General features: G+C 41.5%; 9 protein-coding genes across 10 annotated transcripts in view; 8 read left to right on the top strand and 1 right to left on the bottom strand.

The window, feature by feature from the left end:
* Positions 1–6,944, top strand: part of hsd17b12a (hydroxysteroid (17-beta) dehydrogenase 12a) — a 24,679-nt gene extending 17,735 nt beyond the window's left edge. Inside the window, exons 4-11 of the mRNA XM_020636448.3 lie at positions 646–753; positions 2,081–2,145; positions 2,264–2,308; positions 2,781–2,815; positions 3,615–3,696; positions 3,852–3,917; positions 4,969–5,118; positions 5,664–6,944. Coding sequence (XP_020492104.1) covers positions 646–753; positions 2,081–2,145; positions 2,264–2,308; positions 2,781–2,815; positions 3,615–3,696; positions 3,852–3,917; positions 4,969–5,118; positions 5,664–5,804 — 692 coding nt within the window. The 3' untranslated portion in view covers positions 5,805–6,944. The remainder of the gene's footprint in view (positions 1–645; positions 754–2,080; positions 2,146–2,263; positions 2,309–2,780; positions 2,816–3,614; positions 3,697–3,851; positions 3,918–4,968; positions 5,119–5,663) is intronic.
* A 1,007-nt stretch (positions 6,945–7,951) lies between these two features.
* alkbh3 (alkB homolog 3, alpha-ketoglutarate dependent dioxygenase) lies at positions 7,952–18,669 on the top strand. The gene is made up of 10 exons (XM_020636439.3): positions 7,952–8,062; positions 9,284–9,352; positions 9,526–9,635; positions 9,747–9,781; positions 9,943–9,990; positions 10,385–10,488; positions 13,606–13,694; positions 13,844–14,053; positions 14,638–14,736; positions 17,523–18,669. The coding sequence occupies exons 2-10, from the start codon at positions 9,289–9,291 to the stop codon at positions 17,646–17,648; spliced, it is 885 nt and encodes a 294-aa protein (XP_020492095.1). The 5' UTR covers positions 7,952–8,062; positions 9,284–9,288; the 3' UTR covers positions 17,649–18,669.
* A 15,838-nt stretch (positions 18,670–34,507) lies between these two features.
* c7h11orf96 (chromosome 7 C11orf96 homolog) lies at positions 34,508–36,004 on the top strand. The gene has a single exon (XM_020636486.3). It carries the CDS (start codon positions 34,844–34,846, stop codon positions 35,225–35,227), a length of 384 nt encoding a protein of 127 aa, XP_020492142.2. The 5' UTR covers positions 34,508–34,843; the 3' UTR covers positions 35,228–36,004.
* A 10,199-nt stretch (positions 36,005–46,203) lies between these two features.
* On the top strand, positions 46,204–59,276 carry ticrr (TopBP1-interacting, checkpoint, and replication regulator). Its single transcript, XM_029277832.2, has 21 exons — positions 46,204–47,268; positions 47,596–47,833; positions 48,260–48,492; positions 49,173–49,407; positions 49,576–49,714; positions 49,795–49,919; positions 50,111–50,314; positions 50,437–50,582; positions 50,819–50,919; positions 51,134–51,227; positions 51,603–51,685; positions 52,253–52,477; positions 52,625–52,712; positions 52,972–53,047; positions 53,408–53,539; positions 53,768–53,858; positions 54,002–54,060; positions 54,421–54,698; positions 55,303–57,508; positions 58,146–58,274; positions 58,628–59,276. The coding sequence occupies exons 1-21, from the start codon at positions 46,588–46,590 to the stop codon at positions 58,738–58,740; spliced, it is 5,676 nt and encodes a 1,891-aa protein (XP_029133665.2). The 5' UTR covers positions 46,204–46,587; the 3' UTR covers positions 58,741–59,276.
* A 4,417-nt stretch (positions 59,277–63,693) lies between these two features.
* LOC109986003 (creatine kinase U-type, mitochondrial) lies at positions 63,694–77,280 on the top strand. The gene is made up of 9 exons (XM_020636483.3): positions 63,694–63,957; positions 66,983–67,181; positions 69,402–69,497; positions 69,693–69,914; positions 70,445–70,530; positions 72,968–73,091; positions 73,967–74,101; positions 74,340–74,465; positions 76,379–77,280. Exons 1-9 carry the CDS (start codon positions 63,815–63,817, stop codon positions 76,490–76,492), a joined length of 1,245 nt encoding a protein of 414 aa, XP_020492139.2. The 5' UTR covers positions 63,694–63,814; the 3' UTR covers positions 76,493–77,280.
* A 7,156-nt stretch (positions 77,281–84,436) lies between these two features.
* On the top strand, positions 84,437–96,961 carry pdia3 (protein disulfide isomerase family A, member 3). The gene is made up of 13 exons (XM_020636472.3): positions 84,437–84,702; positions 87,670–87,748; positions 87,837–87,954; positions 88,134–88,241; positions 88,951–89,080; positions 89,207–89,323; positions 90,859–90,984; positions 92,265–92,447; positions 92,776–92,884; positions 93,252–93,380; positions 95,064–95,143; positions 95,404–95,461; positions 95,547–96,961. Exons 1-13 carry the CDS (start codon positions 84,569–84,571, stop codon positions 95,658–95,660), a joined length of 1,485 nt encoding a protein of 494 aa, XP_020492128.1. The 5' UTR covers positions 84,437–84,568; the 3' UTR covers positions 95,661–96,961.
* Positions 96,962–100,152: 3,191 nt separating this feature from the next.
* Positions 100,153–104,484, top strand: isg20 (interferon stimulated exonuclease gene). Its single transcript, XM_020636478.3, has 4 exons — positions 100,153–100,236; positions 101,555–102,235; positions 102,788–102,988; positions 103,317–104,484. The coding sequence occupies exons 2-4, from the start codon at positions 101,588–101,590 to the stop codon at positions 103,509–103,511; spliced, it is 1,044 nt and encodes a 347-aa protein (XP_020492134.2). The 5' UTR covers positions 100,153–100,236; positions 101,555–101,587; the 3' UTR covers positions 103,512–104,484.
* A 5,484-nt stretch (positions 104,485–109,968) lies between these two features.
* Positions 109,969–117,013, top strand: rlbp1b (retinaldehyde binding protein 1b). The gene is made up of 8 exons (XM_029277841.2): positions 109,969–110,076; positions 111,459–111,498; positions 112,795–112,923; positions 113,622–113,826; positions 114,327–114,505; positions 114,635–114,793; positions 115,021–115,131; positions 116,073–117,013. The coding sequence occupies exons 2-8, from the start codon at positions 111,487–111,489 to the stop codon at positions 116,199–116,201; spliced, it is 924 nt and encodes a 307-aa protein (XP_029133674.1). The 5' UTR covers positions 109,969–110,076; positions 111,459–111,486; the 3' UTR covers positions 116,202–117,013.
* Positions 117,014–118,998: 1,985 nt separating this feature from the next.
* abhd2b (abhydrolase domain containing 2, acylglycerol lipase b) lies at positions 118,999–135,718 on the bottom strand. Of its 2 annotated transcripts, XM_020636477.3 has the most exons (12): positions 135,561–135,718; positions 135,158–135,287; positions 134,172–134,261; positions 133,597–133,827; positions 131,805–131,980; positions 129,253–129,420; positions 126,338–126,521; positions 126,081–126,173; positions 125,107–125,208; positions 124,945–125,014; positions 123,997–124,081; positions 118,999–121,002 (listed from the first exon to the last, which is right to left on the bottom strand). In XM_020636477.3, the coding sequence occupies exons 4-12, from the start codon at positions 133,806–133,808 to the stop codon at positions 120,776–120,778; spliced, it is 1,317 nt and encodes a 438-aa protein (XP_020492133.1). In that variant the 5' UTR covers positions 133,809–133,827; positions 134,172–134,261; positions 135,158–135,287; positions 135,561–135,718; the 3' UTR covers positions 118,999–120,775. The 2 variants fall into 2 exon arrangements, with proteins under 2 accessions (XP_020492133.1, XP_020492132.1); XM_020636476.3 differs by lacking the exon at positions 135,158–135,287 and having other exon boundaries at positions 135,561–135,717.
* Between the last annotated feature and the right edge of the window lie 6,643 nt (positions 135,719–142,361).

Raw genomic sequence — 142,361 nt, 5'->3', positions numbered from 1 at the left:
AAGTCGGAAACTGACTGTTTTTTGTTCTGTGTTCATGTGACTGGATCCAGGCGTTTAAAACGGGGGATCACTCTGATTTTTAAGCCCTGAAAGCTGTCTGACTTTTGACACATGGAAACATACTCCCGCTGCATTCATGTGTTCCTGGGATACTTTATATTCCTATGTTTGAAAGTCCCTCTTCCAGCTTTGGCTTGTTCATACCTTAAGTTTTAATACAGAAACAAAATGCGATATCTTCTTTTATGGCTTGAAATTTACTGATGCAATCTAATCACAAAGTTCGCAACGCATGCATGCACATGTTTCTTAACATCAACATAAAGTATGGTTTTGTTCGCAAATTATGACGTCTACGTTTTTAACTCTGCAAGTCTGCAAACAATTTTTTCTAACTTTCCGAGGTTGTATTTGAGACTTGAGTGGGTGTTTAGGGGAGACTTAACCAAGCTTGATTTTCCTTCCCAGATTATCAAGAGCCACTTAGATGCATGTTCAAAGTGTTGATTCACGGTCCCAACATGTATCCTTCTGACTTTCTGTCTTGTTTTTACAACAATTTAGAAACACACCTTTCTCTGATTGCCCTGCTTGTGTATCCTTGAAACCGTTCCTCTTATTAAATGACATTTCTTCCTTTCACAGAGGAGCAGTACGCCGTGGAGACCAAAACCATTGCAGTCGACTTTGGAAAATCCGACATCTATCAAAAGATCGAGGCAGGGCTGACTGGTCTGGAGATCGGTGTTCTTGGTAAGAGCTTTTACACATTGTTCTTTTATCTCAGTCCACTCTGCAGACTTGGCGCTACAGTTTGCCCTCAGTGCAGCTTTCCTGCTTTAAGAACGTGTTGAGGTGACGTTTTGACACGCTCAAATGGAAGTACTAAAACTTGCAAATAGTAGAAGTAATGATCAAACTTCCCACCTCAAGTAAAAGTGAAAAAGATCAGGTTCTAAAATGTTCTCAAAGTATAAAAGAATGATGCATGAATGATGTTATTGTCCCAACTATTTAAGGCTGAATCTTCATGATGGAGAGGCTTTACTTGGTGAATATAATCCACGAGACTGTTCGGATTCAAAAATCTAAAGTTACCTAACTTGTCTGTAAACATGTCGAGAGTAGAAAGTGGAGATTTATGTCAAAATGCAGGAGATAAAAGTTTAAAAAAAGAAAGGAAAGGAAATACTTCAAATGTCCTTAAAATCAACTCAATCAGAGAATCGAAAAAGACCAAGTACTTTGAGTTTTCTGTTGTATCACTACACTGATTTACACAAGTCTTGATCAAGTATTTCTACTTCCTCCACTGTGTGCTTAAGACAATAAACCAGACACGTTATCCAGGAGTGCCCAAGCAGCATAATAGACACATTTTTGCAGCATGAGGCAAGCTGCTTTTCAAGTTATTAGAAATCAGAGTAAATAATAAAATCGGACAATAGTTTGTGCTTTACTCCCATCGTCTAGTGTTAACTGTGCACATCTGTTTAATGTGTAATATTGAACATTAAGGATACTTTGAGTGATTCTGAAAAGGTAGAGGGATTTGATCCCCTTGATTTTCACACTTGGAGTGACTTTATTTGTCGACCACTGTCGCACAAAGTTGGCATGAGAGTCAAATTTAAGATCTTGTTGAATTCTGACGATACATGACCGGAGCATTTTATAGTATCCTCTACGTTTCTAATTCATGCATTTGTTCTTAAAGTCGACCTCTTTAGTCGACGCTTGAAATACTTACTTTATTATACTTTATTTTCCCGCTGATATCAAGACTCGTGCTACGTGTTTAAAACTGCTCTAAAGTTTGAGCTGTTGGACGTTTCAGCTCCACAGTTCGTGTTGTTCTCTCTAGTTGAACGTTTTAGGAACTCTGTGTCCTTTTTTTTTATCATACCAATTGTACTCTGGTTGTGAGGTGGGGCTGAGTCTACTGTGGAGTGAAGGCCTGTGGTACTTGTTTGCTTTTGCTGCCCCTTTGTGGTAGAAACTGAAGCTAGTTTTTAAATCTCCAGCTCTAAGTTATTTTGCAGAAACAGTTGAATAATTCTTTGTTTCTTGTCTTCAACAGTCAACAATGTTGGTGTTTCCTACCCTTACCCCGAGTACTTCCTTCACATCCCTGATCTGGACAATGTGAGTTTTGTTTCATCTTATCTTCACTCTGATATCTAAAGTTACATTTCAGTTCTTGCTGCTTTGAGAATTTGTTTACCTTGATGTCAAAGCTGACTGCTGCTTTCTATGTTTTCAGTTCGTCACAAATATGATCAACGTCAACGTGACCTCAGTGGTGCAGGTGAGTTTTGCTGCTTTGTGAGGACGTTTTCCCAATAACCTTCAGCCCTGTGATCGCAGAGCTACAAGTTCATACTAGACCCCAAGTTTCTGTTGAAGCTGGATCCTTGGGTTCACTTTCCTCCTCACTTTCCGCCCCTTTTTGTCCTTCTCCTCCTCCTCTTCTTTTTCTCTCTCCTTCTTCTGTTTCTACCACGCTACCTGCAGTGTCTCAGTTGTTCCCAAAGCAACAGTGGACTACACCAACGCTGTCTGTACTCGCCACCCACGCATCTCTCTCTCTCTCTCTCTCTCTCTCTCTCTCTCTCTCTCTCTCTCTCTCTCTCTCTATCTCTATCTCTATCTATATCTATAAGTTTGTCTATTTTCTAGCATAAAACTCTTTCACCTTCTTTCCCCGGTCCCCTTGTTTGCCCTCTGAGTTTGTACTTTTGTGTGATTTTTGATGTTAATCGAGCTTGTGTTATTTTTAGATGACCCGTCTGGTGCTGCCCAGGATGGCTGAGAGGTGAGTTAAATGATTGGCTTCCATGTTTTGCGACATGACTGCAGTGAAACACCAGCGAGTCTGTGAATGAGGGATTGTGGCACAGAGCTGCGTAGACATTTTTTTTTTTAAAACAACACAAAACAAAGTTTTCATCTCCTGACGGATAACCCTTCATAAAGGTGACTCTTATTGAAAAAAGGGGGACAAGAAGCCCTCACAGAGCCCTCTCCATCACTGCATCTCTTTTCCTCGCCTCCTTTGTTCGCATTGCTGACAAGCTTTCAATTCACACAAAGTGCTCTTCCCACCCCATTGGCTGTTCCGTTCCCATGTGACTCGAGTCGACCAATAGCGGCGCAGGCACATTTGGTGCCGTGTGAGGCTGGAGCGACGCTCCACTACATCACTGCAGCAACAGGCTGCCATGGCAACACACACGGCCACTATACCACACTGTTTCAGTGGCATCACTTTGTGTGTATTTGCCTGTGTGCCTATGGTGTATAGACACTGGGTCCCCACAAAAAAATAAATCGGTGGAAAAGACGATCCTTGCACAGTTCTTTTATGGGATCAGAGCTCTACATGGTGAGGAAAGCCCTGCGATGTTGATATGACAGTAACATTCAAACTGAGCATTTCTGCAGGCTTTCTGCTTGAGACAAAATTATGAATGAACAATGTGAAGTGATGTGAACAAACTACTGAAACAAGATAGTTTTGATTTCTGATATTTAGTTAATTCATTGAAACTCTTAAGTCTTCCTGATGCAGTTCTACATATTCTTGTCCTGAATCTTCCTCATGTCTCCCTCAGGTCTAAAGGAATTGTCCTAAACATCTCCTCTGCCAGCGGCATGTACCCCGTCCCTCTGCTTACAGTCTACTCTGCCACTAAGGTATGTGCACTTGAGAGAATTATCTATGGGAATTAAATAATATTGGTCAGCATCTGCTTGTTTCACCTTTTTGTTTGAGATCACAAAGCAACACTTTTCAGGCTGCTGTGTTAAAACTGACAGTCTTTCCAACATCTTTTTTTCTCTGTGTGCAGGCTTTTATGGATTTCTTCTCCCGTGGCCTTCATGAGGAGTACAGGCGTCAGGGCATCATCATTCAGGTGAGTTTAAGGCTTCTCTGATAGGATTAATCTCTCTCGTCCATCCTGCAAGAGCTTTTTTTTTTTTTTTTTTTTTTTGTGGTTTTGAGGGAGCTGTCACTGTAGGCTCCCCTCTCTCTTCTGATGCCTTGTTTCCTTTTTGTTTTGTTTAGTAATTAATAGTACACTGAGTGATGTCTTAGGAGTCTTTTACTCCACACCCTCCATGCATGTTTAACAGAACGTTTTGTCGGGGGAAAATGTTACCTTAAAGTCTTCAATGTTTCATAATTACTTAAATGGAATATGCAAGAAGTATTACCTGTTTACTATATTACATTAGAGTCTCTCACAAAGTATGTGAGATCTGTCCAACCCAAAGCTAGAGTCTAGATGAAACTCAAACTCGTTACCCTCCCCTTTCCTCCCTATAGAGAAAATGGAGTTATACACATTCAACAGTGATTCCTCTTGCATGCAGTTTTTCGACAGAGAGCATTTTCAAACTGTTATTCCAAACATGGCTTGTTTGTTGTTTTTAGCATCCTTTTAAAGTCACTCATGCGCCACCTTGTGGTCGCAACGAGTAACACAGTTTCTCCTCAGCAGACCTTGAGAGTAATTTCACCTGATGACAAGGGTTGACAGAAAATATTCAAATGTGTTTTACAAGATTGAATGTGTACTGAAGTGTGACTGGTCATCACCATGAGAGGACAGATGCTCTTATTTATTTTAGATTAGATTTTTGCCTTTTTGATCAGACAGTAAATAAGAGTTGGAAATCTGAGAGAGTGAGGATTGACATATGGGAGAGGAGTCACAAGTCAGACTTGAACCTGGGCCGAATTTGTGGAGGACTGTGGCCTCTGTACGTAGAGTGCAACCGCAAGGCCAAACGTGCCCCGAGGACACATCATTTGCCACCATTTTAAAACTTTACAAACTGAGAAATAAACATTTTCTGAGCTGCAGATGTCATGTAATGAAGCTGCAGTTGTGATCTGTTAAATCTAGCTTTATTTGGAGTTGATGATATTATCTAATCTGTTTTCCTTCTGTCTCCCCGCAGAGCGTGCTGCCGTTCTTCGTGGCCACGAAAATGACTCGTATCAGGAAGCCCACCCTGGACAAACCCACACCTGAGCGCTACGTTGCAGCTGAGCTCAGCACTGTGGGTCTGCAGAGCCAGACCAACGGCTACTTCCCCCACGCTGTCATGGTAAGAAAGTAGAAACCTCGAAACATGAAAACTCTCCTGGAATTCATTCAGTAGAGTTTGAATTTGGTCGGATTTATATCAGACTATAAAAGATGGAACTATCAGTCTAAGTTTTTGATATATAATTTATTATTTCAAGGTCAAATAATTTAAAACGAGCAGGTCCCTCGGAGAACCGGGCCTGACTTAAGGGCCCTGATGTTCACATGCAATAAATAGCTTTTGTTTGTATTTTTTATGGAGAAGGTTGAAGAAACTGAGACTGGATGCTTTTTTCATCTTTTTTTTTTTTTCTCTCCAAGCAGTCGTTTAGGTGCTGCAAATTTTTAGCTAAATTAAATATTGCTGTAATTTCAGTAATATATGTTCTCATGTATGTGGCACTTGTCCAAACCAAGGATAAAGTGTTTTATAAAAGAATATTAAACTCTCAAATGGAGAACAAAATGAATGAGCAATAAGATCATTTAAATAAACGTACAGCTGTTGTTTGAATACATTTTAAACTCGTGCATTTGTTTTTTTACTTCTTTCTTGTCTTGCAGGGTTGGTTGACCACCAAGCTCGTGCCGAACAACCTCGTCATCTTCTTCGGCGCCAGAATGAACCGTCTGCAGCGCACCGGGTACCTGCAGCGCAGGAAGCTGCGGGAGCAGAAGAACGGCGTTGGTTTCAAAAGTGAATAAGAAGACTGCTTCGATGAATCTGTAGACGGTTGCTTTGTTTTCAGCTGCTGTCGCATTTAAGAAAAAAAGAGATTGTGTGTGTGTGTTTTTGTATCTGTGCGATTGATCCTCAAGCGTTACCTGAGATTTCACCTTTGTGCCTTCAGTAAATGTGCGAAAAAGATTGTGCATGACTGTGTTTAAAAAGGAAAACTCTGCCCTGATGTGATTTGTCCAGACCAAAATAATCAAAGATGGCAGGAGCTGAAACCATAATAAAGTGCTGCTCTTTGCAAAGGACATTTTTATATGTGTATATATATATTTGGTCACTGTTGGTGGAAACAATAAAACCATGAAGTGATTTGTTAACCCTGCTGTTGTAAGCAGTGGAAAGATGGTGACGGGTATCTTTTCTTTTTTTTTCTTTTTTTTTTTTTGTACGTATAGTTATTTATTTTGTAAGAGCACACGAGCCAAAAACAGACCTTCAGTTTTCAACCTGTTTTCTAATCAGTGAGTCATTTAAAGAAGACAATTCTCCTTCCTGTCATGTCTGTGTAATTCTCTAATTGAGCTCCTCGTCTATTGGCTCTTACTGCCTTTTTTTTTTTTTTCTATGATATTGTGTGTGAACATATTTAAAATGATACTCTGTGGTGGGTTGTTGGGGCACCGATGTGTCACTTCTTCCAAGCCAAAGATTGTCATGTATTTTCCATTGCTGCAGTAAACAGAAGTGCCTTTCTACTGACGTGAATGGTTGATATGGTCGGATTCAATGAGTGGGGCAGTGCTGGTTGAAAATGTATTAAGGATGTAATTCACTTGGTGCTAAGTCTTACTCCCCAAATCCTGCCTTTTAAGTCAAAATGGAAACCTTTCACAGACAAAGGAGAGCTTACTTACCTCTGAACATGAAGTTTATCCGGTGTGTTTCTTAAAGATTTCTCAAGGGTGAATAATAGTTTTACATTAGAAGTTGTAGTTTCATTTACAGTCTTTGTCACATCTCATACTGTCTTAAGTCTGCTCCAAAATAAACAACATTTTCCTCTTTACAGTTGGTGTACAGTTTTAAAAGAATGCACTGTTTACATTAATGAGGCTGGCAACTTTTATTTTATACAGTTTGTTAATAAAAGCTCTGGCATACAGGAAGGTATTGTGTATTCCTTTTTTTTTTTTAATAACTGATTAAAATGAGAATATATACTTTATTCTGCAAGTGGAAATCAATTTTACTCCGTTGTTGAGCATGCTACACACACAAAGGCTGAAATACACACACATGCACAACCAGAATATGGACATGCACTGATAACAGCTATGAGATTGAACACATCTTCAATCAGTCAGTCTTTGGCAAAGGAAAACTTCCTTAAGAGGCAGAAACCTTGAGTAGAACCGGACTCATTTTGAACGGTCATCTGCTGAAAATGTGTTGATTGGAATTATTCAGATCCAAATAACCGACTACACGTGTGAAGTTCAAGCTCATGAAAATGCTAATTTAAATCCAAGTCCAGGTGGCCTTTGGATTAAAGTTATAACTACTAGAATAAATTCCCTCTTTTTAAAACTCTTATTTCAGCAAGAGGAATAATGACCGTAAAACCAACTTAAATAATGCAACATGGAAACATTGTACTTAGTTATATTTCCCCGCTGTGGCACAACAAATGGAGACAAGAAGTTCTCATTTTCATGAAGTGTTTCAGTGTAAATGAAAATAGTTTGGAAGTGAATGTGAATATTTATTTATAAGGAAAATGTACTTAGAGTATCAAAAGCAGAAGTATTATGTATGGTTTATGTCTTTTTCCAAAGTACGAGGTGACAGTTTAACTAGCTTATATAATTATATATTCTGCATACAAATTTATTTCAGGGGTGCTGAGATGATGATTGAGCGATGCTTCAGGCCCCAGATAAAGGGTCAAAAATCATATCCTGATAAATTCTTCTGAAATTCTGAAGACGAATGACACAGATTGAGGGAAATGTTTCTGATTACCTTACTTTCCAACACAGGAAATAGTTAGTGTGTTAAATGTCTTCTTTTTTTTTTTAATCTTTATAATATTATATTGATTTATATTTATATTTGTGCTGTAACGTCATTATTTATCCTACGCGGAACCAATGTTTACATATCAGTTCCGGGTCGGATTTATTTTTCTGTAACACACTTTCCATGGCTGTCAGGTCACAGTGGTCCTAACTTGTGTTGCGGTATCTTCTTCTCGCTGTAGTGTTACGGTTTAGCCACCGTTTATGTAAGTCATTTAAACATCTAATCACACTTTAATCACCTAATGTTTGTTTTGAATCTACAGAATCTGTTTATTGAAGTAATGTTTGGAGGAGAAGCTAACTTAGCATCGCGCTAGTTATCTATGTAGCTTTAGTTAGCCGAGTGTTACCTAAAGAACTACAAATACACTTTGTACACATGGTGTTAACATGAGAAATTATAACCAACTAAAGCAGAGACGAGTTTTCTTAAAAGGTTATTCAACATGTCATATTCAAATGAGGTATCACTCATGTACTTTAATGTTTAATGTTTTTATCTCAGAATAATAAATAGACCAGACACTGAACTCACACTATGGTGCAACAGTTTCACAATGTTTGCCTTGTTCTTTTTAATGGAACTCATCTTATTCTTTTGACACCTCCCCATATTGAAAAATATCCAATACATATTTGATCGCAACAAAAAAAAAAGTGTCCATGAGATGTAACACACCCATTCATACACCTTCATACGACGCTGACGAAGCAGTGGGAGCAACCTGGGGGTTAAGTGTCTTGTAGGGATGTAAGGATGAATCGTAAAATCGTGATAAATGGATTCAAAGGTGTCAAGATTCACATCGGTACTCTGAAAAATGAATCGCAATAATATAGTGAGCAGCTGCAGAGCAAGATTTTGAAATTGAGGACGCACCACCGTCTTTCAAATCGGAGGTGTGGAAGCATTTTGGCTTCCCCAAGACAGAAAATGAAAGAGGTGAGAAGATAACAGACGAGACAAAAACTGTGTGCAAATATTTTAAGAAGACGGGGCACTACAAAAATAACACAACCAACAAGATGCAGCATTTAATCTACAGCCCAATGAGAAGCTCCAATCACCTCCCCTAAAGGAATCTTTAACAGTCATCATTTGTCTACAGTCTCATTTTGTAAAATAAATCGTGAGAGAATCGTATTGTATCATGAGTTGAGTGAATTGTTACATCCCTAGTGTTTTGCCCTAGGACACATACGACATGTGGCTGCAGGAACCGGGGATCGAACCCTCGACCTTCCAGCTGAGCCACAGCAGTATCAAGATCACAATTTGAATCAGGATACCTTACAACCAATCAGGATATGATACATGATCACGCTCATGCTTCTGTCTGATTTTAAAGATTAGGAAGTTTTAATGCAGTGATTAGTCGTCTTTTTGGATGATGAAAGCTGACTTCTTCTGTTTTTCCCCCTAGATGTGATGTCAGATAAGCGCCAGCGTGCCAGAGTCCAGGGCTCCTGGGCCAAACACTCAGGACCAAAAGGTGATTTAAGAGTCGTTATGAGTCAGTGAATTGTTGGTCAAGAATCCCTCTCCCTACTCGCTGCTCCCCAAAGACTTGGCCCATTATTAGTTGTTTTACACAATACATTACAGCACAGTCTGTACCCAAAGCGCCCTGTTTGATACATTTTAAAAAGTGTTTGTTTTTTACAGGTTCAGTCCAAAACAACCAACAACCTAAAAGTGTCCACACTGCTCCTACTTCTTGGGGATGTGGGCCACAGAAAACGCCTCAGACATTTGAGTACCACCAGCCCGCCAAAGTAAACGACACACACACACACACACACACACACACACACACACACACAGTTTTAGAATGAAACGCTTGCCTCCTTTTTCTCTGCTGTGACATTTGTTTTTTTTCTTTTCAGCAACTCAGAGAGGCTCCACCTGAAAAGTTGATAGAGTAAGTTAAACTTTGCATTCTCGCATGATAGACCTCTCTAGAGTTTAATTTAATGTGACATCTGTTTAAAAATGATTATCAGTCCACTATCTCGTGATGTTTTTGGTTCTTATTTGGCCAAATACCAGGTCTACTAATGAACTCAATTTGGCTCTTGACAGAAATGCAGGTGATTATGAGATTAGCTGCGGACCATCAGGAATGTCCAGGTGAGTAGAATCTAAACCCTCCATTTGAAGTATGTGTATATAAAACTAGTAAATTACAAAGGGGACTACAAAACATTTCTGTGACAGTACCAAATATGTATTTATTGACTCATCTGTGATTGCATTTAAAGTCCACTAGATGGCAGTCATTGCATCAGCAATATGTATGTAGCGAAGACTAAATGTCATGCCTCCGAGTCCTACCTCACTTTTGTTTTTCATAAGAAGTATAGAGATAATAAGACAGAGATGTTTAACCATTGTGGTTTTAGATTTTTAGATGTCTGGGGTGCCTACCTCCAGACTCTTTTGAACATCAGCTACATACCCCACACCTTACTTTTTGGGTTACTTAGTCGGTGTAAGTGTGTATTTTGTCTTTCTCTCCGTCCAGGCTGCGGCTGCTTCCCGGGTTTCTCTCCCCAGACGAGGCAGACTGGATGTTCAGTAAGCTGCTAGCAGAGCTTCCTTGGTCCCAGAAGACCAACTTCAGACAGGGTGGGTACCAGCCAGGGCTGTAAGAGTAAGCAGAATATAAGGAGCTAAATGTGATCCAGTGATGCACACTGCAGGTTGAAATGGGTTTCCCCACTGCAGCTGCTTTTTCTAAGGTTTGGATCGAGATCATTTACTGAAAGCAAGTAGCTTGTCTACAAACCCATAATGACATTTCAGATTCTTTCATTTTACATCAGGGAGCTAAACAAGGACGTCCAGTCTCAGGCTGTTTATTCAATCTTATCATTGAACTGTAAGCAGAAAGAAATAAGGTCAGAAAAGAAGGTTAAAGGCATATTGAATACATGAAATATTATTCTGCTGTGATGACATCATTCTGCTGATGGGTCATTTTAGTTTTTGGTACTGTGAAGAGTATTACTTCTTCTTGTCCTCATCTCTGGGACCGGTTCATTGTACATGTAAAGAAAGTTGTTGGAGAGTCAACACCTCGACCACAGCTGCGAAACACTCTGAATTTGTTATTTGGATCAAAGAATGTGTTTGGACATTTTAAGTGCACATCTGGGTTTCATAAACACAGAATCAGTGATACACAACCAATGTGTTCACCTCAAGTAGATAGAAAGCAGAGTAATTCTAGCAAGAAGAGCATGGCTGCAGGTTTTTTGCTAAGACTAAGACAGAGTAAAAAGTTCCTGTGAAAGGAAAGAATAAGTCACATTGTACCCGGACTTCATACAGTGAGCCTGTTGAGCTGCAGTCAGACTCGGCCTCTCAGAAGCCGCCCCTCTGTCAGCTGGCTCTCGTCCATCTCGTGTGTTACTCTGCGATAGCTCCGTGGCAGAAGAATAGCATCATAAAAGACAAGTGAGCAAGATGATTCCAGCCATAGTTCACAGCTGCAGGTTGTGTAATCTCAATCCATCACTGCTCAGACTTTGTCAACAAAGTCCATGTGATGTTTGGGTTATAGAGGAAGGACTGGGAGGGGGGACCTTGTCACCAGTCACCTCTCCTACATCCTTTCTGACTTCTTTTAAACCCTGGTGACTCAGTTTTTCCGACCATTACTCAGGTCTCCCAAATTTAATCCTGTCAAGAATTTGTTTAGATTTTCCTCTGATAGCAGATCTTTACTGACAGAGTGCAATGTTTGATCCATGACCACACATATTTGAAATAATAACTCCCAGAGTCCCTAAAATAATTTAATACCATAAAAAGCCAGGGCTGCTTGAGCAGTTTGTTTTGGCCGGCCAGATGCCAGAGAATCGCTTCTTGAAAGGGAGCTGGTTGTTTCCCAGATAAACACCAAAAACCACAGAGAATAACCAAGCGGCAACCTCTGTGGTTTAAAAAATCAAACCAAGGCTGGAGTGTAAAATCCTGCAGTTCATCGAGGGTCCGCTTGAGGCTGGTAGTCAAATTCACACCACATTCAAAAAAGCCGTTTTTACAGCATAAATAAACATGTTTACAGCCTGGTACAAAAAACTAAATAGGTCTGATTAGTTATTGTCATCACTGGCTCACATTGTAGGGGGATGACTTTTTCTTTTACACATCTGTTTTGATTTTATGAATGTCACGTCTTATCCAGAGTGAGGAGTGTAGCTGACATGATTGACAGGTGAGCGCCATGTAACAGTTTGTCAGGAGGCTTAAAACCCGCCTCAGCTCCAGCTCTCAGCCTGTCGCAGGTTGACTGAAAGTTAGACTGAGACAGGATTTCCGACATGGCGGCTGCTGCTGATGAGCCTCCAGAGCCCCCTGCAGGAACAGATGGGTGACGTTACGCAGGCTTCATCTTTTAATATTTACGGTTTATGGAGAATAACAGACAGAAATTTTTTAATTGAGATGTTTACCTTGCCTTACCACAGCTACAAAAAGATTCATGTGACGTAGCAGATAATCACCGCAATATGTATTGAGAGGAATACGTGAATAATTGTGGGCTTTCATCCTCTACATACACTCGTGATCATTCAACACAAAAGAGGTCATTTAAAAACACACTACATCTTTTCTTCTCTTTTGAAGTTAAAACTGTTGTGACCCAATTACTGCGGCAAAATGCAGATGATCATCCATAATTTTTTTCCCTTTATCTGAAAGAAAAAAAAGAGACTACAGTTCAGTAAGTTTTGAGGTGAAATGAGAACGTCTCGTCAAACCTTAAGCAAAAGCAGTCTGCTCTAAAGGCGCAGAGATGTACATAGATATAGAAAAAACTACTTTTTGTTAAAAAGATCCCTTCCACAAACACATAAAATCAGCCAAACGCAACTCTTGGGAATATTACAATTATAAGTAAGACAACTGAGATGAGGGGTTTTAGCAATTATCAAAGCAGTTTCTGTGTCTGTAGCTTTAAATGTAAATGAGCTGTGTCTGACCACGCCCCCTCTCTGGAAGAGCTTGGGTGTACTCGGGTTTTCTCGCTCCATGCTCCATTGTTTACGGTGAGATGGCAGACTCAGAGGGCAGAAGAAACACCTAGCTGTGGGAGTGTCACCCACCTGGGGGAGGGGCTACTGCTCTTTGTGATGTCATGAAGGGAAAATCTCCAAACGGCCTGTTTGAGCACACATTTTCTGAAAAGTGGAGCAGGCAGAAGACGGAGAGGATGGACTTTTCTCATGATTGGGGGGTTTGTTGACAGACTAGAGACACATATTAGAGTTAGAAAAACATGGTGAAGTTAATTTGCATAATATGTGACCTTTAATGGTTAGGTTCAGCTGCTTTGGGTTATTTCAGGAGTGGAAATGCAAAGAATCTTTCCTTGGCGAGAAAATCCCACTGCCCTTTGCTCTTTCTCCTGAGTCTTGGGGTCAGAGTGGACTTTATGCGCTGAGACAAGGAGCCCTTTGACTAAATAATGTCAACATGCAAAACCACAAAGCTTTTGTTTTTCATCCATAAGAACGTTAATCACCACTTTGTTAATTTTCAAATATCAGCTCTAAAACTGGATATCAAATCTACGTTCTGCCTGAGAACTATTCAATGTGTCTGTACTAGAAAAATATCTAAATGCACTTTGAATGGACCTAGTTGTACAGATAGGCTGAAATATGTTCTAATAATGGTCTAAATTGTTTCTTTTGAGGTAAAGCTGTATTTATTTGTTTGTGTGCGTTGGTGCAGGTGAGGCGTACGACGAGCCCAGAATGACCTGCTGGTACGGAGAGTTGCCTTATACGTATGCTCGCTCCACTATGGCTCCAAACTCAGAGGTTAGATCATCTCTGTAAACATTATGGTCTTTCACTTTCTGTGTTTTTCTTTTTATTCTTAGTTTTTCTTGATTTGTTCTTTTTTGTTTTGTTGACAGTTACTCTCCTTATTTATCACCTTAAGTTACTTTCCCTTTTTTTTTTTTTAGTGGCATCCTTTGCTGTTAACCCTTTGCGGTGTGGTGGAGCAGGCGAGCGGGTGCAGCTTTAACTCCCTGCTGTGTAACCTTTACCGAGACGGACATGACAGCATCGGCTGGCACAGTGACGACGAGGCCTCTTTGGGTGACAAGCCCACCATCGCCTCGCTCAGTCTGGGCGACATCAGAGTGTTCAGCCTCCGCAAGCAGCCTCCACCGGTGAGAAGAGATCCAATAAAGCAAAAATAGTCCCCAAAAACGACTTTTGAGAGATTTTGGTAAAAGTAGAAGCAGTGATTCAAACTTGTTTTTAATCTAATGGTGATAAAGAAAGTTTTATTTTTGTTTTGCTTAACATCGACCATAAATTCCGCTCTCAGTTTTATTAAAGTAGTCTCACAAAGTGTTGGGCTTCTTAAACCTGCAGACACTCTATAATCTATAAGCAACCTTTGCTGTTTCTCACGAGCTCGTTTGACAGTTACACTTTACTCCAGGTTCAACCGTTCATCTCCTACTTCTATTTAATAAAGCAGAACTGAGCTGAAAATCCTGATCAGAAAATCAGAATAGCTACAAGGTGAAGAAGAGGAACACTGGACATAGAGTGAAGGCTTAAGTCAGGTGTTGTGTTTAGACTCAGCAGAACATTTGGACCTCTACATTTAATAGATCATGGGTTTAAATGAGTGGTTCTCTCAAAAAGCGTGTTTATACATGTTGTATACATTGTACCGAATGTGTATGTGAGTGTGTTTCTGGTGTGGGACAGCTGGACATTCTCTTCATTTTGTTTTTGTTAGGAGGAAAATGGTGACTACACGTATGTGGAGCGTATCCGGGTTCCTCTGAGTCACGGGACACTTCTGCTGATGTCAGGAGCGACACAGGACGACTGGCAGGTAAGTTCCTCCAATCGAATGAAATGACCCACTAGGCTGAAAGAATAATAAACATGATACGTGATTGATGAGGATTCAGGTTCAGGTGGATTTAAAGTCTGCTTGTATTTTTGTTTTGTTTATTTTTCATGTTTTTACTGTAGATCGATGTCTTCTTCCTTTTGCTTTTTTTGTGTGATCGTCTTGACTTGCATAAGCTACCTCAGGTTTCCTCTGTTGATACCAAACCAACTCCCTAAAACATGGATGACTAAAACATGGACGCATCTCAGTGTCTGCACCCCTTGGTTTCTTTTATTTCTTGGGCCTTTTAGCCTTTATTGGACAGGACAGCTGAGGAGAGACAGGAAATGTCGGGAGGACAGAGTAGGGGATGACATGCAGCTGAGGTCGGAGTCGAACCCACAGTTGCTGCCTCTGCACATAGGGCACGCAACATATCCGCTAGGCCACTGGTGCTCCCCACCCCTTGGTTTCTGAAGCAGAGATTTTAAGCCCAATGATGGCGGTCTGCATTTTGGAAATGCTGTCTGAAACTAACCAAGAAACAGGCAAAGGGCTGGAGCTGAGGCACACTTCCTAATTGGCTTCATATTTCAACACTGGAGGATGTCGCCTTTGAAGAATCCTTGCTTCTGTCATTTTCAAAAACATCTGCACTTTATCCCTGTAAAAAACAGAGTAATCCAGTTGAAATGCAAAATGAATGTTACTACTTTAAAGCTCATCTCATATGCACCGTAAAATTATTTGTATCTGCCATTGACAAATGTACCACCAAAGAAAAGAAAAAGATGTTCAATAATAACAACTAAATATTAACAGATAATATATTGAAATAGACTTTGAGCTAAACTTTCATGGCAACAGAAACCACAGTCAGGTACCTCATGCCACCTTGAATAATCAGAGTAAATAGGCGTGCTCTGGAAACCTCAACCTGGATAAGGTCACATGAAGACCTCACTCACCTGCCCTGATCTGTGCATGCGTGCGACCGACTGGGCTGGAGAGAGAACAGCAGAGCTTCAGCATAATGAGAGTGATTTGCTTGACAATGGAGACAGAGGACAGGTTTATACGAGTGCATGAAAGAGGATGAGAGGCCTGGAGTGTGAGTGTGTAGCTGCTTTCTGATGGAAGCCGTTTTTGTTGCACTCAGCGGTGAGTTTATGTGCTTTCACAATAGTTTTAATGTCACTGTAAGTAAACCCTTTAAGCCTTTGGAAGAGTTCATGTCTGCAGGCATTTACAATTGGGAGGAAAGCTGGTATGGGATTTTTGCAAAGTTAAACCTCCATGGCTGAGAAAGTTGGCCTGCACTGAAATGACAAAAAAAAACGCATTTCCTTAAGTGGCCACTTGAGGCTGGCTCCAAGAGTGAATCAATCCCTATTAAAGCTCTTAAGTCCGACCGGAAACAAAGGGTGCTGATAGGCAAAGCACAACATTGACAGCTGTTCTTGAGAGCTCTAATCAGCCTCAAAACCATCCTAAATATCGCCATCGTCAATTTCAAACAAAGCCATCGTCATCATTATCATCATTATCGTCATCAATAATATCAAGTACGTAAGTGTTCATGAAAGAGCTGGGTATTTAGCTTTCTCTTAAAGGGACTCTGCAGATTGAATGGAGTTTGGTACTTTCCTTCCACCACCAGGGGGCGACAGAGAGGAAGAGTCTAGTTAGATACTTAGGGCCCTGTTGTGAAGGTTGGATCAGATGCCTTTCATTGGCAGAGCAGAGGGCGGGAGGGAGGGAGTGTAGACCTGGATGATAGTGAAGTGATGGGAGAATTTCAGAGACTGCTGGAGGAGTTCAAGCTTTAAAGGATAAAAAAAAAAAAAGAAGGTCACATGTGTTTTATGGTGACGCCTCCCCGAGTATCTGAACAAAGGTTTCATCTCCCTCTTAAAGATCCTGCCAGAGAAAGATCACAGTGTCCATTAATTTTCTCTCCTCGTCTGCCTAATGAAACCTTTTGGCTCAAATGGAAAACTTTGTAAGCGAGTGCTAGATATTTAACTAAGCCTGTGCACCCTGCTGAAGCACTTCATTTGTTTTGAAAAGGGATAAAGGTGTTTTCTTTCTGCATGTTCCAGTCTTTCTTTTGGCAATGACGTGGAGAAAACAAACCTTTCCCCTCCTCCTGAGATGTAGGGGAAGAAGGAGTGTGTGTTTGTGTGTCTTTTAAGCTGCTCATTTTAAAGGCAGGGTTGATAACTTTCTCCAGATCCACTTTTTCTGACTTTGGTTGAGATTGTCTTTAGGTCCTGACAGAAATGAATAACTCATGTTCTCTGAAAAAGGAACAAAGAAAATCCGTCATCTGTAGCAGTTTGTAAGCCTGTAAAAACTTCCACCAATGTCTGCCACGAGGTACCAATCTGATGAACCAATCAGGCGCCTCCCTGTCTCCCTGCTCGTTCTCTACCTCTTGCGTGCTCTAACTCACACTCAAAGCACGTCACAGAAGACAGAGTTTATACTGTGAGTTTGTCGTTGGCCTTTGTGAGTTGTAAAATATGTATGATGATAAAGTTTAGTGTTTACTCTGCATTCATGTCCTTTGTTGTTGTTGTGATTCTTTCTTTCTTGCTTTTTATTCGTATTATATTTTTTTTCTTTTCTACCCGCTGTTATTTGCGTCCCCGCTTTCATGCTGTGAGCTCGACGTCACTGTAAATGAGGGAAACCTCAGTGTCTGTCGAGTTAAAGTAAAGGGTTTGAATTGAATTGAAAATATAAAAATACAAATGTTTGTGCGTCTCTGTCTCCACCAGCATCAAGTGGCTAAAGAGTACCATGACCGAGGACCTCGCATTAACCTGACCTTCAGAACCATTTACCCGGAGCCGGAGGGCCACAGGGCAGGGACCAAGCTGAGATTCACAGCCAAGCAGTCATAAACTCCCCCCCCTGAGAGGCAGGTACTTTAGACACAACGACGTTTGATTCAGGGGAGTTTGAGTTTAAGTGGGACTGAACCTGATAAGGGCCGACATCAGCTTTTCTGAAAGGAGTTGTGTGACTGTGGAGATCACACAGGGACGGTTTGACTTTCAGCTGCACCTGTATTCACCTGTTGCACAAACAGACGGACATAATACAGAGAGACGACAGATATAAAGAGTCCAAATAAGACCCTGAAGACTTTAAAAGTGTTTACTACATACTTTAAATGTATTTGTTCATTTAAAACAGATAGTTATTTATGTTCATTAAAAAAAAAAAAAAAAAAAAGCATGTTAGTGTTTCAAACTTGTACTTTGACCCAAACAGCTGGTCATGAGAAGTGTGTTTCTGTACACAGGCTCACTGTTGATGTGACCTTAAATGATTCCCCGCCTTGTTTCTCTTTGGGAGCTTTTGGAGAAAAAAACATGTGCTATTAAAAGTTAAGGAGCTGCTAAAAAGGCTAATTAAGCCAATTACAGCTCATGGGTAATGAGCCTCCCCGTGTGTGGGGAGTCTGTGGTCCTCGGGGGCAGGCGGCCCAGGTTTCGGTTACAAATCTGTCCCGTCTTTCCCACTCTCTCCTGCCCTGGTTTCCAGCTCTGTTCACTCTCCTCATTCTCCAGTGGGGGCACGAGGGGCCCAGAGAAAAAAAAAAAGGAAGAAATTCAAGTATTTTCAAACCACAGTTTAAAGATAGATTCTGTGTATACGATCGATAATCAAAAGAAAGGAAGAGTAAAATGCTTCATGAGGCAAATTTCCTGGTACTTGCATGCCTACTGTTTAAAGGACTTTTGTACTTTTCCAATGTCATCTTTGCATCTGAAACTGCATACATTGAGGAGAGCAGGGGGGAGATAAACGTAACCTCAAAGGCCCACATGAAGGGACATTCTGCCCTAAAGAGAAGAAAGTTGTGTTTTTGATCGCTGTGGTTTTGAAATAAAATAAAATAAACGTTTTTGAATTCTCTTCTATTGTGTCCTTTGTTGCTGCGATGCATGATAAGCATTAGGTGATTGATACAGTGTATATTTATTCTTGTCATTTTGAGCTTTGATATCCTTGGGGGTAAACATTCTTTATTGATAGGCAACTTAAACTGTAAACACCGTCGTGTGCAAGGATGTTTGTCATGACAACATGATGCCACAAAGGTACATCGTGTTTACCAAATACCGAGAGCACTGAAAGGTTCTCTGCAGGACCTCTGAGACTGACAGCCCGTCTTGTAGTGAAGTGATGGAAACAGTTTCCTGCTTCATTACTTCTCGTTCATGATGTGGATGTAAACTTCCTCGCGTTATAGCTTGAAGTTCAGTCGTTCGTGATGCCCTAAAGAACCGTCTCAACAGCACATACTTCTGTGATGCCCTCTACTGGTACTACAAACAATCTGTAGGAAGACTTTAACGTACTCAAACTTCAGCAGCCAAAGTCCTGACACGTACTGGAACATTTGAACACAACACTCAGGTCCTCAAAACACTCAACTGGCTCCCGGTACAACACAGAAAAGAATCACTTTTTCAGTCCATAAAGCTCTTAATGGTTCAGCTCCTGAGCACATTTCTGACCTGCTCACATACGACAACCCGACCCGGCCCCTCAGGTCATCAGGAGGAGGTCTCTTAAGCCGTACCAAGCATTAGATCAAAGTCCGGAGAGGGGGCCTTTAGTTACTGTGGCCCTTCTCTCTGGAACAAACTCCCTGCTGATCTGAGGTCCATCACTACGGTCTCTACTTTTAAAGAGTCAATTCTCTCTCAAGCATACGAGTAGTTACTATTTGTATGTGTGTTTGTGAGTGTGTATGATCACTTGTGCAGTAATTGATGTTTGCGGTGTGTAGGACTTTATCGGGCACTCTCAGGATTTGATTTAAATCAACATAATGAACATTCGATCAGTACTAGTGTTAGCGCTAGCCTCGTGGCTAACATTAGCTCCCTCTGCCTCTGCAGCCGACTGAAACAAGTTTGTTAACAAGCTTTTGCAAGCATCCTAACTCAGTGCAGGTCCTGGAACGGCTATACTGACGGTGACATAACTGGCACATGAGTTAAGTTCACTGGGCACGCTTATTTCTGTAACATTACAAATGAAAATAGGCTGACATTTCATATTTGAACAGAATGAAAAAGTCTTTCTGTAGTGTAGTGTGGCTCAGTATTTTAGCTATTCCCACCAGCATTCAGGCTGTTTGTTATTGTTTCCTTTGCTTTTTCACTATGATACTATACTAAATGTGTACCATAATTAACAGTGTTTGTGGTTTGATGGAAGATTAAACATTGAAGTGTTAAACCCTGAGGCGGCGGCAGCGGCGGCTCCTCCGGGTGATTCCTGCTGATATTTTATATGTTGTCATATTTAGCCCTTAGGTCACTGACCGTGTAACATCAACTGGCTGGTTCATGTCCAAGCCATACCTTTCCCAATCAGTGGAGTTTATTAATAGTTGTTTGTGTAGTATGGAGTTTCAGAGTCAAATTATCTGATGTTTAATAAAAGACAGGCCTTATGCAACGGTTTAGACTCAACGGCCGGGAGAACGTCTTTTCTATTTCTCTAGTATCAAACGGATAGAGTCAGAAATCGGATAGAGAAAGTGGAGAATGACATAATGTGAAAAGGAGCCGCAGGTCGGAGTCAAAGCCGGGGCGCTTGTGGTCAAATGGTTAATTTGCTGGACCCATGTATGGAGGCTGTTGTTCTGGAAGTGGCCTGCCCGGGTCCTTTCCCGCATTTCATTCTCCTCTCTCTCTCTCTCTCTCTCCCCCGGATTTCTGACTATCCACTGTCCTATCTTTTTAATGAAGGAATTGAAAAGTCCAGAAATAAATCTTTGAAACTATCCCGAGCCACCTACTTGGAGGACTAGCCTCAGTTCATAGGGTGCACTCCCCATCTTTAAGGGTGGAGGAAACCAAAAACCAAAACAAATTGATATAAGTGATCCAGGTCCAACTCGTATCAGCTTGTGCAGTGTTTCACATCTTCACTGAAACTGACTGACCTGTTGCAAAGTAAACACAACTTTCTGCTGCACTCTTTCTACTTGTATCCATAATTACCACTGACCAGCTACTTATTGTAGTTTGATGAACATTTTATATGTTTTGATTTATCACGCGGCGGGTTAAAGATTCTGTTTTGCGATTCAGAGGTACTAGCGAGATTAATGAGTTAACAACTTACTGTTGTGTGAGTCTTTTTCAAATACATTTAAATACTTGTACATGAGTAAATGCTTGTGCTTTTGCTACCTCTTATTAATCGTATAAAAAAAGTCACAGCATATGATTGGGAAACTCACATACACCATATTTAATAATCGGTAACTCTGTGCTAAGGCTCATCTTCTCTGTTTTTGTGAGTTAAAACTAAACGCCACATGAAACTGATGACAAACTATTAACTCACTGCAGCTTTTACTCAACACAATGTACCTTTCCAACAGTACAGCAGTCACTATCATTACCATGGCAACCGCCTTTGCTGTCCAATCTAACCCTTGCCTCACATGCCAGCCATTAGAATCTCTCCTCAAACTCCTGATTGGCGCACGCTTTTACACCTGGCATCATAAATGCACCAACTTCTTTCTTGACTCTCCCACAGCACAACCAGAAAACAGATGTTTAAGTTACACATGACAGAACTGCAGACTGCACGTCGGCTTTTGTAGACTCACACTGTGTAATAGGATCAGCAGACAGACTTTCTCCTTGCAGGACCCTTTTTTTTAAGGTGTGTGTGTGTGTGTGTGCGTACGTGCGTGCGTTCGTGCGTGCGTGTGCGCGCGTGCACGCTCAAGTTAACGAGGAGGACACACAGTGAGTAAGCAGGTTGTGTAACAGGTCCTCAGCCTTTTGATGGAGCAGTGCAGGTGAGGGACACCCCACATGCTGTGTCTGGTTGTTACCAGCTCCTTGATATGGGGCCTCGTGAGGGGCACAGATCGGGATATTTTGTACCAGAAGAGAACATCTGAAACAGGTCTGAAGCATGCAGAGGCTTTTTAGGTCGGGTACAATCACTTCTATCTGAACCAGTTCTCTCGCCCGCTTCCATCACTGCAACACCTGTTGGTTTGACCTGATAACTGCTCTCATATCTGGCAAACCGAGGGGCGTCCAAAACGGCCATATGGGGGTGCCTTAAAACCGCCTACTATCTCTGGTCGGAGCCAAAACCAACCATTCAGGTCCAGAATCTAAACTTAGAAGGATGACAAAATGCGGTTTCCACAAGTGCTCTAATATTTGACGATGTTTAGCTTTTTTTTTAGTTTCAGTCATATTCTTGCTTTCTCTCTTTGTTTATCTTTTTTTGAACATGTAAAGGAAGTTTTGTAAAAAAAAACAGGTGCTACATTTTAACGGTGTAATGTAACAACAATGCAAAAACTTTGCCGGTTATCAGATTAGAGTTATGTCCCAAATAATTGACAAATGTCCTAATCCTGTTCCACTATATGGGGAATTCAAACCACTCATCAGTTTATCTGCATGGTCTTCCATTGCAGTGGATGGTGTAATATAGATAGTAACCATACGTTCTTTTTTTCCCCACAGTGCATTGCTGCATACTTTGGGTCCACAAACAGTGTTTTAAAGTTCTGTGTAGACATTCGGACAGCACTACAAAACGTCTTACTCGTAGTATAGACGATTATTTATGCTATTTTTGGACAGAAACATTGTCTTCCTGTATCTGCAGCACTTTCCCCGCTCTGTCTTGTTATCGTTGTCGTTTCCCGCTCTGCCCGGAAAGGTGGAAAGGAACTCGGCCTGTGACCTGAAATCAAACCAACGAGCTGCCCGGCATTCCTGGGCCAGCCACTGTTTACTCGATCCAAATCCCGACACCTGTTACGCAGAGCTACAAAGCGTTTGGGCTTACAGGAGCTGCATCAGAGCTGCGGCTGCTGCACACTCCTTTTAGCTCTGCCGTCAGCCACTGGAGCCGATGTTTGGATCACAACCAATACGGTGTCGGCTCAGAAAAGTCCCTGTGCATGCCGTGAAATGACTTCCAGGCACCTTTTTTTGTATTCTCTTATTAGCAGACAATGCACAGTGAGCTACCGGACCTCGTTGGATTACAGAGCTTTGTGATAAGTTTGTTTGGCTTCATGACATTCTGATCCACAGGGATTTAGGAATTAATCCAGCGGGTAATTTAAAACCATGTGTATAAATTCAGATGCAACAGAGTTATGTCATGTTATAATTAGGTATGGAAGTGACCTGTAATAAATCTGAGTTTTTTTAAATAAAGCACCATATGTTGGTGTTAAATTTATCAAAACAAGTTAGTATGTTCTTAACTTGAATGCAAAGCTTTAGATGATATTGAAAGTGAAATATCTTAATAAAGTCTTAATTTTACCTCTAAGAAAAATATGAGCTTGACTTCAGTGTCTTTATAATTGACTCTGCAAATCTGTGGTCGACTTGTTGCAATGGTGCATTTTTATCAGCAACACCAGCGTCATAGCGCTGAAGACAAAAACTGTCTCGACTATGCAGTTGTATTTTACGATGGCAAAACTTTATAGTTCTTTGAACAGTAACAGATTAAGGCTTTTTTTAGTGCTACACACTCGTGACTTTCTTGGAAGAAGTGCTCCCTGAGTGAAACACACCGTAAACAAGTTCAGTGACAGAGTGTGCACTGAGAAGAGAACATGAGCTTCTGTGTGCAGACGAACACGATGTCTGCAGGTCAATCACATCTCAGCACTGAGACTGTCCCTGTCACTGTCACTGTAGTGAACCTCCAGAACCTGCAATCTGTGTGTCAGTGAGATAATTCCTTTAATTGTCTGTTTGCATTCTTAAACCTGTACCCTGTAGGTGCTCTGTATAGGTTGTTGTAAATCTTTGGCTGTACATGTGGTTTAATTTGTTGTAAGTGCAGTCTGGAGTCATGCTGGGATTTGCTGGGAAGCTGCTCTGGGAACGAGCTGACCGATTCCCTTCACCCTCCCCTCTCCTCCCCTCTCCTCCCCTGGGCTTCATGGCTTAAGTTCACTTTCTTTCCCTCTGCCTCCTCCTCCTCCTCTTCCTTCTTCTTCCTCTCTTTCACCTCCTGCACCTTTAAGCCCCTTCATCTTCTCTTGTCCATGCCTGTCCTGTGTCACCTTCTCGTCTGTTTTTAATCCGGTTTTGGTCAGGTTGTGTCGTTGGTTTGGCTGCTGCTACCTCTCTCTAGTCGAGCTGTGAAAGAGGGACTTGTCTCCCTGAAAGTGATTATTTCAGATCACACACACATTGCATTTCTTGTTATGACTTACAAGGAGTCTCTTTAACAATAACTAATAACAATAACAATAACTGGCTATGGTAAGTTGTGGTTTGTATCTGCATGGACACAAATATATGATAGAAATTACATTTTAACACAGTTGTGGAAAGATAAAGCCTCACGTATATCAGCTTCTGTTCAAGAGTTTGAACGTGCTGGTTTGATGTTCCCAGCTGGAGGCTCTTTTTTTAGATTATGGACGTTTTTAAGGAGTATTTTGATTATTTTTTTTCCAGAAGGGACAATGACTTATTGTATTTTATGTTGCTGAAACTGATGCTGATATATGCACATTTGTTCACCTATTTGGAGAAAACCTCTCTTGTGAAAAAGTCTTTCTTGTGGTGGAATACACATAAATTATTAAGGACTACTTTTAGATGGGACCGAAATGTGTAGATGATGGTTGGGGTGAGTCCAGGTGGAAAGAGAGGTGGGATTTTAAGACCTGAGAGCACCAGGTGCTCTGAATCGGCCTAGCTGATTCCTCTAGGAACAAGGGAGACGGAAACTTTAGTACAACCAGACTATAAAAGGTAGGGCAGCGAGCGTCACAGGAACATACAGTATGTTTTCTTTTCATTATTTTATCGAGGTTATAAAGCACACAAACACGAGGGTGTAAATGCATCGCCAAGCATGTGAGAGGAGTCCAGTTTGATTTGATGAGTGTGCCAACATTAGGATTGGACGTGGGGCAGACATGAGAGCAGGTGATAAATGGATTAAATGTATCAAAGCTAATAAGCTTTACAATTCTTCCAAAGTTAGAGCGACTTCCTCGGGTCATGTATCAATCTTTGATGTCTTCATTTGAGTGTTTTTGTTCTAATTCCGGGAGAATCAGAAAACATGACCTCGTTTTCTGATATCCGCCCCTTGTCCTGTAGAGTCACGTCTTTCAAGCTGCTTTCCTGTGTGTGATCAGCTGGCATTAATCCCATGTTAACAGACATGTCATCAGTGGCGTCCTGAGGACATAAAAAACTGAACAGATTGAAATGCATCTCATAAACAAAAATAAAAAACATGATTAATAAATGTTGAGTATTCTCTGATATATCCTGTAGGTCTCAGCTGTGGGTCCTTAAACAGCAGCGTCTTTATTGGCAAATAAACGGCCACAGGAGGAATTTAATCCAACATGATGAGTGAGTCACACCAATGTTTCTCCTTTGAGCACTAATAGGAATGGAAACTGAGCATATGAGGACAGAAACTCTCAGAGGCTTCCCATAAAGGACACACAGTTGTTGTTAGAATACTCGGCAGAGAAGATGGAGGGGCATATACCAGGAAACAAAGCCCGCTAGTGGATGGAAACTTAACCCCTTCATTAACCATGTGCCCCCTGACACTGACCTGGATACAAATCTGGATTGAAGTACCCTGTCTGTTCTGTTATGAATGTTATAGGAGAGATAGTTAAACACTGATTTCCAAACCAGAAACAAAATGACAAAGGGCGTTAACAACCGTACAGGACTGCACATGAACTTATCACATTAAACAAAATCATTAAAATACATAATTAAAGCATCACATGATTACTTTTCATGGCATAGTGAGTGGGATTTTTGTGAAAAACACTGTTGATAAATACAGAAATAATCCCTCTAAATCCAATTTAAAGGTCACATATTATTCAAAATACATATTTTTTTAACACTTATATACTCTATGTCCATAGCCTGTCTACAAAACCCCCAATTATTACTTTGAATTATGTCTTTTGCCTGCTCGACTTTTCAGAAAATGTGTGCTCAAACAGGCCAGTTGGAGATTTTCCCTTCATGACATCACAAAGGGCAGTAACCCCTCCCCCAGGTGGGTGACACTCCCACAGCTAGGTGTTTGTTCTGCCCTCTGAGTCTGCCTTCTCACCGTAAACAATAGGACATTGAGCGAGAAAGCCCGAGCCACCCAAGCCCTTCCAGAGAGGGGGCGTGGTCAGACACAGCTCATTTACATTTAAAGCTACAGACACAGAAACAGCCTGTTCTGAGCAGGGCTGAAATAGAGGGGTTTATAGCTGTCCTATCATTAAAATTAAAAAAAAGGCCTAAAATGTATGAATAATATCTGCAGGGATTTACATTCTGCTTTTTGCTTGATCGTTCTCTCTTTTTTGTGTCGACCTATCACATATGCACGTCTTCTCTGAGCAACTTGGCGTAAACAGATACAGACTTCCTGGAAGGGAATCCTTCTCAGTCTTCATGTCTCAGACTATAAATAACTGTGTTGTCCCTTTGGTGTCTTGACACTGATGCAGTCTCCAGAGAGGGAGGGCAGGAGAAGCAGGCTAGCCCCCCCAGGGATGACATGTTTTATTTACCCAAACATTGCCTCCACTACTGTGATATTATGTAACTCTTATTGCTTTTGCTGGAATTTTTATGAGCATGTGAAGCAGTGCAATGATAAAACTGCAACAAATAAAACATAATTGATAATAAAAACACTTAAACAAATGTCTCCAGCACCTCTCAGACACAACTCCTGCAAAGATCCCTTATTCTAAACTCCATCAAATATCAAGAATAGCTGCAATGCTATTACTTAAGTGTTACCAAAATCAATGTCATTTACATTAAAGGACCAATATGTAAGATATCTACTGAATTACATCGTAAAATTACCTTCTAAGTTTAGATTCTGGTCCTGAATGGTCTATTTTTGTTTTGACCAGAGAAGTATGCGGTTTTAAGGCATCCCCCTCGCCCCTCTGTTTTCCATACAAATGGCCACTCAAACATATGTTTCAGTGATTGAAGCAGGTAAGCAAACTGGTTCAGATATAACTTATTTTACCCGACCTTAAAAGCCAAGTAAGAGGCCTGATAACCTGAAACGTGGTCAAACTAGGATAGATGTTGGAGATGCTTTTTTAAAAATGGAGAGAGGTTAGAACGCAGAAAGGTTTACAGACCGATGCAGAGCTGGCTAAACACTGAAGCTTCAGTATCCTCATGGCAACCTGCGCGCACTTTGACTTTGAGGGGGCGGGGGGAGACAGCTCTCAGTTTTGAATTTGAACTGCACTACCCATTTTAAACACTAGCTGTCAGAGTTAAATATTGCTCCTTCAAATATATTTAGTATAGTTATTTGAAACTACTCGTACCGATGTTTGGATGGGAAGGTGGCGCTGGAAAAAAGCGAGGGGTTAGCAATGCCAAATTTATCAAAGCTATAGAGTCGACACCGGTGGATAATTAATAAGCTGGTAAATAAGCCAGTTTATTTTAAGCCAAAACAGCTTGTGTAACAATTTGTTGATTGTTTTCTGACGAGGAAGAACTAAATACCTGAATTAACTGAGATAAAACCTTGCAGACAGAAAGCGCCTAGCATGCATAACTTGCAGTCTTCATTCAGTCTAAACAGATGGTTTTGTATAAATTTTCAAACTAATGCAGATTTCATGAATAACAAAATAGGCTGTAGAGACAAAAAGTAACTATTTAGTACCAGGTTGTAAGCATGTTTAATTATGCTGTAAAGATTAGCATTTTATTATGGGACCTTAGGGGGATTGACTCACTTTTGGATCCAGCCTCAAGTGGCCTCTTGAGGAACTGCATTTTTTTTGGGCACCCTGGTGTTGGCGCCGTTTCTCAGCCCAGGAGGTGTGCACTTGGCTGCAGTGAGTGTTTAGCCTCTGTAATCATGAAAAAAATAAAGCAGGAGGAAAATGTGTGCCTGATTCAAACTTTTAAAGTGAAAACATGGTCTCATACCAACACCTTAAAGGCTTTTTACGCCTTTATTGGAGAAATAGGATAGTGGATAGAGTCAGAAGTCAGGAAGAGAGAGAGTAGGGAATGACATGTGGGAAAGGAGCCACAGGCCGGATTTGAACCCGGGCTGCCCGCTTTGAGGACAACAGCCTCTAAATATGGGGCGAACAAACTAACCACTAGTCCACCGGGCGCCCTATAGTCAAACAGTATTGTAATGTGCAGACTCATACTTCTGAAGCAGGGAGAGAAGACATACACTACCTGAGCTGTTATGTGACTTACCAGCTTTGGCTCCCTATCTCCCCCTGACATTTGGGTTGTTATGGTAACCGGGGCGTCCTGTCACAGCGGGTACAGGGTGATTTGCCTGTGCGGGAATGCAGCCTGCAGCGTGTACCTCACCTTATGACCCCTGGGGACCGGGATAAATGGATTTTCCTTTCCACTTTCCCTCTCCCTCGTTTTCTCTCATTCTCTTCTCCCACAGTCACTCAGTGGAAGTTATTGTTCAGTACAGACTTACATTTTATGTTTGTTAGTACGGTACATACTATATTTACTTACTATAAATTCAAACAAAGCTGCATATTTGGAAATTACATTTTCAGTATGTCCCCTTTCAAATTTTACCTGACTAACCCAAGCAGCTCCAGACCTTTCACACCAAAATCAACCTGCACAAAATTAACCTTCAACTCCAAAACACACCTAAAAACAAATAAATAAAATAGTTTAAAACAAGAGAAGGATGCCACACAAGGGATCCACAGTATTTATTTCAGCTGTGTTATCTTTCTAAGCACATTTCTAAGAAGATGTAGGCAGTGTGTTAATGAAATTCAGATGCAACGACTTCTCAAGGTTATTGTATAAAAGCATTATTTTATTTCATTTCATGTGTTAATTTCTAGTAACCTTCTCATAATACAATTAGAGGGAGCATCAAATTTCCATGCCATTGTTTTTACACTCCTCTCATCCACACAGTCATTAAGGTTGTTTTTTTTATTTGTGATCTCTGGATTGGATGGGAGATATTTTCCCATATTTCAGAAAGTGAAGATTGTAATGCCTGAGAAGGTTAGAAGGAAGATATGCTCGCAAACTTGCTCAAATGCCACAAAAAGATTTTACTCCATCCAGGTCAAAAAATTGCGATAAGAGGTCTTCTTCAGGTGATACGTTTGAAGTTTTCTGAAATAAGCGAGAGTAGAAATTACATTTTACAAGCGAGTGTGTGGTCCTTCATCATTCTGCTGTTTTTCCACATCCCTGCACCTACGTGATGTGTGTAAAACTACCTAACTGTTTGTTTGTGTTCTTTTGTGTTTGAGAAGAGTAGTGCAAGCTTTAAAAACAAAGTAAAAAAAATGTGATTTCATTCATGTTCACGAGCAGGTCTCTTTCACCAACAGAGGGCGCTATATGAATTACAGCATTATCGTCTGTCACGCGGTGATGCACGTACATGCGCAATGATTTTCCAGTTGAGTGACCATCTTGTCTTCATAATAAATCTTTTCCACAAGCGTTTGATAACTGCATTTGAGGGATCAACACAATATATATCTATCTCTCTCTGCAGATTGAACATAGACTTAAGAAAGATATCGGCTGAGATATCAGTTTCATATTTTTTTCTCCCCAAGGGGGATATCGTATCGACCCCCATGAATCCCATATCTGTCGGGCCCTAGTACATATCATGATTGTTTTGCTAAAGGCCATCACTGTCTGTCGGTGGTCGTATTTTTGCACAGATAACCCGCTGAGTGTTGGCTCCAGGGTTCTTGGTTCCTGACTCTGTACTGTAAACATCATGTTTAAATAGAGTGTGATTTAAAGAACTGTTGTGTCCATTTGCGTCTCCATGACTTAATTTACAGTCTGCCTTTGACTGCACCCGGGGGCGACTGAGTTGTAATCAAGTGGGGCAAAAGAGTTGTAAAATGCCATTGTAAACAGACCCAGGACACACGTAGGCTTTAATAAAGTAAACGTCTACAGAAGTGATCCTAAACAAACCTCGGTTTGGTGCTGATGATGCTGTTATTTTTCTGTGGCTTGGACCATTGTTTCACAGCATTGGAAGAGTAAGCTGACTCACATATACTGAGATCCACTCATGTTTGCAATGTTCTCTGAGTTATTACAATGAAGATGTATTCTATATCGAGACACACTGCATTGCCTGAGCCTTATCATGGTTGTATTTCTCTGCGGTGGTGTCGTCCATGCCAATAATACAGTCGGTCCATGAACTAATCATTTACATCAGAGCTGTAACTCTACACACTGACTACACACAAACATACTGTACACACACACTTACACTCTTACATTCTAATGAAGTGGACTATCCTGAAAGTTGAGCCCGCTTGTTAATTAGAAAGACTCCCATCTGATTCCTTTTTCCAGTTGGTGCCCTTGTTTCCGACCACGTTTCATAACCAGGACTGTTTTATTTATATACGTATTGTGCCGCTTACACTGGCTCATGTTCCGACTATACTTTGAGATGTGCTGCTTCAAGCAACTTTACTAAATGCTACTCTACTAATAAGTAGACATGCGTTAAATTAACAAGAGCAGGTAGATGAGGAATGTAAAACAAGAAGCACATTTTGCATTTATGTTTTAAAGAACAGTGCCACAGTGATTCTCAAATCAAGCCTTAATTTTCCATTCTTCTTCCAGCTAGTCGCAGAAACGTGCTCAAACTAGGATCAATATTGGAGATGCTTTTGAAAAATGGAGAGAGGTTAGAACGCAGAAAGGTTTACAGACCAATGCAGAGCTGGCTAAACACTGAAGCTTCAGTGTCCACCACATGGCAACCTGCATGAGCATCGACTGTAGAGAGGAGGGGGCGGGGTTAGACAGCTCTCTCTAATGTTTTGAATTTGGACTGCAGTACCCATTTTAAACACTAGGTGTCAGCGTTACATACTAAAGAAGAAAAAATGGTATGTCGTATCGTATTTCATCATTGGATTAGATATGAAAATAACTTTTTTAATCAATAAATCTATTTCATTTAAGCATTCTGGTTTCTGAAAATGCTCGTAAAACATGTTAGATCGATAATTAAGTGAAAATATAATTCATGGGAAATATTGCATTTCAAAGAATACACTTGTACTGATTATTATTTGACAAAACTTTGGTGAATATTAGGTCTTTGGTGGTGTTGAGTCTTTGGATAATAATATAATCATCATGTCAATGATATAGACATATGTCTTTGTCTGTTGTAGAATTTGTAGGAGCATCAGTTTGAATGATTTCTGAAGGTGTTTTAATTTATTTTTTGTAGATATTAAGTTGTCGATAATGTCATGGTAATTATGGAATCTCTCGAGTGAAATAACCGGATATTGAAGTCAACAGATTTGTGAGTAATATAGTTTATTTGTGGACACGCTTCAGAAACAGGCAACATTAATATGGCTTCTTATATTAATGTGACTTTTAATTGTTTTAAGAAAATTGCCTCGATTTGAAATAATAAAACTCTTAACAGCCTGATAGACAGAAGGAAAAGGATGTTATTCTTGGCATTGTTTTTGTCTCATGATGTCCTTGTGTACGACACATGAAGACACAGGCAGGGTCAAACAAAGACGACCCAGAGGACACACTCATCTCCTGGCAAACAAAGTTCCCGCTCGTAAACATGACCATTACTCTGCAAGCTACACAAAATCGGCCAAAGAATGACATAAAATAAAAAATCATAAAGACACTACATGTGAATGCCTTCATGTCCGGTTTAAAAGAATTCATAACCATCATGTGATGTCACTTGACCGGCAGCTGTTGGCCTGATCGAGGATGACCTTACATCTTCTTAAAATAGAGCAACGGGGTATTTGCAAGTTCACTTACAGGATTTACTGCCCCGCAGAATGTGTGTGTGTGTGTGTAAGCGTGAGTATCAGAGACAAGACATAGGAAGACCTGCTTGGTCTCGCTCGTGAAGGAAAGCGTGACAGAAGGAGGGAGATGTTTAAGCACATAACGTCACTCCTGAAAACTCCGCTGCAGAGGAAAGCCGATGAGCTCAACCCCTGAAATGCAAAAAAGTTGACGCTTCATCGCTAGTGATCGTACGCTGCATGATGCATGCTACTGTTGGTGATACCACAAGTTAATATTAGTCTCTATGATGACACTCAAGTTTCCTGAGCTTCTCGTGTTTGTGTTCATGTTGTCATGTTCACTATGACATTTACAAAATCCACAGACCAGGGACGCGGGAAGGGTGCTGAGGGTGCGGCAGCACCTCCTAATCATCAGCTTCTGAGAAAGTTGACCCTGATGTTTCCCTCCCTATTGTGGGAAATATAATTGTAGTACACCATAATGTGTGATGGCTTTAATGCCCATTTACTGTAGCCTAATAGTCTGAGACAATGCTTCTCTCTCATGGTGGAGGCTTGCATTGTAATTTTTTTTTAATTTTTAATTCTCTCAGTCTTGACCATACTCTGTCAGTCACATATACTCGTAGCCACATTTGACCAACAAAAAGTATCAAACATTGGAAAAGTCTCGTACCGAACCCTTTTATTAACAAAAAGTGAACAAAAGGTAGCAACATTTTGATATACCGTGCAACACTTAAAGGTATAGTATGTAAAAGATTATCTAAATTAATTAAAAATTGACTGAACTTGTTATGTGGCAGAGAGAATCACTCCCATGATTCCCTGCGAGCCTCGACGTAATCAATGACAGTCCTGCTCAGGGTCAGCCCTATGTTCCCTCAGCATCAGGGCTGACTATAATGCACATTATGTGTTGTTGCATGCCCCTACCCATTGTATTTTATGTTTTGGATATGTGACCTTGTATTCATTGCTCCGATAATACTGAAGAAACATAAGCCTGAGGGAACATATACACGCTTCCTCATGCTCAACCTGTTACAGTCTGAGCAGACCAGGAGAAAGATCCACAAACATTACAGCCTTACCAGCAGTCCCAGCATCATCAGGTCAACAAGCTACGTCATCTGAGCGGTAAGTGTTATGACTACATTTATCAGTGTCTCTCCTGGTGGCAGCATGTCAGGGTTAGTGTACACAGGATTACCGGAAGGTAGAAATCTGGCCTCAAATCTTCCTAATTATGTTGTTGTGTGTTGCTTCATTCATAAGGCAGGTTTCTTCTCTCACATGTTACACAGATGTTTGTTTATGATTAGGAGGACAAAATGGAAAAGTGAATTCTCTTGTAATTTTAATTAGAACTAGAAAGTAGACAAAAAAGACCCTTCCTTTATGTGAGGGGAAGACGAGTACCCGACTCAGACAGATCTGTTCAACATTAACTAGTCTTTAAACCCAGTTTCTGAGATGTTTTTATGGCTCGGTAAAGTCACGGGTAACATCAAAGACTGATGCACACAGCGGGTGTGATGGTTAGTTCACTGCCTGTGGAAAACTCATTGCTTACACAAACAACTCTGGATAAACAGCATGAAAAATGACTTGATTTTACAGTAAACGATCCAGGGTTCTTAGCGATGGATACATAGGTGTACATTTTATTTCCATAATCTTCTGTGACTATTAGTGCTCTGAATCTGCTTTATTGGTGTACTACCGATCTACTTTCACTGTAGGGCTGAGGAGCATAACCAAAACTTGAAGTGCCAAAGACTGCACTTCCCCTGTAGGGCTTTCACACTTGCAGAAATCTCCTGAAAAACTCCTGATAATTCCCTGAGCAGCTCTATGTGTGAACGCAAACAGACAAATTTTTCGCTCAAAATTCACCCGGAGTTTCTCCTCCAGACTCCGAGTATTTTTCTCCGCCTCAACATGTCCACCGACGAAATCAACAGCGAATAATCGTCTGTAAGAATACCACTGCATCCTTCTCAACAGAACCGCCCGCTAACATCTCCTGCTGGAATACTTTGCCTGTATAGCTGACACTGATGGTGAACCTACAAACATATCGAACCTGTATGCTAACGATGCTAAAAAAAAACAGTGTTGTATCAGTAAGCTTACACTTCAAACCTCACCAAACACCTCAATGACAGACACCCAGATCCCTCCATGAGGTAGAGAAAGGTTAGCATGTAAGCCCGCTAGTAGGATGGTGATGAGCGGCTAAATCATGTTATATGCGATATGTAACGTTAGCTTGTCAGTACACTTGTTTGCTTGTATGTTAACCATTTACATACTTTTTGTTGCTTCCTCCTCTGCAGCAACATCAACCATGCCCTACACCTAAACATATTGGTTTTCTCAAACTAAATACACAATTGAAGACACAAAAATCACCTGAGAGTTACATAAACAAATCGGTCCTTATCTCCTATTGTGACAACACAAAGGTAGAAATGTCTTCCAGAGCTGTGTCTGTCTCGAGAAACCTGTCCTGCATTTTCTTGTCAAAACAGGTAATTGAGGGTACGTTTTTACTTTTCTCCCTGCTCTCATTCTCTTCTCTGCTTTGAGCGACTCATTTTTATTGGCTGTTTTCTCTCCCTCTGTTCACGAACCCCTCCCTCCCCACATGTTTACATGTACATACTCTCTCCTCACATGTTTATTTTGGTGAAGTGACTGACTGACTGATCCAAAAGCCTGCACCATGACGAAGAGGAGAAGGAAGGAGGGGGAGTGGGAGGGCCCTGGCAAACACAGGGAAAGAGGGAGAGGGAGGGATAGAGAGAGAGGGTGGGCAGTGAGCTGCTATAAAAGGCCGTGCTGGAGCTGTCACAGGCATTAGCCTCAGCAGACCCAGATTCACACTCATGAGAAACTACCAGGCAGAAAGGAGACGTCAGGGACCAGCAGAGTTTGAACTGAAGCACCCACAGCGAGGAGAGCAGAGAGTGGACAGCTGAGGTTCTGGGTTCCTTGTTTGATGCCTTGTTTGATGCGTGTTTTGGAGCCTGTATTCATTGAGTCTTCTGAAAAAGAGACTTATCTTCAAATAGTAGAAGGCCCCACAGTGAGCAGAGAAGAACAATTTTAGAGGAGCACAGGTTGTCAGCTGTCTTCTTCCAGCTGTGTTCGCACTTAAAAACTGATTAAGTAAACTTGTGGATCTGTCAACCAATGGCTGCTGTACGTCAGATGGTTATGGAGGCTTCTGGCTTCCACGTCCTGCCGGCTCACTTGATGGCCTCGGCCATGGAGGAGTTCCCCCAGCAGCTGCCGGTCCCCAAGGGCCCAGCGAGGGGAAAGAGCCGCTCCCGCCGGTCTCGAGAGGCTCGCTTCAAAACCCAGCCGGTCACCTTCGCTGAGATCGCAGAGGTAGAAGAAGAAGGTTCCTCCCCGCTGGAGGAGGAGAGGGCACGACGCTCCTTTCTGCAGTCTCTGGAGAACCTGCGGCGGAGCACACAGACCATCCACTGCCCACCGGCTGCAAACCACAGCTGCACCCCACAGACTCCCACACAGGCCAGCCTGGACTCCAGTGACTCCGACTCCACCCAGTGAGGGCGCCCGCCTCCTGACACCCCGTGGTCCTCGCTTCACCTTGACAGAGCTTCAGATGGAGGCGAACTGAACCAAACTGGCCTTTCTGCCAGCCTGCCTGTGTGTGTGAGCTGCTGTTATACAGAAGTCTACATTTAATATTTACTAACATGCAGTATAAAGCTGAAGATGCACCTGATGCAAACCTGTACAGTAATGTGCCAGTGTGTCAGGCTGCAAGTTATTCTGCTGTATAGTTATGACGAGTGTAAAAGTAGCCAATGACAGCGTGTTGAACATTCTTCAGATGTATTCCCTTTTCTACCGTAGAGCTCTATGAGGAAAACTTGAATGATGAAAGTTTGCTGATATTTTTCCAATCTCAAGATGTATCGGTATTTTTGTGTTTCGATTCAAACATTTTCTACTCGACCAGTCACCTGTTTAAAAAAAGTTAGTATACTGAGTTACCACGCTGTAAATACTTTGACTTAGCAAAGAACTGAGCCTTAAAGTGACCTGGATGTCACTGAACCAGAAGAGAAACATCACAAAGATTGTTTTTTTCCCCGGCGTCACAGTGATGAAATCTCTGCTCTGGCTTTCGGTTTGGAAGCCTTTTACAATGTTTTATTTATTCTTTCTTTTGTTCATAACCAAGGGGAGTTGTAGATGTAAATTTGTATTGCTGTTTCTGACTTCTGAAGTCACCTTGACTTTCAATGAAAATAACCTTCATACTGTTTGACTTTATGTTTCAATATGTGTTATATATTCTTTAATAAATATTTTGAAGTATTTCGAGTGTCTTCCTATTTTAATTTATCTTTAAAATTCTATATCAGGTGTGCAATTGTGACTTCAGCTGTAAGTTTGCAATGAGTTGTGTATGTGTGTTTTGACTAAAAATGCACCGATTTGAAGAATCAGGGCTGATACAGATGTTTGAAATAACAATTTGGTCGATTGTTTGTTTCATGACTTCTTTTGGTCTCCCACAATGCAACATTTTCTCTCATGTTTGACAATGAAAACAAGTCAGAGTTTGTTCATTGTTGATTTCTTCTGCCCAATTCAAAATCTCTTCTCTGAATCAATAGTTAGGTGAACTAAATGCTGTGCGTTAAATTCATTTGGCACAACAATCTGCTACTGACATCAACTCATGCCACATTATTTGCTGATGTGCCGATTTCTGTCAACAAGGCTAATATCGGCCGATACCGATGTTGAACCGATGCATCGGTGCATCCCTAGTTTTGATATTTACTGAACTTTTGCTGTAATCCAGTAATTCAGTCAAACTGATCGAGAAAATTACAAGTAAACAATGACACAAAGAAGACAATGGATCTCAAGTTTGATAGAGAAATTATGAGTAAAGTCCCATCAGACAAAGCTTTTCACTCATTTTATCTATCAATTTTCATTGATTTGATTTGCATGAATAGCAGATCTAGATGGTAAACTTTGATGTGCTACTTGAAGAGACCCAACATAAATCCATCACGAGCAAAGCAGGAGGGAAGAACTACATTTAAACAGGCAGAAACCCTGAGCCGATAGCGGGAGAGACAGGAACAGATTGATAGAGAGAGGGGGTTAGGAAGAGGAAGTTTAGAGACAATGGGAAGTGATGTGTTGCCTTTACTGGCCGTCCGTCTCCAGTGTTATTGTGAAGAAAAAATGGACTCTGACTTGTTCGTAAACACACTCCTTGAGCAGCGTTGACTGCATGCTTGCACGGCTTGTGACGCACTTTCAGTAATGACAGGTTTTCATGAGCCAGAGAAACCACCAGACTGCAGAGAGGATCACCCTTTGGTGCCTCACAGAGACCCTCCTCCCTCCTAATCCACTCGCTGACAAGTGAAACGTGAAGCATGACTTCCATCCGAGTGCGTGTGGGCAGCATGCTGCCGACTGAGACAACGCTGCAGAGGCGAAGAGAACCTGCTCGGGTTGCAGCCTGCATGGTGGCTCCACTATAAATACACTCTGATTGAGAAAATATGCAAGATGAGAGAGGTATGGTAGCTTCAGCTTTGGGTGGTGATGTGAGTGCTGTAAGGAGATGTAATCTCAGAGGGGCGCTGATATGAGATCAGTGTTTGTGAGACAGAAAAGAAAAGCAAAGCGGGTGACCATTTAAAGTTACAGAAAAGGATGGAGTAAGTCGGCAATTTTATTATTGACAACAAATCCCCTAAAATTACAAAAAACAGATGCATACATCAATTAACAATTTCTGATTTCCCAACCTTCACAAATATAAAGATTAGTGTTGTCAAACGATAACATTTTGTAATCGCTATTTAGCACTAAATTTCAATAGTTGATCACAAGAAATCCCCACAATACACTTATCATTTGAGAAATGAAGTATAAAGATTATAAAACCTTTATTTGTACCAGACTGCAAGCTTTTTAAATATTGCTGTAAAGTTGGATATTTTAATATGGGGCCTAATGGGAATTGACTTGCTTTTGGAGTCAGCCTCAAGTGGCCACATGAGAAAGTGTAGCTTTAGGCAATTCCGTAACTGCTTAAAGGGGACATATTATGAAAAATCCACATTGACAGTGTTTTTGAACATATATTTGGGTAACCTGAGTGTCTACCGACCCACAAAATGTGAAATAAAACCATCCAATCCTTTGTTTGTGGTCTGCATAAGTCTTACAACACAGAGAAAAATGCTCCGTTTCAAGTGTGCTCTCCTTGTGATGTCACAGTGGGATTCTGGTAAAAAAAAAATCCCCTCTCCTCCCCTGGTATCTCCACCCATGGACTCCACCCTCAGCCTAGACAAAACTTTTGCACAGGTCTGCCATTTTTATTCTCTCTACAGAGGAGTGATGTTTACCGGGAAAACTCAGGGGGGGCTCATTGCATTTAAAGAGACACACACACCAAAACGGAGCGTTCTGAGAGAGCTGGTTTATACAGGGTCACAAACCTCCTCTGGTGCTTGATTCATGTTATATTTTGACTAAAGCACAGCATATATGTTTCATTTAAACCACAGGGGACTGTTTGAAAAGGTGGAAAAGGAGTATAATATGTCCTCTTTCATTTCTCAAACCTGGAGGTTGCAGCTTTGTAGGGATGTGAAGGAGGGGGTACAGAGGTCTGAAGGCAGTCTGTAACACTACCTGTTAAATGTAACATAAGAAAAAATGGCCTGACCTTTACATCATTTCTTAAACCAGCTGAGTATTGTACATTTTATAGGAGGGTACTCAGAAGTCTTTTTCACAGATTCACTCCACAAGCTGCCCCTGGAATCCTTCCTTAGTTGCATGTTCACAAATGCAAGGCAGGAAATGACACGAGTAAGACAATGAGGAAAGAAGAGTATCTGCCTTCATATGAAAGCTACGCATTATTGGACACATTCAAAGGATCAACCAGTGAGAGGTTAAGAACAGACTCGAAACAGAAAAGAGAATGAAGCACTAAGTGCATGATGATCGCACCAGTGGCTCACCAGTTGCTTGATATGAACAATATCATCCCTGCTTGGTCGCTTGCGGTGATTTTCCGAACTTTACTTATCTTTATTCACACATCGGCACACTTCGACTTTATGTGGAAATTTCACCAGGGCAGGGGCATGTCCAGAGGGGGGGCCAGGGGTGGCATGGGCACCCCAACTGCAAACCCAAAATCCAAATCGATGATTGGCTATTTGCCTAATCAGAGGCAGGACTACCCTGTTTTCAACAGGCTTATGGCCGTACTTTCAGCCATAAATAAATACTTTTCTAAATCTGAAATATTTCAAGCATCCCTGTAGCATCTGAAATAATAATGTGCGCATACACCTCTTTTAATACTTTCTTTTTGCTCTAATCAATGCACTCTCACCTTTAGCAGCAATGTGACGATGTTAGTCATCAATACAACCTGCTCAATCGATGTCTAACAAAGCAGAACAAGCCACTTCATGTCTTAGAACATGAATGGTAGGGAGGATGTGCAAAGACCAGCTATTGGCATGTGGAAAGTTGCTCATACCTCTCTCCTCACCTCTCACACAAATACATTCATGAGTCATTGTTTGTCGAGTGCTCATAAAGCCGTTACACTTCACCTCATCAACGGCATAATAACTGTCAGTTTCTATGTTTGACCACGCAGCTCTGGAGGCGTTTACGTCACTGAGACTTTGCTAAAGGAGTGTGTGACGGAGCCGGGAAAGAGACGCAGATTAGAGATACAGTAAGATAAACACGTGGGTTTATGTATTAATCCTCAACTTAACTCACACTTTCTACGGCAACCTAGTTTTCATTCTACTTGAGGTAGCGTGCGTCATATAACCAAAATGAATCTGACATCGTTTTCATGTTTATTAGTTTCTCTGATAAGTGTCCAACAGCTGGACATGCATGGTATAAAGAAGAGGTGGGTAACCATGTTCCTATCAAGGCCTTACAATAAACTGAACACAGTATCTCAGCTCACTAACCACGTCTAATGTGATGGCTTGAACTGCTTCCCTTTGGCGAGGCGTGTGATGTCAGATGGCAGTGATGATGATGCCACTCTTAGCTGGTTTTCTAGGTTTTGGTGATTCAGTCTTGAGCGGAAACAAGACTTTTGCAAGAGTCTGTTTGGAAAAAAACATGCTCACATCAGTAGGTTGTCCCAAATAGAGATGCAAACTTCAGCGCATGTCTCCTCAGGAGAGAGAAATCCTCAGGACGGACATACAGTCTGTAGATGTCAAGCAGAGGAAGGTCGCGAGCTTTGTGTTCATCATTTACGCTATAAAGATGTGATGTGAAAAGGATGATACACCATTTTTTACTTTTAAATTAAACTACTGTGCATTTAAAACCTGCAGGGTGACAGGAGACCTCAGGCTTTGTCTGACACTTTTGTTAACACAGATTCACGCTCATTCAACAAATATACCGCTCTTCCTGTTCGGGGTTGCAGGGACCGGAGCCGATCCCAGCGGCGAGCGGCGGGGTTACACCCTGGACTGGTCACCAGTCAATCACAGGGCTGACATATAGAGACAGACAACCAGCCACACTCACATTCACACCTATGGGCAATTTAGAGTCACAATTTAACCTAACGAGCATGTCTTTGGACTGTGGGAGAAAGTCGGAGTATCTGAGAGAACCCACACATTCACAGGGAGAACATGCAAACTCTACACAGAGAGACTCCTGTTAGACGGGGAATCGAACCAGGAACCTTCTCGCTGTGAGGGGACAGCACTTACCACTCAGATTCATGCAGAAGAGAAAAAAGATGCTTCACATCACAGTTTAATTTTTTTCATTGTTGACCATCAATTTAAAAAAAACTTGAAGATGAAACTGAAGCTTTAAGATTGTGCTCCAGCACAGGGTTAAACATTCACTCTTTAAAACGCCAAGGTTGGAACCTGACCTAGTTGAGCCCTGAAAGCAACCAGTTAAATCTTAAAATCAACAGAAAAGCGGTGTAGTGAGAGTTATGTGACCCTTTGACGCACATGATGTGTTTGTGAACACCGTGGCAGCGAGCAGAAGAGAATAACAGACCAATCATCTGTTAAACTGAACCTGCAGCACATGGAACAAACTGTACTGACAAACTGAACCAACTGTGTAACAATATTACAGTATCAAAGGCACGCAGCCGCTGAAAATACAGAATCTAATTCAAGGTTGTTTTTTTCTTATAATGTACGTGTAGATGTTTGAAAGTACGTCAGTGCCTGAAGTGCACGACTGCAAACGTCATGTGTGAGTGGAGCGCTGAGACAAACCGACAGCAAACAGACACAAACGCAGCTCTGCTCTCCTGCTTTACAGGCTTTTATCTTAACGCATATGTGAGTTAATCACATAGAGATCTGTCAGACTCAATCAAACAAATGTATTTTCAAAGCAACAATATGTCACTTTTCCACCTTTGAATTGTAGTTTCAAAGATTGATTTAAAAGCAAAATAACTTTCAACAGGGAGAATGGCGTCTCTCTCGTGTCCACATCACAGCCTGACCGCCTGTTCACTGCAGTATGTAATTTTGGCAGCGGGTCAAGGTCATCTCATGAGAAGTGTGTACAGCTTTAATGGCACTTCACACACCAACCTTCATTTATCAAAAGCAGCCAGCTAGCCCGTCTCTGAGACTGAGGTAAAACATTTACCAGAATATCTGTACATCATGAACAGCAAAGTGTGCCCGGAATGAATTCACAGATACACAGATCAATTTCCTAAACAACGAATTTTGAGCAAATCGTCAATTAAAACTAAACTAAAACTTTTTATGTCTTTTTTTGTATTACCTCTTGCTGCCATCTTGCAATACCTTCAAGCTCCAGCAGGGGGCCAACATTTAGGGAATCTCTGCTATAGGCTGCATCTTTATTTACTCCATATAGGGAAATTCTACCAAACTTAATCAATGAGTATGTTGATACTGGATGTGAAGACAGACAACACAGGGACTCACTGAGAGCGTGAAAACAGCCAACACATTTTTTTTTTATGAAAACAGAAACATTTTATACGTATCCGAGTGGTGAAAAGTACAAAATAATGAGTTTCATTTGAACTTTAAAGGTCAATCATTAAAACTGACATTTTGTATTTTAAATCTAACTTTATTCAGTCACATGTAGTCTTCTCTCAGTGAAATAAGTGAAAGAGGAACTTGCAGATTTGTGACGTAAGAAAAGGCATTACATGGACATAAAAATCAGTCACCGAGTTTGGTCACCGTCCCGCACTTTGTTTAAAGTGTAAACACTGCTTGTGTAATTGTCTTGTGTTTTGAATCACAGCCCCCCTCCAATAAACCAAGCTTCAAATGATGCATGTTCAAAATATCACTGTAAGTAAACATTGTGCCAAGGCTAACTTTAACGGGATAAAAAGGACATCATGGTCCTTTCTAAAGCAGTTTATTTCTTGATCATATATTTCAATGAGTGTATGCCAACAGTTATTCCCCTCTTTCAGGGTGTGTACCCTAAAATATGCCTCCTCTTCTTTCCTGTGTTGAACATTGTTATCCTATTGCATGCAGTAACCCCCTCACTATGTTTACTCTGCTCTCCCAAAAAAGGCAGAAATTGCAAATACATTTTATTTTCTTACAAAATGTCCCCTAAACAAGCCCGTCCTCTTTCTTAATAGTAATCTAAACAGAAGGAGCTCTGGCTATAGAGGGACAGAGGGCTTTATTTTTAGAGTGAGCACAGTCAGAAAAATGTTTCCAAGATGGCCCTGAATAAAGACTGTCCCACTTCAGTGACATACAGAAGTCTTCATTTACATCTTGGCGAGTGTGACGAGCACTCAGGTCAGCATGAATAATCTCTGCCATGTTGAAAGATCTGCTCAGTGATTCCACCACCATGCCTGCAGAGCGTTATGGTAAACAGCCTGTCAATGCTTTTGTGTGTTTGTGGCTCTGAACTCACATCTGCACACTCTCCCTGATTGTATATTATTTATATTTTTAGTCATTATAAATTGACAATTGTTGCAATGCTTCGAAGACGGCCACTTGCATGCCAATTACATGTCCTACTAAACAGTTTAAGGTTTTAATAGAACAAACTGTGAATATGAGGTCAAACAAAAGATGTTTGTTGGATGAAAAGCCAAGAGACGGCTGTTTAGTGCATGCCTATTAAAAAAGAAGGCCACCACGGTTTCCCACTCATAGACAAAGGAAAATGTAACATTTCCTTTACAACCATACCGCACGGTCAAAAACTGTTTGCCTCTACAGAGTCTGCAACTCCTGTGTCGAGTAACCCCTCATATGAATATGATGACCTCTGCCTACCTGACAGCTGCACTACTAGTGGTGTTAAAGTTTTACAAAACAATAACAAAGATATAGCTCTTAAAGACTTTTTATTCTCAATAAAGACCATGTTAAAACAAAGGAGTTTATCATGAGGAAAACATACATTTTAAGACACTTTAAATTCCAGCTTATTCCAACAGTGCTTTCACACTTTCCTTTCAACGTTCCTGAAAACTTCCTGATTTGTTGGGGCTCATTTATGTTAATCATGAACACCCATGTCAAACTTAATCGCTATTTAGTGACCTTTACAAGACCAACAGTAGGAGTATACGTGTGCACAATTTTAATATGTGTATTAGTGCGCAGGGGTGCACATAATATTTGAGCATTTATATGGATGAAAGTGTTTATTTAGTCTTAGCAGCTCCTGAAAGCATCCCTGACCTACATCCTGGTCTCATCACTTCAGGACACAGAGAGCAGAGTCTAAACATCCAGCAGGTTATTTCATCTCTCTTTCTCTCTCTCTCTCTCTCTCTCTCTCTCTCTCTTTCTCTCTCTCTCTGTATTTCAGAGCTTTTTTTTTTAAAGCTCTTCATCTCCCCCTGGTGCTGCAGAAGAGAGGCGATTACGGATGCAAAGCAGAAGGTGACCCACATACCTCGTCCTCGCAGTTCCTTTTCCTTAAATCTTTCTTTCTCTGGTTTGCCCTCCAGCCCTGATGAGAGACAGACATGGTAAACTATGGGTAACTGTTACACAAAGTTGTGACTTATTAACTTCATTTCAGATATGAAATACAATAAATGTTGATGTGCAGGTTCTTTATTTGTTGTTTATTTAAGATGCCGTGCACTGGCTGTTTTGTATGTGAAGAAACAGAAATCCTTGCATGAATCCAGCTGTAGCACACTGGTATTGTTGTTGTTTTGAAATGAGAGAGCCACCAATTTAGTTTGTGTCTTAGTTAAAGTCATTTTTTTCCCGATGATTTATACATACGGGAATGCATGGTCCTGCCCTCACGTAGTAGTACAACTTGGTGCATTCATGTGGTATCTGACAGATCGGGAAAAAGAGAGTCCCAGATGTATAATGCACATGGTTTGACCTGGGTTGCAGCGGTGAGACCATAGCGTGAGACGCAAAAACATCATGTTCGCTAAGATATCTCCGTTCTACATCGTTTTTGTTGTGTTTATAATGTTGCTTGATTAGTTATTTATCAGCCTTAAAATTGCCTAAATTAACTTCAGAGTCATGCCTAGTTTAGCCAAGATCAGCTAGATCATCAGGTCTAATTAAGATCTTAAAATGACAGGGAATCGTCATGTGCTATATTTTTAAAAAACTATATGTCATTACAGGCCAACCTGCTTAAGAAATGATGGAGACTGATCCAGACTGGGCATCATCTCTACATCTGGGCCAAAACAGACATTACGCAGACAAACATTGTGCCAGGCAGGGTAAACGCCAGCAGCAAAGGAGAAACAGCCTGCAAACAGCTGAGATGGATGCCTACCAGGCTGAAGAAATCAGCCTCACAATGAGGAGGAAGCACATGAAGCTGGAAGAAGGGACCAACTTCAGACTGAGAACTTTGCTCAGACGTGGAAAGTGGACACAGAGGAGGGCGACCCTGGAGAAAGTGGCCAGGAAAACACTCACAACACCAGACATAGCTTTTGCTCTTTTATCTTGTTACATAATAAAGTATACATAAAGACATTTCTGTATATGTGTTGTTCTTATTAGTTATCCATGATTTTTTTTGAACAGTATTTACCCATTTTAAAATGTAATCGGTTACCAAGTTTAATAGGTATTTTATTATTTTCACTTTCATTACCAGCATTTTATTTATTTGTTAAGCCATGTATTCTTTTCATACATGAACCCTGCCCTCCATAAATGTCACAAGGGATCCAAAAGATGCTGGAGATTCTTTTATTTTGAAATAGCAGCAACACTGGAGAACAGGTAAACATAAACAAAGTGCACAATCTGCGTTTGGTTATATGAAACAAGCTGCTGTAGTGTGTCGTTTTGAATAGTTCAGTTAACAGTAACATAATATAAATAGTAAGTAAGTATATATATTATGCTAGTTTGAACAGGGAGAACACACCCAGCTGTCATCTTCGGCTGGTGCATGCTAAATAAAGAAAGCAAACAAACCATAATCAGTCCCTCATTATACACACATAACATTATTTGGTAATTAAAGTCATTGCGTCCTATTCGTAAAATGTCCTTGGGCCTCAAGGGATTTATACTTCTTGAACTGGTCAAAAGTATACGTACTTATACCATACACAAGGTAATTTGTAATGCCCAGGTACGAGGTCGGAGGCAACGATGCCGGGTCAGTATTCAAACATCTTGCGGCCAGGTCGTAAGGATAGGATAGTACTTTAATGATCCCCAGAGGAGAAATTCGGGCGTTACAGCAGCACAAACAATAAAGCTCAAAAATACACATTAAACAGAAAATAAAAATAAAAATAAAAATAAAAATAAAAATAAAAACAGGGGGTATATACAGTATAAAATGAATGATGAAGTTAACTGGGGGGAATTGAGAATTGAGACAGTATTTGCAGAGAATGACAAGATAAAGTGACTTGGTATGATATATATCAATATCGTTGATTGACGCTAAATTCTCCAAATATGATATCTCCTCACAACGCTTTCTTCTTCTCCAGTTTGACAATTAAGTGATTCGATTGAATACATTTACTGTCCATGGTTATTTCTCTCTCTCTCTCTCTCTATTTTGTTGCTATATGGTGCCGACGTGACGTCACCAACTAAATAATGACGTGAGTGACAAAGACCGATTGCGTGCTCAAGTCGAAACAACAACTCGGAAACTCGGGGAAAAAATAGGTGCCCGACTTTGCCGACTGGGCGTCATATTAGTCATCACATGAGGGTCAAAATAATGTTGTAGTTGTTACAATATTCCGACTCTCCGAACTGTAATCACGGGAACGCACTGAAGTCGGAAGAAAGATCTCCCAACTCCAACCACCACCATCCGAGGAGCACATGAACGCAGCAACTACCCCCAGGCTTAATTGACAGCGCAGTTGCCCAATTAAAAGTTAGTATGAGACTCGTGACTGTTTAACGCCTCACTTTTGACCAATCGTGTTGAGGTTTCAACTGAAGGTGACCAATCCCAGCAAAGGGGTGGGCTCTCGTTCAAGAAGCGCGAACGGTTAAGGACAGACCGACGGCTACTGGAAAATGGCGAATATTGATTGTTGTGTGGACATTTTTGAGTTGTCTTGATACTTAAAAAGCTCGGGGTTTTGTTTTTTTTATTGTAAATTAGTCACTACAATTTTAATTAACGCCGAGGAATAACGGTGAGCGTTGTAATTTTCTATAACGTTGCGTCTTAGTAGTTACTGTAGCATGCTAACGGAGTAGCATAGCAACAAGAAATGACCGTAATGTAAGCAGATGTAAATGGCGCAGCTGTGCCCACAAACTGAACAACCTGCTGGACCAAATGTATGAATCTGGATACCTATAATCAAGTTAGTCATGTGTTCATGAATTGACATTGTGACACAGCGAATAGACGGCATGGCCTTAATGCTACACAACTTAGTTTTTGTTATTGACGTGGATTATGGACACCACAACTCAGGCGATCAACTGGACGTCAGGAATCATTTGTTGAAACGAGGAATATTGCAAATCCTGCTGCATTTTAGCTGCAAATACGGGTTAGACAAAGTGCGATGGGGATATAAATTCTTTCAGTCCAGGGCTGGCCGTAACGCCAGGCTAATCTCAAGGGGATCCGACTTCAAGGAGCTCCGCCACAAATCGTTTGAGGACTTTGAAATCGAGTTTGAATCCAAGTTTGACCTGAAGGATAAACAGTGCCTCTCTCAGCAGAGGCAGAAATCAAGTCAGTCTGCCTCCGTTCAAAATGCACTCAAAGAAACCCTGCTGGACTTCCAGTGGGACAGACCAGACATCACCTCCCCTACTAAGCTGTCCCTAAGGCCCAGGAAGTCGAGCCGTGCTGGGAAGTCCAGTGTTTCACAGGAGGATGATGTTTCAAACAACGGGAATAATATGGTGTTTATTGTCTCGGAGTGTCCACGCTCCAGGACGCAGCTTGTGGACTACCTTAGTCTGGGACAACACGACCTGAACACAGATGTGACAGAGCACATCATATCTAAGGGCCTTCATGACATGCTGGTTCAGAAACAGGCCATGCTGCACTGGATTGACAGTAGCTCACACGTACAGGTGAGTAGAAGACATGGGACACAATTTTGCACCTAAAGAGCCTTTCAAAAATCAAAATAGTAATAGTGTTGTTGTATTTGTAAAAGTGACCTTGAGTGTTTTGAAAGGCGCCTTTAAAACCTGTATTATTATTATTTTCGTTTTTTGGGGGACCAGCATCAGTTCAAGATGAACATGCCCGATAGTTTAGTTCAGTTTATTTGACAGGACCATGCACAACACAACTGTTGTTCTGTGTTTTAAAATCTGCATGGTCAAGGCATCTACGGAAATTCCTCTCTGTGTTTTAATGATGTAAGAAACTTTGATTTATTTGTCTTATTGCAGGTCTTGAGGATTGAGGATCACCTCGGCTTTGACAAGCTGTCTGAGGTCTTGGCCCAGGCAGGGGGCAGAGTGATCCCTGTGGTCGCGCTGCTGAACCTGTGTGGCTCTCAAAAGTCAAACTCAACCTTCAGGAGTGACACCTTTACATTCAAGTCAAGCTTTGGATACCTGCTTTCCTCTGAGAGGCTATACCGCCTGACTTTTCCTGTCGTAGGTGGTGTTCTGCAGTGGGAGCAAGGTAGGTAACAATGAGTTAAGTTAATCTCTGTAAGCAGAGAGCTGCACATAAGTGGACAATCTGTAGATGAGGAGCAAGACTTCTGGTGTTGGAAGTGATCTGGTTTACATTTTTTAGTCAGAGTAGTGTGTTAAATCCAGTTTCAGATCTGTATGTGGAAACGGTTCAAAACTGAAAATCAGGAGATATTAAACTGTGCATCCTTATTGTCGTAATATGAATCTGCTCATATAAAACAACAGACAGATGACGAGAAAGGGCTTTCATATAAATACAGTGTTCAAAAAGAAAAAAAATACTAAAGACACCTAAGGGCCAAACAACGACACAAGCTGCATTAAAGACGAGAGGAAAATTAAGCATATCAAATGTCAAGAAAATAATGGACTCCTTTTATTCATATAATTTTTTTCTTGACCTCACCAGGGGATGTGTCACAGAGCTGTGGGATCATGCTGGAACCAGTGTCTTGCAGACAGAGGCTTCTGCCAGAGACGGTGCAAGTGTGCCTAAAAGGAGTGCTGCAGGGCTGGGATGCCTCGTCACTGGCGCTGACATCTACAGAGTCATGGGTGCTTCAGTGCTCGGGGAGTAGTGATCATGAAGCTGCTGCCCTCCAGCATCTCCTGATGGAACTGTCTTCTTGTGGCCTGCATGTGGTGAGACATCTAAACACTATGCTCTTTCACACAAGACTCAAACACATGAATGCTGATCTTAGACTTAAAAAAAAATCTGATTTCAACACTTCTACACTCCTTTTAAAAGCTGTTAATGAACTGGATGAACTTGTAATATATTATTTTTTATATAGGTGTTTGTCAAATTATTGGAGGGTCATTTAGAACATAAACCAACCATAAGAAAGCTGAATCTTCTAATTAAACTCACTTTTTGAAAATCATCTTAGGGTGCACTCACACTACGCTTGTATCCTCTCTATCTTGCTAAAGCCCCCGTTTGCCTGCACTCACTCTGCTCCAGCAACTTTACTGATTATGTGGCTTATTTTGAGTCATTTTGGTCAGAGTCAGCCAGTACACTCTGTGTGATTTCTTGATATTGCAAGTCGGGGATCGATCATACTTCATGTCCATGTTGCCAGCCGGTAGTTGTGCTTGTGCCTAAGCAACTGTACCGTGCCGAAGCTCACCTCTTCCATCTGTGCCAGAGCCAAGGAAGTGTACCGTGCCTGAGCACAGAACGGAGAGCTCACTAGTCGAACAAACTGGACTTTGGGGGTCAAACTTGCTTGGGCCTGGTATGGGTTACAATTTCTGTGCCAATTGACTGATTGACATCTCCTGTTTTCCCTCTCGTCTTTAAATGTCCCTTGCAGCTCTCTGAGGTGAATGACGGCAGCCTGGTGTGCTCGGCTGTCCTCTCTCCCTTGTCACACTCTACAGCTCTGCTCACTGTGATCCAGTCAGGATTCACTCAGCACGAGCAGTTCCCTACTGCTGAAAACATTTCCCCAGCCACAGATGAAACCTCGGCTGAACTGCCAGAAGTCGTGAGCAGTGTCTTGGGAGTCGTGTATGACATCATGGAGGAGGACAGTGACAGTTTGGATGGTGAGGAAAGAATATTTAGTTTCAAAACAATCAACCAAAATGAAAGTGTGTATATATATATTTTTTTATTTTATTTATTGCTGATTTCAGGATGGCTGTAGCAGTTAGAACTCTTAGATCTGTTAGATTGCTGGCTCATTGATTATTTTTTGTTGTATTATTTTTCAGACACATCAAAGCATCATCAAGTTCCTGAATGGGCTCAGCAGGAAGTCAACCACTGTCCGCTTACAACAGGCGTGTTGGAGAGTTGGTTCCCTCAGTCCGACCAGGCAGGAGTGAGTTCCCATTTAATGGAATCAATGAGGTAAGGACAAATTCAAATAGTTTCTTTAAAGACCCCTTGAAAAGGTAACGGGTAGCAGTTAAAATTCTTTCAATGTTCAGGTTGCTTCATGCAGTTCCAGAGCAGAAGGAAGAGGAGGAGTCTGTCCTACAGCAGGAGCTGGTCAGTGGTTTGGCTGAGTTGTATCAGACATCCAGAGGGACAGGAGGCAAGAGGGGCAAGAAACGTGAGAAAACTTTTTTTCACCACACATTTAAGGGTTTCTGTAAATATATAGGATATTGGGAATTAAAAATTGCCTTCTTTTTTTTTTGAGTTCAGGAAGAAAGCTCTTCATCTTCCAGGACATCAAATCAGGATTTTTTTTAAAAGCCACACAAAACATTTCCTTTGTCACATCCTGTCTTTGATCTGCAGGTGGCACCCAGCGCACTCCGGTGAAACAGAAGATGAAGACCATGAGCCGCTCCCTGCAGATGCTGAATGTTGCGCGGCTGAATGTCAAAGCTCAGAAGAACCAGGCAGAATCTGAGCCACCAGGGCCTGAGGGCAGGGGAGCAGAGAGACAGGGGAAGAGACGTTCAAGTGACAGGAACAAGTCTGAAGGAGCGAAAACCATCAGTAGGTTTCACTTTGGAAACTTGATTCACTCTTTCACTGTAAGAAAAAGTGAGTAAGCACCTTGTCAGTCTCTACTTTTGATGTAATAACAAACTGGGTTATGTGTCACCTGTCTTTGCCAGGTTTCACCAGTGAGGCAGAGCTTCTGTCCCACCTGAAGTCCAGTTACGAGAGGACTGTGGCAGAGAGAGACATGTCCCTCCTTACTGGTGTCCAGCAGCTCCTGTTTGCTGTGAAAACCTTCCTGGGGGTCGATTCAGACCTGAAGGTGAGACACACAATGGCTTTAAATGTGTTTAGAATTTCAGACCTGAACCCCTTTAATCTTGTTGCACATTTTTAGACCAATCTCTGACTTTCGGTTGTCAGAGATTTACATGCCCACAGAGTTGAATATATATGCACAAAAAAATTCTGAAGCGGTAAAGAATTGAGTTCTTCTCTTAGAGTGCACAAAAGTCCAAGTGGTGTGATTAATTTGCTCCTCTGAAATATTCTTTCCAGATAAAGACCTCCCAGTCTGTCCAGCAGCATCTCCTCAAGACCAGCAAATCAATCAGGCAGGAATACGGCTCTGCTGGTGATGTGGACAGCAAAGTCAGAGAGTGAGTGCTTTATTTCCCTTTTTAAACTCCACTCAGGAACCAGCCACTGAAACACTACACTGTGGTTATACTGGCTCTAGCCCAGGTGTGAAATGTATACATCATCACACATCTGTTTGTGGCTGCTCTTTGCCATTTCTCCTTGATTTTTAAAGTTATTCTATTCTTAATTTAAGTTTTATAAGGTAGTAATAACTCAGGGTTTCTCCTCTAGGTGTCAGATCCAGGTGCTGCTGAGACTGGAGTTGTGCAGACTGTTTTCCTCAGAGCAGTCAGACTCACTGGATGCTGATCAGATGGCAGAGGAGGTGAGACGCTTACTATTGTTCAGTAGATTTTTCTGTACTAACTTCCGGTGTTTCCACGGCAACGATAAACATTTTGTGTATGTCATGGCGACTCCCAGGAATGACACAGGGCGTTACAACTTGAAACTTTAAAATTAAGGACTTCTCTGGCTTTGGTAACTGTTGGAAATATTGAGGATAACGTAGGAACTAAAGAATAATATATAACACAGGTTGAGTCAATTTTTAATTAATTTAGATATTTTTGTGTACATTTTTCTTAGATACTAAAAATTAAGTACTGTGAAAGTTTTAGGTGTTTCTATTGAATATTTTTAAGTCATGTTGGTCTCTTGCAAAAATGACAAAGTAAGTTTGACTCTTTGTTTTTCTCAGGTGGCTGAAATGCTCAGGATAATCTCCTTGAACAAAGATCCTGTTTGCATGACAAGGTTCCTTCAAGATGAGGTCCTCCCAGGGTGAGTGTTTGGCTTTTTGTATCCCCTAAAAGAATATAAGTGTATGAGCAAAATAATAGCTGGTGTTTTGTTTAAAAGGCTCTCAGGGGTTGATTGACGGTTAACTCTATATAAAGTAGGAACCTTTAAGACTGGTCAGGTGTTCTACCCGGAAGGGGAGACAGGTTTTTTTGACCATTAAGAAGTTCCTGTAAGAGTTACAAGCTGGTGTTTTTTGGTATGGAAATACAGACATGTGGAGCCAATGGAAGTAAAATAAACAAATGGCATTTAGAACAATGCAGTTTGACTTGGACTTTCATTCATCGCCAAGGTAATGTGTAGCGCGTCAATTAGATAGTCCAGGCCTAAAGCTTCGGCTTAGCTGCTAGAATCTTGAGTGCTCTTATCTTGTTGTCTAATACACTCCTGCTTCTTTTTCACCATAAATGCTCATGTGTTGAAACAAAACTGATGACAAAAAGCATGTTGCACACCAGCTTTGTGTGTCAGAGTTTCCATAAAGAATTCTAATGTTCTCATCCTTTATTGCTCAAATCTAAATGTATTCCTCTTGTGCTGCGGCAGGTTTCTGACTGCCATTCCCAGAGTTCTTGCAGACATCTACCACAGTCTGGGCAATCAGCTCCCTGAGGCTTTGGTGGCCGTTCTGCCTGCTGACTTCTTCAGCGACGAGTCCGTTGCCAAAGACAGTGTTTCCCCTTCAGCCTCCTCGCCTGCCCTCTCCAGCGTGGCTTCAGATGGCAGAGATCGCCTGCAGGACCTACGGAATCGCTCAGCCAGCAAAAGGAGGTGAGAGGAGGCTGAATGTGTTCTTCAGATATGCATGGACAATCAGGACGTGCTTGAAGTTAAAATAGTTGTTTTTTTGTTTAAGCAATGACAGATTTATTCCCAGAATTTTAAGTGTTTTTTGTGTTTTTTTCTCGTCTTTTTTAGGAGTGGGATGCTGACTCGTCATCGCAGCATGACTGAATCATCACAAAGTCTGCGCCAAATAGAGATGCCCAAAAAAAACACAAGAGCTGTAAGATGAACAATTTTCACCACTTATATCTAGATTAGATTGAAATAAACTGGGATCAAATACTGTTTATCTTTTTATATATATCTCAAATTGTTTAGTTTGAATCTGCATAGAGAGAGAAGTCAACTTTAAAATAACTTCTTATTGTCTAATTTCTTGAATACTAACTGGCATGATGGACCTTGCACATACAATGTTGTCACAGTTATTTTCGCCGAGTCATCATCATTACTTAACCTGCTTTTTGTGCTTTAATTAGTCCAAGTCAAAGACCTTTGTTGCTCTGGAGAAACCTGTCGCAGAACCACAACCTCCGAAACAACAAGAGACACAAGGTATGCTCCTTCCTTCTCCGTCTAACTTGATCACATCAGACACAAGTTTCAAACCAAATCTTACGTCTGTCTTTTAATTAAAAATTAAGCTAAACATGCTTATGGTAGATCTGCGGCATTCTTACTAACTGTATTCAAGCTGGCTCTGTTTCCTTCTTTTTTCACAAACACGCTAACTATAAACTCTATTAAACCCTCGGGGGTAGGGGGGGGACTGTTTCATACTCTGATCATCAATTTTAAAATCAGTTACACCTAATGTACTCTTTTGACACTATGACATTAGTGTGGAGACAAAGGACTAATGAAGCATTATGATATGAGAGTCCTAAATCCAGATCTTGTTTTTGATGTCCACAGAGGTGACAAAGGTGAGAAGAAACCTGTTTAACCAAGAGGTCGTTTCCCCGTCGAAGAAAGCCAAGCTGCCGAGGAGCCAGTCTGTGTCCGCTGTGGAGGGATTGAAACGCAAACGATCTCAAGAATCTGATGGTAATCACTTCATCATCACAAATTAACTGAGACAAAGATTTTCATTTTGAGCAGATAACGGAGAAGCTTTTGACTTTAGCATGCTAACCTAATATTCAGATTTCCATGGTTTGGTTGACAATTGGAAGAAAAAGAAGTTTCTTCTTTTTTTTGAGAGGGAGATATCTAGGAGTTTGTTGCCCTGAAGAATCCAGAATCTAATCTTTAATGACATTATTCCTTTTTCAGAGAGGCACAAGCTCCTGACAAAGACGGTCTGTGAAACACCACACCACAAGCAGGTGTCCAACCGCCTCCTCTACCGGCAGAAAATGGGAAGGTATGGATCATAAAATCCTCAGTTTGTCTTATTTGAGATCTATTCTGGTGTTTCTTCAAATCCTTTTTGATTATATCTACAATATCATTTAGAAAAATTTAGAAAAAAGTTACAAGATTATTTTTTATTTATTATGTTTTCAGGAGATCTGTCCCAACTGAGGACTGCATCGTGGAAGAGTCACCTGTGAAACCAGCAGAAGGTATTTTTTACTGATAATTACTCCCTCTCATACACACAATATATTACTTATATATATAATGCAGTGTTTCCCCTACCATTATATTGCCCCCACCCCCCTGAAGATTTATATTTGGGCTTTTTGTGCCTTTATTGTAGGGATAGGATAGTGGATAGAGTCGGAAATCAGGGAAAGAAGTAATTTAAGGATACCTTTCCGATAAAAAAGGACATCTGTCAAAAGTAACACCAAGATTTCTTGAAGTGTTTGTATCGTTGTGTCGGCATGTCGGCTTGTCCCCCCCCCATGCTGTAAATCTAGGGGAAACACTGTAATGTATTATAATGTTGTCTCTCTTTTTTTTTTTTGACTTTGTATCAGACCTCAGAAGGAGCCCGAGGATCAAGAAGTTTGCCAGAAGAAATTCCAACACCTTCTACTCAAGCTCTCAGCCTCGCTCACGTAACCTCGACAGAGCTCTGTCTGTATCCCAGCTAACGCTCAGCGACAGCAAAACCAGCGGGCTGAAGGTTAAATCTGTCCGGTCTCCCATGCGTCTGCTTTTTGGCGCTGCTGTATCCCCCAGTCGTTCCTCTGACCTGTTGCGTGCAACCAGATCCACAAGGTCAAGACTGTTCACAGACTCGAGCGTCTTTGAGGTCAGTTTTCCTTTTCAATGACGGGTTTTACCGAAACATGATATGCAATGGTTGCTGTTTTACACCTGAAAAGAAGATTTATAATACCTAGCTGAATATAGAGTACAATGATTTTCTGTGACAAATTCTTGAAAAGATGGATTCTGTTTTATTGAATTGTTTTACTGCACATCATTTTGATTTCACAAAGCTGCCTTACATGCAACTTTTATCAGATGTTGTTTTGTAATACTTGTAAAATTAATTTGTAAAGATATCCGTTGAATGCAGGTCTTCTCTATTCATTGATAATCCTACTGACCAAATATTCTTAACTTCCCCTTCTCTGAGTGAAGGGGATCACGATTGGTGAGTTGTGCCGGGAAATAGTTGTTTGCGCCGAAATATCGCTGACACAAGCTGCTGTCATGAGACTGCCTCCCTTTGGTGGTTTTTTGGAAACAACCCAGGTGTAGACCCAGAGTGTGCTGGAGGGATTATGTATCTCTCTTGACAGCTGTACTTAACATCTTAAACGATATAAAAAATGACATTACACATCTGGTGCCAAACAGAAAGCTTAATAGACAAATTAATGAAATCATAACATTGTTGTTTGTTTTAGAGTCCAAATAAAACGCCAACAAAGTCACCTGGCAAACATGGGAGAGCGGGCCATGGAACTCCCAGAACACCAACGACCCCTCGAACCACAGGGAGCCCCAAAACCCCTCCTACATCCAGGCTGTGTGTTTCCTCTGTGGTCGAGAGCCCTGCAGCAGGCAGCTCAGGTATGTCTCTGAGAGGAAGTCCCTTCAGATCTCCAGCCAGAAAGACTCTTGTGGTAGAGACCCCGACTAAGCAGAGCCCCATGAGGAGCCCTCTGAAGGGGATCCTAAGGACTCCAGTCAAGGCTTTAGTCGACTCTGGATTACAAATGCCCAGTAGCCCAATGTCCAGGACTCCCAAGAAGAGCGTCACATGGTCTCCTTCCCCTCAAAAGCGTAGATTGGCAGTGAAAGGCAGTCTTTTCAAGGTACCCGAGTCCCCTCACTTTGCATCCCGGACTTCTCCCAGACTGATGAATACATCCAACAAGTTCAGCAGTCCTGTCAGAAGCACATACACTAAAAGAGACATTTTCAAAACCCCAGAAAAGACTCAAGTTAGCCTTGAAAGGGTGTCTCAAAATGAGAATGTTGCTGTTTCACCGCAGGAAAAACATCAGCGGTTGTCAGAAAGACTTCAGAACATGAAAACACCTGAAAGTGCCACACTACTGAAAGTGCCTCCCCCACCTTCACAATCCCCAACCCTTCTAGACCACTATCGATCACCTAAACCAAACACCAGGAGCCAAGCTAAGACTCCAAGTCCTACTTCTCAAAGGATTACTCGCTCTGGACAAACGCCAGTCAAAAGTTTGAACATTGCCTCTCCATGTAAGCTGCTCTCGACACCACCAGGAGGTGCTGCTGCTTCAGAAGGATCAGAAACTTCAGAAAAGTCTCCAGTAAAGTCACAGATGAGAAAAAGATCTAGTCAGGGTGCTAGAACCACCAGACAAAGCTTGAGATCCAATTCTGGTGAAAATGTTCCTCTCAAACTGAACACAAAATCTTCTGAGAACTGTGACTCTGTGGAAAAGAATGTGCAGTCTGATTCAAAAGAAGTGGTGCATGCTGAATCTTCCCAAGCTTCTGAAACTGAATCTAGTCCACATTCAGATTCACAGCAGCCCGAGTCGTCATGTTTTAACTCTGTATCCACAGATGATGAAAGTTTGGATATTGTAGATGCAGCCGTTGTAAAAACCCAGTTTAGTGGAGGTCTGAAGATGAACATCAGCTTTTCCCGCAAGCCTTCAAAGTCTGGGGAAGATTTTCTGGAAGGAGCAGTTTCTCCTAAACAGTGCTTGCTTAACCAGGGCACCCCCAGCCGGAGCTACGGCTTCCGGCAGACCCCCGACCGCCAACAGAGGGAGGCTGCTGCTCGCCTGGGTTACGGCAATGACTGCCCTCGATTTTCAACCCCAAGAGCTCCAGCAAAAGGTCATCGAAAGGTCGCTGGCACTCCAAACCCTTTGACCTACCAAGTAGAAATGGAAATGCAAACATCAGGAATTCCAAAACTCAAATTCAAACGTACAGATTCCATGAATGCAGGTGACACGGCCTCAAATGCATGTCCTCAACCTGGAGCTTGGAGCCCTCTAGTTGTTCTGAAACCCTGTCAGCTAGAAAGCCCCTTAGCTTTGTTCTCCAAGCACAGAGACCCTGGATGTGTCTCCCCATCCATCTGCTCTCATGTCACCCCCGCTAAGAGCACGCCTGGAAAAGGTGGAAGTGTCCAAACATACATCTGCCAATCATACACCCCCACACATCATCCTACGGGAACAGTGTCTCCAGTGGCTTTTTCAGAGATCATCCCCCTGACCCCTTCACCTCAGAGCGTAGGGAAGATGACCCCGGACAACCTGAACAGCTGGCCTCGCAGGAAGAGAGCTCAGGTTGGAGTGGTTGGAGGTAAAGATCGTTGCCTGAAGGGGGAGCCGCTGCTGGCGGAGTTGCTGGAGGAAGCTGAGCTGGGAGTTAGCAGACTGCAGGACATTGAGGACACAGATGAGCCCTCCAACATCAAAGCTGATATCTTAGCTTTGACTTCAAAACAATCGCCGTCAGTAGCAGCGGATGTAGATGTAGCACCTCTTTCTCAGCTGGAGGACCTGTACTGGATGGAGAAGCTGGCACAAGAAGCTGACTGTGCTGATCGTCAGAGAGCAGACGAAGAAATGATCTGGGGGCCTGAAAATGAAGAAGCCAAATCAGGTAAGATGTGGTTGAACACTCCTGTTACAAAATGTTCAAGTTCTGGATTACAGATTACTTTTTATAACTGGATGCAAAATGATGCAGAGATACATCTTTATCCTTTTTATCATGTGATATGATTTCCCTCTCGCTGGTACCAAATCCAAATATTTTGGTTTAAAGAAATATTTAGCTCCATACACAATTACCTTTCTAGTCTTCCCGTCATTACTTCATGATTCCTCACAGTGGTGAGCACATAAACGAGGGGAACATAACGAGAACTTAATTTGCCAAAGAAGAAGAGGGGGCAATGTTGTACAGCGTAGATGAAGCGTGATAAGTAAAACTGACACTAAATTGAGATAAATAAATATGTTAATCCTGCACTTTATCTTTTAGGGGTATTTTATATTCTTCAGTTAATCCGATATGGTGATGTTTCATTAATTGATTGTGTTGTAGTTGATCAACTATCGCTGTATCGTAACATTTCCGTTATAGTTGGCCATTAATCAAGTGTTGTCTTCCTGGCCAATCCCACCCCTAATAATCACCCCATATCGTCATAAATGAATATTTACAGATTATGTTCTTCTGGTTAACACTATTCAAGATTGAAATTTGAATTCCTGCTTTTTCTACATTTTGACAGTGGCGACTCCTCCCAGCTCGAAAGCGAGGAAGCCAGTGACAGCTAGTGGGATTCTGGCCCTCACTCACTCCCCATTATTGTTCAAGGGCAAAGCAGGCTCTGCTAGCAAGAGAACGCCCATTTTTAAAGGTAAGATGTAGTGCTCTTTAGTCCCTGAGGGAATGAGTTGATAAACAGCAAAATGCATCTCTTTATGATGTTTGCTTTTGCTTAAGTATCTGATACCAGAACGCTAAGAGAGATCCTGGGTAAGTTCACACCTACAGGCCTCGAGTGAAACTGTAGCCCTCAAATATCACGCCGTCTTGGAATCAATACGAGTGTACGAAGACATGATGACGGAGGAGCTTACTACGGCACGTTTGTAGGGGAACAAAGCAGTCTGAAAAGGGCAATCCTAATAGCCAAAAGCAAACAAACAATCTGTTAAATTCAATGATTTTCACATTCATCACTTAACAACGATGTCCTTCACTTTGTAGATGAGGCTTCATCGGGGAGGGAGGTGGACTGTGTGGAGCTCTCTCCCTTAGGTCAGCCAATCAGACGCTCGAACACAGGGAGGCCCTACAGCAGGAAGAGACTGCTCCACTGACCAGGAGACCATCTTTGTCCATTCATGGTGTGACTGTGAAGTTGTTGGTCTTTCTTAGCCACATTTCTTCAGATGTGCCATCAAAAAAGAGCTGCAGAAAGAATGTGGCGTTCCAAGCAGCACTTTTAGCGCGTTGTAAGAAGAACAGTGCCTCCTTCAGGCTCCTCCACCAACTCTTTGACCCCAACATTCACTGTTCTAACTTTTAGTTTGAGTCTGGACATTTTAAGATTAAAGGTGTAGCACTGAGTTGAAAAACTATTCAGTAGGAAGGATTTTATCATTTCATTTGTGCAAAGGTCTCTCCGAGGCGCAGAATTATGTCTTCCTTGTTTTTCAAACTTCAAATCAGCCTTTTAACAATCAAGTCTGAAGCCTCAATGTGTTGACATAAATACTTTTAATGTTTATTTATTAGTTTGTTCGTGTCATAAAGTTGCTTTTAAGTAAAAGGGAAGGTCTAACGACTGAGTCGTATTGTAAATATGTTATGTTGCCAAAGTTTTATGTAAATAAATATCAGTTTTCTGAATTAAGTCAATGAAAATGTTATTTTTTTATTCTGCTTTGTCAATCAATCAATCAATCAATATTTGTTCGAGCAGAATTAAGATGGTGGCTTGTTGGTGTGAAGGAAGGCACCGACACAAGAATCACGATCTCTGCATTTAATTTCTGCAGCAAAAGAGAACACAAAAGTCACACACGGGGCAATGGTGTGGTCTCTCTCCCCATCACAGAAGCATTCCCATTGAGCTGTTGTTTTGTTTTTTGTTTTTTAAATGGAAGTGAAAAGGAAAACCTCTTCACTTCATTGTCAGACTTCAGTTTGAGTCTGAAGTTATTGAAATGCCTGCAAAAGAAAGGAAACCTGATACTTCTGTCATGGAATAACCTACCTGTTCAAAGGTCACTGCTATAAAGGTTTACAACTCTTCATGTATGTAGGTGCTACATTAATGATTGTTATACACGGGATATTGCATTTTCGTAGCAGCTGATAACCCCTCGATCAAACCTACTTACTGTGATCCAATCAGGAAGTTTGATTTTATTATTTCAACAGAGCTGCACCTCGTTTTGGTCATGTATTATTACTTCACTGAGACGAGCTTTCATCAGGCTCCTGGTGTTTCTATAAAATCAGATACAGTTCAGTACAGCCCTTTATTGTCCCTGGAAGGAGACATTTGATTTACAGCAGTGGACAAAAACATGCTTTAAAGAGGATTCATTTCACCAGGAACATATGAAAGTTTGTAACTGTTGGTCTTAGCCCCGGTCATTCTACATAGGAATCTACATAAGATGTTCACGTTTTTGATGTTGTGACCGAACAGCTGCTTTCAAATCCCAGTACCGAGGTCTTTACTGTGAATTGGCTTTGATGTTTGTACTACTGTAATGTACTGTACTCCCAGCAGCCTCAGTCAGACCTTCCCCTACAACCTGCAGCTGCTAACACAAGGTTGACCTTTCCCTCTATGTCCTTTTGATTCAGATTCCCATTTCTTTAATGGAATGATTTGACTGTATTCACGGTAAGTAGACCAGCTTCTCGATAACACACCCTGATAAAACATTCATGATCCTCATCTTAGATGCACATTACTTCTAAAGCATGATCTTGATAATAGTTTGGAAGTAAATTGTAGTTTATTTACCTTCTGAATAAACTGTAATGTTGTCCACATAAATTAAAGCCAGGTCCGTAGCATGTGATGTAATTATTTGAGCAGTTCAGGCTGTATGAATGACTTGGTTTCATTATGGCAGGTTGTTGAGGATAAGCAGAGAAGTAAGACATTGTTTGTTTAAATACATCCTGTGTGTCGCAAACTAATTCCATGTCCTGCAGAAATACAAAGTGAACTTTGATCCCTGAAGTGTATGCCCTCGATTCCCTCCTTAATAATCCACAGATTACTGAATTACTCTCAATAAGGAGCTCAGACTCTGAAACTACAACAGTGTGACCTCTGTGTAGTTTTTGACAGAGAAGAGAAAGACGGCTCGCTCACTGCAGGGCTCCAATATTCCAGAAGATGTATCTCACCCAGGGAGACGATGAGTCTGATGAAGAGCAGCCTCCCTGGGGAAATGCATGACTTCTGCTCAACTTTGCACCTATTTGGTTTGGATGTGCGTGTTTTCCTGATTGTTGTGCAGTTTCTAAAACAGAACATGTCAAGTGGTCAGGTTTGATGTACTTTTAATAATTGCAGTACTCTTTGTTTTCAGAGCAGTTTTTGAAATCCAAGTTCAAAGGGCTTCACAAAGCAGGGAAAGAGAACTCACACGTCTTAAAAGTTAAAAGAAAATTAGAGTAAAATCAGGAGGCTCTCATAAAATGATGTTCAATGAAGGGACTCACTACAGAAGCTCTAAGAGGACATGCAGCCACATGTTGTATTTGCTCCATTTTCCCTTGATAACAAGTCATTTCTGCTTCTTTCCTTGAGATCTAGATGTATTGATCCGTTGTTGACACACAAACTAAACTAAACTTTTTTTTTGCTCTTACCAATTTTTGCTTCTATATTTTACTCATGACAATTCGGAGGCATATGTGATATGTGGGGGGTTTGATGCCTTGCTCAAGGGACCCACGGCAGTGCTCAAGAAGGGAACCCGTACCTCTCCAGCTACCAGACCAATGATTCCAGATTTGGTCCACCCGAGGACTTGAACTGGTGACTGAGAAACTGCCGATAAAAACATCTAAATGCTGTTTTAAGGATCCTTTACTTTTGGCATTTGAAGTTTAATTTGTCACTGACTTCTCCTGGTAAGTATTCAACTTAAAGGTCACATATTGTGACCTTTAATTATGTTTTTCAAATACTGGTGTCCCTAGTCTGTCTACAAATCCTCTGTTTATGAACGAAGTCCATCCTCTCCGTCTTTTGTCCTGCTCCACTTTTCAGAAAATGTGTGCTCAAACAGGCCGTTTGGAGATTTTCCCTCTGTGACATCACAAAGGGCAGTAACCCCTCCCCCAGGTGGGTGACACCCCCCCAGCTGTTTGTTCTTTTCTCATCCAACGCCACCCAAGCCCTTCAAGAGAGGGGCGTGGTCAGACAGCTCATTTACATATTTAAAACTACAGACACAGAAACAGCCTGTTCTGAGCAGGGCTGAAATAGAGGGGTTTGTAGACATGATCAAATACAGGATCAGAGTGGATTTAGAACAAGAAACTTTACAGACATGTTTTGGAGAGCTCTGAGACTTATTTAAACTGGTTGATGGGGAGAATATGTGACATTTAAGAAGAGACCAGAGTTTATCTCCCACTACTGCAAAAAGTCTGAATAAATTGGAAATCTGATATCAGGTGTGTGGTACTGGACTTAAGGTTCAAGGTTTTCTTCTATTAAGAATCACGTAAAAAATATATATATATATACACAGTATATGTCCTGCCAGAGAAATGTAGACCCACTGTTTTACCAAATATATATTGCCTACAAATATATCTACACTGGAGTTAATTTGGCAGATTATATAATTCATCCTTTTCGTCTTTGTGTTACCTTGAGTGATCTGCAATTGAGTGCCCCCACTTACCACTTCAACCTACTCTAGTGAAGTCACATCAGCCATGAGGCGTCGTTATAAGGAAGTGGCAGCATTTTTTTTATGGTGTGAATGACTGTACTCACCTTGTGATAACTTTAAATGCAGCGGAAAAAATCTCTGAGCTTGGCCTGTTTTTATTAAAAAGAGTGACTGCAATGTTTGTGTTTTTGGAGACTGCGGAGGGACCTAGCAGCTTGATGTGAAACCTGTCAGTGCTTCACCCTCCTTCACTGATGTCCTCTAAGTATTCGTATTCACACCACGCACTTCTCCACAACTGTGAAGTTAGGGGAAATAAGCTACGTGACTTCCGGTTTGTGGGAAATTTCCAAATAAAAGCCTCAGTGATCACCGTTTTGTGTAAAAGTAAAGTGGAAAAATGGGAAACAGCTTACTTTGATTATTCAAACCTTTGTCTTTAAGCCTCTATAATTCTCTCTCTCGAAACAGACTGGACATCAACTCCAAATGATGCATAACATTTAAAAAGGGAACTGCTCAGTTAACATTTCAGATTTTGTCTTTGTGCTCTTTTCAATTATGTGTGGCTTTTCAATGTTTTACAAAATAAATATATTGCAGCTATAAAACACTCTGATGGCAGAGGCTGCGCTGTAAAGTGTCAATCAGTAGTAACTGACCCATTCATATAGCCGACACATCGGACATGTTGCTGGAGAAGCTGGAGCCCCCGATCTTCCAGTTGAGATGAATGACTCAAAGTCACAGCCATCCCAGTGTGCCTTTTACTGATGTACTCTAAACCACTGGTTCTCAACTGGTGGGTCAGGACCCAAAAGATGGTCACAGAGCTGTTTCATTTGGTTGCCAAAGCGTGCCTTGAAGACATTTTTTTGTCAGAAAGTCTACGAATTGCTTTTTAAACAAGACTTTGCTGTTGTTCTACCATCTTGTGAAAATTTGGGACTCCACTTTTCACTAAGGAGTTGGTGGTGGGTCCTGAGGCTTGACCCGTTCAGAACCACTGCTCTAAACATCATTCTGGTAGCCTTCTTCAGTTGCGCAGAGCAGAACATTTTAAATCTACCACAATTTAGTAATACAAATTAATGTATGTTAAATCAGATGTTTCCTCCATATTATGATCTATTATATCTAACCAGTAATTATAGCTGTTAAGAAATGTGCAGAAAAAATGTCCCTCCAAAATGAAATGAAGTGGGGAAATTATAACAAAATTACTCAATCAACCTCAATTATTTAGTTTATAAATATAACGCAAAAGTCACCATCTAATACTGGTGGAATTGATGACTATTTGTGCTCTTATTTTGAAGGTATATTTCCGGTCTCTTGTCGCTCTCTGTCGACCTTGACGACGCTCCGGTTTAACCGTTACCCCCCGTTATCATTCCACCAGTGGCACTTCATCACCGACGCTCACCCGTCCACCTGTCCCTCCTTTTCTTCAACCGAGGAAATTATTTGGATTCATCATCTTTTAACGGAAGATTTTTTTAAAATAAGTAAAATGGCCAGCAGCTTCTCCAGACTCCTGACCTCCAAACGGAAGATCGGGTTTCTGTCTCTGGTTGGAGGATCAGTCACTGCTGGGTTTCTGCTCCACCGGGATGTCAGCGCCGGAGTCCCGGTACGCAGGAGTTACCCCGCCAGGTAAAGACCCCCCACCTACCCGTGTGTCCTATATACGCCCTTTTTTTGTCATCACGAGTATGTTTTTCAGTATTAAAAATGATATTTTTATGTTTAATTGATAGAAAATGTCGCGGTGTGAAACGTGAAAGTAACCCTGCTCAGTAGAGCTTTTAAAGGGGCATTTAAGGTACCCGCCCCGGCAGCGTACATGTAGCATTGACACTAAGGAATGACCAACTTCTGTTATTTAAATGTATTAAAATAACAATTAAAATAATGTAAAATACAGAATTAACTAAATCAAATGCTGTCATATTAAATAAATGTTCACAGAAGTGGGTGTTAAAATATGATAGCCTACTTACCAACCAAAGTCATGGATGTGTTAAGCCTTTGAACGCACCACTTTTACACAGCACTGCTATGATGAAGATTAGCTCATTAATGAAACGCATGCATTTGTTCATCCAAGCTGCCAAAATGTGGGCATCACCGGCTTTACTAAATATTAAAACACCCATTTCTAAAACATAATGTGAGGTTTAATTAGAGCTGCAATTTTCATTTTGTAGAAAGAACCAGAGGCTTGTCCTCGACTGCACTTGAGGAATCGAGGACTGTGCTGTGTTAGGTGATATAAATATAAAGTGTATCAATAAAGCAATACAATAAAAAAAAAAAGAAAAGAGGAAGAGGGTGGGGTGGTGGTGATACGTGTCCCTCTACACGCAGGTATGCTTTTTATATAGATCAGTGACACATTATCTGCTGTTCAGATATAAAACCCTGCCCATGAGTGTTATATAACTGTCACACCAAAAGAGCCACTACACCACCTGACTCTTTACCCTAAAGAAAATATATCACTCACTCAATATTTCTAACTTTAGGCTTTTACATGTTTTAGCAGATTAGTCTGTGGGCTCGGCCAATTTATCATGTTGACAGTTTTTCTGAGGTCACCCCGGCTTGTGAGCCCAAAGACACTTATTATCAGGAGAAATGCCAAATCACTTGCTTTGATTGGTCAGATGTCTTGACATTTTTACACTCATGCACACATAACACTAGATCAAAAATAATTGTTCATTAATGATGAACTTCACATAGTGTGGTGCATCATCTTCACTGCATTGCCCTGCATGATAGTTCACAAGAGACCAGGGAGTGAGTCATCCATACATCCTCCCTTTGGGAAAAATGTGTCTCTGAACCTTATCCAAGGCTGCTCGTTGGCTTCATGAAAAGCTGCCATAGAAACAGACTTCAGTGCGTATTGCATCATGAGGACATATTGGATCATATTCAGTGTGATGACACCTGCAGCCACCTGTGTCGTTCTGGCGCAGAAAGGTATTACATGCCAGCTTCCTGCCATCTCTCTACTAGTGCCATCCAATTATAGTCGAAAACAAAACAAAAAAAGCATGTTGTGTGCTAGCATAACTTACCAATATCTCTGCACAGCGTTTTGGCAGAGAGAGTGACTTGTGCCTTTGTGCAGTGGCCTGGCGAACAGCAAAGTTTTCTATGTCCATATTAATATTTGTATGCCCATTTGTTCATCAGTTATCATAATTCATGTCTTAGTCGTTATCTTTTGGCAGAGAGCAGGAAACAGAAATCAGTAAGCTACTTAGTGTGCGCTGCTTCTGCAGTTTCAGTCTTGTCATTATTGAAACCCAATTTGCCTTAAAAGAAAGTGTTTGTTTGGATGTAAGCCAGGTTTTTGAAAGCAGGTTCCTTGTGTTTCTGTGCCTGCCTGCCTGGAAGCCTAAATAATCCATTTGAATTTCGAGGTATATTGGTCATAACTCTGTTTTTTGTTTATTCAGCAGCATTCAATCTAAAAGCCTTCGTTTCCACCGGCATTGAAATAATGGCACTTTTAACATCTCATGAAGATTTAAAGAATGATTTAGGCAGCCTAACCTTTTGGCAGTGAACTCTGTGCAGTCCTTGCAGTGTTTTTCAGTCAGCTGGACTGCTTTTTGTCTTCCAGTAAAAACCTTAGCTCTGCTCAGTCCCTCAGTATTCGAGATATTCTGACACATTCTGACGAGTACCCTTGAAACTTGGGAGAAATAAAAATATTGGGGGGAAAACTAATCTAGGGTGACCATATTTTCTAACCTTAAAATCAGAACACTTTAATGTGTCCCCCACATCGATCGGCGACGTGCACTGATCACAAAAGATGGTAGGTTAAGGTTCCTGAGCCGCCTGTTTAAGTCGGTCGCTGGTGTTTGACTCACTCAGGTACTCACTGCACCTTAATCTGTATATTATAATCCTAAGAATACACTTATATTTATAGCATTTATTTATATTTATAGCATCCCATTAATCCAGCCATCCATATATACCTAATAATTCACTTTTTTTAGTCTACATCTGTAAATTTTGTAATTACTGTACATAGCACAGACTCTTGCACTTTCTGCTTATTTGCACTTCTGGTGAGATGCCAAACCTCATTTCGTTACTCTATACTTGTATATGTGTAATGATAATGAAGTTGAATCTCATCTCATCTAATCAAGTAAATCGTAACAGTGCTGCTTCCAGCCTGTAGCCACCGTTTGTGTTCTCTCGTTTTAAAAGGATTTTGAATGTAGAAGTTTGACTGAAAATGGACACCTGCAGTGTGTGCAAAAACGAAGCGTGTTCTTTGCCTGCACTTTTCAAAGGACAGTTTCAAAATGGCCTTTTTCAGTTGCCAATCAATCCAGAAGAAGTGAAGTGGTAACCATTTGTCTGATTCCCTGAGTTTATATCATTTGCAAATCTAAAAACAGCAGTACAACATTATGACAATGAAGCTTTCCACCCTGAGCATGACATTTAAGGAAAATGGCTGATGTTTGAATACTGGGAATTGACCAGTGTACTGGCTGACTGTCTGCTTTAATAGTAGGATATTTTAACCCTTGTTACCTTTGCTCATGCCATGTGGAACATGACCTTGTGTGAGTAACTTATTTCACACCTACTATGAGGGCACAACTCCATGATCAACCTGTGTCCATCTGTATTTGTGCAGTGCGGAGTACCCTGACCTGCGCAAACACAACAACTGCATGGCCAGTCACCTGACACCTGCCATCTATGCCAAGCTGTGTGATAAGGCTACTCCAAACGGTTACACACTGGACGAGGCCATCCAGACCGGCGTGGACAACCCCGGGCACCCTTTCATCAAGACCGTTGGCATGGTGGCAGGAGACGAGGAGTCCTATGAGGTCAGACATCATTGTACCTTCTCGAGCACAAACACAGACTCACCAGCTCCAAACGTGTGCAAAGAGGAGGGACTAAAATGTTTTATACTATAAGAAACACAGACTTGACCTGTTCCATATGAGGAGAGCTTTTGAGTAACATCTGTTATGTTTGAATTTTATAAGACTTAATTCAAGACTTAACCTGATATCTCCTTGTGTTGTACAAGACTCAGGAGGTGGTACACGATTCTGAAAGTTTGCCCATGAAGATCCAAGTCCACCTGCAGATAATTACAAATTCAAAAAAAGGAACTGCAAATCACTTTTGACCTTTGAATGTATAGAAGAAGTTGATGTAACGACTTCAACATCACTCATCAGTTGCAGGACGGCCGCTGGCACTGTCTTGTTTTTTTGTAGCCAGAAGTGACCATGTATGGATGAGAAGCCTGAGCTTAAGATAAGCAGGGGGTTAGCATATGATACGTTATCCAGTCATTCAGTATATAGCCAAGGCTAAGTCATTAACAATTGTCTTGTTTATGAGCTAAGCATGTATGGTGAGCACTTCCAACATTGCAGGCTCGCTGTGCTAACATATATAGAATAATCCTTAAGGGCCTGTGACCACCGAGCATATTTTTGCCAGTTTCTTTTTTCAATCGTTCTCAATGTGGAGAGAGTGTTTGCTTCAACAGGCAGCCACCTGGAGAAAAGCACAGCACCCAGCGTCTTTTGTCTGAGCTCTCTGCCTTTTTGTGCGACCACTCCAAGCGCTTGAAGTTAAAAATCTTTCAACTTTTCAGAAGGAAGCTGTAGACCTCACTGGTGCTCTTTTCAAACGCCTAACCATATACTAGATTCTGTCGGGTCCTTGTTCCATGTGCGATTGGAGCCGTGATAGCGGGGCTGTCATTATTATTGAGCTCATCTTCCAGACAAAGTAGTTTGATGCTCAATGTGAAGGAAAAAAAACAATTTCAAATATAAAACATACAGTAAAAAGAAACGAGACTGTGTCGGTCACAGAGCGGCTGATGTCATAGATTTACAAGACTTGTGTAAATCAGTGTAGAAATTTTCAAAATCCAAAACAAAAAACGGCAACCAGAATTTACATTTTTAGACACTTCAAATCCATTATTACCCCTTTACCTTTTCTGAAAATTATTTCCGCACAAGCGGCACTTTTATTCTCAGCACGCAAGGGCTTTACCCGAGTGCACAGCCAGCGCGTTTCTGCCTGGAAAAAACGCCAGTAGGACATAGGGCCTTAATTTCACTTACCAAAGATGGACAATTGGAGCAAGGACAGTCTGTAGGTACATTAATAAACCAAACACAAAGTCATATGTAGGCCTCCTATAAAACCATTCAAATGAGCTTGGGTGAAAGCTAACGACACCCACTTGTCTCTCAAAATGGCCAAACTTTTGATGATGCCTAATTTGAAGGCTGATAAATTCAAAAGGATGAGGAATACAATAATTCAAAGGTTTTCGATGTGTAAAGTTTTGTTGAACAGAGAAATCAGCTTGACAATCCAAAACCCATTTTTCATGATAACATGGGCCTCTCATGGGATTCACTCACTTTTGGAGCCAGCCTCAAGTGGCCATTGGAGGAAGTGCAGGCTTTGACACATAAAACAGGTTTCAGTTTGGGGTGCAGGTGGCCTAGTTGTTAGTTTATGGGCCCTTTGTTCAGAGCTAAAGTCCTTCAAGGAGGCACCAAGGGTTCAAATCCGACCTGTGGCTTATTTCCTGCATGTCATTATCCACTCTCCTGTCTCTTAAATAAAGGCATAAAAAGCCCCAAAATATACCTTAAAAAAATCACAAACAAAGAAAACAGGTTTCATTTTTCAGCTGCCTGCTATTAACTTGGGCCATGTGCATTTGCATTACAGTCCAGGTCATACTTCCTATTACTATCAGTAAGAAAGTCACCACAGATGACAACCTTTTATTCATCAAAAATGTTGGGAAATTTGCTTAACCAAAACTACAAAAATGTAGTCACCCATCCTCCCTGTCCTGTTGCAGAGGAAGGGGAACTACTGAACAGGAGAGGGAGAGTTTTAGGTTAGCACATCTCTTTTGGGATGCCTCAGTGTCTATCTATAGACACCTTTTTAACTGTCTCTCCAGTTCTTTTGGTGTCGTACAGTGTAAGGATAAATGGATAAAATGTGTTGAAATGTGTTTTTCATCCTTATAAATTCTATGTGTGCTTCAGGTTTTTTCAGACCTGCTAGACCCCATCATCAGAGAGAGGCACAACGGCTATGACCCTCGGATCATGACGCACCCCACCGACCTGGACGCCAGCAAGGTAATACTATCAACGACAACACAGAGGGAAAGTGAACTCCGCAGGCTGCTGACTCCCTGGAACTATTTGACTTAGCAATATGCAAAAATTCTTACAGTATATTAACTTCAGTTTAACAATTTTCATGTTGTAAACACTGAATGATAACAGCTAAAACTATAAATAGTAATATTTTCCTGTCCGTCTTTGTTCCAGATCCAGTCAGGACAGTTTGACGAGCGTTACGTGTTGTCGTCCAGGGTGAGAACAGGACGTAGTATCCGGGGTTTAAGTCTTCCCCCCGCCTGCACCCGAGCGGAGCGCAGGGAGGTGGAGAGGGTGGTGGTAGATGCTTTGGCCGGCTTGAAGGGAGACCTGACCGGGAAGTACTACAGTCTCACCCAGATGACAGACAAAGAGCAGCAACAGCTCATCGATGTAAGTGGAGTAGTAGTACTGCATATATATGTTTTGCAACGTTGATGTAACCTATTTGACTTACTCTGATAATGTTCCATGCTTTTATTTTCTTCCCTCCTATAAAATAAATTGTTTGGTGGGGGAGAAAAGGATAACAAAGGGTTTGTTTTGGGACGTATTTCTCATATTTCTTCCTCAAGTATTTAAGTCAAGAGGAGGTAAAACACTTTAAAGCCCTTTGTAGCCAATTTGTTGTTTTTGATATTAGGTTTTTACCTAAAATCAGCCTCAATCTAACTGCTAAGTGGGAAAAAGGTAGCATGGATTTTTCTATGAAGTAATCAGAGTCAGTTGGTTTGTGTCTGCAATGGCATTTTCGTCCCACCCACAGTGAAAGAAAGATTGACGTGATCATTGAATTCTTAAGACACCGACCCTTGTTTCTGTCTCCGTCTGACAATACTGTCAAATCTAAGTTTTCAATGCTTCCGCTGTACCCATTGTTGGCTCTATGAATATAAAACTTCTGTTCTCTGTATTAACTTTAGGACCACTTCCTGTTTGACAAGCCTGTGTCACCCCTCTTGACGTGTGCAGGCATGGCTCGTGACTGGCCTGATGCTCGTGGTATCTGGTAAGTTAAAACAAGAAAGAGTTGTTTTTTTGCATAGCACCTGTACATGTGGCATATGACCTTTCTGTGATGAATTGTGATGTATAGTAGGGTCCTTAAACCAGCACCCAAAATAAGTCTGAGGTGTCATAACCTAAGGTGTACATAGTTTTAAAAAATAGGCCAACCTGGAAAAATCTGCTATTAAAAAACAAAGGTCCCAGAAAGGACCCTTGGGGAACTCCTGAGAATCATTTAGTCCAAATAGGTACAATGTTCTCCCTTCATGGCAAGACCCATTACCAGGTTTAAATTAGTGTGTAATTTTCAGTTCATAAGTAACTGGTTCATACCATAGTGTCAAATTAAAATCTATCTCAGCAAAGAAATGTTTTAGAAGCAGGAGGAAAAACGTTATCTCTGTGCCTATAATGAACTACTGTTCAGTTCCTTTAACACAGAGGCACAGATTCAGAATATAGCACATCAGCAGTGGCCATATTGGTTGATTACAAATGGACTCAAACGTAATCTAACCCAGTGGTTCCCAAAAGTGGGGGGTCGGGAGCCACCAAGAGGGAGGGGTCGCGAGAAGCTGCCCAATAAAATGAATAAAGACATAAATCCATGTCTTTAAGTGAAATGAAAGGGAAATAATGTGTTACTATCTTATGTTATATACCTTAACTACCTCCAGGGACAGTGGGGGGCCCCAGTCTCTGACACCCTTATTTTGGGGGGTCACCAGCTGAAAGGTTTGGGAACCCCTGATCTAATGGACCCCGTTGTTGATAAAAAGTTGTTAGTCTATAAATCTGTAAATCAATTTTACATGAACTTTCCCATACATTTCAATCTGGACATGATTCCATCAATAATCCCATCATCCCTTTGCTTGCTGAGCTCTGCTGGAGGAGTATTAGCAAAGCAGACAGAGCTGCCCCAGCATTGAGTTTCAAAGTGTACCCAGGAATAGTCCAAAGCAACATGTTAGCAAGCCAAAATCAATCACCACCCTCCCTCCTCTCCCCTCCTGCCAGCCTCTCCGCTCCTCTCCTCTGCCCTCCTCAATAATTCACTTTCACTTCATCCCTCTATCATCTCTTCCTCCAGTTTCACTTCCATCCTTGGCTCATTCTTTCCTTCTTTTCTTTCATTTCATTTCCTCACTGCCCATATGTTCTCCTTAACTTTCTCTAATTTTTTCTTACCACTCCCCCCTTTTTTGGTTTCTGTCCTCTGTCTCTGTCTCACTTTTTCTCCCTCTTACGCTCCCCAGCCAGCCGTCTTCATAACCTCTCCATTACTTTATTGAATCTCTAACAATATGAAGGATGTCTCTGTGGACAAAAAGCCTCTGCAGTGGCTGACTGTGGCTGTGTGCTTTCTAATTTGATGAGTAAAAGTAGACAGTTTGGCCTGGGACTTGCCTGGAGGAGGTCATCACAATATAATGGAGGCTGCCACAAGAGAACATGAATGTGTTCCGCAAAGGTCACAGTAATTATGTTGTTCACAGATGGAAATATTATCACTAGAGGGAAGGTCAGAGTGAGCCTAAAATCTTAATGATTGATATATGTCACCCTGTAATTTATAGGGAGGGAACTCTGGAATATTTTCAGTATCTTGTATTTTATAGATTTATTTGTTTATTGATCCAAATAATAATCCACCAGATTATAGAAAAGTTTATATGAGATTGCAACAAATTATTTTCCTGCACCTACTCAGGGCTCAAAATTCATATAAAACATCTTAGAGTTCATCACTAGATTCCATCCTCTGAAGACCATGAATGTCCGATCTTCTATTGTTGTTGAGTTGGAAAAGCTTCAGACGAAATCACCATCCAAAGAGCCTCATCGCTGGTGTGGCAAAACATTAGTATGCTGTTACACCTGCTGTCTGAAAACACGTTTTGAGAGAGTTTTGAGGTTTCCATCCAATTTATTTTAGTGTTCTTAGATCAGCAGTGTACATCAAGGTCTTTGTTAGCATGGTGCAGCCTGCAGACCAAGTAATACCCTAAGTGGCTGATGGTTTTTGGCTTCCTCTTTTCTTTACTTCTCATCCCAACAGGCTTCCAAAATATCACTTTGGTACCTAATCGGTCTGGAAAAAAAGGACTTGTATATATATTTTTGTATAACTTATTACATACAACTCATTCTCTATTTTCTGTAACCTATTTCTTTAACCTACCTCCTCCAAATCCTAAAAACATTTAGTGGACTGAATACAAAATTGTTCTAATCATATGAACAACTTTTTTTTATTTCTCAGCTGATGTTGTTGATAATGTTAAGTAAACAGGCACAGGGCCAGGGATAACTTTATGGGTCACTACAGCAGAATACATTTCCCTGGGTGCATCCTGGGAAAAAAAACCACTGACCCTCTGGGATCAATATTTCATAACTGGATTTATAACAAAGTGTACATTTTGTCTGTACAGGCACAACAATGACAAAACATTCCTGATTTGGATCAATGAGGAGGATCACACCAGAGTCATCTCCATGGAGAAGGGAGGGAACATGAAGCGGGTCTTTGAGAGGTTCTGCAAAGGCCTGAAGGAGGTACGGCTGTGTTTGTATACAAGTGTGGAGCCTTTAAAATGTTTAGTTGAGAGAGTCTCCGGCGGCTGGGTTTGAGAAAGAGGAGAGGGAACTTTTACATGGCTCTTAATAATTTTGCTCACTTCTGAGAGGTAAATTACCAACGGCTATGTGGAGACAGATTGTTGTATGTTGGTCAAATTTCGGCTTAAATCACTGCGACATTTAAGAGGTCTTTACTAGATTGCCACCAGTTAGAAGTGCAGAGTCTGATTTGTATCAGTCTGGTGTTAGCTGTGCACGATTTAAGGACACTAGAGGGGACCTTTATGCATTTCTGTAGAGCACGTTTAAGTCAGTAGATGTTATGGACATGTTCTGCTTCCATCATATGGCTGGCAGGATCATCATCAGGGTATTTAAACAGGGTGAAGGCGTAAACATTTAGGGTCTGACTGCAACAGCAAAAACACTGGTCCCACTCTTATTCCACTCTCACAGCATGTACACAAACTTTCCAAACATGGTCATGCAAGCATAAACTATTTATTCAAGAGGTTTACATCCTCATTGGAAAACAGTGAAGGCAGACTAATTCAACATCTAGTGTTGGACTGTTACTCACTGGTGGTGTGACTACACATAGGCACTGATTTAATCCACTCTCACCAGTAGTCATTCAAAAGACTTACAAGTGAACAACTGTCCGTTCTTTACCTCTCATCTCTAAAACATGAAGACTCAGCGGCTGCTAACAGTGTGTTGTGTATGAAGAGCAAGTCACATCCATCAAACGATCCAAAGGTCACAGGCTGAATGAATGAAACACATGCTCACTTTGATGGGACTGGTTGTCTCTCTCTCTCTCTCTCTCTCTCTCTCTCTCTCTCTCTCAGGTGGAGCGTCTAATCCAGGAGAGAGGCTGGGAGTTTATGTGGAACGAGCGCCTCGGTTACATCCTCACCTGCCCGTCCAATCTGGGCACAGGGCTCAGGGCCGGGGTCCACGTCAAACTGCCCCTGATGAGCAAGGTGAAACAACACTTAAATAGCAAGACATTACTTTCATGCTTTTACACAAGTAAGATGTTAGATTGTTAGTGTTATTATGCTAATTGAGTCAATCCACAAATCCTTAACAAGCATCAAAGTATTCGATTACAAAGGATGATGCCTCAGAAAAGTCGTTTCATCAAGATAACTGCAGATACCTGTAGGGATACATATGTTTCTGTACACCAAGCACTGACTCCTTCTCCCCCATTATCAGGATCCTCGCTTCAGTAAGATCCTGGCCAACCTGCGTCTGCAGAAGCGAGGGACAGGTGGTGTGGACACGGCTGCTGTGGGCGGTACTTTCGACATCTCCAACCTGGACCGCCTGGGACTGTCTGAGGTACGGACATTTATGTGAATTTATGTAAGCGCAGAGGTTTAGACTGTCGGCATCTACTGACACATTCACCTCCTGAAAAGTGTCTACAGATCTAATCAGGTCCAGGTGAATGTTTTAATAGACACATCAGGGACAGACAGGACATTGTCGAAACATTGCATGCTTATTAGGGGAATCTGCTTTGTGCACTTAGATTATTTGGTAACGTGAGGAGTTTACAGAATCAATCTTTAACACACCAACTGGCTGACAAAGACACAGACGGTGTCTCCAGGCAACATAAACACAGCCCCCTGAGGCTAAAGATAGAAGCTACTATTGACAGAAAACAAACAGGTGAAATCTCATATTCAGGTCTCACTGGAGATTAAATATTTTATCATCCAAACATCAAAAGCCTTTTGCTATAATCATCCTCACTGCAGAGCATCACCACAGCAGGTTATAGTCAGTCTGTGAGAGGACGTGCGCTGTTCTGTCAGACACACACAATGATCTTAAAAATAACCTGTAAAGAGTGCTGTGGTGTTGTTTTCAAATCTTGCAGTGTGTTCGTGTTTGAGCTTAGAGAGCAGATCATCTGTCAAGTTTCACCTCGTGTGCATTATGTAACCAGATCTTTAAGTCTGTCGGGTTTAAAACTCCTGTTTTTAAGTCTAAAAGCACCTTCTGAAGAATTGGAGCAACATCTTTTAATAAGTTCATGACGTATTAATTCTGCTCCTACATGTCTGTCACTCAGTGTGACATCACTTAAGGCTGACCGTTGCCAAAGTTATGATTTGTGATTTTGTGTGTACGTTTCACAAAACAAAGAGTTGTCGTCGTTGTTTTTCTCGTTTGCAGGACGAGGGTAAGAAGAGAGCGGTGTTCTTGTCCAGACTGTTCATGTTGTGTGTCTTTGTTATGTCCTTGGTCATGCTGTCATCATGCAGTACAATGGAGCTGTTCTCCACTGTTCTTACTCTCTGACGGTTGGAGTGCAGTTCCGCTAATGAACTCTCACTCTGAGGATCCCTCATCGGGTTCTCTTACTGTAACAGAACCTGGAGATGTGAGTCTTTGGCATCCATAGAGCACAGTTTGATATGTGCTTATTGTTACTAGAAATAAATCCATGACATTTAACAAAGAGGGGGTTAGGCACAGGGAGGTAAATAGGAGCACTGTGGCCGCCTGGCTCTAGTACACGCTCCTTTTCTAATCTTTTTTGAGAGCGTTGGCTGCTCGCTGCTGTTAGGTCCTCCATCATCCAGATGTGAGACCAATGAGCGCTCAGGAGAGGAGCACTCGGCAGGCGGAGTCAACAAGTTAATAGATGGAAGAACAGGTGAAGTAGAAACAGATAGAGCAAAGAGCAGGAGGTCAAACATTAGGAAATTCTCTTTAGCCATTCAAAAACAGTATTATCATAAAAGTCTCAATTCCTGTGAAAAGACAAGCTCACAAATGTTCATGCCAATCTTTAGTGACGATTGACTCAGTAAAAAAACACACAGTATGTAAAATCTGCCGCCAGGGGGCTCTAAATAAAAACAATAACGTAAGATGACATTGAGGCTGGCTGGGAATCATGGGAGTGATTCTCTCTGCTAATCGACCCCCACCCCGGATGAAAACGACCTCCAAGTTGACCGTAGTCAAGACAAACTTGCGAAACCGACCTGAGGAAGAGAATATGTTTACCAACGAGCAAATGTGTCCAAGTATAATTTACATGATGTTTTTATCGCAGCAGGACATAACAGCAACAGTACGGCAGCTTTCAGAAGCAGCTCACACTTCCTTATGCGGCGCTCTTTGATGTAACATCCGGTGTTCCTATGGCTACGATAAACATGTTGTGTTTGACAAGGAAAACAGACCTTTTAGTGAACAAATCAAAAATGAATATGATGTTGGTTACTTTTCAGGTCCAGCTGGTGCAAACGGTGGTGGATGGCGTCAACTACCTGGTCGAGTGCGAGAAGAGGCTGGAGAAAGGCCAGGACATCAAGGTGCCCCAACCCCTTAAGCAGTTCAAGTAGACCCCTACCCCTGAACTCACCCCCACAAACCTCTGGGCACGCACACTCATGCACAAACCCCCCCCCGTGCCCTAAGATATTATAAATATCTATGTCATTGCCTCATTTATTACTACTTCTACTTACCTACTCACCCCTCCTCAATATACCTCTCTTATATCATCTAAATGTACGCGCAAATATCTGGCTAAACCCCACAGAGTAGCACAAAACTGCATTCGACTTCAGTGTGTTTGATATGCATTTGAAGGATTTAAATCTGAAATATAAACCCTGCTCTATTGTGGCAGCAAACATTCATGAAGGATGCAGAAGACTGCAGGCTGTAACGGAGAAAAAATGGCCTCCAGTATCTATGCATGTCCAACCAGTATCTATTGCTCTCTTTTCGGCCCCCCCTGGCCTGGCCTTCCCCTGCCCCTCTCTCCTGACGCATGTCCTATACTCAGCCTATCTCTTCCCCCCTCTCAGTCCTATGTGTTGTTGGCTCATGACTACTATCTGGTGCTTTTGAAGTTCATCCATTTGTGCTTTATCTCCATCGTGGATTGTGTTTCTTCTCACCATTCTGAGTGGATTTGAATGTAGGTGAACAGGGTAAGACTGAGGAGACTTGTGATGTTGTGTATGTTTGATGACACACTGGTGTCAACATGTGATGTAATAATATCACACACTGGCCGGGCTGGGTTCTGTACTGTAAGCTACTGAAGCAATATCATTCCAGCTCATTACTGAATGTGACACCATAAAGTCTTTTTATTAAAGAAATCATGTATTTAACAGAACCTCCTCCTCTGTTTCTGTCTTATTCTGCTGCCAGAGCGATTCATTTTTACTCTCTACATGGACCTGTTTTCATTCTTTGGTTTCCAGGAGTTTTTTTTTTTTTTTTTGCCCAAGCATGAAGCCCAAGCTTTAAGTAACCGTGGTAACAAGGCTCCAGTATGCATGATTGCGATCAGCGTGGTTGCAGAGCATCATGTGACCATGTTTAGTCAGAGGCAAAACCAAAAATGTTTCACGCTTCGAAAGGTGCTCAGGATTCTCGTTAACTTACAGAGCCGAGGCCTTTGAATCTGGATCGGAATCAAATCTGGATTTAATCAAAAGGATTTCTGCTTGAACTGCAAAGTCAATATAAGATCATATTTATTGATTCACTTGGAAAGAAATGTTTTTTACAACAGCAATAGAGATTAAATTAAAGAATTAAACCCTAGGTGCCAGAAAAACATGAATATGCAATAAGACCGCACATCATAATGACATTGTGTAGTTTAATAAAGGGTGGAATATAGAATGAGGGATAAGGTGAAATTAAGTTCTATAGTGAAAGGCTGGTGATATGTAACAAGAATCCCCTACGTCTCTGGTTGATGAACATATTTTTTAGTCTAAACTCAAATCAGAAAATCTTTAGTTTGAGCTGCATCTGTTAGTTTATTTTTCGTAAAAATAATTGACTTTACCTTTTTTCTTTGGCCATGCACGATAATAAACTTACAGGAGCAATATGTAACTCTGACACCTAAAGTTTAAAATGGGTACTGTAGTTAAAACTCAAAACATTGACGAGAGCTGTCTCCCCCGCCCCCTCCTCTCTAGAGTCGATGCTCATGCAGGTTGCCATGTGGTGAACACTGAAGCTTCAGTGTTTAGCCAGCTCTGCATCGGTCTGTAAACCTTTCTGTGTTCTAACCTCTCTCCATTTTTCAAAAGCATCTCCAATATTGATCCTAGTTTGAGCACGTTTCTGCTCGTGGAGCTTATTAGAAACATGCAGAGGCTTTTTAGGTCGGGGACAATCACTTCTATCTGAACCAGTTCTCTTGCCCGCTTCCATCACCTGATAACTGGTCTCATATCTGGCACACCGAGGGGCGTCCAAAACAGCCGTGTGGGGTCCCTTAAAATCGCCTACTATCTCTGGTCCAAACAAATCCAGGTCATTCAGGACCAGAATCTAAAGTTAGAAGGAGAACATACTGGCTGCTGCATTGTTGTCAGAGAAGCCAGCACTTCAACATAGCATGTTTCCTTAATGTCTGATCATACAGGAAGGTCACTTTATCATTTCATTCAGTAGATATCTTACATATTGCTTCTTTAACATCTTTAGGTTTCAGGTAAAAGTCAGACAAAAAACTTAACCGAAGCCCTCTGGCATCACTGTGGAGCAAGAGAAAATTCCAGTCTATGCTTTTGTGTAACACTTTATAGACCAGAGGATTCATCAAATATGAGAACATATAAATGTCTTATCCATTAAGTGCAGTGATGCCCAACTATTAAATCTGAACACGTGTAGGATTGTGCAAACGTAAGAATATGCTGTATGGTGTGCTGGTGTTTCTGCATTGAGAGAAGAAATCATCCTGAACGTGTGTGTGTACGTCTTGAATGTCGGAGCGAATGCAAAGATGCTCTTGTTTTCTCTGCAGTGCAGGAAACTAAAACAGCTGCCTCATCCTGCTGTGAAGAAACAGATTTTTTATTGTCTCCAGCGATGAGACAGTCAACAATTTTTCCAGTGTTGTCGGTCTGACGGGACAACAAGGCTGTTCAGTGTTCTGACGAGAAGCAGCAGCTGAGGGAGACGTCAAGTGTTGGTGTTGTTGTGGGACGAAGAATCTGCTGCTTCTCTCTCTGAGTGAGGATTTGGACGAAGGGTCTGACGAATGCACACAAAACATCCTCCTCCTCCCCCTCTTCCCTCTCTGAGCGAGTCACAAGCATAGCGCTGCAGACCTCTCTTCTTCTCTCCTCCTCCTTGTTCCAGTTATGGCTGAGGAACCAAAGGGTTGCCTTGGTAACCATTTCACTGAGGCAATAGGGGCTCCCGCTTTGGGAAGGAATGGGCTTTGTGGATAATAGAATACAAATCTGCACAGTGTGGGAGCTGCACATACGCTGAGGATGAAATGGCGGCTGACTAGTTGTGACACAACGTGGGATCGAATCTCAATCAAAGGGTGATGAGAATCATTTAACCTGCAGTGTTTAGTGTGATTGTAGGCTCTGATTTCTGACGGTTTTTAATCAAGTTTTTGCGGAAAAAAAATTCTAAAGAAAGTCCTTTAAAAAGGAGCGCCGGTGGCCCAGAGGCTACAGTCCTCAAAGCAGACGGCCCGGGTTCGAGTCCGACCTATGACTCCTTTGTCGCATGTCATTGCCAACTCTCTCTCGCTCTCCCTGATTTCTGACTCTAACATCCGTCATGTCTCTGCAATAAAGGCAGAAAGGCCCAAAAATAAATCTTTAAAAAAAAAGAAAGTTCTAAAAATAAAGATTGATGGCAGGTTGTAAAAAGGAAATACTTCCTAATACGGTTTACGATTCGAGGCCTTGTGACCTTGAAGCAGCACAAATGTTTTCCAAAGTGCAACATAAACTTCCAAACACACTTTAACCAGAGATCCTCACACACTGACAGTCGGTCCGTCCTCTAACCTAATTTGGTCTCCGAGCGGTTTCCCCTCTGAGCCGTGAGTTTACAGTAAACGCTGGCTGGTTTGGTAGGAAAGGCCGCTCTGCTTTAAAGGATTAGCTCGCTTGCCTGTAGGCTGTCGGTCTACAAGTCTGAGCCACGGAGATGAGGAACTTTATGGGCTGTCGCTGAGAGAAAAATGATCTATTGAGGAAGCAGTAATGAAGAAAAGACGACTTTCAGTCCTGATTTTAGAGCTCCATAATATTTGAAAGCCATGGAGGTCCATCCAGGCATAAATGATCATCTTCCAAGGAAAATAAAACACTTTCTTGTGATGTTCTTGTTCTGTTCTGTAACTATAAAGGTTTACAAGATACAAAAAACATGCAGACTGACAGCACCATGTGTGGCTTTGCATATCCATATGGTCAAATATATTAAAGTTTTCCTGTGACGCGACATTTTAAAACAACATGATTTTTAAAACAAAAGTTTTCATCTCTCGCTCGCTCTTTATCCGATCTGCATGAGGGAAGAGCAGTGTGAGAATCTTGTTGATTTCAGTTATTTTTTGGGCCTTTTTGTCTTAATTGGATAGGACAGCTGAAGAGAGGCAGAACATGCTGGGAAGGAGAGAGTGAGGGGATGACATGCAGCAAAGGGCAGAGGTCAGATTCAAACATGACCACAGGTGTAACAGCCACCATCACTCTTAGGCAGGCTACACACTTTTCAAATCTTAACTAGGATATCTGGCACCCGATCTCATCTACTTTCTGGATACAGATATTTATTCTCTCAGGATTTAAATGCTTTTAACTGTGGCTTATGTTCTGTGTCTGTAGAAGAAATGGGTCACATTCAAAATGTTGAGCTGGTATGTAAAACTGAAAGGCTTCCTCATGACTGTCTTCAAATTATAACTCATCTTCATGTATCTTGTTTCCCAGCACAACTTGACATTACGTTTACTACCACTGCAGCTGCCTGTTGCCCTTTGCTGTCAGAGAGCTCCACCTGCTGGTATGATGATAAAACTGCAGCTTATAGAAATATTAAAGTAAAATGCTTAGAAGACAAAAAAATGACCTTTTTGATCAAATTTAATTTCTACACGTCTTTACTAAAACAAAGACTAGGAGTTTAATATATAATACATACATTTATAATAAAAGTTTTTTAAAAAAGTGTGAATCCACTTCAACAGATTTGAACATTTAATTATTCTGGACGTTTAGTAAAGGTAAAGATCATTTTAAGAAAGATGAGAACTATATATGCACACATTTGACGAGGGTCCTCTCTCCTCCCTCACAAAGGGACTTTTTAATATCAATTAGCATAAATGGGAGCAAACTGCCATTCTCCTGAGATCAGGCAAATTTAACAAACAGACACATGGGGCACCAGTGGCCTAGTGGTTGGTGAGCGTGCCATCTGTACAGACAAGGTGGGTGTACAGAGGCTGCAGCTCTCCAGGCGGGCAGCCCGGGTGTGGGTCATACCTGTAGCTCCCACATGTCATTCCCCACCTCTCTCTCTTCCTGATTTCTGACGTTTTTCCACTGTCATAAAAGCTCCCCCCCCAAAAAAAACAAACAAACAGACAAACATACACATACATGAAAAGAACAATATGCATGCCAGTTAAAAACAGGACACATGACAGTGAGGACCAACGCTCTTAAGAACCAGTTATCATGTTTAAAAGTGAGTGTAAAAAATATCAATAAAGTTCTGATGCATTAAGTGTAGCAGTGCAGTATGTAGTGCAATGTTAGCTTTGGCACCGGCTGAGGAAAAGTGCAGGACTTTTTGTTCACTAGTCTGAACCCTCTCCTCGTGTCTGTCTAGTTTCAGCACTCCAAAGTGGAACACAAGCTGACCTCTGATCTTCTGTGTATCAGTTCATGTGTGCTGATTCTGATCAATTAAATAAACATCTCCAATATATAGAAATATCTTGGAGCAATATTGACAGAAAAGCTGAACTTTGAGGCCTATACTGTGAATCTGTGTGTAAAAAGGACAGAACCTTGATGACCTTATGTCTCTAAATTTCTCTACAACATTGGCAAAATACAAGTCAAGTACAATCACTTCTATCTGAACCAGTTCTCTTGCCCGCTTCCATCACTGCAACACCTGTTGGTTTGACCTGATAACTGCTCTCATATCGTTTTTAAGACATGTGTAATGGAAAAGAGTTAAAGTATCGAACATGATGACAACCTCGGTTCAAAACACAAGCGCGACCTTCACAGTAATCTTTTGTTTTGACTGAGTCCTCCTCCCCATGACTACGGATCATGGAAAAGAGAAAAGAGAGCCTTTTTCAAAAACAATCTTTGGATAATGATAATTAATTTCCAAGAATTGTTTGTGATATCCAGCATGGCCTCATCACACTTAATCCTGTGGGTGTAGTTTTTCCACAGCAGATAGTAGATACATGTTGCACTGACTGCAGGAAGCTGCAGATCAACATGGTGGTGTTTATTTGAGCTGTCCTCTGACAACCCGGGCCAAAGTTGTTTTCAGTTTAAAAGACGAGTTGAATTCAGGCGCTGGTAAAAATGTTTATCAGTCGTCTGCCTGAAATAAGATCTGAAATCAGTATCACATGCTGAAAACCTGATTCAAAAAACAACCTTTGCACATTCATTCAGGGAGTTGTAGGGTCATTTAAAATCCTCCTCATAGATCTTCATTTCTCTTTTGATCGACTGGGGGGGGATCAAAAACTCCTTCTCCTGCAACCAGCAGATCCTCTCTAAGGCTGAATGTATTTTAACTTCTTCTGGTCGTGTGTCCTTAAGTGAACTTTCTATGTTGTCATCTGGACGCTGTTATGTTTCACCTGTTTGTAAAACTTGATAATAAAAGGCCAAATTCTTGGAGATACACTTGACTTTAAGATCCATGAGTTCTGTATATGAAGTATTAAAGAACGTAATGTGATTGAACCTTTCTGAGCCCTTCACAGTCTGTCAGAAAGCCTACTTTCTTCTTCTTCATCTTCTTTCCTTGTTTTTAATAGCAGCCTGGCAACCCGTGTTGAGGTCAATTACAACGAACCTTACTTGAGTTGGAGTTTGGACCACAGTTATCTGCCCTAAACTCTTTACCTTAAATACCGCACAACTAGACCCTCGTGTTTGATGGTAAATATTTCTTTATCTCAGCTCTTCCAGCCCCAGCTGCTCTTCTGATTCCTCTATTCGACTTTGTTCACATCATCCTTACGCATGCTTGTATAATACATGCTAATTAAGTCTGGTATTTCTTATCCTGAGCCGCGTCACCATATTTTCCTCTTTGCTGCTCCTTGGAGCTGCTGAGAGGTGTTAAGTGTGTTTACTGGAATATCTACTGATGATTCCTTTAGCTTCATCCATCTCTGTTTCACATCCTGTTTTTTCTCATTTATTGACTTATTCATTGTCCTTTGATCCTCAATGCGCTGGTAGGAACATAAATATTGACAAAACAATATTAACAGAGTTCCTTATACATGAACAATATTCTGCCTGCTGCATGAAGCTCCATGGTTTAGCTGTTAGGACTTGATTTTACAATTCCTTTAGAATAATCAGCACTGGTGTATTTAGTCATGGGGGGTAAAGGGTTCTTAATTCATTGGGGTCATCATGTGTTTCCATGAAAGGCCCATGTTATGTCCCTGGTCTATAGGGGAACCAAGACACAACATATAATAAGTGACCCCCCCCCCCACTCTTCCCACTCCTCCCACTCCCAAGAAAAGCGGCAGCCCAGGACACTTCAGGTTCAACACAGCAAAATGTATTTTTAGAGCAGAGATGGCCCGAGAACAATAAACAAAAGGACTATTGCAACACACTAATCTTGCCTATCGGGAGAAGAAAAAGAAAGAACCACATTTGATCACTGTCAGGGTATATTTCCAACATTAGAGCTGCAAATTAAAATAAATGTAAGGCCTCCAAGTTTCCAGAACAAGTCACTGGGAAAAAAATTCCAAAGTGACATTTTTTAGGGCAAGTTTATTTATGTAGCACAAGTCAATGTTGCCATGCTTCACATAACACATTGAACGCATCATGACAAAGGTAAAAAGGAGACATTGATTTTGAGAAATTGTTTGATTCAAGTTGATAGTGTGTTGCTAAGGGTAGAGAAATGAAGAAACCTGAAGCCACCATGATCACACAGGAATTCCTTAAAACTGATTTAATGATTTCTGTTGCTTTCCCCTGATCTATCCCACGTCTGTTTATCTTTTTTTTCTGCACAAAGGCATTTCATAAAGCGCCTATCGAGGTGTTAAAGGAACGATAACAAGAAGTGACCTGCGAGGATGCTCGCTTCCGCGTGCGAGAGGGCAGTTTTGATTTCATGTCGTGCTGTGATTGGTCACAAGAGAACCAGGACCCATTTTGCCGCTTCTCATTGGCTGACGGAGCTGGAGTGACGCGTCGGGTTGACCAATGGGAGGCTGCCACACTGTGGTAAGGAGAGGTCCCGCTGCCTTCATCTCTTTCTCTTTCTCTATCGACTAGTCTGCTGCGGGCCCAGTCCGAGTCACTGTGCAGGAGCTTCAGAAGAGGCTGCTACGGACTTCATTTGCAATTCAAAGTTGAGTTTAAGCTAGAAGAGGAGCCATGTTGAGGCTGATGTTTCTGGCTGCTCTCGCCGGTTTCTCCCGAGCCAGCGATGTGATCGACTACACCGATGATGACTTCGAGAGCAGGATCGGAGACCACAGCCTGGCTCTGGTGGAGTTTTTCGCCCCATGGTGAGTCCTTTCACGCTTTCTAAATAGAATAGTCGATCATTTAAAAAAAGTGTTTTGCGGTCGTTAAATCAGCTCGCTTGAATGCTCGTAATAAATAGTGAAGCTAATTGCTAATTGGCTATCACTTCTTACCGGGCATACGACAGTACAACATCGTTATAGTTTTCAGAGTTATTTTAAAACGCTGGTGAATTCAAATCGTCATTAATTCTACTTTAATAAATCGGAACGTCCAGAGGATTCTTGCTTAATTGGCCAATGACCAAACGTTAGCATGTTAGCTAGCAGCGGGAAGGTGTAAGTCAGCCGTCAGTGTTTTGTGTTATTCCGCTTTCTAAACGGGCCTAACTTTGACCACGGTCCTTACTTTAAAAGACAGTGCAAGTAGTTTTCTGTTATAATTGTGTTTAGTTTCATTTTCAATTGAAAACTACGTGCTAAAAGAGGCTACGAGGAAGTTAGGGGGTGTGAGTGCTCACTGTTGTAACGTTCTGATTGGCCGAAGAAGTTTTGGTGTCGCCCTCTGATTGGTCCACAGCAAGTGTGACGTGTACGACAGTGCCAAACTTGAATAAGCAGGTGAACATTTTTTATTTTTTTTTAGATCACTTTAATGTTGTTTATATCAAGGTTTTATTCGTTTTGGATGTTTCATTAGTTTCTATTTTAATTTCGTTTATTTCTATTTTTTTGGTGTGAAATTGCTTATTTTAAAGTTTTTATTATAGTGTTGCTGTCTCTGTATCCTAAAGGGTCAAGATACATTTTTACTTGACAGACAATGTTGGGGACGGACTCAAATATGCTTTTACAAAAAGCTGTCAAGCCCAACGTGAAGAAGTTGTGTCAGAGGGGGAATATCATTTCTCCCATTAACCTGATGTGACTATTTCAGCCTTGTGATTTTATTTATTTGTTTATTTATTGTCTGGGCTCCTTACAGTTTTATTAAATGTGCAGAGCAACATTTGATTTCCTACAAAATCAATTGTATTCAATTTCTGATGAAAGTAGAGACGAGCATTTGCCATCCTGTTTTTTTAAACTGATATGTTTGTAATGTATTGTAATAAAAAAAACATAAATGTTAAACAATGGCGTGCAAAAAGTTATACAAGAACAGCACGTTAGACAACAAAATGTTGTTGACAAACTGGTGTTTACAGTCTCAGACATGAGCAACATTTCAGTCCTAAAAGAGGGGGATTTGTTTTATAGCTTCAGCATGAGGCGGTGAAGCTACAAACAAGCACAGATCCCTTTGAGGGGAAGCAGCTGGGTTTCTGTCAACAACATCAAACGTTAAGTCATTCAAGATAAATCATATTTAATACTCAATTTTTGTTGGTTGGTTGTTGCTTTAATAGCAATGTGGATTTAAAAATGATAACCTAAATACCACAACATGTTTTTCCCTCCTAATTTATTCTGAATTTGATGATGTTCTTGGGGCTGGATGGGACGCTTTGGGGCCCGCAGGCCACATCAGCCCCCCCCCCCCCCCCCTCCCATATATAGTACGGATAGTAAGAGGAAAAAGTTTGATCTTTTGCATTATACAGTTTCATTTAGTTATTGTTTTTTTTGTAAAGCCTCATTTCCATTTTAGTTCAGTTCAAGAAACACATTTTTTTTACTTTTCAGTTTTTTGTTTCTTTTACATTCTCGATAAAAACCTTTGTTGATATCTTTCGTTCTAACAAGTTAAATAAAATGAACTGAGATAAACAACCAAAGTGAGAATAAAGTAAAACCCAACCTCGACTGATTTCCAAATTAAAGAAAAAGCTAAAAATAGATGTTTGAAGAGGAGTGGGAAGATGTTTATTATGACATTTATTTACCCTCCCTTCTCTCCTTTTTCTGATCTCGAGCACAAATGTCTACAAAGTGTCATACATAGAGGACAAAAATACATTTATTAATTTCACAAGCCATTCCAATCTTTTCTAGTCTTTATATCCAGTCTAAATGTTTGCTTGGTTAAACACACCTGCAGTGCAGATGAGTCTAACTCGGAGCCTCTGAGGAGTCTGATCCTGGAGTCACCTGACTGACGTGCTGCACGCTCCAGAGAACGTTAGATAAGCAGCCAGACTGATTTGCATTAAAACATTTGTTTTAAACATAAACATAAAACATGAAACATAAAACTCCAGACTCCCGGTGCAACACACCTCGCACTCTGCGGTCAGAAACCTTCACACGCCTGACCCCGCAGTGACTCCAGAGAGCTGATAACTGAGCTGCAGTCAAACTGCAACGCCCACTGACTGTACCATGAAAAATACTTTTAAATCGTCTTTTAAGAGACTCTGCATTTTGGCTCCTAAGAAGTTCAGTTTAAACTGAAAACTGACAAACAAACAAACACCAGATGATTTCACGTGAAATTAGAATATTTCATGTTTTCTTTCTATGATAAATAATAAAGATTCAAAGCTAACTTTAAATCCAAAACACATTTATAAACGGAGCCTGCACCGTCCTGTTCAACACACACACACACCTGTACCTACTAGAGTGCACACAGGGACCATACACCAACCACAAACGTACACACATGTACACATACACACACAAAGAGAAACTAGCAGCCAAAGGCACGGGAGAAAAGCAATGTTTGAAGACCGCTCTTAAAGGAATTTGAAGTTTCCACAGACCTCAGGTCAGCAGGCACCATAGAGACTAAATTCACCTTCACCAGATTTAGTTTTGACTTTAGATAAATTCAGCAACAAAACATCACATTGTTAGTTTGACCTCCAGTCCTGGTTATTTTACTCCTGAAGCTTGATTCTTTTCAAACTTGTGGATCCCGTTCTTTTCCTCACAGTTAAACTATTTGGTGGTTTCAAATGTCACTCTGGGAGATCTGTAGATCTCCCTCAGGATAAGTGCCAGGATGAAACCTGAATACTGCTGCTTGTTCTCCTCCCTGACGGATCCATGTCCTTTATCCTTTAGGTGTGGCCATTGTAAACGACTAGCGCCCGAGTACGAGGTAGCCGCCACACGTCTGAAAGGCATGGTAGCTCTGGCCAAGGTATTACATAATCCACTTGACTAAACTGTAACATGGTGTGCTGCACTCTGCACCTCTTCAGACAGTCAATGATTTTCTTCTCCTGCAGGTCGACTGCACAGTCAACAGCAACATATGCAGCAAATATGGTGTCAGTGGATACCCCACCCTGAAGCTCTTCAGGGATGGAGAGGAGTCTGGTCCCTATGATGGTCCCAGAACGGCAGGTATAAAACCGTCTGCTGAGATTGATTTAAACATTCACCTTTTTTAAGCATTTTTAACCACCTCCGTCATTCTAATGTTTTCTCTCTCTCCTCCTCTCTCTGTCTCTCTCTCTCTCTCTCTCTCTCCATGTTTCTCTCCCTCCCTCCATGTTTTTCTCTCTCTCTCTCTCTCTCTGTAGATGGGATCGTCAGTTTACTGAAGAAGCAGGCCGGTCCGGCTTCTGTCGAGCTCAAGGCTGAAGCTGACCTGCTCAAGTTCATCGAAAGCCCAGATGCTGGTGTTGTCGGTGAGTATTTTTTTTAGTTTCATGAATTGCTTTCGCACAAAGAAGACTCAAAAAGCAGGAATTATGGTGCATTCAAGTGGTGTCGGACAAACGAGTTTCCGAGTTGGAAAATGCGTGAACACCTGCTCAAGTCGGAGCAAAAGTCAGGAAAGAATTAGGTGACCTGATTGCCAACTTGACGTCATATTTGTCATCAACATGTCAGGCAAAAGATGTTTTGAGATACTTTACTATATTTTCACTTATCACACATAAAGTATTTGCTCAAATATAACTTATAACTCGTACATTTAGCAAAAATCCACATGGGCCAAACACCAAATGTGTCTGATTATGTGTCGGCTGCACATAATCAGTGACGCACTGTAAATATAAACTTACAGAGGTGAACTGGTGGCTCTACGTAAGCAGAGGAGCACCTGAACACAGCATTAGATAAGCAGCGTTCAGCATAAAGCCGTGTATACACTGGTCAAATGATCCTTTTCTTTCCTGGTTTTATTTTCTTCCAAGTGAATAAATACTCTCGTTCATGTCACTCTATATCATATTTATTAAGAAAAGATTTTCCCTCCCTCTGTTAGACAAACCTACTTTCTCAAATAGAACAGGTTATCCATCATCGTCCAGCCGAGGTAGAAATGAGGAATCATTCTGCCATCACGTTTATTTCATGCTGAGCTGAACACGGTTATTCTTTCCTTCTCAGGTTTCTTCGCTGACGACAAGAGCACGGCACATGCGGAGTTCCAGAAGGCCGCCAACGCCCTGAGGGACAACTACCGCTTCGGCCACACAAACTCCGAGGAGCTCCTGAAGAGCAACGACGTGGAGGCCGAGTAAGAAGCTCTGTTCCTCTCCTCTCACTCGAGGCAGGGGGAGCGGATATTTGTTTACGTCACACGTGTGACATCACCATCGCTGCGGCACGAAGGCAATGACATTTCCTGTTTTGGCTTTTCCAGGGGAGTCGTCCTGTTCCGTCCAAAGAGACTCAGCAACAAGTTTGAGGACAGCTCGGTGAAATACGGCGGCGATGAGTTCACCAGCAACAAAATCAAGAAGTTCATCCAGGACAACATGTGAGTGTTACCTCATCCTCCTCATCAAACATCTGTGCGCTCCGGGTTTGCATCACTGCGAGTTCAGCCGCCACCATCGCACACAGCGCACGACATGACGCCATTGAAGTTTCTGTTTCTATTTGATCTCAATGGCCGTAACAAAGTCCGTCTCTCTCACAGACTCTTTAATGATTTTCTTTTTCTTTTTTTTTTAATGACCTACGGTAAGGGAGCCACAGTTAGGATTCGAACCTGGGCCGTAGCCTCCATACATGGGGTGCACAAACCACTGCGCCACCAGCGCCCCTCTTTAATGATTTCAGGCCACCACATGATCTTGCTTCTTTTTTCTTCTTTTCTTTTTTTTTATGCTGATGGAATTATTTTCAGGACGTATCTGTAATTTCTTGTCATTCCTCCTGGAAGGTTACTGAAAATGAAGCGACCTAAAGTCAGTGGAGACAGATGTTCAAGAGTCCGCTGCATGACTCTCCAAATATGTTCCTAAAGCTGTCGTATCTTTGGGATGATCTGAATATAAAAACATGGTGGAGAGCTGATCCGTTCCATCACTCCCACAGTTCCTCCTACATGCACAACATGTAGAGTTTATTTTAAGGTAATGTTGAGGAAAACAACTCCTCACCAAAGACTAGTACACAGAACGAGAAGTAGAAAAGGTTGATTGACACGCTGAGAAGAAAAGCGCTGCACATCTGTCCTGTCTCCATGACGACAGTCTGTTGACAACATCCGCTGTGTGACCGACACTGCTCTGTTTCTTGTTACTGCATGTTTTTTTTTTGATCGTTTATTTTCCTGATCAGACACGGAACGAGGAGGATGTGGATACAAGACAAGATCTTTAGGCGGCAAAGAACGGGGAATATCGTTAAACTTTTAGAAAAGAGCGCCTGTGATGTCATCACCGCCTTTTTGAAAAGTCTAAGCGCTGGGAGCGGCTGCTTAAAGAAGGCAGAGCGCTCTGAAAATAAGACGCTTTTTTTGTCGGGCCGGTCGCCTGCTGCTGTAAACGCTCTCTCCTCATTGTAAGATAAGAGTGTACACGGGGCCTAATACACCACCACACACTACGACTTAAATAATAAATATAATTTAGATTCATCCCCTCTCTGACCACGTCAGCGAGAAATGAACATGTAGAAACTTAATCAAAGTAGAATTTATGGAAGAACTGTTGGATTGCGAAGGTCAGATGGTCATGATGTCACAGCTGGTGGTTATATTTCTACAGAGTGTAAGACTCATAACATCATAAACATTGTTTTCAGGCCGGCTCTTCTCTTCTGTAGGGCTCCAGTAAAAGCAGCTTTAGTTATTCAGAAATCATCAACACTTTTCTATTTGATCGTATTTTGCGGCCCTGCAGTTGAAATCCCCTTTTTTAGTTTCACTTTCTCTTTCACCTCTGCTCATAACTTACTGCAATAACCAGTTTGTACGTCGTGTTTAAGGAGGATCAGATAAAAACCTTTAACACTCATGACATGTGTTCATGAAGATGTTAAACTCTCTCTTTCTTTCTCTCTCAGTTTTGGAATCTGCCCCCACATGACAGACGACAACAAAGACCAGCTGAGGGGGAAGGACCTGCTGGTGGCTTATTATGATGTCGACTATGAGAAGAATCCAAAGGGCTCCAACTACTGGAGGAACAGGTAGGTGTCCCTGAACCCACCTCGGACCTTTTTAATGTCCTGCAGTTTGATGTTCTTCAGTTTGAGCTCCGACCACAGCTTGATGGTGTTTTTATTTTTTATTTTAAACACGTCAACAGTCTGCTTCCTCTGAAAGGCAACAAATGAAAGCACGTGTTTATCTTCACATTGCACATTTTTAAAACAGATGTCAATGTTGCAAATGCCTCACTGAACTAGTCGGGTGTGTCAGTCTGCCCTCACTGATAAATTAAGCCAAAGTTTTGGATCCTTACCTCCAATTCACACATACTACGTGCACGCCACGGTCCGTCAGCACCATGGTTTTGCTCCATCGGACGGCTCGCGCCCATTCACACTGGATCTGTTTCTGGGACGTCAGCGCAGCGGAGCGCACCCATGACACATAATTCCCCTGAGGGAATTAAGAGAAAAACATGCAAACAACATGCAAACAACATGTTTCTTTGTCTTTCTGAGGATGCATTGTTGTTAATTCAGTACCTGTTTTGACGTAATGTTGATAAAGTGATGAAAAATACGATCGTGAGTCCGTATATTGTGTTTTATTTTGAAATTGACCGGATGCTCTGTGCGTTTCCTTGTCTGACTTCCTATCTGGGCTGTCATATTCTGTCCAGCTTGACACGTGCCTGCAGCGTACTCCGGCGAAAATAGACTTGCTGCGTATTTGAAACGGAGCAGAGTGTAGTGCCGTTGGTGGCACGCGCCAGAGACGGACCGCAGCGCGCGCTGTGTGAACACAATGATTGACTAGAGTGGAAGCTAAGTACAACGTTGTGCGCGGCGCTGACGGACCGCAGCGTGCACGGAGTATGTGTGAATTGGGGGTTAAAGGAAGAATGTGTATATCCTGTGTAAATGTCTCTCTGAGTCATGACTGTCTACAATGAGTGAGACGCTCGAGTCCCGCTGGCTGTGTTGTTGTCAGAGCCATGTTTACATGGACGGGACGGCCGGCTCCTCCCCTTGTGTATAAAAGCTGTTTTAGTCAAGGACTAGAGAGAAGAAGAACATACTCACTGATTATTTAGATGTCACCTTAGTGTTTTTAGATCATGTTCATTCTGTGTCCATTTACATGCAATATGAAGCTACGAGCTAACTAAAGAACGCTAACATTAGCATGCTAACTCAACTATGCAGGACACAGGCTAATGCAGCATGAAGATAAAAGTAACATCTCCATTTAAATGTTTTATCTTCATGACTGAAAAACTCACCAAACGTTACTGTGTTTGTTTTTTGTTTTTCTTCAGGGTGATGAAGGTGGCCAAGAAATTCCTGGACGACGGCAAGAAGCTGAACTTCGCCGTGGCCAACAGGAACACGTTCAACCACGAAGTGTCCGAGTTCGGCCTGGACGGCGGCTCGTCTGAAATACCCGTTGTGGCCCTCCGTACCGCCAAGGGAGACAAATACGCCATGAGCGAGGAGTTCACGTAAGTCGAGTCGTATTTAGCCGGTTTGCTACATGAACATTTCAAACATTAATTAATTTAACATAATAAACTGAAATCTTTCAGCTGGCTCGTTTTGAAAACGAGAGTTTACTAAAAAAGTTCTCCAAGATGTAAACTAGCTGCAACCATCACACGCTGCTCGTGCTGTTTAAACATGTGTATGAATGAGGCTGTGCTGGGAAACACAGCGACACAGACCAGTCTGTCTGTGCTACTTTTGAACATCTTGCTCTCGCTCTTACGTTTAAAGCAAACGGTGGCTCATTGTTCCGTAAATACAACATTTCTCTTTTTGTTCTCCTCACAGTCGTGACGGAGCCGCTCTGGAGCGTTTCCTGGACGATTACTTTGACGGCAAGCTGAAGAAGTACCTCAAATCCGAGCCCATCCCCGAGAACAACGACGGACCGGTCAAGGTGAGAGGAATTCTGCTCAATATTTCTAACCTGTTTTCTTTATTAGTATTTGATCAATGTGTGGCCTTGAATGTCCTCATATTCAGCATGTTTTTAATTTCACTCCCTATTTATAAAGGATCAATATGTAACTCTGACACCTAGTGTTTAAACTGGGTACTGCAGTACAAATTCAAAACATTGTAGATAGCTGTCTCCCCCCCTGCCCCCCCCCCCCCCCCTCTCAATCTCGTTTAAAGCTTCATAAATAGTTTGACTTCTCTGTTTTTTATTAAAACGGAATCTCCTCTGAGAAACCGTTTCATCACCGCTTTATTCGACGTCTAAAACAAAGATGATTGACTATGTTGTTATTTTTTGATTTCAGGTCATCGTGGCTGAGAACTTTGACTCCATCGTGAACGATGACAGCAAAGACGTGCTGATCGAGTTTTACGCTCCGTGGTGCGGACACTGCAAGAGCCTGGAGCCCAAATTCAAAGAGCTGGGAGAGAAGGTGGGAAATGGGTTTATTACCAACTGCTGTTATTGATGTGAATAATCAGATACTCAGCTTAACTATATTAATCTCTTTAAGACTTTATGAGAGCGCTGCTTTCGTAGCATTCAATCCAAAGTTGGACGAGTTGCACTGCTGACTCTCTAGAACAGGGGCATCAAACTCATGTCAGGTAGTGGACCGGATTTGTTAAATGAGATCTAATCTGGGCCGGACTAGTTTTTGCAAAAATCAAGAGATTGAACATTTGAATAGGCTGGATGTGGATTCATTATTTGAGTCAGGGGTGTAAAACTCAATGACTGAGGGGGCACAAACTTAAAACTGGGTTTCACTGAAGGCCCAAACTGGGTGAAAATGTATTTATTTAAAATCATAATTGGTGCAGACGACTCTGTTTGTCACTGTGTGTGGTTTGTCATCTTTTAGTTTGCTTCCTCAGAAGCGGCACCACACATGTCCGTGATCACGCGGCCTGTCTTTGAAGCTGCAGGTTTCAGGCCCTGAGATGCTCCTGTACGCTGCACAGAGCTGGAGCGTGCATGTCCGGCCATTGTGGTGCAGGGCTCGACATTATAACTGGCCCGCTGCCCGGATGAATGATTGAAAGAGTCTGCTCGGGCCAGTTAAAATATTGCCTGGTTAAAAAAAAAAAAAAAAAAAAGACAGTAACACGTTCTCAACTTCACAGCGCTTTACTGTCATACTGGTGTTTTGTTAGTAATTATTTTAAAAACGTCACCCTAATAACTGCTACAGCATCAACGTTTCATGTGCTTGTTTCCGCGCATGTGTGTCACAGTTGAAAGGCAGCTGACTGCTTCACTGCTGTCCCTCCCGCGAGCGCACTCGCGCCTCTCGGATTGTACACTCGCACACAGATTTTAGCGCAGGTTTTCTCTAATAAAAAAACACGTTTGGTTAAACGGTTTTAAAACCGTCAGATCCCGACAAAAGCCGAGCTAAAATCAGCATTCAAAGAAAAACAATCACCGGAAGAGTCGAGAGTGACAGCAGGACATGACGAAAACAGAAGGGAGAAAAGTTTCAGCCACAGTGACAGACAGCTGGAGGAGCTGGAACACACTGCAGCTAAATTTCCCCTTGAAGTTAAAGACCAGATCCTAGTAAAGATAAAAGTTATTCACAAAGCATCTTAGCCCTTAAGAGAGCTCCTAAAGTAAAGATCTAAGGATGAAGAGTTTCTCACAGAAGAAAGAAGGAGAGATTCCAGCTCTATCACAGCCTCATATTAATATCAGATTAAGGAGACTCTTACAGTTACCAGCATGGTGAATAAACATGAGCACATAAATGTAAGAAAAATACAAAATATTTTTATAATTAGAGCTCACTTAATTAAATAAAAGTTCTAATTTACTTTTGCATCAGAATGTTTAAAGAGTAAATTGGTGACTGTTTTTCTTCGAATCAAAAGTAACGTTCCTGGGCCAGCGGTTACGATGGTCGGGCCAGTGATATTTGAAAACCAGTGGCCCAGAGGGCAAAATTTGCTTAATGTCAACCCCTGGTGGTGCATTCTGGGATTTGTAGTTTCCGTGGTGTTTGTGCTTTATACCAGAGGGCCTCGTCTGAGTTTGACACCTGGACTATAGGAGTCAATTTGTTTAGATCCAGCTTGCAGACTGTTCACACTTTCTGACTTCTCTTCTCTTTCAGCTCGCCGATGATCCCAACATCGTTATCGCCAAGATGGACGCCACAGCCAACGATGTGCCATCTCCATACGAAGTCAGCGGGTGAGTTACGGTTTTATTTATTGGAAGGGTCAGAGCTTGTTCTCGCCTGGAAACATTTGGATGCTCGTGTGTTTTAGAACATTACGCTTACAGAGCTGTCAGACTAGGTTTGAGGTCGAGGAAGACATGGAAAAAGGTTCTTGTGTAGGGGGCCTCATTTTTCCCTCAGTTTTCTTTAAGGGGGGCGGGGCGGTTCTTTAAAACAGAACGGTCTCATGCTTCAGAACGCCACTTTAACAACTTTTTATTTGCTTCTCCAGTTTCCCCACCATGTACTTCGCACCAGCCGGAAGTAAGACGAGCCCGAAGAAATACGAGGTGAGCATCAGCTTCAGTGATCGTTTGATTATAGTCATGTTTTTGTTTTCCCTTTTGCTAAACGTTCCCGTCTCTTTTGTTTCAGGGAGGTCGCGAGGTGAGCGACTTCATCAACTACCTGAAGAGGGAGGCAACCAACCCGCTGGTGGTGGAGGAGGAGGAGGCCAAGAAGAAGAAGAAGAAGAAGTCAGAGCTATAAAAGCTCCCAACAAGAACTTCAACATCCCCACCCCCTCCCCCCCTCGCTCACAAACCGGAGGAGGAGAAATTTGGAAAATCATGGAAAGAACTGAAATTATATTCCACTCTTAGTGAACTACCAAATGCTCTGAGGCCCAATCAAAGGGGCGCGGCTCCTCCCTCTAGGTCCTCTGCTGCTCTGGGAAAACTGTGGAGAGGTGGTGGCCAGGGCCTGACCAATGTCTAAAAACAAAAACAAATTTTTAGGGAAGAGGGGACAGCTTTTGAAAAAAATTGAGATTTTTATTTCCCCGGGTCTGTCTACCACACCTCAGGCTGATGCACTTTGGTTAGACTCCAGTCTTCGGTCATCTGTCGCTCTGATTTTTGTTGTCGTTGTCACGGGGGATATTGGTAGCGGTGAATTCCTTTCTATTTTTTTTTTTTTTTTTTTTTCTTCATTTTTGTTTTGTTAATCGTCTTTGTTTTTGTACATTTGGAAGGATTGTGAAATAAAAAGGCCCACAAAACCAAAACAGGCTGTATGATCTCATTCATGAATCTCAGCGTCTGGACTGTTCAGCCTCGAATTAGCTCTAAACTAATGATCCCTTTTTGTCTGTCAGGTCGGTCACTATAACTTCCTGCAGTGTATCAGATCTCTTGGTCCATCTTATTACAGAAAGAGTCCATGTGTCCAGATCCAAAGGTCTTCATGTACCTTTGTTTTGCTTTGTTCTAGCCTGGTGGTTGTGTGCAGAGGCTGTAGTGGGTTTGAGTTCGACCTCGGACCTCTGCTGCATGTAAATGGTTAATGGACTCGAGCTTGTACAGCGCTTTTCTAGTCTTCTGACTACTCAAAGCACTTTTACAGCTCAGGTCACACCTACACACTCACACACTGATGGTAGAGGCTGCTGTGTAAAGTGACCATCAGAAGTAACTAATCCCATTCACACACATTTATACACTGCCGAAGAAGCAGCAGGAGCAACTTGCGGTGAAGTATCTTGTTCAAGGACACAGCAGACATGTGGCTTCAAGAGCTGGGGATTGAACCCTCGACCTTCTGGTTGGGAGACAACTCACTCAACAACTGAGCCACAGCCTTCTGCCCACTCTCTCCTCCCAACATCCTTTAAAAAAATATTTCAGCATATTTGGTTTGTCCAATCAATATAAATTGTCCATGTGTGTTGTTTTTTTGCATTAGATTATGAGGTATTCTTACATCCCTACTAAAAACCCTTTAGTGTAGAGGCCAAATCAAAACATTTTTCTTACACTTGATGTCTTCATCTTTAAAAAAACAAAAACAAACGTCATGTCCATGTTGCCTTGATTTCTTTTTAAATGATAAAACCTCTACAATAATGTATTTTTTTTTATTCCTTTGCTCGTCACATCTTTATTATACACTATGGATTATATCTATTTTCCATGAACACAGAACACCCCAAACTTCTTTTTTTTTTAAACCAGACATTCAAATTATCTTAATTTAAGCACTTGTTTAGCCTACATAAAGCTGATTCACGTGGATGCTAAAGCTTGATTAGCATTTATTTGGTTCGGTCCAGAGATAAATACACATTTTTGGTAATCTCAGGTGAAAAAAGTAAATTATTTATAAAGATTGTGTAGAACGAAGATGCGTGTATGATTTCCAATAGTATGCATTTATTACGATATAATCTAAATAATTTAAGGTAAAACACGTCAAAATAAAGTCTTTCTGATGTTTGTCAGCCACAATAAATGAAATAAAACTGTATAAAATATAACGCTATGATATATGACTCTATCTGCCCAGATGCACCCAAGTTTATTCTGGGGGATTTTAATCATTGCAAGTTAAATAAAACATTGAGGACATACGAACAATATGTGACTTGCGCTACAACACAAAAGAAAACCTCACTTGATCTCAGTTATGGTTGTGTAAGTGGAGCTTACAAATCTTTTCCTCTGCTTTCTTTGGGTGCTTCCTATCATAACAGTGTCTACCTTACGCCCACGTACAAACCTTGTTTTAGGCACCTGGAGTGCGAGGAGAGGACCGTCAAAATCTGGTCAGAGGCCAGCATCTCATCTCTCCAGTCCTGTTTTGAATGTACAGACTGACAATGTTTTTATGATGTTTGTGATGACATTAATAAAATAAAATCCATGGCATCAATTAACCAATCCACCTGTGGGACTAAGCCTCCTATCTGTGTAGATGGTGTGGATGATGCTGACTTGTTGTTTTTAATTCATTTTTTTCTCGCTGGGAAAGGTCTAATTTCTTGGATGATATTTCAATACTAAGAGAATCTCTTGTTCCTCAGAAGGACTTTGTGATCTCTCAGGGAACTGTCACAACTCTATTGAAGGGAGTTAATACAAGAAAAGCTGCTCAGTGACGTGTTCACAAAACTTTTTCAGATGTGCCGGAGTGTGGCCGGATACCCCCCATCTGGAAAACATCCACAATAATTATCCCTGTACCTAAGGAAGCTAAACCTAAGGGTTTGAATGATTTAAGACCAGTCGCTCTTACTTCACTTGTTATGAAAACATTTGAGAAAATCCTAAAAGCAGAAGTTGTCTCATTAATAAATGGTCAACTTGATCCACTTCAGTTTGCTTATCAAGCTGGCAAAGGTGTGGACGACGCCAAGGTTTTCATTTTAGACACTGTGTACAAACACCTGGAAAAACCTAAATCCCATGCCAGACTTTTATTCGCCGACTTTTCCTCAGCTTTTAATAAAATGCAGCCTCATATTTTAATTGGGAGACTATCCTCTCACTTTAAACTTCCTGGTCAGATTTTAATGTTGCTTTTAAACTTTTTAACAGACAGAGTTCAGCAGGTTTTCGTGAAAGGTCAAATGTCGAAAATAATGATGTCAAACACTGGTTCCCCTCAGGGCTGTGTCCTTTCCCCCCTGCTTTTTTATCATGTACACAGATAGCTGCAGAACATCACAAGAGAGCAGTTATCTGGTGAAGTTCTCAGATGACACTGTTCTGCTGTCCATCCTTCAGGGCTCAGAATCAGGCCATGGCGGTGCTCTACCAACTTTTGTTAAGTAGTGCGATGACAACTTCCTGGATGAAAACCAAGGAATTGGTCATAGATTTTAGGAAGAACTTTTTGTCACCCTGAAGCTAGTGAACTGAAATAGTGGACTCATATAAATAACTTGGGACAGTGTTCGACTCTGAATTTAAGTTCTCTGAAAACAGAGTCAATCGTGAAAAGAGGCCAACAGAGAATTTATTTGATGCGGAGGCTGAACTCTTTTAGTGTTTCACAAAGCATTTTATGTAGCTTTTATCATTCTTTTATCGAAAGTCTTTTAACATTTTCTTTTATCTGTTGGTTCAATGGGTTGTCTGTGAAGGACAAGAACAGTTTGAACCACATTGTAAAAGTCTGCTCTAAGATTATTGGAGTCCAGCTGAAAGACTTCAGAGCTCCCTGTGGAAGGAGCGTGAGGTCCAGAAAGCCAAAGGGATCAACCCAAACATGTTCTCTCATCCGTGTTTTCTTTAATGCCCTCTGGACGGCGCTATCTTGCCCCTCCAAGGAGAACCAATTTTTTCTGTAAGTTATAAATGCAATAAGATAATTAGAATTGTCTGAATAAATAAACAAACATTCAGAATTCCTTTCTGGAAAAAATGTGAAGTCTCTCTAAAAGGCCCTCTCCTCCAATTCTGAATGCGCAGAATGGTTTAGTCCTCCCACCGCCTCTCACCTGGATTGATCTTTCAGCGGTCAGTCGAGTCAAGCGTGAGAGATGTGGCAGGCTGCAGATTAAACGTTAGAGGAATTCAGCCAAGAATATAATTTGTATCATATCTGTGTTTTATGTATAAATATATCTTATTAATCCCCTTCATAGATACAATTTCATACGACCTTATTTTATAAAAATATTACATCGCGGTCAAAAAGAGTCCACTTTGGAGTTATATTTAGCGTCTTTCCCAGCGAGCTACAGTAACATATTTGATATCAACAGATTCAGTGTAGTTCATATGATATCAGTGTTGTCGCGCAAGCATTAAAACTGAGACCGCTACTTCTGCCCAAAAAACAACATTTTGAACGTCAGGTGAGACAAATGATAATGCAGTGAAAGAAGAATTAAAGTGTAGAAATTGTAGAAATTCTCTGGGTTTAGTTTGGGACTTGGTAGGGGCCCTATGTGAGATCTTTTCATGGGGCCCGGAATTCCTGGCGACGCCCCTGATCTGCTACTGTACAGTGAGATCACCTGCGAGGTCCATTCATCTAGTGTCTATTCATGAGACACATTCCTGTCAGTGTATGTGTTTGTTTCCTTTATGTTGTCTTTGCGTTTTTCAATGGCTCGGTAGGTTGTGAAACTGATTTGCCCTTCTGGGACAAAATAAAAGTTGTGAATCATATTTTGGCGTAAAAGCGCGACTAACCTGTAGGCGGCGAATCCAACACTAATTGGTAGAAAAACACTTCCTGTTAAACAATAAACGAAGAAGAGTGAGAGCCAATCACATGAGAGCATTGGAGGCTTATGTCGAGGCATGTTCAGGCTGTACACGTGCTGCTACGTCAGAAGGTAATGTACTTTTCTGTCACATTTCCTTTGTATTCCTTTTTTTTTTTTTTTTTACTGTCAACGCTCTTGATATCAGATTAATCTTGTATCTTTAATCGGAGAGTAAAGTTTAGTGTCGTGTTTGTGCAGTTTGATTCAGCTAGCAAAACAATGCTAGTGAAGTTTAGCTAAGCGAGCGGACAGGCGAACTCAGTTTCAATAACTGGCAATTAAAGAGATAATCGGTTTATGACACAGTTAAACACAAGTTCATGCTTTTTGTAAACTCTGTAGGTACAGTGTTTAAATCATGTCATCATTACAACTGACCAAACACGCTTGAAAAACACCTGTCAGCGCTTTGAACAATAATAATATGTTGACGCTGAGGCTGCTCCAGATGGCAGACATGGTCTATTTATAGTCACACATGAGGCTATACTATATTTACTGTATGCCGAATAAACCACTAAATCATAGCGATGGATTTATATATATTTATATATCTCAGGTTTTCTATCGAAGTCTAATTTGAGTTAAAGGGATCTTGTATTAAAGTTTCAGAATTTGAATGGTGTTTGGTAGGCAAGAAAATGTGAAGTGGCATGTTTCTGGATAATGTGAAGTATCTGGACAATGTGAAGTATCTGAATAATGTGAAGTATCTGGATAATGTGAAGTATCTGAATAATGTGAAGTATCTGGATAATGTGAAGTATCTGGACAATGTGAAGTATCTGGATAATGTGAAGTATCTGGACAATGTGAAGTATCTGGATAATGCACTTATACGGAAAGGAATTAAGGCCATAAATAATGAGAAATAAATCATGAGAGGAGGAAGAAATATTGTCATTATGAGAAATAGAATTCGATATTATAGAGAAAAGGGTAAAAATGTGGAGAAAAAAAGTTGAAATGTTGAGAGTAAAATTTAAATATAATTATGTGAATAAAGTCCAAATTTCTCTTAAGAAATCTAAATTTCAGCTTCATTCTCTTCATTTAGACTTCTCGACATTTGTACTTTAACCTTATTATCACCATTTCAACTTTTTTTTTTTTTGACTTCGTCTCAAAGTGCATCATGGAGGGGAAAAAAATCTTCCTCTTATAATTTATTTCTCATGTCCGGCCCGACGCTTAAGTCAATTGGGGGCCCTCCGAGCAACATTCAGCAGGGCAACGAGAATGAGTGCTGTCAGTTTGCTCAGATTTATTTGAATGATTCCTCAAAATCAAAAAGGTGTCTGTTGAGATAGATGTACACATTTACTGAGTTGATCTCTCATAAAGCTGACTTTATTATTATCAAGTTGTTTTTATTTCATTTTCTCAGAAATGACTTCAAGACAAGTTGCCTCGGTTGGCGATGGCGGAGCGGTCAAATAGAACCAAAGGCAGCTCACGGGGGCTTCTCAACAACTACAGGTGTTTGTGTAAGAGATCCACGATGCTTCGCTCCTTGGAGAGCGCAAGAGCTACAAGGAAACATCAGCAGAAGATAATCATCAGCAACATGAAGAGGAAAACGACGAACAACCTCACTGAACCACCGGACGTTAATAAACTGGTCAAAAAAACAAAATCGAGCGCCACAGAAGAACACGCTCACAGCACTCTGACCTCTGAAAACAGGACACGAGATGTTTCTAACCCTGGACTTTCTGAGCCTAAAGCTTCGGACCAGAACAGTTTAGTCTCGGCCCTCAGAGACCGCTGGGAGGTGGACAGTGGTTTCTCCTCGGAGGCGAGTCCTCCGGCTAGCGGGCGGAGTTCACCGTGCCTCAGCTCGTGCTCCACCACAGTGGTGGCGTTGGACTGCGAGATGGTGGGGACGGGGCCTGGAGGACGCTGCAGTGAGTTAGCCCGCTGCAGCATCCTGGACTATCGTGGTAACATATTATATGATAAATATGTCCGACCCAGTCAGCCCGTTACAGACTACAGGACTCGCTGGAGTGGCATCAGAAGGCATCACCTGTGCAATGCTACAGCCTTCGCTCAGGCCAGGGAGGAGGTGAGGCCTGCACTATTCTACTTCACATTTTTGTGATGTGCTGACTCGACCTCATGCCCCCCTCCCCCCCTCTTTCTGCCATGCATGTGTTGTATTATGTTATATTCAGGAGGTAACTGTGCTCAGGCTGGGTTAGTGTGAGTGCAGGTCGTTGGGGGGAATGGAGAGGGGGGACAATCATGTTTCAACACGATACAGAGCAACTTGGACAAATGTGAGTACGTCCTAAGACTCACCAGTGACTGTACACTTATAACATTTTTAATAATCGAGTTGTTAAAAAGTGCAAGAACAAACCTCCTGAGACCCACTTGCAGTACTTGCTTTGCCCACCAGGGGGTAGCTTCTCATATTTTAGGAACCACTAGAGCGAGGTGACCGTTTGTAGCTGAACTGAATCTTCTATCAAATGCAGGACTTTTTACTTTGCTCAATATTGAGCTTCCTGAGCTTTGAGCTTTGAGTGAACATGTGAAAGTTGCTTAAACTGTCTCTTCGACCTCAGCTCGCACTGTAAATCATTCATATGTCTTCTGCACTTTCCTTCTGCAGATCCTCAGGATACTTGAAGGCAAAGTGGTCGTTGGCCACTCTATTTACAACGACTTTGAGGCGTTGGACATGATCCATCCTCCTCACATGGTCAGAGACACCATCACCACAAGGCTCCTCAGCAAGTTGGCTGGTTTCCCTCGGCAACGCTGCGCCTCCCTGAAAATCTTGGCCAATAAGCTGCTGAACAGGAAAATACAGGTAAGATGTTGTGATTTATATAACATTATATGAACTGTATTATATTAACTGATAATCAATGCATACAAATGATTTATACTATCTGATGATGAGTTTAGTCATAACTATCTGTCTGATATTTGAACTTTAAAGGTCACATATTCTCCTCCTCTTCAACTAGTTTAAATAAGTCTCAGAGCTCCCCAAAACATGTTTGTGAAGTGGTCGCAGAGAAATCACAATTATTCCCGAACATACCCCTAACCCTTTAAAAGTATGTACACGTAGCTGAAGGGAAGTTTGTTTGTTAACCGTGATGCACCCTGATGTCCATGCGCTCCACGTCCAGGTGGGGAGGTGGGGCCACTGCTCGGTGGAGGATGCTCAAGCCGCCCTAGATCTCTACAAGCTGGTGGAGGGAGAGTGGGAGCAGGAGCTGCAGAACAGACTTCACAACGATGACGATGCTCAACAAGCGTCGAGCTCAAACCACTACATGCAGGACGAGTACTGGCCAGACGATGTCGTAGCTGAGAGCAAATGAAAGGACAGTATGGCGGTACCTCAACAGATTCCTTAATACAAGGAAGTACAGAAAAGTATGAATAATGTGAATGCACAACATACAGACAGGCTGGAGTTAAACACACATCCACATCCAGGCTGGACTTAAATTACAGTTATGTAAAAAATTAATATTAAGAGAATCAAATCTGGGAGTTGTGATAAAACTGTCGTCTCATGAAAATATGTTTTCTTTAATTTTGGGGAAGTGACTGTACTGATGGAGACACTTGTTAACTTATTATTTCTAAACAGTGTGGGAGCTAGTATCAGCATTTTCACTGCCGTGGAACAGAGTTTGTCCTGCAGAGTTCTCGGTTTCAGCGCACTTATGTTAAAGCGTGAAGTGTTGGCTTCATGCTCTGCAAAGTTTGGACGGTTGTTGCTCTTACCTGAAAGGAAAACAAACACTGATCAATGGACACAGATGCAGCTGTTTTTAGAAAAGAACTGTATATTTTATGTTTGTCCATTTAACATGAAACTGCCAAAAGATAGATTCTTGGAGCAGCGTCTAAAAATGTGGAACAAATTACACAAACAAAAAGAGATGCATGGAGTGCTGCGGTGCTGTTGAAATGTGTTTTTTTTTTTTAATAGTTGAAAAGAAAGTATCCCTCTGGTGCTCTTCAGTGCGGGGATCCAACTTTTGACTGTGCCTCAGACCTCTTCAGTGGAACAATTTCCAGTTTTACTCGCTTCTGGTTGTAAAAGAAAGTAAACTTTAGTTTAAACTGCTGCATTTTCATGTCAACTAAAAGTTACCTCCATGTTTAAGTGGCCTTCAGTGTTTTTTATAAATCAACCACGGTATGTTTAACTGTAATGGTCATTTATATCATTACCTCTTATTGTAAGCTGCTCTTAAATGTCCTAATAAAATGGCCTGTTATATTTAAACTTGGCCTGTTTTCAGTGATTCAATGTGTCCACATTAAAATAAGTAAACAACATTTATCTATTCTGCTGTTCCTCTTCAATGTCACTTAAAGGTCACATATTATCCTACTTTTCAACAACTTTAAATAAGTCTCAGAGCTCCCACAAAACGTGTGTGAAGTTTCTTGTTCTAAATCCGCTCTGATCCTGTATTTGATCATGCCTATAAACCCCTCTATTTCAGCCCTGCTCAGAACAGGCTGTTTCTGTGTATGTACCTTTTGAAGGTCTCATATTATGCTTTTTCTGGTTTTATTTGCCCTTTAGTGTGTTTTCCAAGTGTCCTGTGCATGTTTAGGCACATCTATGTGCAAAAATTCAAAGTCCGCAGAAACGCGGCTTCTCCTACGTCCTCCTGTTAGCTGTAGCATTAGCTGCATGTAACGCTCGGTTCTAGCCCCCCTCTATAAAAATGTGTCAGTCCGACGTCATTGTCAATGTGCGATCACTGATCTAAGCCCATTGGCTCATTGTGGCAAGCCCTGCAGCTCATGTTGCACGCCCATTAACTTCTGTAGCACGCCCACGATATGCCGTAGCCTGCGGTAACACAGTAGTGCTAAGGTGCTAATGTTTATGCTCCCCTCGGACGGAGCCAGTGGCTGTATTCCCAATATGGTAAAAGAGGCGGGACATTTCCGAGAAGCGTGCTGAGCAACTGATCAATAACGACAGAGCGAATTGGCAGACTTGGCCCACGTGGGGTCTAACAGTGTGGGCTCAACAGAGCGTAGCTGACAGACTCAGAGCGGAGAGGGAGCAAGGAGGAGCAGTACATGAAAACAGACACTTTTTTCAAACTTTAGCTATAGTGAACGTACAAAAGTAGGTACATAGATTAAATATACGAACAAAAAGGGCATAATATGGGCTCTTTAAATGTAAGTGAGCTGTGTCTGACCACGCCCCCTCTGTATATCTGTGCATTCATGTGGAGTCAGACGCATCGGAAAAATTAGATTCTGAGTTGTAAAATGCACATGAACGCCTGCTCAAGTTGGACCAACAACTCTGAAAACCCAGGGAATAATAAGGGTCCCGACATGTCATCACATGGGGTGCAAAATATGTTCTGTCAATGTTAACATACTTTTTATTAATTCATGTATTACACATCAACTTTTTGCTCGAATGTAACTCATAACAGAGACGTCACACATGTCGTCTTCGTCTTGTTTTATTGTTGCTATGACATTCAGACTTAACAAACTGAAAAAACACTGAAGTCTGAAGAACGATTTCCCAACCCCGAAACTGTGACCATCCGAGGAGCAGCTTAATGAATCATTTAGATGTTTGCCTAAGGAGTTGATGGAGACCAAAGCCAGAGAGAAAAAGGAGTAAATGTTGCGTCCTTTGTGTTGGACAAACTGAACCGTCACTGAATTAAATCTGGCAAAGTTTAGGATTTGTAACTATTTGATCATGTGTTTGTCAGAAATTATTAAAAAGCAATATTTCTGTCTAGATATGTATTGGGGAAAAAAGGCTTTAAAGATTTTTCGGTAACAGTAACACAAGCTTTCTTTTATATCATTGTGGAGCTATTTACGTCATGAATTGAGCGTTGCGTGTGTAATGTAATGATTCTTTTTGGCTCGGCTCATTGGGTCACACTGTTGAAGAGGAAAACCTCCAACTATGTCGTCATGTTTGTCCTACTTGAGCCGCAGCCAGGTCAGCATTAACAGCAGCATTGTGAGCAGCAGTATTAACGGATGAAAACGGATGAAACTCTTTAGACATGTTGGGAAACGCGTTGGGGATCACCCGGGCAGGTGTGACAGGGTCTTGTCACAAACACTGGATCAGGACGTGGACGAGGTGAACGAGGTCACAGAATGTACAGGTGAGTTGACCCAAAGGAGAAGTTTTAGAAATACTGATGATGATCTCACAACACGTCCTCTTATTCAGCAAAGTCCAAAAATGTGAGCATGTTACCAGTGTTCAACTACACATACATGTAGCATGGTGAGCTGCAGGGGGAGCTACACATTTTGAAATCCTGCATGTATGGCTTTGTCCTCTCCCCCTCCACACACGCACAAACACACACACACACACATGTCTAAAGCCTGAACTTGGCCCCTCAGCTCAGGCTATAGGGAGAGAAGAGAACAGAGTCGCATTGTTAGCTCAATCCATCTATTTTGGTTCCCTGAAAGCGCTTTATTGAGCAGATCAGGACCAGGACCTGATTTAGCAGATTACTGGTCGACTGCTCGCTCCTGCATCGTTGCGCCAGGAGGAAAACGTGTGTTGGTGACATTAACGCTGCGAGGGTCAGAGAAAAGGGAAACTTCCTAATGTTGACCGACCAGCAGCAGGGACGTCTTCATTCAATGAGCAGGGAACAGGTTTGGGATGCTAGCCATGGAGGTATGGTGTCCCCTGTTGTGTTTCTAAAGGCTTGAGAATTCAGATCTTCATGGCCAAATGGTTTCAAAGCACCAAAATGTTCTTTATGGAAGCAACTGGTGATCAGAATCCAAATGAAAAAAGAGTGAAGTCGCTCAAGCTTTGGCTCACGTTTAATTACAGTCTGTGGTAGATACGTGGTCGTCACCAACCTGTCGTACGTCCATGGCTTGCCAACCTGCCTGCAGACACAGCTAGTTACTCAAGAATTCAAAACTCTTATGTAGTATAGGAGCAAGTTCATGTATTTTAGGAGAGTGGCACTTCATAAAGCTTTGAATGCTCCTGCTGCTTCCTCCATATATCCACTCACCCAGATCTAAGTCGATTGTGATTCAGATAAGATAAACAAATTAAACTTCTTTAGACATTTTATGACCTTAAAGGACCAATATGTAAGATATCTACTGAGTGAAATGATAAAGTGACCTTACTATATGATCAGACATTAAGGAAAAATGCTATGTTGAAGTGCTGGCTTCTCTGACAACAATTCAGCAGCCAGTATGTCCTCCTAACTTTAGATTCTGGTCCTGAATGGTCTGGATTTGTTTGGACCAGAGAAGGTAGGCAGTTTTAAGACACCCCCACATGGCCATTTTGGACGCCCCTTGGTTTGTCAGAGATGAGACCAGTTATCAGGTCAAACCAACAGGTGTTGCAGCGATGGAAGCGATCAAGAGAACTGGTTCAGATAAAAGTGATTGTACTCGACCTAAAAAGCCTCTGCATGTTTCTAATAAGCTCCACGAGCAGAAACGTGCTCAAACTAGGATCAATATTGGAGATGCTTTTGAAAAATGGAGAGAGGTTAGAACGCAGAAAGGTTTACAGACTGATGCAGAGCTGGATAAACACTGAAGCTTCAGTATCCACCACATGACAACCTGTGTGCACATCGACTCTCGAGAGGAGGCGGCAAAATGATCCCCTGCAGAATATATGGAATTTTGTTAACCAGAATATCTTGACTTTATTCGCGACACCTGAACACTATTTGTGTACATTTTCCTCCGGCTAATGTTTATACTGTTTTATGACACTGTCTTGTTGCATTCACTGACCTGTTGGTTAATTTGTTTTCACACCTCTCTGTTGGTCAATAACTGGAGATTAATCTGAAGGTTGTTTTTTTACTCAATCTCTCTCGATGGGGGATTACACATGAAGTCTAAATTCATGCGTGTCCGATTAGATGAGGTGTGCTCACATTATTTAAAGCTTTACACTCAGCATGAATGATGAAGGTGAGCAACATGTGCACAGTGTCATTATGTTGAGATGTGAGGTGAACGTGAGCGCTAATCTGATCTCAGGGACCTGTGAATGATATGAATGCTCTTAAGTCTAAATCCAAATCCTGTGTGTGCGTGTATGAATATTTATGGTTTACGGAAAACCGTACAGAAGGGGTATTTACGTTTAAGGAGCTCAGTCAGAGTGAGGGATTTTATCTTTTATTTCATATATTTTATAAACATGTTGTTAATACCTGTACCTTTTAAAAGTGTAAGGTTGTAACTAATGATTTTTTTTGAGCAACTATTAGTCCACCGATTATTTTCTTTGTAAAGATTTATTGGAGAGATAGGACAGTGGATAGAGTCAGAAATCAAGAAGAGAGAGAAAGTGGGGAATGACATGCGGGAAAGGAGCCACATGTTGGATTTGAACCTGGGCCGCCCGCTTGGAGGACTACAGCCTCCATACACACTTACCACTGCAGCAGCAGCAGCAGCTCAGTAGGGACCTCGGTTTGGAACAGGAGGGTCGCCGGCTCAACTCCCGCCGCTGACCGAATCTGTAAATTGGTCTGGTAGCTGGAGGGTCGCCAGTTGGAGCTACAATCAACACACCTGCCCACAATTAACTTCACCTACAAGAACCCTGTCAGTAGACCCTCCCTTCTATCCGTGCTGTATCCTGTTAGTACCTGCTGTTCAGTAGGCCGATATTTGTTCCTACTTGGTCTGATTCATTCAGTGTGGAAGGGACATCATTAGCCACTTCCACACTGTTATCCCACATGTTATTGACACTCACAATCATGTGAGATGCACGATGGCTCAGTAAATAATACAAACCTTCACATTGCATGGAAACAATTTAACAACTTAACATTTGAAAGGCATGTTACTCGAACCGGCCGCATCCATCCTGTTTTGTTTTTTTTCTTTATCCTTGTTTGTTTTGATTTGGAGGAGCACGTAAAGTTGAATTTTGCACAGCATTCTGGGTGTTAAAATACAATTCATTTCCTGAAAAGATGCGTCTAAACCATACTGCACAAAACCCAGAAGTTAGTATCCATGCTGAAACGTTCAGTCTAGGTGGATCCAGTCTACTGAAACCCCCCACTGAATAGTCGCACTCCATACTGAACTGTGGCTTTTCAGAAAGGGCCCACGTCTCTGCTGGATCGTTGTGCCATTTAGCTCCCGTTCAGCCCTGTTAACCTTTAAGACTTTGTTTTGTTGCCTGCCTGTTTCTGCTTCTTACGCCTGTTTTTGTCTTCAAGACCTTCTTCTGCCAAATTCCACCTCAATGCCATCAAAGCCTGCCAGCCCCCTCCAGCTCACTACCTCACCCCCCCCCCCGGCCCTGGACACCTCACCCCCTGCAACTTCTAAATAAAGTGATTATTGGGTTGGTTAACAGGTTTCTGTGATTACGTGTTTAAATGTTTAGATCCTTACAACCAGAGTAAACTCCTGTTTAACATCATCGTGCCTTTAGACATGTGAAGCAGCACATTTGGACTCTCTCCCCTCCCTCTCCTCTCACCCAAGTGTGATCACGTTGCAGAAATCAAAACCGAGAAGGAGTCGTCACAATGGTCACTTTTCACTCCCTCCAAGTCTCCCTGGAATGCAATCAAATCCCTCCGACACCTCCAACCCCCTCTTATCTAAAGTGTTTAATCAACATTACATCATCCTAAATGTGCACCGGCCCACACTGCCTCTCATCGTGCAAGCACCTCCACCATTGGCCAACCCCCCCCCTCCCCTTCTTCCCACCCTCTGCCACTTTTATGCTGATTGAAAAGAAGAAAAAAAAAGAAATCTGTCAGATGTAATCTGGTGTGACGCCACTAATCCCAACACTACAAATCACAGGTCCCGTCCTCCTCGCTCCACACAGACCCCTGGGACTCCCTGCCAGAAACTTCACACCCGCCTCAGGTAAGGCTCCCGCACCAATGTGCTACTTCACACTCCGTCTGCTCTTCTTCTGCTGTGATTTCATGGAGCAATGATCTGAAATTCTCTTTTTAAACTGGCTTTAAATCCAGAAATTGTTCATATATAGCAGCCTTTAGTTTAAATCTTGTGTTTAGAGGTATTGAGGGGTTTCTGATGTGCTATCTGAATCAATTTGAGTCAGGGTGTAAGCCCAGCGCAAGACCAACACTGGCACGGTCCTGAGCAACATTTCCACTGTTAACAAAAAAATCCCAGCAATGTAAGAACTCTTGATGCTGCAGCTCTGGGTTTCAGTGTGTGCTGTGTTGTTTTTATTATGTTATAACAAAAAGATGTAAAGATGTAGATGTGACACAGAGAAGCAGGAGGAACATCTCTAAACCACTGCATGCAAACCTTTTATATGAAACTTTTTAGGTATGAGCAATTTATTTAAAATACTCTAGAGAGTGAGTTTACATCTATCCAGGCAACTGTTAAAATAATACACAAGGTGTTTGAGAATTTCCATCAAAAAATGTTGCAGCAAATAATTTGACCCTCAAGGCGACGCCTTCGAATTTCTTGTTTTGTTTTTTAGCCCCGTTTCCACAAAGCGATCCGGTTTGGTCCAGTACAGTTTGATTCAGTTCGGTACGGTAAACTCTGAACTTGAGCTTGAGTTTCCAGTTCCCTTATTTGGTAAGCGGAGTTTAAGCCAGATGGAGATAGCTGCATCAGCTATGCAATTGTGTGACATCATAGCAGCCCAACACAGTGTAGCCCGCTATAATTTAGTTCAACGAAGAAGAAGAAAATGTTACACAATAAACAAAAGGGTTGGATCTGTACCCTTGGCACCCCAACAGAAGGGTTCCAAAGAAGTAGGACGGTACAGATCCCCTTATGTTGGTACCATTACCAACTTTTGAATGTGGGTACCGTACTGAACAGGACCGCTTGTCAGAAACTAGAAATGTGCTCCTTATATTTATCTTTTCATGAATGATTTTGATTCATCAATTAGTTATCAATACAGTTGTGGATTAATTCACAAATGGAAAGTGAAGAAGAGTCTCTGCATGAAATCTAATTTATGGTAACTTTTGAGGAGTATATATTATAAAAATGTATCAACATGTCGATGGAGAGTTCAAACCTGACCTGTTGGTTTACGAAACAAAGAGACTGTGGACCTTAAATCTCCTGATAAATCATGCAGGAATGGGCAGGTGCTAAAAATAGCTGGATGGAGGAACCCTGTGATTGCATGGAGGGTGGGATGAAGAGGGATTAATGTGGAGTACAGTGTGTCAATTGTTTTTTTGTTAACTGCATTTCATGTGAATCACAGACTCTTGTTTTCCTCTTCCATCGTACAGTTTGAAGCTGAACTAAAGAGCAGAAGAGATGGCTGTGGTTGTAAGTACACTCACTTTTACTCACTTTTGCATTTATTTGATTTAGTCCAAATGAAAATGAACTGATGTTGATATTTAACAAGGATTTATGAGCTGTAAGTGTTTGTAATACTTAGGACAAAAGCACATTCACCTTGCTGTTCCATGAACTCAAAGGCAGCTCAACATTTCTCAACAACCAAAAGCCCTTTGTGATTCATGGCGTCAACAGCTACAGTAGCATTAGCTTTAGCCTAATCTCTGATCCCTGCTTCAGGTTGACTAGCGAGCCCTTAACGTGTGTTTACAGGCTTTACTGGACTCATGTGAGGCGGATTAATCCAACACTGAGGCCTATTGATGACGCCTCCTGCAACACTTGCAAACACTCACGCGGATAAGACAGATGTTTTAAACCTCACCCACACATCACAGCCGGGTCTTGTGAGGGAATTAAACGGACACAGAGAAGCTTTTAGTTTTTTATTCAAAGCAAGAAAGGGAAAAAAATAACTTTGAATCAGATTTACAAGCAGTAAGAGGGGCTTTCTCGCTCCATGTCCTATTGTTTACGGTGAGAAGGCAGACTCAGAGGGCAGAACAAACACCTAGCTGTGGGAGTGTCACCCACCTGGGGGAGGAGTTTACTGCCCTTTGTGATGTCATGAAGGAAAAATCTCCAAACAGCCTGTTTGAGCACACATTTTCTGAAAAGTGGAGCAGGCAAAAGACGGAGAGGATGGACTTTTCTCGTCATGGGGGGGGGGATTAAAAATAATCTAAACAATGGAAGTAAATGTACGCCAGGGTTGGAAATCAACTCTTTCGTCTACCTGCTACATGTTTTTTTTTCCAGCCACTTTATTTTAACCGACAGCTTTATATAATGACATAATATAATAATCAAGGCTTATAGCAGTCATGTAAAAGGCTAATTTATGAAAGCTGATGAAGGCCTTGTGCTGAAATACGTCCGTTGTTGCTCTACCCAGATAAAACAGACTATGAAGGACATTTAGCGTGCTGACTTTTCTGTCTCTCTTTAATCTTGTTGCGGTCGTGAACCTGAAAAATTGTAGAAGTTTGCAAAGGCTGATTTAGCAACAACTAAATCATGATTAAGAGCATGAGATGATCTGTTCATTGTTTAAAAAAAAGAAATTATCTTACATGATGAGAGTCACAACAATCATTTAGGTTTCTGCTGAAAAGCTGAAATGTTCACATGTACACATCTGCCCATATTGGCATACATAATGATGCACCTGTAAATAAAGAGTAGTATATCCTCTATTAAGACATGTTTCTCCTTTTTCAGAGTGGAACATACCGCATGGTTTCGGAGGAGGAGCAGGCTCTAAGGGCCAAACTGGAACGTCTCACCGTCAAGGACCACGGGCCAGTGTTTGGACCCTGTGCCAGCCTGCCGGACCACACCAAGCAGAAGGTAAGCCAGTGTTTTCACTCTTACCGCATTAATATCTAACCCTCACTGTTTATTCAAGATATAGCCAGTCAATGCACATTTGTCTGCACTACTAGCAATCTATCTTACTACTCCTTCACCACTGCTTTATACACTTCCTGTTAGTTTCATGTGTCAGTACTGTACTCTTTTCCGTGAGAATAAAGTTATAAAAATTAACTTTGTAATAATAGACTAAGTACAGAAATCAATCCAAGCTCATGATTGCATTTTTGTTAGAAAAAAACAAGTTATTAGCCGTCTTAAAAGACACTGAGAAAGCTAAAACTTGCATTTCACTGCTACAGCTATTGAATTATTCTTTGAGTAAGAAATATATGTTCCTTTCATAATTTACCCAAATTATATTTACTCGAAAAAATAGTCTCTAAACAACAATTCAAGCAAAATAAAGCAGGCTGCTTCCGCTGTTTGCTAGCTTTGCATGCTAGCTAGCCTAGTTAGCTAGCAGACCAGATTCTGTATTATGCTAAAGTTGCAAAAAAGTCATAGTAGTAAGTTGAGTAAGCATAACAAGGAAGAACAAAATTTAAGTTATTTGCTAGCTGCATGAAGTTTCAATTCATTCAAGTGAAAATCATCCCTTTAGAGGAAAGTGCGATTAAAAGCTAAAGCTAGCCTAACTGTAGGCTAACAGTTTTATCTGGCTCCCCCTACAGGCCAAGGACGAGCTCAACGAGACAGATGAGAACAAAGTGGCCGCAGTGAAGGAGCTGAGGGGAATTATTAAGGAGAGAGCAGATGGAGGTGACGACCTGGCCAAGGGGGTTCAGGACACATTCGGGGAGAAACCAGACGGCATGCTAGTCCGCTTCATCCGTGCCAGGAAGTATGACGTGCCTAGAGCCTACGACCTCATGAAGGGTGAGTCTGGAGAGGAGACAGGTTTGAAGTGTTATTCTCTCAGTCTCAGTATATATTTAGTATAGAAATTGTTCTATCTGTCAAAAGTCAATTGGGGCGCGATGAAGTGTTCATCAGCGTTATGTCTGCCAGTGTCCCGACAGACTTCCTCTTTTTTTCCTGTTTCTTTTTCCTCTCCTATAGACGGATAATTCCTCTTTATTTTTCTTTGTAGACTTTCATTGACAAAATTTGGTTTTCACAGCAGTAATGCATGGGACGTTTAGCAGGGCAACGACAGTGAGTGCTGTCAGATGGGGCCCCCTTAGGGAGGTTTCCTGCTGTCATTGCAAAAGATTTTGGGCCACTGCTTTGGTTCCTTTAATTCAATTGAAGTTTAATTAACATTTTAAATAAGATTTTTTTTCCCAGCGTTGCCGGAGGGACTTCTCATGTTGTCAGGGTCAAATATTCAGCCAGGGTGTGACCCTAGAGCCTGTTCCTTTGTTTTTCCTCTGCAGGCTACGTGCGATTCAGGAAGGATTACCCCGAGCTGTTTGAGAATCTGACCCCAGAGGCCGTACGCAGCACCATCGAGGCCGGCTACCCCGGCATCCTGCCCAGCAGAGACAAGTACGGCCGCGTCGTTCTGCTCTTCAACATCGAGAACTGGGACTACGAGGAGATCACCTTCGATGAGGTGGGTGCACGGCTCCTGGCTACTTTTTGTTCAAAAATAAACAGCAGGAGGAAATAGTGATCTCAAACATTAGCAATCCGTATCAGCAAACCAACAAATATGTGTGTGTGTGTGTGTGTGTGTGTTCAGATCCTGCGCGCCTACTGTGTGATCCTGGAGAAACTTCTGGAGAATGAGGAGACTCAGATCAACGGGTTCTGTATCATTGAGAACTTCAAGGGCTTCACCATGCAGCAGGCGTCTGGAATCAAACCCACCGAGCTCAAGAAGATGGTGGACATGTTGCAGGTAGGGAAATCTAAACTCATACCGTGGACATTATTTGTTAAAACAGGCATATTACATGTTGAGAATCGAGCAAGACGTTCATTCGAGCGATGCAGTGCTCACTAGTTTCACTGATCCTTGGTGTCAAAAATGTTCAGTACAGTCGTGATCAGTACTTTTTCTGCAGGACTTCCCCTCAGTGAACGATGGACTGCCCATATGATCTGTTGTCTTTTGTTCTCCTCCAGGATTCTTTCCCAGCCCGTTTCAAAGCTGTGCACTTCATCCACCAGCCTTGGTACTTCACCACCACTTACAACGTGGTCAAACCCCTCATGAAGAGCAAGCTGCTAGAGAGAGTGAGTTCAACAGAGAAATACGATTTTTTATTCTTATTCTTATTATTCTTCTTATTATTATTAATAATAATAATAATAATAATAATAATAATAATAATAATAATAACAATAATAATAAAGATGGCTCAGGAATGATTCCACTTATATGCATTATTAAAGCTAAGGTTAAATGTGTGTGTCAGAATGAAAACCAAAATAAGTACATATACCGTAAAACTTCTACTAAGCGCCCCTATTTTATGAACTTCAGTCTATGATATGATCTATTTGTGGGGCTTTTAATCATTTTCAAATAAAACTTGTGCACAGAAAAAATGGAAAAGACTCTAAATTGTGCATTTATACCAGCAAGAAAATTTCACTTCAGGATATCAATAAACAACTTAAATAAATCAATCGTTTTGTTCTTTGTTAGCCGGTATGCAAACTTGCTTCTGGGCCTGTATGCATGCATTCAATCAAAACAAAAACTTCCATGAGGCCGTAAAGCTCAGGTTAGATATGCCAGTCGTTTTCTCATATTATGTTGCCATGATGTGCCACAGTTAAAAACCATGGGACTTCCAATTGTGCGCAACACCTGCTGCTAGTCAGCCTCCTTTAACTCCAGTTTAGCTCCCTGGGCTCACAATGCCACCTAGTGGTCGGCCCAACAAACAACATACCAATAATGGCTCCAACAGGTTTCTTCAATAAGTAGCAGATCTGACTTCTCCTGCATGCGCAAACACTACTTGATAATAACAAAACCATTATAAAGTTAATGCAGTGGTTTCTGTTTTATCTGGCTTCCTGATATCTAACTATCCTTTGCACCAAGTTTATAAAGACTTCTTACCTCAGGGTATTATAGATATCCACTCGACTTAAGCTCACTTATTCCCATGTTGGGTAAATCAACGTGTATCAAACGCCTTTAACAGCGTCTGTCCTCCCTTTAGGTGTTTGTCCACGGAGACGAGCTGGAGAACTACTACAAGGAGTTTGACGCCGACATCCTTCCCTCTGAGTTTGACGGAAAGTCTTCCAACTACGATGGCAAGGCCACATCAGCCAAGCTGTTCGACTAAACCTCCTCCTGTTCACACCAACAAGGCAGAGAGCTGTTATATATATGTTTGACAAAAGAACCCGCAGACTGTGGAGACTCGAAGCCCAATCGAGCTGTGTGGTTGTAGGAAAACAAAGTTATGAATGAAGGTCGTGAGTGTATTAAAAGTACAGGTTGTGTAGTTTTCCAGAGGTCCTGACGAAGCAACAGTCACACAGACGGAGACAGACTAACTTCATGTCATTATTCCACTCTTCAATAATCCCTATGAAGCATTTCTAAAGCATATTTAAAGGCTCTGAGATCGGCCAAACTCAGTTGAATTGAAGCCAGAAGCTGTCCTGGAGGCGGGGGTTTAACTAAAAGTGGAATGGTTTGGAAAATATTCAGCCTTCCTGTGGAGTTATAAATGATTAACCACCATGACCACTCAGACACATTGGACATTTTCAGGAACATAATGACATAACTCATTCAGACAGGCCGACTCACAGGAAGACAAATAAGTGATCAACGTTGTTGGAATGTGAATACCAGGTTACGGTTATGTCTGTCTCCTCTCTGTGTGTTTGTGCTTCATCTTGACCAGCGTTCATCCACACAGCTTGTTGTAACACTGGCAGGCTCCAGCTTTTAAAGTTCCCGCTCTCTGCCCCCCCCCCAACACTCCACTCCCTTCATGTACAAGGCTTCTACTCCATCAAGTGCCTGTCTCTCAATGGTTTTTTAGATCGTTCTTCTATATGAATATTGTGAAGTTTTACCCATTGTGCTACCTGGTGCACCAATAAGAATGTCAATAAATGTACAATAAACTGTATATAAATAAGAGTTGTAGTCCTTTGCATCACTTCCCAATAACACTAAAATAATCCAGGACTCATCAGCTGTGCTTTTCTGTGAGGCTGCAGGTATGACAGCAGTGCCTCGAGCTGGATGTTAAAAGTTGCTTTTCCACCAGAAGTACCCAGGACTTTGAGTTCCTGTCACCAACTATTGTCTTTGTTTCCACCTAGGTTTAAGGAATCTTAAAAATTGGGCAGATTAGACTGCTGACATGTCTTTTGAAAAACTGCCAGTACTCCACAGATCATAAATGTTAAGCCCTGCAAGTCCCAATCCTTTTTAGTTTACAAAAGGATCTGCATGTTTTGAACCTGCTAAACCTGTAAAATGAGTCAAAAAGACATAATTTAATTCACAAAGTAAGCACAAAGGGTTAAATTCTCCCCTAACTGCACTGCAGAGCAAACCATGTACAGTATGTGTGCTCCAGTGCTGTCTGCAATATATGTGCCAGGATGCATTTATTTTCATTGCAGTTCAGCCGGATTGCAACAAACATGTAATTCACTAACAGTGCAGAGAGAAATATGACCATCTGCTGAGAGTTGGTGTCGCAAACTTTCCAGTTCCATCTCATCTGTAAATAAAATAAATAAAATAATAATAAAATATAATCAGGAGTTAAATCAGTCTGTGACTGGCAGGGTCTCCTCCCCGACCGGCTTCTAAATGTGGACTGAATAGAGCTCCGTCAGTGTGAGAGAGCAGCTCTGCACAGCGAGTGGAGGTGCAGAGAGCTTCTCTTCAGTCTCATTTCAAGATCAAACTCCACGGAGCCAAACAGCTTTATGGGTGGGTTTGAACTGGAATATCAATGCCAGCATGCTTTGTGAATGAGACCTTAGTATAGACAGTTCTGGTCAGATATGACTCCAATACAAGAGAAAGTTGCTCAAGTTACTAACTTCTCTAAAAACATCGTTGTATTTTTTACAATGCATGAGTGCAGTCAGGAGTACATGGGTGTTCATTCTGCCACGTTATGTTTGTTTAGAAAACATTTTTGACATTTTTTAAAACTCACATGCTACAGATTAAAGCTCAAAAATAACAGAGCAATAACAGGAACAACCAGAACGACGTGATGAGCAGGGGAAATGTCAGCCAGGCTTGTCAGTGGGTGCACGGCCTCTTGAACTCTGAAAGTGTGCAGCATTATCTTCCCTGCAGCCGTGCTAGCAGCAAACATACACTGAAACGTATCAAAACAAAGGGGCCTCTGAGACAACTTCTCTATTCCACTAAATTGGGAAGCAGCACCTCAGTTTGTAGGGCCTCGAGTTGGCGGGTCACCGGTTCAAGTCCTGAGCCGCTTTCTCAGGGGCAGCCCCTCACTCTGACATCTCTCATTAGTGCATGTCCACAGGATCCTGTTTGTGTATTTCAGCCTGTGTGTGTAGCAACTAATTTCCCCCGGTGGGATTACTAAAGTATATCAAAGTCTAAGTGGAGTTCAACCATGGAGACCTCCGTCATACAGGTACGGCAACACCACTTGGCCACACACAGAACTAAACGAACACAGCTTAATGTCTTTTGGATCTGATTCGGGATATATTTAGAAACTAAAAGGTCATCAGCTGACTTCAGAGCAAAAAGTAACGAGAACATTCATAGAAATGTAGTGGAGTCAAAAGTAATGTTTCCCCAGAAGTAATACTGAAGTTTAGTACTCACAAAAACGCACTTAAGTACATTTCACAAGTGAGTTCATGCCCGTACAGTGTGTGCCCATGAGGACAAAAACTTATCAGACCCATTTTGTTTTTGTACCAGGCTGTAAGCATGTTAATTAATGTTGTAAAAACAGCTTTTTTGCCAGTCATGTGTGTATATGACTTCTGTTGTTCTTGGAGCCAGACTCTAGTGGACACTCGATGAACTGCAGGATTTTGCACTTCCACATTGGATTCATTTTTCAGGACCTGAGGTTACAGCTAGGCGAGGATAAACAAGACAGAAAAAAAAGAGTATGTACAAAACCTTTATTAACAATCGATTCAGATGACAATCAGACATGGCTCGTCATCACATCAGAATAAAACACAGTATGATTCTAAATGTTACACAGGCTACAGTGCTATACAAAACAAAGGGAACTCTAAGGTCAGTAAAGTGCAGGCCAAGTTGTCTCAAGTTGGGACATATTGCACGAGCATGAACATAAAAGTTGTTCCAGATCAAAGGTACTTTTTTTATAGGGCAGATAGAGTTACAGTTAAATCAAATCTGATGATTCATTTCCAAGGCATGAACCCTGGGTGGAGTTTTTGTTTTTATAGGATGTTGCTCATATGAATCAGTGACTCATGTGAAACATGAGCACAGACGCTAGGAAGGAGAAACAAAAGAAAATGAGATTAACTTCACCTCTTGTTTCATCAATTGTTGAGATCTTTTACAGCAAATGTCTCATGGAAATATACGATATATAATGAGATGACACAACAAAGGGAGGACTTTTGTTGTCTTTTAAGGTTATTTTTTACTTTTACTTAAAGTGGGCAGGGGACAGTCAGAAATCAGGGAGAGAGAGAGAGTGGGGAATAACAGGAGCCACAGGTCAGATTGGAGCCCGGGCCACCCGCTTTGAGGACTCCAGCCTCCGTACATGGGGCGCCCTAACTAACCACTAGGCTACCGGCGCCCAGCATGCATTGGTCTTCCCCCTCCTTGAGTGTAGCAAACATTTCCCTCTCTTTACTTCCTCTAAACTCATTTGATTTATGTAGCAAACACCACCCACCGGTATGTGGGCATAAGCAGCTTAAAAATAAAAATCTTGGTCACTTGTGCAACCAATCAATTAGTCCTTGTTCCAAGTAAAATATATATATATATATATATATATATATATATATATATATATGAGATCCCCACTGTAGGTAAGCCAAAGCCATGTGATTGTTTTAGCAGCAGCAGCAGAAACGGCGTCATTAAAAGTACAAAGTTGAGCAACTTCAGACAAAAAAAAAAACATAGAGTGCTTTGGTCCTCTTAACCGTTAGTTGCATAAACTCTGAGAGTCGGCGACTAAATTTCTGAGTTAATGTGATTACTGTCGCTGTCCAGTTTGCACTTTCTTATCAGCTTGTTAGAAAGCTAAGCAGTCCATGTTGAGTTATCAAGTACATTGTATCCAGCACTGTTAGAAAAAGGTCCTTATGTGTGGTCATAATAAGGAGCAGGTCATCATAGAGGAAATAAAACTGTGTACGATGTTGGCAATGAGAGGTAACACGAGTTATGACCGTTTAGATTTGAAGGCTGAAGACCGATTGTCCACGGGGACATTTTGTAACATCGGAGTGTTCATGCACTTGTATTCTGTTTCTGCACGCAGGTTCAAAGGACACATGCCTGGAGCGTGACCCTCGCTGGCTTCTTATATAACCTCACCATCCAGACTCAAGAAGCACAGCTGCCAAGAGCCAGCAGAGGGTGAACTCGTGTTACGTTGGAGTTAAGCTGACAACAAGAGGAAGGAACAATTCAGCCTCAATTGGGGGGGGGGGGGGGGGGGGGGGTGGTCATATTACATTTTCCAGTATTATTATATTAAATGAGTTTCATGTAACAGCTCTGTGTACCCGTTTCCACTCAGCCTGCTCGTTGAAGGAGTCCCTGCGTTTACCAGAAACGCTCACTAAACTGTAAGGCCATTAGTACTGAAGCGGAGTAAAATACAGAAGGCTGAGTTAATGTGTTTTGGTCGTTTGTTTTTTTCTCTCCTGACATGTGTGTTCGCTACCCACTGGGTGTCAACGCTGTGCTCTGCAGGCGGGAGTCGATGCCCGGGTGGCTGCTCCTCTGGCACGCCGGCCGCTTCTTCTCCCAGTGGCAGATGGCGTCCGTGTACTCCACGATGACCTTGTCTATCCAGGTGAGTGGCTCGGGGAACAGCACGGCTCCCTCAAAGAAGCCCAGGTGGCCCCCGTGTTGGGTCAGGGCGAATGTTGTGTTGGGCATCTTTTCTATGGAGAGAAGAAGAAGAAAGACGAGAGAAGTATGAACTCTTCGAGTGCGGCTACAAACCTCTTTCCTGCCAGCACATTCATCCTCCCAAAACAAAAAAAGTGGGAGGTTAAAAGTCCAATTGCCCTCGACTTCACCTTCAAAATCTTTAGATGAAAGGGTTTGCATCCTGAAGGAGTTTGTTTAAATCTTTAACAAGTTGTCTTTGGTCACTTTAAGGCCCTGACACACCAAGAACTAGTGGCGTCGAAGGCCGACTGTGGCTTCGCCTCATGTTGCCTACTGCACTTGAACACACCGCAAAGACTACATGTCATCATGTTTCAGCCATCTACACTTATTAATAAAAACTTCAAAATTGAGACAAGGATTCCAGCAGCTTTCAAAAACTTTCTCAGCCCTCGTTAAAAACACAAACATGTTACTTATCCGACCATTTATGCACAGTTAGCGCTAACATGCACTGATGGTCAGGAATCTGCAGGAAGACAAAGATCTACTCTGCCCTCGTGTAGGTCGGATACAAGGTCAACACGGCCTGTAATTCATTCCTCATGTTCAATTCACCACTGGTAGAAAATGCTAAAGAAGTTTGTTCTCTAGAAAAGAGTCGGATGGTGGAGGTGCAACGAATCATGTAGGGACACGACTTGATTGATAAGACTCATTCAGGATTATGTGTCTTTGTTTCCTATGTCTCTATTTCTGCCAGTACATACTTTAACACAACTTTTCAGCCCATTACCCGCCAAATAGCAACTGGGGACCCCCATTGTCCCTGGAGGTGGTAGAAACATTTAATGTTGCACACGCTATTGCCAAAACACATAATATTATTTTACTACGTTTTATTTTTCACATTAATGGATAAGATATGCTATTTTTAATGGTTTTGGAAGGAATCTCGTGTCCCCCCTCTCAGTGTCTCACGACCCCCCAGGGGGTCCCGACCCCCACTTTGGGAACCACTGCTTCAACATATTCAAACTAAAACAGGGTCAGCCGTGTTTCAGTGTCAAATACCCATAGAGTGGACTCTAAGTGTGAACATAGTAAAACAAATGAGTATGCATGTAACCTCAGACAAACACAACCCTGATACACTTCATTGACTTAGAGAGTGTTCAACCCCGATGACTAACACGTTAGCAAACATCTACCTTGTTATGAATCCAGTTTGAGCTGAACTTAAAGTCACATTGAGTCTAAAAATGTGCTTGTCTTGTTAGGGCGGTTTGGTCGCCTCAGACCCCTAGACAAATATCTGGGTGTCATGTTTGCAGTATGTTCAACTTTGTCCTCTTGTCTGTTTACATTTTCTGCATGGTGAAGAGGCTTCACCATGTTATTAAAAAGAGGAATGGAAACAATATGCAGCAGGTAAAGTGACAGGTAAAGAACACAGAAGAAGCCAAATGTAACAGAGCGTAAAAGAATCCACTAAGATCATTTAGGAAAGAGAAACGTTGTGTGTTTATGTCTCCTTGAAGTAGGAAACAGGTTTAGAATTCACTTGACATGGTCTGACACACTGATTTACACAGTCTCTCTCTCTCTCTCTCTCTCTCTCTCTCTCTCTCTCTCTCTCTCTCTCTCTCTCTCTCTCTCTCTCTCTCTCTCTCTCTCTCTCTCTCTCTCTCTCTCTCTCTCTCTCTCTCTCTCTCTCTCTCTCTCTCTCTCTCACGGCCGTATCACATGGCCCTGAAAAATTCAACAAGACTTTCTGTGCCGGGCGGTGTTGAGTAGAAAGCTCCGACAAGACTTTTTCAACACTTAGACTCAGGTTCATTTTCTCCTCCTAGTCTGACTTTGTATCATTGTGAGGACAACAATGTTTTACTGCTGAGGTCATCGTTTTCAAGGAAACCCACAAAATATTCATAACAAACAACACACGAGCCATTATGGCAACAGTCTAGTGGAGCGTCATTACTGTCCTGCATGACTAGACTCGTAGAGGGGATCTTACTGGACCACTTCCTTGTTAATGTTTCAACAAAGTGTGAATGATTGTGTTGATGATATGAATGATGATGTTTAATAATGTTCCTGTTAGATATCTACTGAGTGAAATGATAAAGTGACCTTCCTGTATGATCAGACATTAAGGAAACATGCTATGTTGAAGTTCTGGCTACTCTGACAACAATGTAGCAGCCAGTATGTTCTCCTTCTAACTTTAGATTCTGGTCCTGAATGCTCTGGATTTGTTTGGACCAGAGAAGGTAGGCGGTTTTAAGACACCCCCACACAGCCGTTTTAGACGCCCCTCGCTTTGCCAGATATGAGACCAGTTATCAGGTCAAACCAACAGGTGTTGCAGCGATGGAAACGGGCAAGAGAACTGGTTCAGATAGAAGTGATTGTACCCGAACTAAAAAGCCTCTGCATGTTTCTAATAAGCTCCACGAGCAGAAACGTGCTCAAACTAGGATCAATATTGGAGATGCTTTTGAAAAATGGAGAGAGGTTAGAACGCAGAAAGGTTTACAGACCGACTCAGAGCTGGCTAAACACTGAAGCTTCAGTATCCACCACATGGCAACCTGTGTGAGAATCGACTCTAGAGAGGAGGGGCGGGGGGAGACAGCTCTCTACAATGTTTTGAATTTGGACTGCAGTACCCATTTTAAACTGTAGATAGCAGAGAAACATATTGCTCCTTTAAAGTGTGTCACCTATTTTGTGACTGATCCAAACTCTTGGGGTTTAACCAAGAAAAGGAAGACAGAAGACTCTAACCCACTTGATCAACAAAGAGAACTTCCTGCTGGGAGGGTAAGTGTGAATTAGGGGATTTAGAAAAGTCTGTGTCAGATACTAGTGCATGTGTGCAAAGGGCTTAACATACATTGTTTCTCCGCTGCTAAACGGCTCATAAACTTCTGACAATACTGAGTTACGATTTTTATTTTTAATCATCAATGGACACACTGACGATGCATAATGGCGTACCACTGAAAAATGACCTTTACCTGTAAACACACACATACCTGCAAGTGTGCGTGGAATAGCCAGAAGAGACTGATGAACCAGCGGGTCGTCTGAGGAGTTAACCAGGAGGAGAGGCACAGTGACCTGGAGAAGATGGATCATTTTTTAATGTCTACACTCAAAGTGATGTGTGAAAGTGATCGTCTCAGGTGTTGATATTGAAGTAGTGAAGTTCTGCAGCGGTAGGAAGAACAGTACGACAGGAAGGGGAAGTTTTTCTTAAAGCTTTTTTAGAAGTAGGAGGTCAAGTAAAATCAGCGTCAAAGTAGAATTTATCTTTATATGTTGGACTCATTCATAATACGAGAGTTACATGAGGGGGTTGACAGCACTCCTGTGTCGGTTCTTCAAGGTGACAGTTTGTGGTTTCTCGGGGACTTTTAGAGGTATTGGTGTTGCCAGGCAACCAACAGAAACAGCTCACACTCAAAACTGTTCAAATAAACAGTCACACTTCCTCTGAAACCACAAACTGCCTGTGTAACAAAAAAAACAAACAAAAAAAATAAATATATATATACACACTGAAAACAGAGTTGCCATAAATAATAACAAATAAAAGTGTAAACTATCGAGCAATGGAGGTGTTTGGTACGTCATATTTAGAGCTAAAGACAGAGCCAGACTTTGCTTTTGATCCAGACTCTGCTGAGACAAGATAAAAGAATTCCAGCTCTTGTTCTTGTTTTGCGGGAGGGACTCAATCTTTTTATATAACTCAAACATACAAGAGAGATTTTCATGTCACACATATCCTTTACATTTCCCAGGATTAGTTATCAGAGGACATCTGGGCCTTGTTTGGAGACATACTTTGAATGAATTTAATTATCCAGATAATTATGTGATTAATATCAGAAGGGGGGGGGGGGGGGGGGGGGTGTTCCTGAAAAGAAAATGTAATCCTAATAGTTCTGCTCTGTTACACAGACATGTCTGTTACTCACTTTGTGGATGTGACGCACACAGCTCTCGTTCTCGTAGTACTCCGTCACAGAGCTGTAGCCGTGAAACTTCCTGCCGTGACAAAACATGTGATGGGATTCATTTAAACAAAAGGTTAACGGTCATGGAGATGGGCTAGTCGCTTTCAGTATCCAAAACTTTACCTCATTATGCAGTCATCGATCTGCATCAGAGACGTGGCTGCACACAGCCGGCCCAGGTCTGCGTCTCCGATGTTGCTGAAGTTCAGTCTCAGCAGATTGTTCCTGATAAACAGAATAATGATAGTTAACAAACCGGGGCAGGAAGGACACGTCTTTATCTCTCTGTAAAGCTCTCGCTCCTGTATGCCAGTGTCAGACTCCCTTTATAATAATTCATCACCTCCAAACCATGACTAACGCAAATCCATAATGAGGCTTTTTTTGTGCACAACTTTTGAGACTTTTTCCCAAATTTGAAAGACACAAAAAAGATCTTGTTATAATAATTCTAGAGATTGTAAGGAATTTCAGTATGTGTTCATATAAATTTAAGTACTGTATATACCTGTACAAACAGTTTACACAAAGTCAGCTACCAAGCTAACTAAGCTACTTATGACTACACTTCATCATAGTTAGCCAGCGAGCTAAACTGAGGATCATTTTGAAAGAAGTAAATTATACTATTTTTTCTGAAGTCGAAAACAGAGTTGCCATGATAGATTAAAGAGTTGCCAGGCAACATTAAAAATAAAGTAAGATTCCTCAAAGATGGTGAGCAATGCCGGGGCTGGACGAAGCCAAAGGGATACTCTGGTGGAGGCGCATAGCGGTCCTGATGCGCAAACCTGGGTACAGGGGCGAAAGACTGATCGAACCATCAAATAGCTGGTTCCCTCCGAAGTTTCCCTCAGGATACCTGGCGCTCAGAGTCTCGCAGTTTTGTCTGAATTATTAGAGGTCTTGGGGCCGACACGATCTCAACCTATTCTCAAAATTTAAATTGGTAAGAAGATCGGCTCACTGGCTTCGAGCCTAGCGGGCCACTTTTGGTAAGCAGAACTGGCTTTTACTTTACCAGAATAAAGCGACCTCAACGATTGACCTTTGACCCTTCATGTGTTCATTTGTAATACGCTGTTGTGTTTCTCCACCTGTGTGACAGGATGAGCTTCCTCATTTTATCCGCCAACACAAAGTTGTATAATCTCCGGCACTGATCCCACTGAAGGAATGTTTCCTGGGCCCTACGGACACACAAACACACAACTCATGCACAAACTACAGGAGGAACAAAAAAACACCAGACCACTTGTATTTAAGCAACAAACATGCAAACATTTAAAACTGGAGCATTTTAAGTGGAATCCTATTCTGCTGTAATGAATCGTTAATCTTCTGTTTGACCAACCTGAGGGCGCTGTATCCCTGACAGACGCTCACACAGCAGAGCACTCGGTCCTGATTGGAGCGGTTCTCACCGAGGAACTTAAGGACAATGTTTCCCCCCAGACTGAAGCCCACAACCACCAGCGATGTCTGGGGAAAGGCTCGTTTGATGTAGCCCACCATGGCCGCATACTCCCACGTGCATCCTGCAGAAAGAAAGACATTTGAATAAACATATGGTAGAGAACAAAGGTAAGGCGACTGGGTTAGGGATCATAAACAGTGAGCGGGATGTTATGAGGAAACAAAGCCTGGCAGCAAAGGGTTTGTTTTCCCTCAAACATCCCGCTCACCATATGACAACATGCTTATCAAAGGGATCTATGTAAGGGATGATGTAAACACAGGGTGCTGTTATCGTGGAAAGGACTCTTGACAGGGAGTTTCTGGAAGTCTGAGCCAGCCTGTGAGCTGTGACTTGACACAGACGGAGCAGACTGAGGTAAGACGTGAAAAAAGACGCACAAGTAGCAGACGGAGCAACAGAGTCCACTAAAGGATGCTATAGTCCTCCAGAGTCTGGGATCAGAGCTGCTTCTGGGTAATAGGTGGTGTGTGATAAAAGTATTTATTAATCATATCAGAGACTCTGGAGAACTTACTCTCATGGTATCAATTTGCAGAAACACTCTGTTATATGTCTAAACATTCCCATGAACCTTGGGTAAAAGGAGTAAAACATAAATGTAATACAGAGTGGAAAACTTCCATCGGACTCTGTGGTGATTTGTGAGCTCCCTCTCACCTCGTTTGACTTCACTATGAATGGAAACATTTGGTCTATTCTGAGTTATTACCACTAAAACCCTTTTCACACATACAGAAATCTCCTGAAAAACTCCAGAGATTTGGCTACCCGGAGGGACTCTAGGCTATGTGTGAATGCAAACAGCTGCATTTTTCAGGCGGTCTTTACCCAGAGTTTCTCCGGCCAGACCCCTAGTATTTTTTCCGCAGAAAATCCGAGTCAGCTGATGTCTGAACACGGCAACATATACTCCGGAGATTTCAATTCGAGCCAATAGAAAGAGAATGATGTTTATATACAGTGACCGGCTAAAGTGTCTGCACGCGACCTCTACGATCTCCGTGCACGTAATTAAACGGCTGCATTATGTTTTCTGCGCGTCAGTATGTTGTTCTCCACTCTTTTGTGGATGTTGTCATTCCATTGGAATTGTAGGTTTATAGGTTTGGATTGTAGGTCAAAATAGTGAAAAACTAATTCTAAACAGTCCAAAAGATGATGATGATTACGGTGATGACCAAAAGATAATGATGACGGTCAACTGAAAATATTTCAAACCCACTCACCTCTTTGTCAAGTCTAACAAAAAATCAACCGAGGTAAAAATACACATGATGGCTCCTACAGTGGGTTGCAGTGAAATAAGCGTGATAATGTACAATGTTTCTCCTCTAGCGCACTAGACATAAAATTCACTTTATGTTTTGTGTTCCTGCTTTTAGAAAAAGTCATTTTATTTTTAAGTATGACTAAACAGTCTGACTGAAATAATACTAAGTGGAATTTCTCCAAGTCCGACCAACACCCCGAGATAATGTGGTGAGTAACTCCAGCATTACGCTTCAACCTGACACAAACTGAAATGATAAAATGACCTTCCTGTATGATCAGACATTAAGGAAACATGCTGTGTTGAAGTGCTGGCTTCTCTGACAACAATGCAGCAGCCAGTATGTCCTCCTTCTAACTTTAGATTCTGGTCCTGAATGATCTGGATTTGTTTGGACCAGAGAAGGTAGAAGGCTTTAAGGCCACTCCGACACGGCCATTTTAGACGCCCCTCGGTTTGCCAGATATGAGAGCAGTTATCAGGTCAAACCAACAGGTGTTGCAGTGATGGAAGAACTGGTTCAGATAAAAGTGATTGTCCCCGACCTAAAAAGCCTCTGCATGTTTCTAATAAGCTCCACGAGAAGAAACGTGCTCAAACTAGGATCAATATTGGAGATGCTTTTGAAAAATGGAGAGAGGTTAGAACGCAGGAAGGTTTACAGACCGACTCAGAGCTGGCTAAACACTGAAGCTTCAGTTTCCACCACATGACAACCTGTGTGAGCATCGACTCTAGAGAGGAGGGGGCGGGGGAGACAGCTCTCTTGGCTTGCAGTACCCATTTTACTAACTGTGCATGGAAATGTCCTGACTCATACCACAGGTCTCCTAGTCCTGTCTCGAAAAGTAGTTTTTCCCCGGTATTTCTATCTGAAATTTAACAGAACTGAAAGCTGTTAAGTTTAGCTTTCCCTTATCTTAGCTCTCTTTAGCCGTTTTCACATATGGACTCCAGATAATATCTAGATAATTGCAGGAGGACCGCTCCGGAGATTCTGCCGCAGCTGTTTAATTACGTGCACGGAGATCGTAGTCATCGCGTGCAGACACTTTAGGCAGTCACTGTATATAAACATCATTCTCTTTCCATTGGCTCGAATTGAAATCTCCGGAGTATATGCTGCCGCGTTCAGACATCAGCTCACTCGGATTTTCTGCGGATAAAATACTAGGGGTCTGGTCGGAGAAACTCCGGGTAAAGTCCACGCGAAAAACGCGGCTGTTTCCGTTCACACATAGCCTTAAGTCCCTCCGGGTCGCCAAATCTCCGGAGTTTTTCAGGAGATTTACGTATGCATGAAAAGGGTTTTTAACAGACAAAGAGTAAGGTATTTTACCTGCTTTTTGTAAAGTGTCTTGAGATAACACTTGTTATGAGTTGACACTATACAAATAAATTGAATTGAATTGAATTGAATTTTTGATTAAGCCTGAAAACAGAGATGAAGTGAACTTCCAGGTTAAGGTTTAGACTACGTCGATGACTGCTCATGAATGCGTGATATTTCAGTTTTTACCGTAGGTGAACATGCGAGGCGAGGTGAGCTCCACGTCGGGCAGGGCTCCCAGGTGGTTGAGGACGGCACAGCGGTAACCCTGCCGCTGGGAGTAATCCACAAAGGTCCGGATGTAGTTCTTCTCGCTGTGGTTACCGATCCCAGGGCAGATCACCATGGTGATGTCATCTGACATACACACAAACAAAGAGGAAACACATGCTGAAACAAACAAAGAGGAGTCATGCGTTGGCACAAAAAGGGATCTCATGAGTGTGAGTGTGTGTGTGTGTTGATTAAATTGGTTGCATAGCATCTCACTCCGGGGAGTTCATTAGTCCTCCTCGTGCATACTGTATTTAGTTTGAGTCTAATCTGAACACACATGAAGCTCAGAAAAGGCCCAAAATAAAAACGTCTAGAAAGAATTTACAGCTGCTACACAGGTGTAGAGTGTGCGCCAGCATTTAGAAGTTTATTATCAGACATTTAAGTGATATAATGTCAGCTAAGTTAACGCAGCACTATTCCTGAGGAGCTCTTAGATTTTAGATTTGCTTCACCCAGGTCTTAAACTAAGGTTTGACCATTAATAACATCCTGTTATCATCTTGAACGCTCTCATAAAAGACCCCACAGGAGGATCTTGAAAGAGAAATGTGAGTCACTTAAAATGATTTTACACTATAAGTAGTTTGTCAATGCAAAGGAAAGGCAGAAAGACAGAATTCAAACTAGATTCAAGGATTCATTTAGCACAAAATGGAAAAACAGTAAAATATGTTTACTCCTAATAGAGAGATTGTGAGATATCTATTGTTTTTTAAATAAAGATTGGCTGTTCAAAAAGGGACAAACTAGTTTTCTAAAGCCTCGCTCAGACTGCAGGATAGTCGGGCTGATTTTAGGTCCGATTCCTCCTTTCCAACAATCAAAGGGTTGTTCCCGATTCACGGCTGCTCGGAACTGATTATTTCGTAATGCCACTCTTACAAAGATCCGATTTTAACGTCCCCACGTCCGTGCTGGCCATTTATTTCAAGAAGTTTGATATCAAGAATTAAAAATCTTGAAAATTACGTCATGAAAAGAGTCTGTCTGAAGTCGAGTGTGACTAAAATAATCGTGAGAGAGGAGGGAGGACAGTAAAGTGTAGTAGTAGTGGTGACCTACAGCAGGACGCCGGACAACTGTGCAATCTTACCTTCAGCTCTCACTGAAAAAACATACAATCCATGTTGTCCATGTCCCAGAAATGTTTTCACCCAAAACTTGTGTTTTTTGTTTTCTCTCTGCACAAAATATTATAATCACAAATTTAAGTGCCAGCTCGCTTTTTTACTTGAGGTGGTGTGTTCCTCCACCGGGTACGATAATCTTAATGAAATCCTGTAGTCAGTGATGTGCCATGATGTTCATATTTTATAGTGTGAGCATGTTTAAGATTATGAAGAAGAATATCTGATGTGTGTGATGCTGCCCGAATTCAATAATGGAAAGGATTTTAAAACCCCTGCAGTGTGAGCCAGGTTTAAGTTGCTCTCTTTTCCACTGACTGAGAAAGTTTACAGGAGCATGAAACTCTCATTTCTGTCAACAACTTATTTGTTTTCATTTGTTTTATTTCGTTCGGCTTAAGCAGTACAATGCAGAGGAATACTTTCTTTTCACTTTGGCCTACACAAAGAATGAAAAGGTGAGAAGAAGGAAAATGTATAAACCTGTCCTTTGTACAAGGAGAAAAGAATAAATCCTGCTAATTTAACTCCCTACATAATTGAACTTACCGTACCTCATGATGATTGGAGGTTTAAATAACAGGATTATTTACACACTGAGCTCAAGTTTTCGATGAATAAAAAAAAACTGTAGAAATTATTTGAGCACAGACGATTAGGATTTGATTTATGATGAAAACGGTGATAGATTTCAGCTCAAAGTATCAGGTTATTTCTTCTAAACTTATACACACACTACAACATTTTGGTTTAGTTAGCATTCATGTGGTCAGAATTTATGATAGTGCTTCCTCATCCGTCAGTACCTGTTTTTATTTAGTTTCTTCTTACCTTGTTTATGGATTGTGGGGCTGGGGGTCATGTTGTTGTTGTTTCATTTATTTTTATATAAAGCACTTTGTGATACAAATCAAGTTTGATTGATTCATTGATTGATATAATCTGAATATTTCCTGCTGCGTTCACACGTCGGCTCATGGCCACTTCATGCAACGAGTGAACAAAAGCGCCTTACAGTAAAGATTTAGAGTGAAGACGTCGGCTGTTTGCCTTCACACCTGCAGGAAGTTTTCTCAAGTTTTGAGCATGTGTGAAAATACTGTAAGCCAGCTCAGGCATTTTGGCAAAGGACTGAACCTATGTATGTGTAAAGTCAAGTCAAGAAGACCCAACAAGAAGAAGAAGAGGAAGCAGTAGTGAAAACAGAAAAAGATAAGTGACAAAAACAGGAGGGACTGGCAGTTGATGTGTGCATCAAAAGAATAATCATTGAAGTCATGACAGAAGATCAGTAGTTGTGTGATCCCAAACATGTGTTCAGTTTTAGCTTCTGACCTCCTGTGCTGTGTTCTCCGCGTGCCTCAAAGATGTCAAAGCTAGCTGTGGCCCCGTCGTGCATTGGGAGGAACTTGCGGACCCCGCAGGGCGTCGGGGTGTTGACGCGTCCCATTTTGCAGTACAGAGCCGTCTGGAGGTGACCGCTCTTACCCCACAGCAAGGGAGGAATGTATCTGAAGAGAAGGAGAAGAGCTTCATATTACCTTACAGCTGAAACCTCTACCTCTCTTAGATGTCTGGACTCAGCCTCAGCAGAGATTCTCCTCCCTACAGACGGACTCACATACCAAGAAACCCAGAGGGGGGGGGGGGGGGGGGGGGTCCACGGGCAGGGAGAGCAATCTGCAGGCTGACCATCACTGAGTTTAAATCCTGAGCTGTGGTTCAAATATTTATATCACCAAGGCATGTAACTCTAGATAACTTTCCCCACTGATGACTAAATGTTTTAGAGGAAAAGAAAGAGTGGGTTGTGAGGGAGGAAGAACTTTAAAAGCTTAACTATCTTAAGCAACCCGAGTCCTTAGTCCATAGGATTAACTGCATGAGCAATTAATGGATGTTGAAATACGAACAGCAAAGAAACAGAAACACAGAGCATTACCTTGAACAAAAGCATTTACATTACGCTAAAAAGAAACTGAAATGCCTCTGCTCTCCCACTCCAAAAACAGAGTGATTTAGAGACTTTAACAGGAACTTTAAAGGAGAGGGGGGTTTTCCACATTAAAGTCATTGGAGACTACATACAGTTAAATGAGAACTCTGTAGCTCCAGAATTAGCTACGCAAATCTGATTAATTGCCTCAAGTAGATTGTCGGAAATGGTTGCATTTCACGTCTCTATAATGTTGAGATTTTTCTTGACTCATTGGGCCGTCACACTTGTTCTAAAAGGACTAAACATGGGGCTAACAACCAGAAAGAGCGACTCTGAGGAAGACACCTGCTGTGTCCAAACGTCAGTGTGTTTGCATCATTTTAACATCGGGGAGAACTCCAGAAGTTTTCCTTCATGCTGTAAATTCTTGAGTAACATTAGGCCATCTATCAAAGTGAAGCACCTGATTTTATAACTCATTATCTTTAAATCAAAAGCAGCTTACACACAGAAAGCATTCAACCACTCCTCACAAACATGTTGTTAACTACGAGGTTACACCTTTCCCTTTCAAAGAAAACAGTGATGGTAGCTAGGGTATTGATTGATGCTAACATTAGCCGACCCCAGTTGTCATTCGCTGAGAGGCGTGGTTACACCCTGGACTGTTCACCAGCCAATCACAGGGCTGACAGGAATTTTCCCAATTGCTGATAAATGGAAAAGTGTTTAAATGACAAACATCAGATGGATATTCTTTTAATATTAGACCAACAGACGAGATTTCCACCTTGAGTCTAAGGTCGGAGGAAAAAAAAGCTGCGTTGTTAAAAAGGTCAATGATGTGGCTAAAAAACAACACTAACTCTGGACGCTGTTTTATGCCTTTAAGGTGAAATCACGCGAGTCGAACCTAGAGGAGTCTTCAAATCTATATTTTTCATAATTATTCTCTAAATCTTGTCGGTTTTTTAACAGCAATCTTGAAAAAAAAAAAAAACCCTGGCAATTAACCTCTCAACATGTAGTTTGATTTAATCTCTCCTTGGCATCTATCAGAGGTCGTTAGATAAAGGTCTATATCATAATTTACGAAATTACTGCGGTTGATCTCTGGTGATCAAGACCATAATGATCATTGCAGAAGCTGCTGAATGGCTCCAGCTCTAAATCTCGACAAACACGTACTCTTTGGTCAACATCGGGCAGGACTTGAGCAGGTAGCGGCTGAGCGGCGTGTCCTGACAGGTGATCTCCGGCGGCGCTGTGGGACTCTTCAGGTTCAGACAGCGGACGATGATGTAGAGGACAGTCGCCACTGCCGCTAACTTCACACCGTCGAACATAGCAGGCAGTTCAGTGCCGAAGGTGTGCATGTCAGTGTCCTCCAGGGTGGTCATTTTGGACACCGGAGAGGACCTGTGAGAAGCATGGGCAGGACAGCACTTTACTTACTATGACTTATTCAGACCAGTGATAACAGACTGTTGATATTTTGAAGAATCCTCACTAACTAAATCTGCTCCTAAAAGTCTATAAAAATTCAAAAGTAGGCGAAAAAAATAGACAAAGTAAAGGAATAAACATGCTATATGTATTTGCCTTCTTTCAGTCCTTCAGGGGGAAACAATACAAATATTGGCTTCCAGTACCGGCTCAAATCCTGACTAATAGGATTCTCCAAAACAACCAAAAGGACTTCCTGCATCATAAACCAAACAATCACAGATGCACTCTATGGAATAGAAACGTTTTTTACCCACCTTGTTGTCCAACTTTGAAGAAAAAAAAAAAACAGTGGTTGTTGTGGTTCCTCTTTTGCGAACCTGAATTCTGATAAGGTTCACTCAGTGCTGGAAACAAACACACAGTTAAGGATATTTGTTCAAACTTCTTGGTTTCAGAGCCTCGGGTTAAGACAAACAAAGAAAAAGGCATAGCGGTTAAACAGGAACCCAGCTGTTTGTCTCCCTGCAGAAAGTGACAGAAAAGGACTTAGTTCAAATGTAGAGGAATCTGAGCATGGGTGCAGCAGGTCTTATATCACCGTCAGTAGCGTGCTGGAGAGTTGGCACTCATGCTGCACACACTCAGTCTAACAATCACCAGGAAGTTGTAAGACACGCTGAAACAAGGGCTGTTCTTTTACAGGAAAAAAAAAAATTGTAGGTTTTTTAAGAGTGGCGCAATTGTCCAAAACCTTTGTGTCAATACTGTAAAACTTCCAATCCCATCCCAGTTTAAAGCCCAGTTATCGGATGCACAAGCCTGGAATCGGGCTATTATTTTTTGGGGGCAATTCTAAAATAGTCTAGTGAACCCTGCCTCAGTCGAAAGTGTTTTGCCTCACCTGACACTCATACTATAGAAACGATCAATTGTTTCCCTGATGATCTTTTTTTTGCTCTTCTAGATCATACAGGTCAACAGAGTCTGTTTCCTACCCGGGTAAAAACTCTTTAAAGGAGCTTTAAATGACCATATAAACTAATACATCATTCAAATACATCATTCAGTGATGTTAAAATGTTTCTTACAATAGCCTATATCACTGTGGAAAATACCTATTTATAGTGAGCTATGCAAACAGTTAATGTTATAAATGGCATTTAATGTATTTTAATATGTTGCAACCCTCTCTCAATAGTGTTGAAACTGCCCTGGGGGATTTCTCCAGTTGCAATCAACAACTTATTTCATTCAATTACATATTATATATATATACATACGATATGACGTACATACTAACCTTTAAATGACATAACACGCAGACAGGTGTGAGTTAAAATCAAAGGCGATATAATCTTGGAAGTCGCTCAAATAGTCTGAGTAATTTAGAGAAATGCCAAAACTTTCCAAGTCTCCCAAGTCTGTATGAACTGTGGGGAACAAAAGCAGAACATACAAAAACAAACTTAAATAGAATCGAGCAGACCAGAACAAACATAGGCAGCTGTGTCCCTGTTAGCTTTAAATACGAGTCACAAGTGGTCTGAGTTTCTTACACCCTTTTGTTTGACACTCAGGTGAAGCTGTTCCTAAAGTGGGCGAGGTGAAGCTGGAGGGACTTCACACTAACTTTAACCCCTCAAAAACACTACACGAAGTGAAAAACAACTTTAAAAGTAGACGGACAATGTTTACGGTCTTACCATTGTGCGGTTTTCAGGAGTCCGCTAGAGTTCTGGTCGCATTCATCCGGAGTTTTTCAGCTCAGTCTCCCGAAACCGTCTGTTTACAGCGGCGGAGCTAACTGACCAGCAGCGAGCTCGCGGTGCATTCAGGTACTCTTATAAAGCTCCGATTTTCAGCCTCTTCAACTCACGTTCATCACAAACGATTAAAAAAAACACGTTAAACTATTTCTTTACACGCTTTAGTGCTTTAATCGCTATTGTCTCTCTATATAAGCACATACACGTTATTTTTACGTATAGATAATGTCAACTTACGCCTCCTGAGTATTGTTCTGTTTTCGTCAAGCTTGTAATGCCAACATCTCCGACACGTCGGAAATGCAGCATAACAAACAGCGGTGTCGCTTACTTCCTACTTTAGAGAGGCGTAATTTACAGTAATAAGACCACGCGGAGGCTTCATTAGTCCGTCTATTGCAGACTTACAATGCGCATTGTCGCACAGAAGCCTTTTGAATATAATTTTAAATACATTACCTCAATCAGTAATAGCCAATAAAATGTTTTTTTCTGATTAAGCTCATATTAACTTACAAAAGATCTCATTGTCTATATAAATATCAGTTTATTGGTAGAATTATACAGGGGTAATTTAAGTAGGCCTACAGGAAAGATGCCATTTTTAAGGGAAATGACAACAACACTAACAGCAAGCAATTTTTCTTTCTATAGCAGCAGAATATACACAGGTGATATTGTGTCACTTCACAGTTTCAGGTGATCTGCCAAACTCTTTCACATTGTGTATTTTAACCACTGGAGGGCGCCATCCACTCATGGGAAATACAATGTACTGCCTTTGATAAATTTATAGAAACCTCACATGCTATTTAAGTACTTTTACACAGTTTTTCGTGAAGAAACATCCCCTCATTTAAAATGGATGTTGTGTTTTCATCATCATTTCGATCACAATCATCATTAGGACTAACTTATTTTTTAGCTTTACTGTGCTGTGCATTTGTCTAACTTCTAGGCTTTATCCATTTGTGTTTGTATCACGTTTTGTCATTATTTTATCTTTTGTTTTTTGTTTTTCAATCACTGTAAGGGTTTGAATTGCGTTCAAATTGTATGAAAGGTGTTAAATATAGCTGAATTGATTGATTGATTGCTCATCATCAGGTTAAAAGACAGAAGACAAAGGTGTAAATGCAGAGAGAAACATTAACGTTTGTCTGTTGATGTGTTACTTTTTAGGATCAATCAGTCTTGTCTTGCTCTTGAACAAACACTCTTTAGTCCTAAATAAACTACAGCGCGAGATTCTGTCGATGCCCACACTCTGTTGTTAGCTTTATGAGAAAAAAAAAAAAACAGCTGCATGGCCCGTGAGCGTCCAAAGTTTCAGTTGCTCTGTGGTCAAAGGAGAGTTTAATTACTTCCCTTCTCAATCATGCTCACATCCTTATCTGTTATTACGGTAAGTGAGACTAATAACTCAGGTTGTGAAATGGAAAACAGAAGTGAGAATTAGCTGACACTCCTTTTGACTGCTCTGACGCATCTCTTTAGGAGATTCCCAACTACTCTGACCTCAGGACCCACCATCAACTCCCTCTTCAGAAATTGTGACCCAAATTTATGATACTTTTTGACCAGTCAGATTTGTTTAATAAATATGATGCGGTTTTGCCCTCAGAAGGTATACACCAAACGTTACAAAACTAAGAAACTGAAGAAAAAAAACATGTTTAAAATGCACTTCATTGACTTTTTGACAAACCATTTTTCCCCAGGCACTGAAAACAGCTCCACGACCCACCAGTTGAGAACCACTGCTCTAAACCACATTTTCACAGAGTGCAAATTTACGGGATTATGCTTCACTCCACATTGAGGATTATGATCAAAAAGGCTTCTGTCACATTTAAATTCCATCTAACCATCATTAACCTCTGCGTCTGGCTCAGATTGGGCGAGGGTCAGTCATGAGAAGAAGCTTTGTGTGATAAGAGAGGAACATCAGAGGCTGTATCCACCGCAGAGTCTCACTACACTTGACGGCTGCTTTATGTCAACCATAGAGCACATGACTGGTTCATCTGTTCTTATGGCTTCATGACTGTGCGGATGAAACAGTCTAAGACGCTCTGCCTGTTGAATTTGGATGTTCAGGGGTTTAACTGACACTCTGTATGAGGCAAAAAAAGGAAAAGGTGTTTAAGCAGACTTCAGCATGATGAAAGGACCAGGAAGCAAAGCTGCAGGAGATCTTTTATCCCTGCATTTCGCTGTCAACATCAACTTTGAATATATTTTTAAACCTTAATCATGTATTCATGGGGCTTATGGTGTCTGCTACCAACTTTTTTATGATGCACGATGAGTTTTGTGTTTGCCTTTACAACTTAACTACTTAGCTTACTTTTTTTTAAACGGGGCATATTATGAAATATCCATTTTCACAGTGTTTTGGAACATATATTTGGGTAACCTGAGTGTCTTCTGACCCACAAAATGTGAAATAAACCCATCAAGTCCTTTGTTTGTGGTCTGCATAAGTCTTACAACACAGAGAAAAATGCTCTGTTTCAAATTTTCTCAGTTTGTGATGTCACAGTGGGATTCTGGTAAAAAAAAAAAAATACCGTCCCCTCCCCTGAGAGAGCTGGTTTATACAGGGTCACAAACCTCCTCTGGTGCTTGACTCATGTTGTATTTTGACCAAAGCACAGCACAGATGTTTCATTTAGACCACAGGGGACTGTTTGAAAAGGGGGATAATATGTCCTCTTTAAACGTAAGTTATCATACTTCTAGAGCTACTGTCTCTATCCTTCTCCTTCTTCCTGCATCTCCCTCTCTCCGACTCTACCAGCCCAGCACAGTTTAGGCAGAAGGCTGTTCATCATGACTATGGTTCTGCTCGAGGTTTCTGCCTCTTATAGAAGTTTTTGTCACTTTGCTTAATGTTGCTTAGTGCTCATGATGGATTCATGTTGGGTCTTTGTATATTATATGAGAAAGTACAGTCTTTTACCTGATGTTGTGTTACAGTATCTCAAGATAACTTTTGTTATAAATGGCACTATAGAAATAGAGGTTGACTGATTGACTGTATGACCAACTGTTTTTTTTGCATTAATGCTCATTATACCCTCATAGAGTTCAGGATCAAAAGATGTTTTGCAATTCGAACAAAAGCCACAATATGATGCAGTATTATATGATCCAATACGATGTGAAGCCATGCGATCAGTACGTTGAGATGCAACATGATCCGATGCTATGCTATGCTATGCAATACGACACGTTACAATAGGACATGATCCAAAACCATGCAAAGCGATATGTTGCGATATATTACGATATAAGATCCAAAACGATGCGATATGATCAATCAATCAATCAATGCTAAATGTTGCTCAGTGCTGTGCTCATGATGGATTAATGTGTCTAACCTGCTCTATATGACCTTGTTGCGGTCTTTAATGTGCTTCATTGATTCAAATTGTTGTTTCTTGTCAGCCCCACAGGGACGCCTTATGGTGGGGCGTAACAATAAGAATACAGAGAAGATTTAAAAGATATTTTAAAAAGTATACAGCCAGTTAAGAATCGACTAAAATCAACAATAGAATACAATAAATACAACTGAAAATGTGTACATTATAACTCTTGTAACTGTTAACCTCAGTACAGTTTGTGTGGAAATGTAAAAGCGTACACCTCGTATAATGAGCAGGTTCACAGTGTCGGTAATAAAGCTGAAAGGATGATTGCATTGTGCATAATGTTATGTGTAGATGTAACATTGATGGATTTAAATGTTTTTTTTAAATCACATTATCTTTAGAGAATTTAAAGTCTTAGAAGTAGATTTTAAAGTCTGGTCTCTCCCACACAATGTGAGCCTCAGATCGGGGTCATTTAAGAGCCTTCACTATTTAGTTCATGACGTTGAACACAGTATTGTCAAAAATCATGTTTGATGGCCGCACAAAGAGTCTGGGGCCTGGGGGCCGTCTCCTGGTTTGCCTTTTTGGTAATCCAGACTCAAAGAGGGAGATAGAAAACAACATGCAATAAAGTGTTCTTTGTCAGTCTCATAAACCCATTTTTCTTTGTTAAGATTTCCTGCTTCAAATATCCTTCAGGATTAAAACATGTGCTGCAATTCGTACACAGTACAATGCAGTGTGATTCATTTAGCAGGAGCAGCTTGTACTGTCATAAATACTGCTGCTTTAAGTTTCTTTGCATGTTCTGGGTTTGTGTTGTTGTAAACAGCCTTAAATAACCTTCTGCAGTAACATCAACACATAACTTAAACGGAAAGAGAGAGCGAGAGAGAGAGAGAGAGAGAGAGAGATATTTGACCTTATAAAGAGAAACTTACACTTTGATTACGTTTTCATTTTTATTTCAAGTAGGAGTTAAAGTCATGTCCTTCAATTCCCATGTTACAGTGTATCCGTGCTCTGTTTGACTTACAGCCCATCAGACTAATGAGTGGGAGTATAAGAGGAGCTTGGTACCGCTTCATATAGCTTGAGAGTGAGCTTTGATCTGAGAAGGTCATCTGGGGAGGGATTTTTTTTTTTTTTTTGGTTCTGTGCAGCATATGAGAAAAAGGCCTATATGTTTCACACAGCACAGCTTCAAGACTGACCCATCATGTTCAACTGTGTTTGATCTGAAGGTGCAGGAGAAGAGAGAAACAAGCAAGCAAGACGGAGAACAGATCATCAAAGCATACGAGCCTTTCACTTTTCTTTTTGAGCTATGGCCGCCAAGCGTGAGACCACTTAAAGCTGTTTTTTAATCACTCTGGCTTGTTACTAGGCTACACAAGGGCACATTTTACCCTGCCAATCAAAGTGTGTAGAGCTCAACCGAAAGTATTGTTAAATTAAAGGAAAAGGTAGGGATACTGGCTACAATGATACCCCCAAGGCAAGGTATCATATAGTGATTTTGTTGTTATTTTTAGTCCACTTTTGTTTCCTCAAATTGGAGCAGTGCTGAAGTATTTTCATCTTTACAAGAGGACTGGATTTCACACCCATTAACAACAATCCTTTGCCTCACACCCACTCCCTTTTGGAGCAGAGAAATCAACTCTGACCCACTGCAGGATCTCGGATGAAGAAACGCCCACAGATGAACCTTTCGGCTTTTGACAATAAAAACATCGGCCTTAATCTGCATTTCAGAGGAGGATTTCATGCATGGGGCCATCATGGGAATTTTCCCAGAGCTGTTTAAGAAAAGGGAATGGAGACATGGAGAGAGTGCTTAAGAAGAAGTATAGCAATGAAAGTATTTCAAAAGTGCACTACGTTTGTTGTTTTAAGACAGTTTTAATGATGTATTTGTTAAGACACAACCAGAAAATATAAAACAATACACAATTTTCAGACCAAAATGGCTTGTAGGCTAAATTCAGTATTTACTGTGGGATCCCAGCCACATGTCCGATGTGTCCTTGGGCAAGACATTTAACCCCGAGTTGCTCCTGCTGCTTCGTTAGCGGTGTATGAATGTGTATGAATGGGATTAGTTACTCCTGATGGACACTTTACATAGCAACCTCTGCCATCAGTGTGTGAATGTGTAGGTGTAACCTGAGGTGTAAAAGTGTTTTGAGTAGTCAGAAGACTAGTCCATTTTTCCATTTACCCCCATTTGCTCTTTGCACCTGCACTGAACTCTTTTTGGCAGACTGTCTTGATTTGGTTCTTAAGTCATCTTCTGGTTTAATATACCAGACTTCCTTCAGCACTTCCCCAAGTTCTTCTTTTGGTTTAGGATGTAATTTATGTCTTTCTTTGTGCAGGTGATCCCATACTGCCTCTATAATATTCATGTCTGCACTCTTTGGAGGTCAGTCCACGACGGTTTAAAAATGTTTTTTTCTCCAAATATGATTTCACTGAATTGGCAGTGTGCTTGTGTTTGTTGTCATGCTGTAAAACGTTTCAACCAGGTGCTTTCCAGAGGAAATAAAATGATAATATACAATAACATTGATAAAAAAATGGTGGCCTTTGACTTTTGCACAGTACTATGCACACTTCATAAATATATTTTAAATCTGTAAGACATTGAATACAAAATAATTGTGGTGTTTTTTTTAATGAAAAAGGGGCTTCTGAATATGATCATTAATATTGTTTTGAGTTTTTCTGTTTATCTTGAAATGTTAAACCTCGTCTGTTAGATAAGATACCTGACAAAAGCACCAGAGTTTGTCAAAACCAGATTTCAAGACCTATCACCACAAGATGTATTTTGTAGAGGTGTGCCCAACCATTGGGATCATGTCTGATGCCGATACCATACCAGTGTTAGAAATAACAATAGCCGATTGCTGATTCCGATACTGATGTTTGTGTCATGGCTTCTTTTGGTGTAAGACTCCCACAATGCCAATATTTTCTCTCATGTTTGACAGTGAAAACAAGTTTGTTCAACAGATGACTTCATCTGCCCAATAAAACAGCTCCTCTCCAAATCAGTAGCAGTAGGTATACTAGTTGTCAGCAGTAAATTGATTTGGCACAACAAAGAAACATTGGCTACTGACATTGGTTCATGCCATATTACTTACCGATGTGCATGTGTCAACAGGGCCAATATCGGCTGATACACACACACATTATCTCAATATATCTTGTAGCCTTTGGACATATACGCTGACATGTGAGAAAGCTTTAAAGGTCATGAAAGCGCTTGACCTAATTAATTCCAGCCATATAAATACATTGGTACAAAGCGGTACAAAGTCAAAGTATTTTTCTCTGGAATAGT

This window comes from Labrus bergylta, chromosome 7 (assembly GCF_963930695.1).
Source record: "Labrus bergylta chromosome 7, fLabBer1.1, whole genome shotgun sequence".
NCBI classification, from domain to species: domain Eukaryota; kingdom Metazoa; phylum Chordata; class Actinopteri; order Labriformes; family Labridae; genus Labrus; species Labrus bergylta.
Note: the sequence above shows the minus strand (reverse complement) of the source record. Positions and strands in the feature narration are given on the sequence as shown.

Bases quoted from the DNA above. Each gene is read 5' to 3' on its own strand.
- isg20 (XM_020636478.3), top strand. From the start codon at position 101,588: ATGGCGGAGCGGTCAAATAGAACCAAAGGCAGCTCACGGGGGCTTCTC. The intron at 102,236-102,787 runs GTGAGGCCTGCA...TTCCTTCTGCAG, and splicing joins TCGCTCAGGCCAGGGAGGAG to ATCCTCAGGATACTTGAAGG. The intron at 102,989-103,316 runs GTAAGATGTTGT...CTCCACGTCCAG, and splicing joins TGCTGAACAGGAAAATACAG to GTGGGGAGGTGGGGCCACTG.
- LOC109986003 (XM_020636483.3), top strand. From the start codon at position 63,815: ATGGCCAGCAGCTTCTCCAGACTCCTGACCTCCAAACGGAAGATCGGG. The intron at 67,182-69,401 runs GTCAGACATCAT...TGTGTGCTTCAG, and splicing joins GAGACGAGGAGTCCTATGAG to GTTTTTTCAGACCTGCTAGA. The intron at 74,102-74,339 runs GTGAAACAACAC...CCCCATTATCAG, and splicing joins AACTGCCCCTGATGAGCAAG to GATCCTCGCTTCAGTAAGAT.
- c7h11orf96 (XM_020636486.3), top strand. From the start codon at position 34,844: ATGGCTGCTGTACGTCAGATGGTTATGGAGGCTTCTGGCTTCCACGTC.
- rlbp1b (XM_029277841.2), top strand. The intron at 113,827-114,326 runs GTGAGTCTGGAG...TTTCCTCTGCAG, and splicing joins AGCCTACGACCTCATGAAGG to GCTACGTGCGATTCAGGAAG. The intron at 115,132-116,072 runs GTGAGTTCAACA...TCCTCCCTTTAG, and splicing joins AGAGCAAGCTGCTAGAGAGA to GTGTTTGTCCACGGAGACGA.
- abhd2b (XM_020636477.3), bottom strand. From the start codon at position 133,808: ATGACCACCCTGGAGGACACTGACATGCACACCTTCGGCACTGAACTG. The intron at 126,522-129,252 runs GTAAAAACTGAA...TTCTTTCTGCAG, and splicing joins GCCTCGCATGTTCACCTACG to GATGCACGTGGGAGTATGCG. The intron at 126,174-126,337 runs GTTGGTCAAACA...GTGTGTCCGTAG, and splicing joins CAGGGATACAGCGCCCTCAG to GGCCCAGGAAACATTCCTTC.
- pdia3 (XM_020636472.3), top strand. From the start codon at position 84,569: ATGTTGAGGCTGATGTTTCTGGCTGCTCTCGCCGGTTTCTCCCGAGCC. The intron at 89,081-89,206 runs GTAAGAAGCTCT...TGGCTTTTCCAG, and splicing joins AGCAACGACGTGGAGGCCGA to GGGAGTCGTCCTGTTCCGTC. The intron at 90,985-92,264 runs GTAGGTGTCCCT...GTTTTTCTTCAG, and splicing joins TCCAACTACTGGAGGAACAG to GGTGATGAAGGTGGCCAAGA.
- ticrr (XM_029277832.2), top strand. From the start codon at position 46,588: ATGGCCTTAATGCTACACAACTTAGTTTTTGTTATTGACGTGGATTAT. The intron at 49,408-49,575 runs GTGAGGAAAGAA...ATTATTTTTCAG, and splicing joins GGACAGTGACAGTTTGGATG to ACACATCAAAGCATCATCAA. The intron at 49,715-49,794 runs GTAAGGACAAAT...TTCAATGTTCAG, and splicing joins CATTTAATGGAATCAATGAG to GTTGCTTCATGCAGTTCCAG.
- alkbh3 (XM_020636439.3), top strand. From the start codon at position 9,289: ATGTCAGATAAGCGCCAGCGTGCCAGAGTCCAGGGCTCCTGGGCCAAA. The intron at 9,353-9,525 runs GTGATTTAAGAG...TGTTTTTTACAG, and splicing joins CAAACACTCAGGACCAAAAG to GTTCAGTCCAAAACAACCAA. The intron at 10,489-13,605 runs GTGGGTACCAGC...GCGTTGGTGCAG, and splicing joins GAAGACCAACTTCAGACAGG to GTGAGGCGTACGACGAGCCC.